At 35.4% G+C, this 144179-nt stretch overlaps 5 protein-coding genes across 5 annotated transcripts in view; all 5 read left to right on the forward strand.

Moving 5' to 3' along the window:
• Positions 1-8398: 8398 nt before the first annotated feature.
• Positions 8399-9450, forward strand: Defb113 (defensin beta 113). The gene is made up of 2 exons (XM_020170654.1): positions 8399-8456; positions 9236-9450. The coding sequence occupies exons 1-2, from the start codon at positions 8399-8401 to the stop codon at positions 9448-9450; spliced, it is 273 nt and encodes a 90-aa protein (XP_020026243.1).
• A 5372-nt stretch (positions 9451-14822) lies between these two features.
• Positions 14823-19864, forward strand: Defb114 (defensin beta 114). The gene is made up of 2 exons (XM_020170655.1): positions 14823-14880; positions 19713-19864. Exons 1-2 carry the CDS (start codon positions 14823-14825, stop codon positions 19862-19864), a joined length of 210 nt encoding a protein of 69 aa, XP_020026244.1.
• Positions 19865-32003: 12139 nt separating this feature from the next.
• On the forward strand, positions 32004-106246 carry Crisp1 (cysteine rich secretory protein 1). Its single transcript, XM_020170656.2, has 8 exons — positions 32004-32081; positions 37030-37101; positions 90072-90200; positions 93618-93708; positions 94747-94895; positions 98616-98713; positions 100425-100513; positions 106119-106246. Exons 1-8 carry the CDS (start codon positions 32004-32006, stop codon positions 106244-106246), a joined length of 834 nt encoding a protein of 277 aa, XP_020026245.2.
• Positions 106247-115089: 8843 nt separating this feature from the next.
• LOC109690989 (phosphoglycerate kinase 2) lies at positions 115090-116378 on the forward strand. The gene has a single exon (XM_020170661.2). It carries the CDS (start codon positions 115125-115127, stop codon positions 116376-116378), a length of 1254 nt encoding a protein of 417 aa, XP_020026250.2. The 5' UTR covers positions 115090-115124.
• A 25465-nt stretch (positions 116379-141843) lies between these two features.
• Positions 141844-144179, forward strand: part of LOC109690984 (cysteine-rich secretory protein 3-like) — a 13477-nt gene continuing 11141 nt past the window's right edge. The window contains exon 1 of the mRNA XM_074082845.1: positions 141844-141915. Within this exon, the coding sequence (XP_073938946.1) occupies positions 141844-141915 (72 nt within the window). The remainder of the gene's footprint in view (positions 141916-144179) is intronic.

The following is a 144179-nucleotide window of genomic DNA, read 5'->3' on the forward strand; positions in this document are numbered from 1 at the left end:
TATTTTTAAATGAGCACATGCCTACATAAAATATGATTAATTACCAGTTTTAACATTAAGTTTGTGAATTGCTTTGACAAATAGTATCTTCTGAATTTCCACATTTGTAAAGTTGACTGTTATTCTCATTCCAAGGTTATACACTCAAAGACATCACATGAGTATATTATTTATTCATAGGTAAGAAGTGGCCTCAGATACCTGTTGATTCAGAGTACATAATTTTATTCAATGCCTTGTTTTTTGACTAAAAGCTTGTCTGCTCTCTCAAAAAGTAATTGAAATAATTTATCAAAAAATTTTAAGAAACCCCAAGTCTTGACATACCTTAAGTAATCATTAAAGGAGGCACTCCTTTTGGATTATTCAAATGTTTTAGAAGTCAGAAGCAACATAAAAATTTTGTTTTAAACATAAAATATATTCATGCATTTCCCATAACCATTTTCACTTTTATAAGCAAATAATTAGCATTTTCCCTTGTTAATCTGGCTTATTTAAAATAAGATCTATGGTATTGATGAGAATTCAGTAGTTCATTTCTTTAAAAAACCTAATCTCATAAAAATCTTAAATTTAAAATATTAATAGCAATGAATTTATCTGGATTTTGTATTTAAGAAAATTCACCATCAGCTGCGTTATCTCATTTCTACTGAAAAATATACATTAGTATAAACACCTAATACAAAAGATTTAGACAACATATTGAAGTAAACCCTAGTGATATTATATTCTTCCATTCTACAGCAGAATAACCTGTGGCTCAGAAATTAATAAATAAAATTGTTTAATGTTAAAAAGTTGCTGAAACTTGCTTAGCACTAATTCAGTGGTTCTCAAAATACTAACCTTTGACCAGCAACATCTGTGTTCGCAGAAATTTGGAAATGTGTATTCTCAAGCCCTACCTCAAACCTATGGAATGATGAACTCCATAGGTGAGACTTAGATATGTGTTTTAATAAATGCTTTGGGTGATTTTGATGTATGCTGCTCCAACTCCACGTCAGAGGGACATCATGCTATCTCACAATATGAAAGCTTCACAGTGTGAAGGCAAACAACAAATAATTAAATAGAAGCATTAAGAAAGTCATGCTCCCTTCCCCACCTAGATTTGCTATGACACCTCCCTCAAACTTTTAGGAAATTCATCCATAAAATTGTGAACACAAAATGAATGACATTTTTATTTCCATTACTAAACTTACCACATGCTATAGAAACACACTATTCAGTGGTTTGGAGATTTTTCAACTTAGAATGTTCCCTTTCTCATTAAAATTTGTCCCACACTAGATAAAGGAGCTCTTTGAGGATTGCAGCAAGGGAATTATGGATATATAATGACTGACCTTGGGTTTTCTGATTCTATGATGCCTGTATTAAAGCGTCCTCAATTCAAGGTATCCAGAATGTGTGGAATCATTTGACAGTTTAGAAATACAGTGATGAATTAAGGGGCTCTTCAATTGTAAAAGTTGATTGAAGCCCTTCAGCAATTTCTCTTGTACTTTTCTTTTTTAAATGTATTTATGAAGCAAGTGTTCTTTTAATTGAGATAACAAATAGAAAATTTAAATATGTATTGGAGAGCTAGCACTGTGTTTTTAATCTTTCAATTGTTTTTAACAATTGAAGCATTCTTTTTACACTTAACCTACACTCTATTTCTCCCTTCCCACAAGCAAATAACATGAAAATGAGGGAGTTTATAGAAAATTATGTAAAGTATTGCAAAGACTGGAAAAGTTTCTCATGCATGGAAAGACACAAGTATCATTTTTGTCTCTCTTTCCTTATATATAAAATGAAGATAATGATTTCTTCCTACCGAAGATGGATGTAAGTTTAATTGCCTGTTGTCTGCCATGTTCACGATTTCCTTCTAGCTTTGGGGAATTTCTTTCATTATTCTAGCCTTGGGATTTAATTAGGAGCTAACGTTGTGTTAGAGTTCTTGATCCCTGATAATAATAATGATGGAAGGTAGACCCTTGACCTCTGTGTCACAGTTTTTCCTTGGGATTATTACCACATTTTTCTTTATCTTCCCAACTATTACAAAGTTGCTTTGGTATTTCTTTTCATTAAATAACATCCTTACTCACCTCTCTTTGATAAGTTCGAAGCAAACAAATACAGAGACAAAATGCAGAAAAGCATGATAAAAATTATTTGGACAGAATATAGCTGGTCACAAGTCCCATTGCAGTCATCCCTAACACAAGTTCACCTTTGTCTTTCTTCCTTGGTCTGGTTTGGTTTGTCACAGGATTTTCAAATTCCACATTTATGCTTAATAAATGCTCACTTAGTTTGAGTAAATATATAGTGCTTTCAAATAAAATCTGTAATTTAGAGATCAGATAGTTTAAGACTAGTTATTTCCTGTTCTCCATTCTTACTACTTGTGTAACCTTGAACAAGTTTTCTAGTTTAAGCTTTGATTTCTTTGTACATAAAATTGAAAGAGTTTGAAAATAATTTCCCAATTTTTTGCACAATGCCTGACACATTAACTCAATCTGCATACAAGGCAATACTTATGTTCAGTGACTTTAATCACCCATTCCTCATCAAAGAACATTTTCATTTGTTTGAAGTGACTCCATATATTTTATTTGATTAAAGATGTACAAATTGTATACTTTATTTCAGATGAAGAGGAGATTGCAATACATGTTGAATATGTGAGTTTTATGTTTATATCAAGTCAGGTTGGGATGGTATACTTTCACTGAAGATATAAAGGAGCTAGTTGTGAGACAGGACAATGGAACAGATAAACTCCCATAGGAGAACAGTCAGGAAAAGAAAAAAACTGAGATGCAAGTCCAGCACTCCAGCTGCCCCTTCCCAAATCAGCTCTTTCTGGAATGATATCAGACTTATTTTTAGAGTTACAATTAAGTCTTTTTTTTCTTGAGCTATACTGAATTATTTATGCTTGCTTGCGAGTACTAATGTTGAACATACCAGAGAAAAGTTTGCGACTTATTACTCACAGTTGTGTATGTTGGCAGATAGGCTACACATATCAGATGTTGCTTTTAACTTCCATGTACAGCAAGAAGATAAAACAAAGGCATGCATCGTGTATGCAAAAGGCAAATTTAAAATTCAATTAGAAGTCCAGATCACATAATCTTTCAAAGATTGTTTTCACATTGTGAAGATGATGACATCTACTTTTCAAACAAACCAGGGATCAGGATGTAAGATTCACTGTATCGTTTCAGCTTCTCTTTGACACATTAGGCAATTAAAATACTATGTATTCTCTTTCTTGTTTTTTGAAGGACTATTTTATTCACGTCCTTGTTTTTAAATAAAGTGCCTTTTCACACTGATATCATTGGGCAAAACCACACGTCAGAGAAAACCTCAGAAATTTCTGATGTTACTATGACAGAGAGAATTAAGTCAATGCCTCTTACTGTTATGAACATCCAAAACTTTCAGACGGAATATTTTTTAAAAATTAATTATAGCATAATGTTCACTATAATGAGATACCTCAACATACTAAACAAAAGAATATCCCAAAAGCCAGAGTAATAAGGGCATCAGGTGAAGCATCCCAATGTGTGGTGGAGGTGGAGAAAGCACAACCAAACCCACCAAGGGTCTCGAGGTTTTAACCTAGGCAGTTAGAGGCAAAGTCCTAGCTTCACACAAGGCTGGGCACTGAAACATAATATCAGTGTTTAGGGCCTGAGGATGCAGATCAGTGGTATCATACTTGCCTAACATGTGTGAAGCCCTAAGTTGATCCCAGCACTGCAAAACAAAACAAAACGAAAAACATTGTGTAGTATAGTGATGTGTAAGATTCTAGCCATCATACTAAGGATTGGTCAGAAAATAAGAGTATATGGATATACAATTTGGGGATTTTGAAAAATGAGTCATTAATTTGGTCAAAAAAGTGAAAAAGGCCCAGATTTCAGTTGAGGCATCAGGGACAGCAAGAATGAAGAGTTACGAGGGGTTTGGCAGTGCCAAATCATGAAAATAACAATGAAAGTCAAAGCCATGGAAATCGGCAGAGTTGCAATAAAATCACAAGAAGATGAAGGTTGCTCACCACTTCAAAGGAGGACATACTGGTAGTTAATCAGAACACAGAGGCCACAGTAGAGCTCAGGTAGGGACAGTGGGACCTGAGGGTTGGTTATCTGAAAATGCAATGTCCAAGGCTGAGAGATAAATTGTTCAATAACTTTCACCCACACATCTTATTATATTCTCAAAGATAACTGTGGAACCTAGAGAGATGCTCTAAAAGTAAGGCTAATATATTTTCCTAAATGAAAGTTGGAGATTTACTGAGGACTTTTAAGGATTTATTAATAATATATTTCAAAAATTTTAAACTTAGCATTCATGTAAAATGCCAAGACTTAAATGATAGTATGCAAATGCTCTTCAAATTTTTCAAGGGGTCACAGTGAAGTTTTTTATAGTCCCCTTCAATAAGCCATTGATTCAGTAAGCTTCTAAGATTTAGTGAGCTCCAGTGTAGCTCAGTAGAACACTTGCCTACCATCTGGGAGAGCCTGAGTTAAGTATTCTGCACTGAAGAAAATAAAAGACTCAAGGAGCTAAATTATATACCAAACAATTGAACTGAATTATTAGTATGACTCTCATTCCTAACTCAGGGAAGTTTCATCTATGCTAATCTTTCTTTTTCTTTACAAAATTCCACCAGATGTGGAAATTCATATTTATAACATATTTCTTCTTTTTGGCACATATTTTTTCAAATAATCATACCATGTTTATTGCAATGTTTGTTTGAAGCTGTAGGAGAATCATGAAGTTCTTTCCAGATTACTATGTATGATGCAAGTACACACAGTTAGGTCAAAACAATCTTGACAAAGAATCCATGATTAATTCAGCAGGAATTACCAAAGTTGTGACTAAAAATCTTAAGGGTGAGAAAGTTGAAGGATTTGAGTGGTAGCCCTTTGACTGTAGGTAAAATGGTAATTCTTTATCTTTTTATACTTTTAACTGTAACCTAAAAACCAAAACTAAATAAATTTAAATCACTCCATATTATTTATATTAGTAGTAATTCTTCCCTGCATTAGAATTAATTGCTGTGACAGAATATCTGAGAAAATAAACCTAAAGGAGGAAAGACCAATTTTTGGCTCATAGTTTCAGAAGTTTCAGTCCATAGTCAACTGATTTCATTGCTTTGGGTTGAGGCAAAGCAAAACAACACGGTGCCAGGAGCCTGTGGCTCATCCCATAGCAATGTGGAAGCAAAGTGAGACAGAGAGGGGGGTCTGTTGAACAGATATAAGGATGAATTCATGCAGAAAGTTAGTGTCCTTGAGATCCAATCCCCTCCCCAAACTGCTACCAGCTGGAAAACAAGACTTCAACACAGGAGACTTTTGGGGAGACACTAAAAACCCAAACTATAACGTTCTTTAATGCATATTTTGCTAAGCATTTTCTTTTGCATCTTACAGAGAAAAAATATTAAAATATTTGTATTTACAGAATTGATTTTTTTAATCTCTAAAATGCTACTCATTTCACTGACTAGAAGGCAGACTAACTGCAGAATTTCATTCTAAAACCAGTGTAACAAAAACTCATATATATATTTGTCTGCCCTTCACTTAAACTTTCAACATTACAAAAATCTATTCTGAAGATTGAAGATTGATGGTAAGATAAGTGTCATTCCAACAATGCACTTGTGTATCTTTATCACTGGGCCTTGGGTTTCTCAACTCTAGATAGTGTTTGTAGAATAATGCCTTCCTTAGATGATATACTCTTAAGACCTGACTATCTGAGTGTGCTTCACAGACCTGAAGCATTTATACCATAAGAGAACTTGTATGAAAAAGAAAATCTGTTTTTCACAAGAGCCAGGTGATTTGTGGGCACATCAAAGTTCAAGAAATACTGTTTTAGTGACACACAGAGATGCACTTATCCACTTATTCATCTCTTGTGTTTTCTCCCTTTCACCCTATTCTTTTCTTTTATCTCTTTTTCTCCATGTCTTTTCCTTACCAAGCACTTATTCTCATCATTTTTCTGTTTTGAGTTTACTCATTCGTCAACTAACCTGAAATTTTCCCCATAAGGGCTTTTATTATTCTGTGGAACATGGCAACATAGTTGTGGGATGAAAATGGCCCCTGAAGTGCACAGTAGAATGGAACTAAAATGAAAACACACTGCTTTAATCTCCCACTTGGTACAGCATATCCTATTATGGGATTGTTCCCTCAGAAGGTACAGAGAACCCACGCCAAGTCTGACCGGAAAGTAGGAGGGCATCAGATCCGTATCAGTGGTAATTGTTCTGGCAGTGGATCAGAACATCAGGAACAGGCGCTCCTCAACTGTGTTCAAACTTGGGAAATAGAAGCTGAGAAAGTTCAAAGCCTGAAGAAATAAGTAGAGCTATGGAAAAAATAGAAAGCAAGGAGAAAAATGCAGTCAACTTAGAAACACTCCATAAAACCAACAACTTTTTCCATAGGGCATTGAAGTGTTCTCCAAAATTACCTCCCTCTTTGACTCTACTTCTACACTCCTCCAAAGAATTCTCCAACTAGAAGCTGAAGTGAACTTAAAAACCCTCAAAGGACAGGTACCACCCATCACTTCACCATGGATTAAAATGCTCTGTTGGATAAATTCCATTTCATTCCCTGCCCTCATCCCTACTGCTTGTCCCTTTGTTCCCTAACCTACATCACATAGGTATGTTTTGTGTTCCTTACACACATAATGACCTCAATAATGTTAAACATGGTCCATCTAAGAAAACATTACAACATATGGCACTTATTGATAAAAATCTAGAATCTACATTTCTCCCAAATCAAGCCCTAAGATACCATTGAAAGCAATAAATTTAAAAATCAGTTGTGCATGCAGTTTGGTTCTACTTACATACCTTTCTGGCTAATTGAGATATATATCTTTGTTTTGTGTGATTCAGATATCAGAGTCATCTTTAATGAAATACAAAAGAATTCTGAAATTTGTAAGAGTTTAGCTATTAGAATACATTGATATCGGTGGCTTATTTCAGACAATAAAACGGATATGGTTACACTGGAGCAAAATGGGTCCTTTATTCTAGATCATCTCTTATTCATCCTTTTAATGATTATTTGCACTTTGTATATGTCCAGTTATGCACTATTTAAACAGAACAAGTCTCATTAAGTCCCCATGAGTCTGAATCATTGTTTCAACATTTTATAGAGAAAGTATATTTAGAAATTCGATTTTCCTTAGTTTGTCTACAAATATATATGCACATCTCTTGAGTGAAGAATGATACACAGAAGTAACAAGAGAAGTAAAACTCAGATTATAACATATTCTTATAGAACATACATGACTAAATTAGAACATACATCACTAAGTTGTAGGGTTTTTGAAATTTAACATTCAGACCTAGTTTTACAAATGCCCAAATTGTTTGTGTTGATGTGTTTATTACTTATACCTCATTTTTCATAGGTGTTGTCTGTTTTCCTTACCATTAAATCTCCAAATATGACTTGTTTTGCCAAAGCAAACTTCAGAGAATCCTAAGGCTTAGCTACATTTATCACAAATTTATGAGACATAATCAGACCAGAGATTAGTCTTATCTATCTGAATCCAGTGGCCTTTAGCTCTGAACATACTGTATTGGTCTATAGCTGAGAAAATATCATGAGTGAGAAAGTATAGTGTGTAAAGAGTGATACAGCTTATTCTTGTAATATGATTATTGTCATTTTAATGTAACAGTGCCATAATTTGTTATAGAAATATTGCCAGTTTATAGAAAAATTGAATTACAGAAACACTATCTGACTCATTTCATGTGTATAGAGAATAACTTCACATGATTCAAACATTACCTATTTATGAAGGTGGAGAGAGCAGAGGTTGAGACCATGGCTTGGTTACCATATTACTTCAGTTTCCTCAATTGGAAAAATAAGAAGTTCCTGTTATGGAATTTGTCATGGGGACTAAACTAGTCAATCCATACAAAATGCAAGATTTTATATACCTAGCATATAACAAATGCTCAAGGAAACATATGGCTGAAAATGTAAATGATGTATATTATAATCCTTAATCGCCAAAATACTTTAAATCCATTGTTTGCTTCCTCAGAAAATGAGTTCACATTTGGCTCACAGAGGTCATAACAGAACTAAATCCTCTATTATACTTGTTTGTTATTTCACAATACTTACAAAATGATGTGCTCAATCTGAAAGGCAGCATTAATCAGAATTGTAATTACTCTGAGAAGTCTATAAAAATGAGCCCATCTTTCTTTTACTAAAGATACTTTGAAGTCTGTCCCAACTTCACTCAAGTAACTGCATCAGCAATGAAGATATTTTATACTTTCCTGATCATAATCTTCACTGTGTCTTGTGGTCCATCAGGTAATATTTATAATAATATGGAAAGGATGTGATGGAAAAAAATTTTATAAATGCCTTGTTGAGAAAAAGCAAGCAAACTGTTTCTCAGAGACTCCATCTGATGGGCCCATAGTAAACTTACTCAGCTATCTGATGAAAAGATAAAGGAATAGAACCGATATTTGAGAAGATTACAGAAACATTTTTCGCAAGGTACAACATTACATCTAGTGACCGTGTTGGTTGTGTGATGAAGCTGTGACTCCTTAGGTGCTGGCTAGTCCCTTTTCTTCAAAACACAATTTCACTAACTGATATTGTAGGCGAAATTAACTTTTCATTTTTGTTTTGTTTGTGGTACTGGGGGTTGACCGTATGGTCTCATGTTTGCTGGGCACTCGTCTTTACCAGTTGAGCCACTCCACCAGCCCCAAATTAATTTTTTTTTAAACTAGCAAAGCAAATGGGTAGCATGAGGGAATATTTGGAGATAGTTGGTCATTTAGGATATAACATGGGTAAGCCATTTCTTCCAAATACTTACAAAGTAAGTATTTCCAGATATTCTAATTCCATAAAAAATGCTAGTAGCAAAGGAAATATTTTTTATAAATATTCATATTATACAAACTTCTAGGGGAAAAGATTTTTAATAGACTTGTCTATGCTTCATTTCAGAAACAACATGGCCAAATTATGTACTGTGAAGACCTTTATTTAATCACCTGTCCATCCATTTGTCTACTTACCTATGTATCTGAATTAAACTTGGATTTATGATTATAGCCACTTTTTCCCAGTTCCACAGAGAAAAATAAGAGAAGATGAGATAAGAAAACGAGAATGTTACCTTGTTCGTGGTGCTTGCAAGACTGAATGCAACAGTTGGGAATATATCTATAATTACTGTGATAATGAGCCCTGCTGTGTGATACGTGAATACCAAAAGCCAGCAAAGAGAAAGGCTACTGAAAACTCTAGAAAACTGGTAAATTATTCTTCTAGTGCACTGTAAAAACCTACACTTTGCCAATATTGTCAATAAAAATGAATTTTTACTTTCTATCAATTAATTTTCAAGTGGGTATCCTTTGGCTTTCTGGATTACATAACTGTACCATGACTAGTAAGTTCAATGTAGGATTCAAACAAAAGAAACAAAGAGGGAAAAGTAGGGAAAAGTAGTTGTTTGTTTATCATTAAGTTAGCAGAAGTAGTTCCCCACATATGTGATAAATTACTTTTATCTTGAATGTTTCCTTTTATATATACCCTATTTATTTGCTGGGTGCAGAAGCCTTCTATGGCATTGAGGTATCAACAATCAATTATGGCTTATGCTGTCTTTTGAAAGTTTCAATATAAGTCTGCTTGGTTCTTAGACACAAAGTTGTGCACATGTTGATCATATGATAGAAAGTATTGACAAATAATTGTAAGAAAAAGAAATTGATCAACGCTTAAAGGGATCCACAGTGGAATATATTAAGGTCTTATCTATGTCAAAATACAGGAAAATGGCTATAAGAAGTATTTAATAAAAATAGGCTCATGGTTGAGTTTTTTAAAATATGCTTTTTATGGTCGGAATAAAAGTAAATTGAAAACATTTTAAAGAACTGTTTTGTATTATGAAATAATGTGAAAATTTGGATTTTCTATGGAAATATCCCAAGATAAATAGAGAATTCGCTTCTATTTCAACTATCCCAATCTGACTATGATCAACCTTGAAAAAGCCACCAAATTCAAGAGTCTTCTCTCTTAATCCTCAGGAATTTTATTTAATTTATCTCATCTTTTAATTTAATATTTAATGCTTCTGGTTTTTTCCTTATCATCAGTGTACTCACTGCATTTCCAAGTTCCCATAGTGAACTTAAAGCATTTACTGATTATACTTCTTATTTAGATCTACAACATCCATGTCAACAAAATAAAAACTTTGGACAGAATTATGGCAGAAAATCCAGGAAGTTTGTTGAATTTAATGTTAGGAGACATGGATAATATCTGCTTTTCTGACTTGGAGAATTTGCCTGGCAATGTGATCTTTCATTGGGAAGTATAGAGCAAAGATTCAATTTGGAAAACAATATTTATATCATGTTAAGTCTAGACATTTCTCCTGCATACATGTGTGAGACTCAGGAAGGCAAAAATGCACTTCAGGTATATAATTGTGGAGTCATTATCGTAAACAACAAGATAAAATAAACCAAAAAAAGCTATAGAATGAGAAGAAAAAAATTGTTCCCAAGGAACAACACTTATTTAGCTCATGTGCAAAAGAGATGGAAGCCATGAAAGATGTTAAGAAGAAGCTAGCCCCTGAGCACTCACTCTCAGGTTCTGTGCCTTCCTAGTTGAGGTTCCACATGTAGAAGACAGTCAACCTCATCCTCACCATGCTCTGTGTTGATTCTTTTCCAAGAGCAGATAAATACTTTTCCCTATTTAAGTAATTGAGATTCTGAATAGTTTCTTACAAAGAAATATTAACCAGACAATGTATAGCTCTCAGGTGACAAAAGTTAAACAACTAAAAAAAATAAAGCAATAAATAGTGATAAATTAATAAATAATGATCACAAACTGGACCTCCAGAATGACAGAGTAATAAACTCTGTCCCACCATCAAGGCAACAAATACACTGGCACAATATTGTCATAGTCAACTTTCTAACAGCTCTACAGTGAAAGTAGGCCTGTCAAAAATCCAATGAGCCTTAAATTCAATAAAAAACTGCTGCATCTCAGAACCACAACATAAGATTTGTGATATTTTAATTGCTTATTTCTGTTCCCACCTCTCCAGGTCCATTGTATCCTTGAAAACTAGCAGCCTCCTAAGCATGGTAGTTGTGGATAGATAGATAGGGAATACTACAACTCAATAAAATAAGGGCACATGACCAACTTCAAAAAGGAGCAAAAGAGTTCACCAAATGGGTGTCAGGAAAATATACAAATGTCCAACAGGTATTTGAAAAAAAAGTCTTAAGCACAAGAGCCATCAAATGAGTACAAGTCAGTATTTCCAAGAAATATCCCATCGCCCTCACTAAGAGAGCTAAAATCAAAACAATGGGGAATCAAAAACATTGGTTAAGGTATAGAAGAAATTGAAACTCTGACACATTGTGGGTAGAAATACAAACTGGCAAATTGGTACAAACACTTTGAAAAACTGTCTTAGTGTACCTGGAAAATTTAAGCAAGGAGTTTGCTGTTTTACTCCATAATTCCATCCCTAGGCATCTATACAAAAGAAATGAAAACATCACAAAATTTTTACACATAAATGTTCATAGAAATATTATCACAACAGCCAAACTGTGGTAATAAACCAAATGTCTATAATTTAGTAGATAGAATAAATTTTGTGTGTTATGTCTATACAACGAAATATTATTTGACAATAAAATGTAATGATGCACTTACTTATGCTAAAAATAGACTTTGAAAATACACTAATTGAAAGTATCCACCCATAAATTGTCACAATATATGATTCTGTGTATAAGAAATATCCAGAATAGTCAAAACTATAAAAACAGAATGTTACTGTGTTTCTACAACCCAGCGAGTGCTATGGTGTAGATATAGTTTGTTTAATTACATCCTTCCAGGGTCCATTAAGACTGAAGCTTTTGGTGCCCAGGGTGGGAGTTAATGGAACCTTTAGGAGGTGGAGCCTAGTGAAAAGTTCTTAGGTTATTGGTATTATGCCCTTTGAAGATATTTTGAGACTATAGTCTCTCTCTTTGACTTCCTGTTTTGCAATTTAGGCTCTTCCTCACATACACTTATCTATTCTATTGTATGACGACAACTGGGTAGAGCTTATTCAGAAATGAGCTACTGACAATACCATGTACTTGAAGTCCAAAACTTTCCCTCTAATCTAGAGGGAGAGGAAATTTGAAAGGGATGGGCAAAGAAACAGGACTTCTTCTATCCCCAAACACATCATATTCACATTTGAGAAAACAACAGATGCAAGAAGACCATTCCATATCCCTCCTCCCCTGAAGCAGGCCATGGAATCTAGATGACCTTCCTATTAAAGTAGTTTATAAGATCTTTTTTCCAAAACACCTTCGTCAAATTCCAGTGAAGAGGAGCACCCTTATCCTTGAAAACACAGAGATATCAAAAAAATCTGAATAAACAACCCTGGATAAGAAAACTCCACAAAACCCCTGGTTATCAGTGTAGACTCGTATATTCCCTTTATTCAACCATACTCTTGGGCATGCCGCCCACTCTTCTAACCCAGTCTTATTTCTCATCAAGAGGACTCAATGTTGGCGATTACTGTAGTAATGACTTTTATATTTTGAAGGAGCTTGATTTAAACTTAGATTGCACATTCACTTAAGTAAATGTAAGGACAGAGAAAAATATTTTACAGCAAGGAAATTATCATATTTCTTTTATCTTTTCTGAAAACACTTCTGGATATAGAAAAGCAAAAGACAAGGTATCCAGATAACAGTATATTTAGGGCAGGAGGGCAGGCTCAAAAACTCTTGCAATGAAACAGGAATTCCTAGAAAGGCATACTGTATGCTACTACAATAAACTTGGAGACAGACAATGGCTATTAACATTTTTCCACATATATTAAATAAAATACAGGAAAACTATTTTTCATGATGTCATTATCAAGTATAAAAAGATAGAATAACAATGTTTGAAATACATTTAAAGAAAAAGTCCTTTCAGGGAGGGGTTTGGTACCAGTAGGAGGGGGAGGATGTGGAGAAAAGGGCTTGAAATGGTGAATATGGTGCAAATTCTGTGTACACATGTATACAAATGGAAAATGAGACCTGTTGAAATTAGTCTAGGAATGGGAGGAGTGGAAGATATAGGAGAATGATGGAGGGGTGAATTCAAGTATGATGGATTTGATATATTGTAAGAACTTTTGTAAATGCCATAATGTACCCCCACCCAGCATAACAATAAAAAAGTAGTAAAGGAAATACCAATGTTTTTGCATAAAATGTGTAAGAAGCGTATTTAAACAGAAATCACTTAGTTATTCCCAAAATAAAACAAAAATTTCTATGTGAAGGAAATAAAGAAATCAAAAAGCAAATGGAACAATAATAGTAGTAGTAGCAATAATAACGATCTCTAGAACTTGAAACCAAGGGCATTTCTCTTTGATTAGCACGGGTGTCATAATATTGGAGTGCTAAAATTAGGTAAGCCCCTGGGTATAATTAACAAACACTAAAAAAATAAGGCATAACCTGTTATTGCTTGTTGTGTTATCTTTAAAAGCATAGATATTTCAATTCTGGTTACAGGATATTAACATAAATAAGATAAAAGAAAATATGTAAGAAGTAAATGAGGTATGCAAAGTGGGAAAGAATGCTGGAGTGAATGGCAAAATGCCTAACACCTTCATTGTAGGGGAGAAGAGTTAATATTGTAACTAACTAAAGTTGATGTGACAAAATGCTAGCACTTAGATGTTTGAAGATAACCTATATATATATAGAAATCTTCAACCATTGATATTACTATCAAGTATTTGAGGTCAGCATAAGAAATTTTGTAAGTGATCTGCATTTGTTTTATTCTTAGTAGAAACTAAGATATATATTCTGAGTGGTAAGCCACAGTAAGAAGTAAGCTAGATCCTAATTCTTTTGTTAGTAATCACCAGAAGTTCTGAAAATAAGGAGATTAAGGTGAAACATTATTTCAAGTAATTACTGAATTTTTTCATTTTTACCATATTCATGTATTACTGTGATGGAAATTTTAAAATAAATGAAAACAAATTGAACTTTCCTAGGAAAAAGGAAAGTTCCATGAATATTTTAAGTTACATCTAAAAAAGGAATAATAAAAATTATTAGCAAAAAATGAGGTCTTTGTAAATGAATAATTTGGGTGTAATTAACAGGATAACTGGATATAAGCAATGATTTTGGATCTATAGACATATTGATAAACTTTCACATCAGGTTAATGACTAGAATATATTTTCAAAATAATCAATATTTAACACACATTTGATTGTTTTGTGTCTGAATGGTAAAGTCATATTTCTCTCACATCCACTCGGTGCATGGCATTTGTGCTGATCACCAAGATAGGATGCCATGTTTGCTGCTACTAGCCACATAGTGATTCCTCCCCAAAGACCAAGTATTTTCAAGAGTTTTAATCTGGGGTAGGTCTGCCCACACCTCTAGTCATTGGAGCAGAGACAGGTACACAAAATTAAAGCAACTTCCGGAAAAAAAACATTTTTTATTCCATTAGAAAACTATAAATAGAAAGGTCTCTCGGCTATTTAAAAAGTGCTTTTGTCTCTAGATTCTGTTACCAATTTTTTCATCAGCTTCTTCCTACAGAATGAAGATCTTTCACTATCTCATCCATTTTCTGTATTATGTGACCTTCATTCTACCAGGTAAAATAAATGCTTCTGGAATGTTTGTTAACATATAGGATCTATCTGGAAATAGAAATAGTAGACTATTAAATGGAAAATTTAGGATCTTAACACAATCTTGTCAGTTAAAGAAGTGACTTAATTATATTAAATGTTGATTTTTCTCATTTAAAAGTGTCCACAGGGTACTGCCTTATTAGTTGCACAATTATGTGGTTTAGCTATTGGTACAGCCTAAAAGTTAAAAAGGAAGTAATGACAAGTGTCCAGTATAAGTGGATATTTTGTGAAGATTAAAGAACAGTTTGTTCCAAAAAAGTTAGTCATGTTTAAAAAAAACACTGATAGAGACTAATGCTGGCACTGATTGAAACATGAAGGAAGCAGAAGTCTCTAAGGTGAAGTACGAACATGAATTAATCCACACAAACACTGAGGCAGCATACAACTGTGGTTTGCAGCATGACTTTGCTATGGCACACATCAGGTTCATACTAAGGACCTGAGTTTCCTTTTAGCTGTGGGTGATGCTTCAGCTCTCTTAATTGTACAAAGAATGATAATGCAATAAATTTTCTAAGGTTTGGCAAAAATGTATAATGCAAGCAAAGTATTTCTCACATTTGTACCAAATTGAATATTTCAAGAAATATGAGAAGAAACCTGGAAGTGGACATAAAAATGGAGAGGCATTATCAGAGAAAGGAGCACAATGGGTCATGTTAGCCAGTTCTTAAGGTGTCTCAGAATAGGCCATGGATCTCAAAAAAGAAAACCATGGTGTCCTTGGTGGCTTTTACTATCTATTGGGAGGATGAGTTGAGAAGAGCTGTTTATCTGTGGTGCATGCTAGCAAGAAGACTGTACAGTTCTGGTACTTTAGGATAGAGTCAAGGTGGCTCAATCACAAAAAAATTTATTTGAGAAATATAAGGTAAAATTATTTTAAAAAGTACAAAACTAGAGAAGTGCACAAAATTAATAGTAGAAAATGACAATATGTCTTAATTATTTGCAGAGAACAATAAACACCGCCACAAAAATGAGAATATAAATTTCTTAAACATGAACATTAACTGGATCTTTAATTCAAAAGAATAAATCTCAATGGATAACAGAAAATATTTTGAACTGAATGATAACAAAAATGAGAAAAAAAATCAAAGCTCACAGAATATAGTAATAATGTTTATAAGAAATTTTACTCAGTTTTATAAATATATGATGTCTAAAAAGATTTAAAGCAAAAATGTAAGTAAAATTTTAACTTACAAGGTTGGAAAAAGAAAATCAAACCCATAGTGGCAATAACATAAGTTGTAGATATTAATGAAATAGGAATCAGACACTAAAGAAATATTTAAGGACGCATTTTGTTTCTGGATACTAATAAACTTAGTAGAGCATTTTTAAAAAGCTGTAAACAAAGGAAGATAGGCACAATAAATTACAGCAGAGAAATATGTACACATATCAAAATGATGACATAAGGATTTTATGACCAATGTCATGATAATACATTACAAATATTATATGTACTTGATAACTCCTGGAAAAATACACCATAATGAATCAGAAAATAGTAAAAGAAACAAATTTTAGATGGTTCTAAATCTATCAAGGGAATAGAATTATAAAGAAAACACCAAGCACAAATGGTTCCACTCTTAAATTCTAAACTTTTAAAAAAGAAATTGAACCATTTACACACAAACTGTTCTAGAGAACTAAAAAGGAAAAGATTCTTCTCATTCATCTTATGAAGTCAATAATAACTGAAATTATAAAATAAGGACATTAAAAGAAATAAAATTAAATATGAACACCAATCATAAGTGTAGATTCAAAAATCCATTAAAAAAAAACCTAGAAGCAGTCTCACTACATTATAAATTTTCTTGAATTCCTTGATTGCAAAATAAATATAGAATTATTAAATTGGTGTCATCACATGAACACATTAGAGGGAAAGTTTATATGGTAAAGTCAATAGTTAAAGTTGATTCTGGGGAAATTTTATTATGTTTAAGTTTCTACAAATTAACAATGAAGCTAATATTATTGGGAAATTAAAGAAGATCTAGACTTAGAGGGTTATGTCATACTGATGTGTAAGAAAAGTCATTATCAGAAGGCTGTCAGTATTTTCTAATTTGATCCATAGAGCTGATGTAACCTTGATCATACCTTAAAAGTTTTTGTCCTGTTTTGTTTTTATTAAGTCTAACATAATTATTCTGAAATTAAGCACTCAATAGTAATAAAACATGTCAAAAGGAGACTTAGAAGGAAGGACTTATTCAAGAGTGCAGTTTCATATTGAAAAGAAAAATCTATCAATGCCTCAGAACAGAGAATCCAGAAAGGTCCACATAAGCTATAGAAACTTCATTAATGGTGAAGATGGCACTGAGTAAAAATATGACAGGTAAACTTTTCAATAAATAGAACAGGTTTCATTGCACTGCCACAAACATTAAAAAATGAAATTTGATCTCTTTCACTAACCCTAACCAAAACCCAATTCCAAGTGAACTGCAGATGTAATCATGAAACATCAAACAAATCCTTTAAAGTAGATCAGTAGAACTGAGGCTAAGCCAGATGGATTGGGAGTTCTAGGCCATCCTGGGCTGCATAGGGAGACCCTGTAAATTTAAAAGGAAAATGTGAAAACTTACAATGATTCTGAAATAAAGGAGTAATTTTTCTTAGTCAATATAGAACACCATATTGGCCACATTAAAATTAGAAAATTTATTGTAATAAAAAAATCACAGAATAAAAAGACAAATTCTATATGGAGAAATATTTGTAATATATTTAGCATGCAAAGATCATATAACCAGAATATATAAAATTCACATAAACCAATAGAAAAAGATCACCAAATAGAAAAGCAGGCAAATATAGAACACTGTCTAAAATATCGATATTCATAAGAGCGGAAGGAGGGAGGGAGCCCAAACAATGTATACACAAGTAAATAAACGTAAAAATGATAAAATAAAATTTTTAAAAAGTGAAAAAGGGATCAACTTTAAAAAAATAAAAGTTGGATTTTAATGGAAAAAAAGATTGGTAAATGTAAGAACAGAGGGTACATTTCAACAGTGAACATGTTACTGTGAGATAGGAAATGAGATATATAAAATATCTCAAATATCAGAAATATTAAAAATGTCAAACTTTGTTTAGGATTTTGAATGTGAGCCATTATTATATAATGCTGCTGTAACTTCAAATTAACACAAATGATTTAAAAACATAATTGACATTATCTACTGAAGTTGAAACTATAAAGACTCATGACCCTATATTCTACCCATACAAATATCCCTCACAGAAATACATGAATATGTGCCCTGAGAGTCAAGTATAAGTGTATCTAAAGACTGTAGACAATGTGAATATTCTTTAGCAGATAAGGATAAAATTTGAATAATCAAAATGGAAGTATGACCATCAGACAAAACATGGACACATCTCAATAAACAAAATTTCGAATGGTACAATTACATATGTATTATCCAGTTGCATTCATATTAAGTTTTAAAACAAGTGAACTTAGAGAAGATATTGTAAGTTTCTTCAGGCTGGTGATTGTGAAGGAGAACGATGGCATGCAGACACTATTCTGGTACTTCACCTGGGTGTGTTTACCTAATTTTCAGTAATACTTAGCTAAGCATTTATGTTCTGAAATTTTCCTCAAGGTTCTTCCTTTAAATAACTTATGTGTAAAAGAAATGAAATAGAAAAAAACTTGCATGCTGTTTAGTGTACATTTTATGAATCCAAACTTGTTGTTTTGCTTAAAAATATAGAGAGATCTCCATAAAAAATAGATAGTTCAAAGAGATCTAAACTATGTGGGATTTTGGAATATCACAAGAGTAATTAATAATATATTGAAGGTCATCTCAAAGTATGTAGAGGATGTTTTAGGAAATAGTGTGGAACACCTATTGAATCCTCTAGGAACAATGAAATTATCTACACATCTGACAATTGCCATTAATGTAAGAAGAAAAATATTATAATAAATAAAATATGATAAGATAGTATGTAAAGGTGTAATAATACATTAAATTGATGTTTTCAATGTTCTACATGCCAAAATCATGGTGTTTTTACACGTTTTGCAAATAAATAGGCATTTCTCTTGTAATAAAATAGTTATTGGCAAAAAATGAAAAGCAGTTAAGAAGGAATAGTTTGACAGATATGAGAAAGAAAATTAGTATCCATGTTTCACATAAACTCTTGTAAATTAATTAATTATTAAAAAATAATCCTATAGCACTTCAGCTACATAAATAAACAATTGATTTAAGGAAAAAGGAAAAAATTTATTCCAAATGAAAATCAAAGACATAATTGTTACAATTGCAATAAATTTTTTATTTGAGGCAAAATTTTCATACATTGTCATGGGCAGTATGTTAGAATCCTAGAATCAAACTCTGTTACTTCTATGCTAATGATATATCATATCAATATTAAAAGATAATGCACATTTATTTGTTATAATCTAAAAATATTAAAACTAGATATGGTTCAATTATTGAAAAATAGCTAAGATATTAAATATAAATTTGCCAGAGAATATGATGTAGCTTTTTTAAAAATCTTGCTTCTAGGAATAATATATGACATGAAATTTTAATCATATTAGTCAAAAATGAGCTTCAAAGTTATACATATGTAAGCTATGGAAAGGTTTAGTGTATTCGTATTTTTGGTATTTTCTAAACTTGGTACAATATACTTATAGCACTTTTGGTAATAAGAAAATATATATGCTTAAATAAGAAATAAGTAATTTCACTTATCTTCTTTTACTGTAGCCACATGTAACTTTGTGTATGCTGACCGTTGTACAAAACGTAAAGGTGTCTGTAGGAGAAACTGCTTTAATGATGAAAAATCAACTGATATATGTTTCTCACCATTTAAGATTTGCTGCACTGAGTGGATAGACCCATATGATACACGTTGAAAAGAGGAAACACATTGAAGAAAGAGATCACATGAGCATTAGTACAGAAAGGAATATAATTACAGATGCTGAAATAAAAAATTAAACACCTGAGCCAATGTTACTGTCATTCTTTGTAGATGTTAATTGCAGGTATAATGGAATGATTTAAGAACTGTCTTATTTTCTCTGACCTAGAGGCTTAGATATGAGTGTATCTACTGCTAATTTCCTCACATATGAACATCATGTTTTCTCCAATTTAGGCTCATGCTTAATCTGTCATCTGCCAACTAAATTTATACAATTTGCACATTTCTGAACTTTATCATGACCTCATTAGAAACTTGGTTTATGAAAATCAGTATTCATAGATTTATTCATTGTTTAATATCATAATAAGAATATTGGAGTCAAGACCATAGAAAATTAGCAAAAGGTGAATGTATAAGCTGGAGCACAGCTTAGATATACTCCTCAGCTCTTTCTCTTCCTCAAAGTTTTACTCATTCAAAATGGGATTCTAATCTGCACAATTCAACCTACTAGGAACTGATTTTGAATGCAATCTGAATTTTAGCTAAAGGATCTAAACTCATAAACATTAGTAAGGCTTATTATTAGCATTTTCTTGCTTAGCACTGTATGGGATGGGAAAAGTCTGTTATTCCAATGTTCATGTAAGCACTAGACACCACAAGAATTTTCTCTAATATTAAAAGCTGGAGGAAAATATGCAGACTGGAATTTGTTTTCTAGCTAAATCAAAGGACAGATTAACCTTGAATCAATATTTTACCAGGTGTCCAAACATATTTTTTGATTAATGCCTTCCATAGTAATTAAAACTAATATCTAGGACTGGGGTCATGGACCAGGTCAAGGATCAAATAGCTACTGGAGAGCTGAGTAATGTGTACCTCAAAAAAATTAACTCAGTATAATGAACAAGTTACATACAAAGAAGATAGTCAAAGTCTGTGCCAGTGTAGGATCAGGAGCCAAATATGATTGAGCCACATATCAGCTTTAAGGATTGCAGGAGACAAAATACACATATGTAAAAATCACTAGGGATGAAGTTTTTTCACTTTTTATTAGCATACATTAATAGTACAAGGGGTTTAACTGCTATAATTCCCTAGATATGTACAGAGTACTTTGAACAAGTTCACCCTCTCCATTATATTACCTTAGCCTGTCAGGATAAATTTTTAAAAGTTGAATTCAACAATAAATAAAGTAAGTGTATGAAGTTCACATTAAAGTTTTAAGGAAAGGAATTTCTGTGTATTGTTAGAAGCATGTAATTATTAAAAATGCTGTAACTAGATAGCAAAACCAAAATCCATAGAAAGATTTAAAATATACGGGATTTCTGCACACAACATTTAAATGGGTAGAGAAAAACAAATATAAATGACAAATAAACAAGACACTAGTACCTACAAGATCTATGTGGAGTCTGTATCTGTGTAGGAGAACTTATCAGGAAGAAGTGGCCTTCTATGGACCAGGAACAGAAGAGCCCCTTACTGGCAACAGCATCGGCTGGGAGGGACAGCATGCAATAGTGAGAATTGAATTGGTCCTTGATTAAGGACACTGGAATAGTCTCAACATTGAACTCTTGAAACTGACCAGACAAGGTTAATTTCTTAGACAGTCCCAATATCAAGGAAAATCAATAAGAATAACAACTGTGCTGAAATGTAACGGATGGGAAATTGAGTGTTTTCTATATTCACAATAAGTAATGGATTCATGTCCAGAAATACTATCTGCTAGTACACCAATGAATAGGGTAGTTAGAGAAAAAGGAAGATGTGCAAAACACCCAATTTTACATTCCCCGTATGAGATTGGCACTACCATGTACTTACCTGTTACTTCACTTCCCACCTTACTTTGATGCCTACTGATGGGTCGTCTCTTGGATTCATGGCAAGATTACAGGAAAATTTTGAGGGTTTAAGGAATATTATATCCTTTTCCTTTGTCATATCTCTGACCAAGAGAAGGCTTGTAATCATTGTAGGTGTTAATCAAAAGTAAAACATTACTTAGACTTTCAATTCATATCTGTATATCCAAAGTAAGCAACATTTTACTCAAAATATTTTGGTTTTTAATTTAGGTGCTAAAATGAAACATTATAATTCTGGAAGAAGGTATTTCTGATGTTAACACTAGGGCACTAATTAACTTATGTCATTTTGGACAAGTTATTTATCTAGATCTCAGTTTACTCATTTATAAATAGTAATTATAATGAATAGAATTACAAATGGCCAGACACCTGGGGCTCACACATGTAATCCTAGCTACTCAGGAGGCAGAGAGCAGGAGGATCACGGTTCAAAACCAGCCCAGACAAATAGACTGTGAGACCCTATCTTGAAAAACCCATCACCAAAAAGGGCTGACAGAATGGCTCAAGGTGAAGGCCCTGAGATCAAGTCCCAGTACTGTAAAAAATAAATATAAATAAAACTATGATCTGTTATTCAATGTTCCAAATAGGAATTCTAATCCTTATTCATATATTTCTGAACAATTTAAGATGGTTCTTATATTTAATCCATAGCAATACTTACTAAAATCTCTTCTTTCACTTTAATTTCTATCATTCTGATTCTCTTAAGATACTTTCCTCTCCATGTCAGTGTGAGCAGATGTGGTAAGAAGGAGCTAAATTCTTGATACACTTTGAAGGTGGAACCAAAAGAATGGCTGGAGATAGAAAATGAAAGTGTGACATTCATCTTGTAGGCCATGGATGATGCAAGGTTTATGTGTGAGTGATTTTAAGAATTGGATTTCCATTAAATGGGTTGTGAAAAATGTGGGAAATAAAAATTTGACAAGGATATCATTTGCCTTTTAGGAATGCAATTTGACCATATTAGGTTACACATTTCATTGTAAAGATCAAACAAGTAGCTGGATATTGTCTAATGTTTTAGAAAAATGGTTCAGCTTAGAGATTAAAAAAAAATCTAGAAATAACCAGGCATGGTGGTACATGCCCATAATCGCAGATATTCATGAGGCTGAGGTGTCAAGTCCCTTGAGCTCAGGACTTCAAGTCTAGCTGGGCATCACATGAGACTCAGTCCCCTGCACTGTAACTTCCTACCACCAAAAAAGGGATCATCAGCTTTTAGGTGATTCTTTAAACTTTGAGACCGAATAGATCTATATGGAAACACATATAGATCAAATTTCTAGAATTTAGCCATGAGACATACTAAATTGTATGAGAAAACAATAGTCTCTTACCAGACAGTAGAAACCGAAGTTAGGAGAAAATCACCCACTTAAGAGCATGCATCCATCGTTGTTAATAATCAAAATGAAGAGGGCGGAGCAGGTTCCGCCTGGAAGCAGGGAGAGGGTGGGAGAAAGGTGGCCCAAACAATGTATACCCGTGAGTAAATGTAAAAACAATAAAATAAAAAAATGAAATAAAAGATCATATGTCCATCATTGTTAATAAGTCAAATGAACAAAAAAGGCAAAGAAATGGTCAATGAAACCAGCATGTAGAAGTTTTTTATAACATGATTACAACCATTTCAGATGAATAAAAAATATCTGAAGAAATGGGTTCCAGAGAGAATAAGAATATGAAAAATTGGAGAGAAACAGAAAATTATTTTAAAGAGTTTGACAGTAAATAGAACAAAGAAAATGGTGTAGTAGTTAAAAGTCAAATGGGGTCAGATTGTTGTTTCAATATTTATGCTGTTTCAATAGCTATAATTGCAAAATTCTAAACATTTTAGGCAATAAAAAAGAACTATTGAGAAAGAATACTGATTGTGGCTACAGAGTTTCCAACACTGAGTAGGTAAAAAAAAGATAGATATGAAGCAGAAATGGGGATGCTGTCATTACCTGGGGCCATGGTAGCACAGAGAGTTTATTCAGAGTACAGGAGAGAACTGCACTGGTAAAAGAGGAACAAATAATTTTATGAAAATTGAAGTTCCCTACTGAGTAACCCAATTTTTTCAGTGAATTAGAAAGCTAGGTCATCTAATTTTTTTTTTTAATGGAGGAACGCTATGGTAGTTTCAGAAGTGAGGGGAAAGCATGAAGCAATCCACTCAAAGACTGGGAGGGGAAGGAACCAGGAAATGTGATGTGATTGCTGGCAGCATTAAGGCTGTATCTCACTGCCCTGAAATTAGTGACAGTGAATTTATAATGAGCATACTCTATGCATGTTTGTGATTTTTCCCTATGATAAATTCACGTGCACCAACTAGAAAATAAATGTGAAACAATCTCTATTCATTACTTATACACTAACTTTTCATTAGTGTATAACTATATCTAGCAGACACTCACAGATTTTGTGTTTCAGGTTTAATTTAAATTATGCATGCAAATAGATGCTCTAAAAACATTGTCTTATGATCTTCAATACCCAAAGGGTCCCTCTGCTAGAATGCTGTTTTTGTAATTGCAATACTTCTCTTCAAATTGGATGCCAAAATTTACCATGTAAGAAACCATCATGTTTGCCAACAAAAATGAAATTCATGAAATATCAACTACAAAAATGTTACTTCCTTTTTTAGAGATTATACCTTCTCCTTTTCCTTCTGTTAATAATGATTTCTTGTATTACAGAAATATTCACATCTTAAACATATTATAGAATTCTTTACCAAAGGCATAGGGATATTTCTAGAATTTTTACTATCATTTACTTTAAATAATGCTTACAGTATTATGCCTTTTTAATTATTCTTTTTCATCAGATTTATGTTGGTAATAATGGCGCCAATAGGTTTCAGTTCTTACTGCACCCTTAAGCTCCTGTTTTCCAGGGTCACAGTCCTGCCTCAAGTCTAGCTTGAATCCTCCCTCTGCCCCAACCTCTAATCAGCATGAACCATAAGATCCTAACCGATCAGATCATGCTGAGTCCACTGAGGAGTATTTAAGCCCCTGCCTCTCTCTCTCTTTCTCTCTCTCTCTCTCTCTCTCTCTCTCTCTCTGCTCTCTGCTCTCTCCCTCTCCCACCTGGCAATAAAGAATCTCTTGGCCAGATCACTCCTCTCCACATGGTCATTTGGGGTCCACATTTCTAACAATTTATATTTTCTAATTCATGTCTATTTATCAATTTTCAAATATGTTGATATGAATCTACATATATCTTACTTTTAATATGAAAAGAACAATATTAATACTTTTATATTTTTGAGAAAACACATAATTCAGACATTTTTCATACTTATTTTGTGTCTTACTTGAAATTCAGAAACTCTATTGAAGTTTCTAAACAATGATTTAACTGGGTTTTTCTTCTCTCTGTTTCTTTAATTCTGTAATTTATTGTCTAGTTAGTACATGGATTCTTCATAGGTTCCAGGACATGTTCTCATGTCCTCTCTTGACAAATGCTTACTCCCCACAAATTTCATGCCTCTCCTTCACAAAAAAGAAATGTTTTTCTCATAATTCAAGGAATCTTTAGAATTTAAGTGAAAAAGTACATTTTTTTATTTTTGTAGTTCTGTAATGGTGTATTTTTCTTGCTGGTTCTATAGAAAGCAATGATGCTACACTGTAGTAGTGCCAATCAATACTGGTTTCCAACAGTTTTCTCAAATGTTGCAGAATTATTTGTGATGATCGCAAATGCAAGCCTTGCCTAAAATACAAATGACAATTTATTTTCAGGTCTTGTTAAGTTTATGTTTAGGAATTTTATGGTGTAAAGATAGAGAAACACAGCTTCTAATTGTTTCTTGAACTCTTTAAGTGCCAATATTTGCCTTCTTGTAATGTGATCTATGTCAGTGTGGACATAGATCACATTATGTCCACACTCTTTTCCATACATTCAATGCTGCAGATGTAACTCAGTGGATTAGCACTTGCCTATCATGCATGAGTCCAAGGTTCATCTCCACTACTGCAAAAAAAAAAAAATAGTGTGGTCTCACTCACTGAAGACTGTCATTCCCTCTTTCTACTGAGCTCAAAACCAACTGGGGGGAGTATAAAATTACTACCATCAGAGGCAAGAGAAAATGTTAATCTTAAGGGTTCAATAGCACATCAAAATGAAAAGCAAGACCTAGAAATTCTTAGAAGATAAGTTTACTCATCTCGAAGACCACCCGGGAGTGGACTGGAACCTGTGGAGGAAGGTAAATAGTGAGATGACCACCCTAAGTACCAGCAGGTGGAGGAGGCATAGATGATGAGGTGCACAACACAAAGGAACTCTGCCACAATTCTCCTGCCATCTGGTGCTTTAGATTGAAGAAGACCCTGCTACAAAACATACAGATAAGCAAGAAGTCCTCTTTCCATGGCCCAGACACATACTTTAATTTCAAGGGCAACAGTAAATAATCAATAACTCTAAAACCTGAACTCCTTCAATGTCAGATTTAGGTTAGACTTGCTTCTGTCAGCCTATCTCATTATCCTGAATAAGAAATAGTGTGGAAAACAGTAAAAGTGAGCAATGGTCCAGGTGTCCTGCCCAACCGGGAGCCTTATTCTAGGGTCCCTTTAACTCAGTGATAGATTTGGTTATATTATATTGCATGGCTTACTTTGAGAATATTCATTTCAAAATGACATTTTCAACTGATTTTAGGATCAAAAAACATTTTAAGGGCACTGTTATCTCAGGTGTCATTGCATTGAATTTGATATTAATCAGATAATTAAATGAATGTGACATTAGGAGTTACTGATACCTAGGTTCCAATTTGATTTCTGTCATGTATTGGCTATGTAAATCTTCTAGTTTATTTAAACTCTTTCAGCATCAAGTTCATCAAAGTATTGTAATTAAGCCTACTTCACAGAATTATCATGTGGAGTAGTGATATTTAAAGATGCAAGCTGAGTCATATAGAGAATAGCAACATATTAGGACCCTTTTAAATAGTATTGCAGTTACTTTTAAATTGCGTTGAATCATCTATGAAAGCAGGTAACTTCTCATCTTGACAGAGAAATCTTTTCCGACGTCTTGCAGGAGAAAGTAGAAGCAATATTTACCGAGTGGAATTTCATGTGCTTGGACTGTTTGCCCTCCTTATAAACTTTCATTGCACTCATCATTCTTGGGTTGAATTAACAGCCAACAGGAAGCAACTTGATCTAGGTCATTGGGAGAGCTGTTCTGACACATTTCAAGCTTCTTGAGATAGGAAAAGCATTTTTTCATAATTTATGCAAAAGTACCACAATCAATCATTTCATGCATACCCAGAAAGATACTTCCACTCATCTTAAAAATAAATAAATAAAACAAGAAAACAAACAAAAACCCATAACTTGGAGTCATCTGAATTGGGAGTGGTCTAGAACTACAATAGTTTACTCCTTGACCTTCAAATCTACATTTTAGCAGGAAAAATGAAAACTAATGCTCTAACAGTAAGTCTGGTTTTAGCAAATTTTAAAAAAACCTCAAACATAAAAGTATTTTGTATAAAAGATTCAAGTGGTTTCATACCAGACACTGTGGCATACATGTGTAGTCCTAGGTACTTGGGAGGCTGAGGCAGGAGTCTCACTTGAGTCCAAAACTTCTAAAGCAAGTTGGGCAACAACAGCCCATACCATATCTCAAAAAACAAAAAAAACAAAAACATTCAAATGGTTTGAGTTCTTTTATTATCCAAATAAAATATGGTGATAATTATGAGGATTATTATTGTATTACATCACTCTAAACTCAGGATAAACAACTAAAATCAGGGTTTGCTTAAATAGCGGTTATCTTAAAAAAGAACAGTACTATTTAGCACAGCCTCATTTGTACAATAAAACATTACCTCCCGTTGTGGTATCATGATTTACTTGTGTCCCTCATGTCACTTGCTTTGGGAAAAAACATGTGAAAAATCTTTGTGACATTTTCAGTTTCTTCAAAAACCTAAGAGACATTGTGTGCGTGTATGCATAGTTTCATCTAAAAATGGAGGAATTTGCAATTCCTTCTTGTGCATAAAAATGAATTTTAATATGCTACAGTAGTTGTTATCTAGAGAGAAGCTATTTGTTATTTTTGTTACTAGTGGAAAATGCTAATTTAGAATTCCCACTTAAATAATGCTATTCTTTCTCATACTGGTGGTTGACAGCTGTCATCTTCTGTTATTTGTAAATCCCAATTAAGTCAACATATATGCTTCACACCCCTCTTGTAGGACGGTGCGATTCAAGAGTGCATTTTTAAGCTAGTGAGGTAGTGTCTTTTCCCTCTGGCATCAAAGTCAATAAATAACATCTCTCTAGATAATAGAAATAAGGAGATAGCATTAATTTGTACAGTAAAACAGTGGTATTATAAGGTCTAAAATATGGTAGAAATTTCATTATACTATGGGCTTAATGTATTTCTGTAGCCTAGCTTCTCAAAGCACAGAGAGAATGATCTATCAGAACTTCCCTGAAAGCAAAGGGGATGGATATATTCAGTTATTAATACAACCAACTCTATCTCTGTTGAGTTCTGTATGTTGAGATCCTGGACCGAGGGACACTTCACACATCTGCTTCGCTAGTATCTAATAATTCACCATTATTTTTAATGCTTTTACTTTGAGAGCCTACCTCCCTAAGGGACTGTGTTAAGTTGTGAACATTTCTTTAAAAAGTGAAATATCCAGTCTTATATCCATGACATAGATAAGCTTATGATAATGCAGGCTTGAGTACTTCATGAAAGAGAACAGTGGAAGAAGGAAATATGGGGAAATGCTAACCAATTTCACTCCTCTCTTCACCATGTGGTCATGCATGACAACACTACAACTCCTCCCAATCTATTATCCCAGGTCAATGTTCAGATTTTTATGCAGATTCAAAAAACCCCTTTTATCGCAGCATCTGCTACAATTCTTTTCATTTTTGCCACAAAAGATAAATCTAATGAAATTTAGGTAGTAAATAATAATTTAAGCAATATTAACTAATTTTCTCATTTTCACTCTAAAATCCAAAAATATTGAAATGTTTAACTTTTTTTTTGAAATTAGAAGAAAAGGCCTTTAAGAAATATTTGCATATGCTCCAAATCAACAAACTATACATTGGTGTGTACAGGTGATTGATTATATGTCAACATCCTTCAATAAAGCTGTTATTAAAAAATCAAATCAGTTGATAAATAGCCATGGAAATATATCATGTCCTTTCCAGATCTACTCTGAATCTAACAATGTCTATTTGGAAATTCTCATGGAAAAATAAGCTTTAGTATAACTAGATTCAGACAACAGCAGCCAGTTGAAAATCAAACTAACAGTGAAGCAAGAAACATAACAAAACTATCATCCCCAGAAAAACAGCAAAAGAAATGACTTTCCAAATTCCTAACCTAGTATTCAGATGCTATTTTACCATCAACAATTGATTACCCCAAGTTCAAGATTACATACTTTTTCCCCCTTTTCACAGTAAAAATGTGCTACAAGAGATACCTATATTTGCTTTGTCAAAAAGGGCAAATGTACACATGTATGCCATAATACTGAAAAACCACTCAGTTTCTGTACAAAACTAAAAGGCAACTGTTGCATGTAGAATCTGAAATGAAAAAAAAATGCAGCATTCCTCAAAAATAAAGCTCAGTGAGTGTAAAGATAGATAAAAATGAAACTGGGTTGCCAACCACTCCTGCACAATCTCTGTGCAGCATCATTTGAGCAACGAAGTTTCTTTTAGTTTTTTTTTACTTTTATTGTTGTGCTGAGTGGGGATACATTGGGGCATTTGCACAGGTTCTTACAATGTATTAAGTAAACCAAGGGTCTGACAATAATGGGAGACATGCAGCATACAAATAAGTTCAGTGGAAACAGTTCATATTGTGACTATCAATCCTCTTCTAAATGACAGATTTAGCTATTATTCTCTGAATTCCTCAGTCCAAGTTGTTCAAACTAATAAGAACATATCTCCAAATGAAGGGTTATCTAATAGACTAAAGGAAAGGAACAACTAGGATTTTCATCAGGTCATGGACCTGACTCACTGCAAGCAAGAAGGGCTTAACCCTTCTGCTTTATGTTTGTTCCCTTGAATGGGGAATTTTAAAAAGAAGTCTCCCTGAAAGTAAAGTATTAGTGGACAATTATGGAAATGGGTAGTTAGAGGTCTGACCAAAAATGGCAGTGTCCAATAGCTAAGACGCAAGAAACAGAGAACAAAAGTTTCAGTGTAATTAGTAAAAATCAACAAATCACTAAACACTGTAGGCACTTTACTAATACTCATATTAGTCTCACAGTTTATCCCACTGCCAAGTTTTTTAAACACTTGGTGATGCAGAATAAATTCTAATGCACACAACATTTCGTGAGACAATACAACCTTCTTGTAACTTGTAAAGTATAGGAGCAGAGACAAATACACAAGACAGCACAGACCCGGGAGCAAAATGTTCACAAGACTCATTCTGCAGAGCAAATCCTGCATAAATGCTCCTTAAAATGGTTGGATTTTATTTTGGAGCATCTGTGAGGTCATACGACTAATTAAGCTGTTAAAAAGAACAATAAATTAAACTGTCCTATACTAAACACGATAAACCCAGATCTGAGCATTTCTTTACTTTGAAATAATTACAGGGAACTGGAGGACAGGGCAACATAACTACTGAGTTGAATGCGAGCACCCGTGGCTCCTGCCTGTAATTCTAGCTACTCGGGAGGCTGAGATCTGGTGGATCACAGGCAAATAGTTAGTGAGACTCCATCTCCAAAATAACTAGAGCAAAATGGACTGGAGATGTGGCTCAAGTGGGAGAGCTTTGTAAGCACAAAGCCCTGAGCTCAAATCCCAGGCCTGCCAAAAATAATAATAACTAAATAAATACTGAGTTGCAATGAGAAGGCAAATCTGAAACTAAAGAGCAGACACAAGACAACAGGAAGAGTCGAGTGAGAAGGTCTGACTGCCTAAATGTTAATGTTTAACAAAAAACACAGGTTTTTACCCCCTCAAAGCAATCTTCTGTTTAGTGATCTGGATATCAAGAAAGAAATGCCATAAATGTTTCTTTTCTTAAACACAAAATTTTCAAAATTGATTCTAGCAACTGAGGATTGTATTTGGAGATAAAAAAGGAAACTAATTCCCTATTAAGGGGGAGAAATGACTTAAGTGTGGTACTGAGGCTGGGAAGAAGCACAGCTATCACAGAAAGCCACCACTTTACTGATGGGTTGGACACCTTGCTGTGGAGCCAGAGACCACAGAATTTAACAGCATCTTTCAAAATTCTCTGCTTGAGAGTTAGGGGTGATGACTTTCTTAAGGTTCAGAAAGACCTATAATCAGACATCATTTCAGGCTCTGGGAACACAGAACAAGATGGGACTTTTTTTTTTTCCTGACATTACTGAGGTTTGAACTCAGTCTCATCTCACACTTGCTATGCAGGTGCTCTTGAGTCATAATTCCAGTCTTTTTTGCTTTTATTATTTTTCAGACAGAGTCTCATGGTTTTGCCCAGGCCATACTTGGATCTTGATCCTCCAACCTATTCCTCCAGTGTAGCTGGAATTACAGACGTAAGCTACCATTCGTACCTATTAGTTGAGATAGGGTATTGCTAACTTTTATCCCAGGCTGGCCTTAAACCATGATCTTTCTGATTTCAATATCCTGAGTAGCTGGGATTATAGACATGAGACACCATGCCTAGCCTTAAGATTAGACTTTGAAGCCCATTCAAGTGTTTTGGTTGTTCCAGCTGAGGAGGGTATTTTATATATAACAGCACTGCTAGCCATAAAGAGACTTATTTTGGATCTGTTCTTATTGTCTTTTTTTATATGCAAAATAGAAAATACAGACATAGGAGGGAAATCCCATCAAGCATCTAAGAGTGTTCTCACAAAAGAGGAATCCAGCTCTGAGAACTGGACTTGAAGTGTATTCCCACAAGTGGGTCATCCTCCATGATTGATATTAACTCCAGTTCCACAATTTTACCTGCTCTTAAGTCTAAAAACTATTACTACTAAGTAGCAAATGTAAGCTTTTCATCTAATAAAAAAATGAAAGAGGAATTTTAATTGGCTCCTTATCGTCCAGAGGATAACAACAACAGCAAAAAGACTAGCCTATAGGCAAATAAGCTAGACAGGAGCCAGAACACGAGATGGACACAACACGAGATGGACACAAGGCCAGCAGACAGGAGGCTGTTGCAATGGTCCAGGTTACAGAAAAGGTCTTGGTATAAAGGTGACCAATGTGAGACATTCCAGTATATTTTGTTCCAAAATCATGCTTCCAATACTGAGTAACACAAATGCAGTATGACTCTGAGATATACTGACAAGTTATATTATTAGACTAGATTTACATCATCCAGCCATCATCCAGCATTAACGTGGAAGTATATAAATAAATAGATATTCTCTGTGTAGTGTGGGAGGAAAGACCTTATTCTGCTCCTCTGGCTGAATACTTTTTGGCTCACAAGGATGCAGACATAGACTATTTGGCATTTGTATGCATTTGGCCAATTTGAGCACTAACAGGATACAATGGAAGCTTTAAATTTTTGCTTAGAACCTTTTCTACTATTGCACTCAGGTTCAAGTGCAAACCCTTAACCAGGCTTAAAACATCTACTCACTTTACACTCTACAGTTCAAAGTTACTCAGTTTATTTTATGGTTGCATGTTCTAACTTGCTCCCAACCCTTTGTAAATGCACTGCCCTCTCCCTAAAGCATTCTCCTTTTTCTCATGTGAATAATGGTTTTGGAACCACTTTCTAATCGTGTGTATACTATTGCTTCTTCCACAGGATATGAAAGGTTTAGGCATCCATTCGAGATATGAGAATTATTGTCCCATCTCTTCACAGATTTTCCAGAGTGCATCAATGTCCAGAAGTGAACAAACTTATTGTGAAAGGTAGAATAAGAGGTACAAAGCTCTCAATAAGGCATGGAACCTCTTGGCATTCTTTGGATACTACTTCTTGTACATTTTTAGCATTTTAATGAATGAAACTATACCATCAGTGGACCTGTTCTGTTTCTGTGCATCTGCGTTGATTGCTTAAACCTTAATTGAGGAACCAATATTTCCCTTTTGTTTCTAAAAGCAGTAGAAAGTAGTGATTAAGAAGATAGATGTTATGTAGCCAAGCACCATTAGCTCACGTCTGAAATCCTAGGTGGAGATCAGGAAGATTGTGGTTCAAGTACAATTCCAGACAAAAAAATTCTCAAGACCCTATCTCAATCTATAGCTGGGCATGGCGCTGTGCATGGAAGACATAGATAGGAGGATTTCAGTCAAGGCCTGCCAGGGCAAAAGGAGAGAGACCTTATCTAGAAAATAACTGAAGCAAAAATGATTGGTGGCATGGCTTAAGCAGTAGAGCACCTGCCTAACAAGCTTGAACTCTGAGTTCCAATCACAATATCATTAAAACTAAAATCAAAACAAAACAAACAAACAAACAAAAAAGGGGAAGATTTCTCCAAGGTAAGAGATTTGTGTAGAGGTGGGTAAATTAGAGAGGTTGAGGAAATTCACACTAATTTGGAAGTCAGATAATTTGGATTCGAATCCTGCCCTCACTTTGTTTTTAGCTATGGAATTTGAACATAAACCACCATCACCTCTTTAAGCCTCAATATCTTCATCTGTAAAACAGAAAGAACATTTTCTGCATGTGAACATAGTTTGGTAGGAGAGTAAGATCAGATAATCCAAGTAAAATTCATATGTAGTGTCTGGTGTACAACAATATAACAGATGACCTTAAATAGTCATCATATCGTTATATCAATAATAGTATAACCGTTCAACATTCCAAACCTGCTGTTGCGTAAACAGTGCATATGTGTGCGAGAGACACATGGTAATAGGAAACCTGCACAGTTGTAGAAAGAGAAAAGAGAAAAAAATCCTTACACATGGTCATATTGAGGAGTCCAAAAAAATTCCTAAGACAACGAGACAGCTCTGGGAAAGTTCGATGTTTCAATTTATGCTTTATTTCTGTCTCTGCCTCATGGGTAAGGAGAAAAGCTAGGACAAGTACAAGGTGTTCAGAAAACTCAGAATCATTATACAGCTTGACATGGTAATTACAAAGTTTACAGGATTTATACAAAGACCAGGTAGCTTTGGTGATAAAGCTCAAAGCCATATATAAGTTAAACTACAAGTTACTAGGAACTTCCCAAGTCATAATCAATCTTCCTCTTTGAGAAAGAAGAAAGAACATCCAGCCAGGAAGATAAGGTGATACAGTAATTGTTTATATACACACATATCCCAGTTCTATAAAAGGTCAGTAAGAAACAAATCAGTCACCACAAGTCACTGTCTGTGCTGGGCAGCTTAGTGTCACTGTGTTGCTAAAAGGAAGTGCATATGTAGGTCCCATGGTGGGGGCATGAATCAAGTGAGCCCCTTGCCTTAAGGTGAGAATGGACTAGGAAGACTGAATTGAGAAAATGGCATTTGAACTAGTATATGAGAAGTGAAGAAAAGACACAGGATTTTTGTCTATAGGGGAGGAGAGTAGGTTGGTGAGAGGAGATGAGGATATTTCAGGTAAGTGGAGCATATAAGCATGCAGAAGTCTCAAACAAAATGAGGCAAGGCATTTCACAAGTAGCACAGAAAACAGTATCATTGGAGGAAAAAGTAAGGTACAGAAAAAGATGAAGGTGCAAATCAGGTGCATCAAGGCCATGAGTGATCATGTGAAGTATATGAGAATGTATCTTGAAGGGAGAAAAGAAGTCACGGGGAAGAATTCCGACGAGTGTACGGAGAATAAAAGGGAGTGTAGTATGTCTTCTTCTAGACAAGTTAAGAGGCTACTGAAGCAATCAAGAGATGACACCGACTCAGAAAAGATTCTTACAGAGGAGATGAGAACTGGATAAATCTGAGCTATATGTGGGTAGCAGCATTTATGGGATTTGAGGATTGAGGTTATATGGGAAGTAAGAGAAAGCAGTCCAGAATTACTCCCAGTTAGGGAAATAGTCCTTCCTGCTGTTCACCAGATAAAAGCCTGGCTTATTCTCATCAGGTGCTAGGAGTGGCTCAGAAATCTTTATGAGATTCTAGGATGCTATCTAAGTATCGGGTTGGAGATTATCTATCAAACTCAACTTTGTGTGGCAAGTTCACTTAATTTAACTTTCAAGTCAAGTCTTAAAAACAAGTTTAAACTCCAATCCCAAGTGGGGCTCCCATATGACAGCTTTAGCCTGTTTCTGTCACATAATTCCTGCTATGGAAATATTTTAGCCTTGGGATCTCATTTTTGTTATTTCTAAAATAACTTTATGTGAGACTTGGCAATTAACAATCCACCCTCGCCAATTTCCTGTAACTGCTGCTTTTGCAGTTTTCATGCTCTGAATTTAGAGAATAAATATCACTTATCTTCATGCCAAACTTGGGCTGGGATTTCAGAGTCCAGGTAAAATAGGTATATATCACACTCTCTAGTTTGTTTGTGTCCCAGTCACTACTTTTGACATTTGAGACCTGGAGATGCTGAGGTGAATTACCAGGACTCTCATTTTTCTGTCATTTGACAAGCACTTCTGGATTTATGAAACTTATTGTCACAGATTGACTATCAAAGATTGGCTATAATCTGTTGCAGTGGTCATCATTTGCTTGTTCTTGCTCTAGCACTTTCCTATACTTTTTTACTTCACAACATCAGCAGGGTAAGTTTTAGAAAAGAAAGTTTCTAAAATCACCCTCATTTTTAATCATGCTGGTGGTTCTCAATCCTATAGAATGCTTACCTGTCTGTTCACAGACCTACTTTTTCTAACCTTACTGTCAACTCCTCACATCTGGTGATGTTCATAAATCCAAGACTGTGGTTGTTGAGTTTTTTTTAATTCCCTTTCTTACGTTTGATCTGTAAAATTCCTCATGCTTAAAAAAAAATTCTTTCTTTATGAGACCTTTCCCACTTTTCCGTCTCTAGACTGAATAATTTCCATAATAAACTATAATTTTAAAGAAAAACACTTTGGGGATGAATTATTGTTTGGTTTACTGTCTCTGCAATTAAAACATGGAAAAATACTTCTAATTATGTCTTGAATCATGAAATTAAAATTTCTAATAGAAGCAACAAAAATAGCATACCTGCAAGAGAAATCTTACAAGATTTTTATAAGAACAAAAGCCCTCAGTAATTTAAAAGTATGTTATGTTTATGGGATCTTCAGAAAGTCTTAACTGTCCTTTATTATATAAATCCTTAGCAAACTTATATAATAATAGATTTATTTTAAAACACAGATATAAACTGTCTTCTACATGTTCCCTTGGTAATATATTTATCCATTATTCTGACCAAAAAAAAACAGAAAAAGAAAAAATTTTCCAAATTATTTCTTTGTGTGTTTTTCTATAGCACATGGCTGGCAGCTTCTTTGAAGTATAGATCATGTCTGAGTAATTTCATTGTCTTTTCATCTAGTGGTTGTTGGATAAATTAGTAAACCTACTACAATAGTCATCAAAAGGTTATAGCCCAGAAAAAAGGTCATTTCATACAGCTCCATATTTGCTTTATAACATATCTTTAATTGGAATAATTCAAAAAAGTACATCAAGTCATATATTGATGTCTATTCTTGAAAATTTAAGTCTGCAAGAGATAGTATAGATGTTTGAAAGATGTTATCCTTCCCTATCTGGGTAGTATACAAGGGCTGTATTGAGAAGGATGATACCTATATATCTTTTCCTCAATCAGCACATTTCATCTCTTTTGACTTTTTTAAACTATCAGTTCAGAATCTCTTTTATGGCAATTCTACCAGTTGACTCTAGGTTCCCAATCTTATCAGCAGGGGTCAAATAGAAATAAGTTAACGGTTTTCTCATACTCCACCATCACTCCTGGATTGTGCTAAGCTGACAGAGAGTTGTTGAAATGTTCTCTTCTGAACAAAATTGAGAAAAAGTAATGATTACACAATATGAGACTATTCCTTCACCTTTACAACAGGTACATCCTCATTGATTCCAGGAACTGTAATGCCGCCTCTTTAGGATTTTTTCAACTCTTTCTTCCATTCTCATTTTGTTAAAAATGGGGTGAAGACTCAATAAAAATCATTAGAACTTTCCCATATAATGTGTCTGATTATGGGCATTCATTGCAGAATGTCACTGACTCAGGCCTCACACTTATTCAAGAGTTGAACCTCAGAAGCCACAGTCAAGATGCCTCAGAGGTATGTGAGAATTTCTATAGTGATATAAGATTTACATATGGAACAGTGCTGTCCCATCCTTTATCCATCCCAAGGTGTTCCTATTTACATCTCTGCTGCCTGAGCTCTCTAAAAATGCTGGCTACCACCATCAGGGGTAGCCACCCTGTTAGAGGTTTCTTTGTGCCTTCAGGGAACTCCAGCTCTCATCTGTCCTGTAGGGAAGTGACTGGAATTTTCACTCTCTTGCTCTCTAAATCTTTCCTTGTGTGCTGGTTTCAAACCATGCTGATTCAGACCCCAGCTAACATGGCTGACCATTAGTTTGTAATCAGTATATTTCTAGGGCTATTTCCTGCCTGATTCTTTTAATTGAATCTTAAAAACATTCCAACAGTCTGATCAGCACATTGAAATCACTAAGCCATTTTTCCCAAACGCATAGCTGTATTCTTGTTTAACTAGAAAGCTCATAAGTAGGTAATATATCTAGGGAGATATACTCATAAGAATTATAGTCTGGTAGTACTTATTGGCCAAAGTCAAAATGGTACCTCCCTGTTGTGAGAATACCCTTCTTCAGTACATGTTAGGAAATAGTGGTATTTCTATTTCCCTCCAACATGAGTGCTAGTACTCCCTGAGCACCTTAAAAGAGATTCCATAGAACTGTCCACTCTGTGAACCCAGAGGGAGGAACCTCCGGTAGAATGTCTCTAAGGAGGTGACAGGGAATATGAGAGAAACATACTCTTCCAGAAATTGTAAGGAGTCCAAAAGCTTGTAGCAGTATGAAGGCCAGGGTTAAATTCAAGTAGCCCAAGGTAGTGATGGAGGAGATGATAAAAATGGCAATCAAACTAGTTAATTTCAGCCTCCATTTATGGAGTTTTGTGTAGCTATCAAGAATAAAATCATTAATAATAATCATTCAATCATGAAATTGAATTTTATAAAGCAATAAGAATGGTCTTAACTACATAACAATATGTTTACAATATTTTTCACTGTTTGTATCATAGATTTTGGTGTATTTAATGAGTCTCACAAAAATGTTACATGAAATAAGTCTGACAAATAAATTCACAATACATAAAAAGTTCATATAGTTATCAATATTGACTACTTTAATAATTATCTTCATTTAAAATTAATCTCCAAGTCACTGAATTTTTAGGTTATGTAATTATCACACTTCTCCATTTGTACAAAATAAAAGAGGCAGGCAAAACTGATACATGCTGTTAAAAATTGAAATAATAGCTACACTTAGAGAAGTTGGAGAATAACAGACAAACGTGAATAGCGATGATAGTGGTCTGTTTCTGGATCTTAGTAGTGTCATGTGCTTATGTTCAGTTTGTGAAAACAGAGCTACACCTTTACTATATATGCACTTTTCTATTTATATAGTATATTTTGGCATTTTTCTTTACTTATTATTTTCAAGTAGGTCTTGTGCTTTTTGCCCAGGCCAGCCTCAGGCCACGATCCTCCTCCTTAGGCCTCCCCAAGTCTGGGAACACAGGCATGTGCCAACATTCCTGGCTTACTTGTTGAAATGAGATCTCACTAACTTTTGCCCTGGTTAATCTCAAACCACAATCTTCCTGATTTCTGCCTCCCAACTAACTGGGATTACAGGTATGTATCACTATTCCTGGCTAAAAACCTTTAAAGAAATAAAAGCATAGAGAATGAAATGGAAAGTCCTAATCAGACATATCTTAAATCCATACTTTTCTCCAGAGTAAACCATTAGGGAGAGTTTTATGTGTAATCTTCCAGCCCTTTTTATTGCATACCTTTATGTATAAATAGTTGTCACCTACATATGATAACTTTCATTCCAATCCCCACAAATATGCATTTCTCTTTTAGCATTGCAGTCAGTGAATTCACATTGGTAGCAGGAAACCAGCTACAGTGAATGTACTTACATTGTGGACTCGAGGAAATATTATAAACAAGAGTTTTTATCTGAGACCAAGTTGATGCTTTCTAAATTTTTATTCTTTCAAAAAATAATTAATGAAACAAAAATATTGTACAGATTGAATATTTTGTTTCAATCTGTCAAATCATCCAAAGTTTGTAGTGGAAAGTCTGATAACCAAGCAAGTTTTGATACTGAGCAGGAGTTCTTTTGCTTACCTTCATCCTCTGCAGTATGGAAACTTTCTCTCTATTATATTAAAGATGGCAAACCCTCTCTATGTCAGGCTCTCTATGAATGGGTTGCCTGAATAAAGTGTGTACCAAACCTAAGCTCTTTGACACTGTAGAACAGTTTCCCCATCTCCCCACGTAAGGGCAAAATCAAGGGTGGAAGTAAATATGTATAGAAGTTTCAACTAAAGTCCTTTTCCAAAACAAAGTAGGATAGCCATAGAGCACAGTTCAGAGACAGTGAAGTAGAATAAGGATTTTGTCAGAGATTGAAAGAGTGAGCAGTGAGAGTGAGTTTGATAATTAATATAATAACTAACATCAAATGAACAACTTACTTGTTAAGAGTTGTGTCCATTATTTCACTTACCCTCACTATGCAGTTGACCACAAATTATTATTGGCTACAAATGTGGAAAAAAAATCTGAATAAGATTATTAATTTGACCAAGATCAGATAACAATGTTTGAAGGAGAGAAACAGAGGGGGAAGAAGGAGGAGAAAGAGGGAAGGGGGGGAGAGAGAGAGAAAGAGAGAGAGAGAGAGAGAGAGAGAATACATAAAAAAGAGGAGAAGAATAAGAAAAACCATTTGAGTTAATAAACCATATATATAAAACTCTGTATAGCCCTAATATTTAGTGAAATGTTCTGCAGATTAAGCTCAGGAAAGAGTTGCAAATTGGCTATTTCTGATATACATAACACACACATTCAGAAAAAAGATCCAACTAGTATTTAAATTTACTTATAACTAATGGCATGAATTCTAAGCATATAATTTATTTTGAAGCTCTAACTGTCTCAAGATGCTTGTTTTAATGACTGTACAATATTCATCTTCTTTTGATTTAGAGTATAAACAGACTAATAAGGAATGAACATTTTTGTGGGGAGTTGATGGCCAGGCCTCCTCATCAATTGTGCTCCAAACTGCCCTTGACATTAGAAAACATTATATTGTTTTTGTTAGTCCATGTTCCTGTTCAATGGTTACATTCTTTATAAAGTTAAGTCTACCTAACAGTTACCTAACTTGTTCTTTAATAACCAAAGTTATAGTAAATGTAAAAGTTCCAGAGCAATTAATTTCAGTTTTACATAGTTAATTTTATATCATCTTCCTCATGGTCAGCTTTAATTGTGTGCATTGTAACTTTTGTATCCTGGTTCTGATTTTAGGTTATATAAAATTAATTTAACCCCACTTATCATATCCAAACCTCAAATGACTGAAGACATTTATATAGTCATTAATTACATTTCATCTTCCTTTTACTAAACATTCCCACATCCTTTTCCATATAATGTATTTTTACCTTTCATTTGCATTCTATTCTGGCACTCACCACTAGAATTGCTCTAGGATTTTTAGTACTCTGTTTTCTTTCTTAGAACTAAATGCAAGATTCCAGGTGACTTTTGACTAGTTACAAAGCATCTCTCTTGTTTGTAATTATATTTGTTCACTCTTGCAGTTTAATTTAATCATCACAACCAAAAGCATGTCCCTCTCTCTCTAGGGAAAGATATCCTACTTTCACCAAGTAAGCAAAGATAACATTATCTTTATCACTTTTATTCCAAACACAGTTTGATTATAAACCACACACAAAGCTAAGGCAAATGGAGAGTATGTTTTCTTAAAACTACATCTGTTTTTAAAAATAAGTTCTGCTCATCTTTATTTTATGATTGAATTATTTACATCGGTATATGTATGGTAGAATTAAAGTGTAACTTACTTGGAAACTGTGCGTGCTTTCTAATACCTTACTTCTTTGTATGCTCAGTTAAAACTTATTAATGTAGATCCTCGTGACCTGCCACTTTCTGGCAGCTACAACACTCTAAGAACTTAATTTGAAGTTTTCCCACCCAACCCTGGTATGGATCCTCTACTCTTAATGGTTGCCTTGGCCAAGGTCCTTCCATTCAGGTATCTTTCTCCTACTTACCTTGAGCTTCCTTCCTTTTTACTTCCCACCCTTTCTCTTCCTTTCTGGCTTGTTGGAATTTTTGATAGCTATCAGCATTGCTCAAGACAGAAAGAACCCACAGCTGCTATGGAGCAGAGGGGCTTTGTATATGTCACTGATTTACTTCAGGGAAGGCTGGAGGACAACTTTACCTCCCTTGGGTTGAACTTGGTAAAGAACTGGAATGAGTGTGTTTGGGGGAGTCATCCCCAATCTACATCAAAGACTCAATACTGTTTATACATCATGTTGTGCTGCAATAGACATAGAATCATAAATTTTTCAGTGACTTTAAAATAGTCTTGACATGTTTTAAAATCTCTATACCAAAATAATTTTTGGCTCAACCTCTAGAGAAGTTGTCTTTGTCCTTCTCCTTGTACATTATTCTCCATGCCTACCAGAATGATATTTGTCTAGCTCGCTGAACAAGAAAGCCAGTCATAACTTGAAGGTCACACCGAAACTTAATTGTATTGAAGTATAATTTCAGAAAAAAAATAAAACAGCATCTAGTCACAGAAAGGACAAAGGAGGGAAACTGGAAAAGTTTAAATAATGATTGTATAATCTCATGGGTTTATAAGAGAAAGTTGGGGGTAGAAGTGTTAAGGCTCTTCTAGGGTAATTGCTATGCATTTTCAAGTACACAGTGGCAGGAAATGAAGCAGACTAGAAAGGTATGCATACAAGTTTGATTAAGTCGTGATTTGGGCTTTACAGAATTCTCTACCTAACCATGGGCAAGGGGAAAGCCACTTAACTGTTCTGGATCTGTTTTTTCCATCTGTGAAACAAAGAGTTAAAAATAATTCTTCCAGTTCTTTAATGAATTATTCTAAGAAAAATATTCCCAAACACAATTCTTGAGCAAGTCTGACATAGGATATTTAAATCTCTGAAAATTCTAAGATGTGCCAGGAATGAATTGATTCTAGATACTGTGCTGAATTGGGGCTGTGTCATTTGGAAAACTGCTACACAGGCCCATTTCCTAGAAAAACAAATAATAATGTGAGACACAAATTGAATTTGTCCTTGCATTTGACTTACCTCTCATCAAAGTTATAGCCAGGAACACAAGACAAAGAAAGGTTCAGGAAGACCTGGGTTTCAAAAATGTTTTGAAGCAGCCCAAATATGTGTGTACATTGTCAAACACTAGTCACACATTTCAGGGGGGTTGCAGAGGATATCTGTTCTGGAAGAGTGACAGTATTATAAACTGCCTTGTTGACCACCAAACTCATACCCCGTTGTACTCTTGGGAAGTCATTATTGTGAGCTCTTTTTAGAGCTCAAATAAATCTTGTCTTAGCACATTAAGGAGGGAGGAACTCAAATCAAGTATATCACACCAGGTGCTATATAAATCAGAGCTGTGATCGTGGTATCACCTTCCATGTCAGTACATAGTGAATTCTTAGTCCTTAAACTGATTTTAAAAATAACAGAAAGAAAACAAGCTATCATAAGAGTTACTCATTCTTCACGTGCTTTAATAAGCTTTTATCTCTGTATTTGCTTTGCTTCATTTGCTGAAGACTTATATTTACTTCATCTTCTTGTCGAATGTCTTACAAAGAACTAGAACATATATATATATAGTACTTAATCAGGTCTCTCTGACAATACAAATCTACTCAGTCAGTCAAGATTTGATGAGTTAATTATTATTACATTCCAAAATATACTTTTAAGAGATATGCCAGAAATTGGCATACTTCTTAAGAAATTGATTACTAAACTCTCAGTGACATCATTGAAATAAGATTTGGTAAAACATTTTATTTTTTCATTTTGTTCACCATATCCCTATATAGGAATCAAGATTTATTACTGCAAACCATTGTTATGCATTTTGCATATAGAAATAAAGTTTTTTGTTTTTAGCAGTGTGACTGTTCATATCTCCAATTATCAAAGGCATTCCAAAACAATCAATAAAGGATTTCATTCAAGTATTTATTACCCTGGTGTAATTTACTGAAAACAGAGACACTGCCATTCACCCTTTGTCCTAAGTTCCTTCGCTGTACTAGGCACTTAATGAAAAACTGCCAATTTAGCATTAAAAAGACTCGTCACTCAAAAATCCAAGACCTTTTTTACTATAAGCAAAATCAAAAAAAATTTCTGTATTTGATACTGCAACTGAGATCATATTTATACATATAATTGAATTTTCTACTTTAAACACATTAATCCCTTAAACTAACAAACTAATATTGAACTGGTTACCAAGTTCAAAGAGTTAAGACAAACATGAAATAAAACACAGAGTTTCTGCCCCTGATCACACTAAAAATTATAAAATTTTCCAAAGCAATTTCAAAGGACCTAGAAGAATGGCAATAAGTCATGTCTGGTATAATAATATCTTAATTTTCTTGCTGGAAAGTGGTTGGAAATGAAGGTCATAGTGTTGAGTGAAATAAGTCAGAGCAACAAAGCAAAGTATGAAATTATTTGTGGAAGCTAGGGGAAAATGAAACAAAACAAAACAGGAGGTCAGAAAAGTAAAGGGAGAAATTAGGCAGGTGGAAGCATAAGGGAAAAGGGGATAAAGGGGTCATAAGAAAGACCAATAGAGGTGGCAAATATATCAAAGTAGATTAGATGCCTGTATGGAAATGTCATGATGAAACTCCTTACTATAAACAATTATTGCATGCCAATAAAAATGATATCCAAACTTTCTTCAGTATCACTGTAGTAGAGTTCTGTGTCCTGAGTATAATACCTAGAAGTTAAGGTTTCCCAGATGGGTACACTAAGATGTTTGGAGTAGCATGGCAGAATGCAAATATGCAATGATACTGTAAAGATGGACAGAGGCCAACATTTGAGAGTAATTGTACTAGAGTAAATTGCCCTAAATATAATTTATGAAGATAGTTCTGTGCATAGATTAATGTAATAAAATAATCATATCACATGAATTATATAAGATATAGGAATTGAGGTTTGCCATGTGTCAACATTGTTATGTGAGATGTTGTAGGAAATATTCTTTTAACAGAAAAACAAATGTTTCAGCTGCTCTTCACAGCTTGCACTAAATGCCATCATATGATCATTTAAGAATTCCATGGCATATGGAGGTCATGTTTATCTTCTAATAACTTCAGTTGTAGCAAGAGTCAGTTGTCTGCTAGGCAAAATGAGCAAGTAATAATTTGAAAAAATATATAAAGAGTCTTCTAAATTGCTTGTAAACTTGTGGTTCCTTACCTTGGTGTCATGGGACTTCACCTTACATGGGTATGTTCAATTTATGATAATTCATTATAAACCCTTATGATCTATCTGTGTGTGCCCATTCTACACTTGGATAAACCTTTCTAAAATAAGTAATAGCTATATAACTTCCTTGTCCAAAACTTTCTGAGTTTTCCATTACATTCCAAGTAAAGCCCCTCTTATACAGGCCTAAAAAACCCCACCTGTCTGATCTCAGTCTTCATTGCTCTTTCCCAACCAGTATGGTCCTTGAACAACTGGTCTTTGAACAATTCTAGCACAGTTTGTTTTAGTAATTCTTTTTTCTAACTGCTGATTATGGCTCAAAAGCTTATCTTTCAGATAGATGTTTGGCTAACACTTTCACTTCCTTAAGTCTTTGCTCAAATTTCTGCTTCTCAGAAATTAAGTCTACATTCATCAGACAACTTAATATTGAAATCTGCTTCCTACAGCATCATCAAATGTCTCTTAAGTCTTCAAGAATACTATATAATTTACTATTTAGTATATGTCTGACTCTCTCCCTAGAAGGTAAACTCCTTGTACAGAAATACCTGCCTATTTTTTAATGCAGTTTCAACAAACCTCATTGAATTTTTCAGCCATAACTTCACCTTAGTAAGTGCAAAATAGAGTAATTTCAGTGAAAATTTCATGTAAATAACATATGTAACTCTTCAGAAGAGAGTCGATTATTATAAAGAGGCTCAAATGCTAGATAGTTAAAAAAAACAATAAACATTCAGTAAATCTAGAAATGTGATGATGATATAGCATTAAAAATATCTATTTAATTTGCATCAACAAAGAAAGTATAGCTACTCTCTTCATTGTCTCCCTAATTACATACCTGGTAATTACAACCCCTCCCTTCCCCAATCTTATATATCTTCGATAGATCAAAATCTTCTGTCAATCTACCAATGGTTTGGTAGGTATCAATACTGCTCTGTTTGGTTTTTTTTATGGTCTGAATTTATTTGGCATTGCATAATCCCAATTCTTTGATTTTTAAATAAGTTTTCTTTTCTTCACTGACTGTGTCACATGACCACTTGACCTCTTCCTAGGACATTTGTGGTCTTTACAATGTCATATATTCTTCAGTTACTTCTTTCTCTTCGTTTTCTTCCTCCATTAAAGATCATTAGCTGTTCTCCTAGAGTTTCAGATCACTTTCCCTACTTCTTAGGGTATGGTGAAGCCAAACGTATCAAGATTTGATAATGCCATTGAGGGAAAAAAAGGAAGATCAAAAAATTAATGCTATATTTTTCAGAGTTGGAAAGAAACTGGATAAACGAAACTAAGTTCAGAATTGTAGTGAATTTAAAGGAGCTCTTAGAGGAAATACAATGTCCTTGAGTCGTACTGGGATAGGATATGTATATCAGGCAAGAAGGTATGGATAGAGATAAAATTGGAGGCCACCCATAAAGAGATAATAAAGATAGGAAGAGGATAACATGGTAGACTCACTACCTGTGCCCAGGGTAGTGACAAGGAGAAACCCAAGACAGCAAAGGGGAGAACAGAAGTCAGCAAAAGGGAAACTGGACCAGGGGAGTGCCCTTATGGATACCAATTGGTTAGTTTGCGAAGGCACAGTAGGGCCATCTGCTCTGAAAGGAAGCCTCAAGAAATATTTAACACATTACATTTTTTAAAGTACAGTGAATATATTAAGAGATCTTGGAGGTTATCAAAAGATAGTAAGGGTTCTTTTGTACAAAAGTGTTGAACCACTATAATCCAGGTTGAAGCAGCATAAAAAATTTCAAGTTAGTTTTTTAGATGAAGTAACTGAGATCTAATATACAAAATAATTTCATGTTGTACAGCTAGCAGAAAAACTTAGACTATAAATCAGATGTAAAATAGCCAAGAATTCTTCTCACTCTCCTTTGATAAAGAAAAATTAGGCCATATGGTGCATTAAAAACATTTTTCCTTATATCTAAATATTTGATAAAAATTCCATATGCAACTCATGTTTCCTAATGTTCTTAATATATTAAATACAAGGCAGAAATTATTTTGAAGATGAAATGTACAGGACTAAATTAGAAAATAAAACTTTGGATATTTTCATCAACAAGTTTATGGATAGTTTCCTCTTCCCCCAAAGTATCATAAAATTTATACTTCCTTATTAAAAATAGCTATACTATAGAAAAATAAGCAACATATTCTTCATATTAATATTTTTGTGTTTTAAAGGCTGGTAAATTTCAACTCTATAATTTTCTTCTGGTTTTTAGTCATTTTAATTTTGGATAGATTTTTCTGACTTTTTTATTATTTAAATTATTATTTTCAAAAAAATTAAAATAAACACTCTTTTCCATAACACATACAATATTAGCCACTTACAAGGCTTCTTTTTTTACTTTTTTCAATTGAAAAGACAATTGCATTCAAAGCAAATTACTAAACACAAATAGTTCTGTTATCTTTTACTTCCAATGACATAAGAATGTGTTTTTGCCCCAAAAAGCCACGAGGTAGGAGGCCTACAAAACTGAATAGGTGACCTTCCCAAGTTCAATCTCAAGGATAAAGTTCAGGGGAAGTGCTAACACTAGGAGCAAAACTCCAGCTCTGGAGCATCCTGAATGAGAAACTCTTTTTTGCCTCTCAGCTGCAGGAGGAGCAGAGATGTAGCCAGAGCTCCGTCTGGTGTCACAGGAAAGGCTCGCAGCAGCAATAGTCATCTCCCCTCCCCAGTGCAGCAGGCTGTGTTGAGAGGTCTTCAGCCCATAGTGGCCAGATATGGGTCTATATGCTCATATAGTCACTATAATCAAAGCAGATTGTAAAGAAAAATCTATGCATTTGTGTAGGTAAAATTATTAGGAAACATTTTTAAATTGTACAAACTTTTATGATTCTTGTTACATTTCAAAATTAGTTCGTATTTTGGGAAAGAGCTGATGCCAAACACATGCTTGGCTTACTAGTTTTAATTTTCATCCTGTCATCTGTGATTATGTCTAGCTTGTAGGCGTCATGCCTAGCAATGCCAATGCATTTGTTACAGACCTGGGTTGCGCTTTCCAAAAAGGGGAAGATATACCACATACACCCAATTCGTTTCCAGTGCAACCCTAAAAACTCTGGTCAAAAAAACATGTCAACCACTTTATTACCAATACTGGCAATCACCTTGCCCAATCCACCTTTGAAGAACTCTAACTTTGGATATATTCAATACCTGTCTTTTACATCCTTGTTGCTACAAGTTGCAGGAGAAAATACCTGGTCTCTGATCACCATGCAGTCATCTTTCAGATCATCTCTGCTTATCTCCCTCTGTTACTATCCAAAATGGGACCTCCATACTTTCTCTGTACTTCTCAGGGTCATAATCCCCATCACTTGATCCTCTACCCCTCTCCTGGATATTCCACTCCTCTCTGATTTTACATAAAGAGAAAGGACTAAGACTTTCGATACATCAGTATATGGTATTAAATCATTGTTTAGGATATCATTCTTTTATTCCTAAAAATTACACTATTTGAGCTTTGAACACTTTTTAAAAACTGCAAAGATGTCTTTCTAAATGATTAATTCATTATGTATAGTATGTTTTCTGTGAGACAACACATTTTTGTTACTTTTTACTTAAAAAATAATTAACCCTACAGAAATTTACAAAAGTATAATGAATTCCTAAACACCCCTCACTTAGATTCACTAATTGTTAACTCTTTGCTACATATCTTTTTTCTCTCTTTCACTATCTCTTAATAGATATGCAATGTATAAAAATATACTTTTTATAGATATTTTATGCATGTATGGGTATATTTTTGACTGGATCATCTGAGAGCAAGATGCAAATGGAATGACCTTTCTCCTATAAATACTTCAGCATTTATTTCTATAGAACAATGTGTTACACATAGTACATTTATAAAATTAATACATTACCATTAGCTAATATAAAATCATATTCAGATTATAACAAGTTTTCTGAATAATATCATTTATAGCAAGTTCCCCACTAAAGAGTCAACACAAGATTACACTTTACATTCATTTTTATGTAAAGTGAATTATTTACATTTATCTCAAAATGTATTATGATCCATGGTCACAGTTCACTTATAAAATTAATGCGATACTTATTTTGTCATAAAATTTAGACTTAATATGAAATATTAGATATTCAAAGTTTATCAGATTGTGACAATAATGACATTTATAGAAATTTCCACCACCAAATATTCAATATATGATCACAATTTACATTAATTTTCATGTAGGGCTAGTGGAGCAGCTCAAGTGGTAGAGCACCTGCCCTAGCAAGTGTGCAGCTCTGAATTCAAACTTCGCTACCACCAGGAAAAAAAAAAACAAAAGACATCTCAGATTAGTTTTCATGTGTCTTCAGTCATCTTTATTCTGACCAACTATTTGTTGGATCTCTTGACACTAACATTTTTGAAGAATACTTGAAAATTATCTAGGATAAATTGCTTTAAAGCATATTCTATAATATCTCTTGTTTCTTCCTGATCAATATCAGATATTTGAATCTAGTTTTTGGCAGGAAAACTGCATGAATAAACACTATACCCTTCCTAGTATAGCTCATCAAGAAATTATCCCATCATTGGGTCTAATAGACTACTGCTATCTACAGAATTTTTTTCACTTTTTCCTTCATTGTTGTTATTGTTTTTAAATTAACAGATCTTCAATTAGAAATGCAAAAGAAATGAAGCAAAGCAACAGATATTACTCAAGCTTTCACTATAGACATTATTTCTCAATTAGTCATGAGTTCTCATACTGGAGCCAGGTAAGCTCAGGTAAGAGGATTGAGAGTTCAAGGCCAGCTTGGGCTACATATTAAGATCTAGTCCTAAAAAAATATGAATTTTATACTGAATATGAAGATTTATGCTTAGAGCAGAAATAAAATAAAGGAAACTCATTATAGTATATGTAATGGTATATGTGCCAAGTTGTTTAATTTAGGGATTTCTTAAAGAAGTTTTCTTTCTGCATTGTTAAAAGTTTCAGACACACACACACATGCATGTACACCTTGTTTAGGCAAAATGCCTTCATGTCAGTATTATGTCTTTTCTTTGTTGCTTAGAAAGCAGATATGACTTTTCCCTCTATGGGGCCAGTGATAAACACTGTGACTGACAGCTGCTCTTAAAGATGAGCCCGTATTTCTTTCTTGAAAGTCACTTTTCAAGGAACTGCCACATGATTTTAATACAATTTAATCAGAAAGGGTCTCACTGGGTTGACTTCATTATACATTCACACATTCAATCATACCAGCATCACTTTTCAAATACCATCTCTTACAAATGGATGCTGTTAACTTTCTCAACAGTAAAGGCAGGCATGTGATTTCTACCCATCAGTGGAGACTTAATAAATCACCCAACATATTACAGTTTCACGCCAAGTTAGCACCTTCATCAAGGAATGAAATTAGCAGAGCAAATCTTGGCTAATTGTGAAAGATGCTAATTACCCACTCACCCTGCAAAATAAGGCATGAGTGATGTGTGGCAAGCCCTGCAAAGTCACGAACACTTGGAAATGCAACACTTAAATAAAGCCTAAAACTGCTTATGCAGAGAGAAATGGAGACCAGACAGCAAGCAAAAACATACAGCTGGTAAAAGGGAAAAAAAATGCAGAGATTTAAAAAAAAAAATCTCATTTTAAGGCTATCGCAAGACTCCTAGAGACTTGGGCAACTCCAGGGATTCATTATGGATCCTTTACTTATAGGTCTCTGATACAAAGCTCCACTGGATCATTACTGGGAACAAGTCTTTTTTGGTAATAACTCTTCACAGCAGGATATAGGACAGCTATAAAAGAAGTGATCTCTGTTCTCCCAATCCTAAGGGAAGGAGGGTCCAAGATGCCGACAATTAGCTCCCCTGCTGGTGGTCTCTGCAGAAGGCCAGAGCCAAACAGGTCACAGTTTATGACTCCTGAGGCTACTGGTTCCTTTTGATCGTGGTTGAGATGAGTTGGTGGAGGTTATCCACCAATGGAGTTATCCCTGTCAATATCAATCTTGTACCTAGTCTCTGGAAGGGAGACTCTTTTCCCTGAAGTTGCCAATTTGTCACCTTTCAGCACCAAGAAACTCACATTAAGAAAGGAAGCATGTTCTTTCCTGATAATGCTACTTAGGTATGTGATTTAAAGAAAAAAGAAAAGGAAAAAACTGTGCGAAAACACAAACTATCCTTCTCCATTCTTCCAAACATCTCTAAGTATCTGAGCAATCACTTAGACTTCAATACTATCAAAATTTAACTAAATAAATGAAACAAGCACCCTTTTCATTTGTCTCTTAGGTTTCATACACTCAGTTCTCTTGTGAAAGGTAATTATCACTTACATTCAATTAAAATGTCTCTGATTAATGGCTTGTGAAATCCACTAAAGCAATTTTCTTATTTAAAATTGCAAAGGTAACCCAGAAAAAGAGTTTGTGTTGCGCTTAATTTGTGTAATGATGCAAAGGTGATAAATTATTAAATCCCTGGAGGGGTAATATGGAGTTTTCCCAAAGGATGGGTTTTGTGACACAATTTAAAACATTAGGTGGGGGAGAAAAACACCTAAAGAACAAACAATCCAATTAATAAATGGCAAATGAATTGGACAGACAGTTCTTAAAAGAAATACAAATGTTCAAAATTACGTGTAGAAATCAGATACCTTACTTCTAAATATTCTCTTTTAACAAGAAAGAATGGTCTAATAATGAATGTATGTTTATTGCACCATTTGTAGTCAGTTTAGATAATCTGATTACAGAAAAAAAATAGAAATCTTTTGGCTTTAGATTTTTCATTTTGAAATCAGGAGTAATAAGTTCTTGGTGATTAAAGTGCTTTTCACTTCATTTCATGTTCCTTCTTTCTAGAACAATCTACCTGGTCTAAGCTATTCCATAATGAGGTCAGTTGCGTCAACACAAATTTCAACTCTGAACATCTTCTCCATAACAACAACAAAAAAGATCACATGGAAATGCCTAATTAAAAGGATTACACAAAGGAGACAACTTTATTCAACATTTTCCTTAATAAAAGATTGAGCCACATAAAACATAAGTTTACAATTTTCTCTGTTTCACCTCCTATTCTCTAACAACAATAATGATGATGATGATAATAAAAAACTCCTTTTGAATAAAGAAAAAAGTTTCCTTAATCTACCTGAACATTTAAGATATACTTTACACAAACTATGTACTTCAGAAGATAGAACTTTCTTCCTAAAAATACCCTCTGTTTCGCAAACTCTATTATTCTGTAATGTTTACGCTGTTAGTGCCATCCTCTCCCCAAATTTTCCACTTGTTGAAATTCTTCTGCTTCTTTAAAAGCTCACACCATGAAATTGATTCCCACTTTTCTCCAGTCCCAATTACTTTTTATAAAGGTAGAATGGGTTAGTTCTAAACTTCAAAAGAATTTATTACTTTCACATCCAGTCTGATTTTCATTCCTATATATGTCCTTGCCTTCTTCTAAAGATTCTTCAGCTGGAAGATTAAGCTTTGTTAACACTTACCACAATACTTCACAAATAGTGAGTAACGAAAGTTATAGAATAACATATGCCTACACTGTAAATTTGTTGAGATCGATCTATTTTCAAAGAAGCATATAATTGCTCTTATAAACACAATGATGTATCTGTTGATTGTAGAAAGAAACCCAGTCACAATAAGAGAACTTGGAGTGTGAATTGTGAAGTCACCGATACCTGCACAGGAAGTGCCTTGATCATAGAGGACAGTGACACTGTTTTGTAGATGGGAAAATGAGGTTCAGAGAAGAGTGAAAATCAACAAAGAGCACAAAAATATGACAAACTTCCAGCTTCATATTTAATTCAGAATCCTATCGGCTGTCTGAAAGTCAAAAATTTATATTATTTTTCTAAAAATAAGATATACTAGAGAAAAAAGTGTACAGTCAAATGTCAGAGAGCCTCTCTTTCCCTCTCTTCTGCTCACTTGGGGTTGAAGATGATCAGCATACATGTGTGAAAATGCCATAATTAAACCCAATAAAAACTAAAATAAAAGGGAGGATGGGGAAGAAGGATAAGAAAGATTCTTAGAGGTTGAATGAATTTGATCGCTGCATAAAACACACAGTGAAACCCCTTTGAACAATTAATATGTAGTAAAAATTATGCCATAGTTTGGGCGTTGTGAGTAGTGCTACTGTGTGCATGGGTGTGCAGAGCTCTCTAACACGCTGAGTATAGCCACAAGTGGTAAAGCAGGATCATATTTTGGTGCTTCCATTTTTAGGGTTTATGGGAATTCCAATACTGAAGCCACTGACTGTACTAATTTACATTCCCACCAATAGTATATTGGGGTTCCTTTTTCTCCTGTATCTTCATCAGCATTTGTTGTTGTTTGGTTTTTTTTGATAATAGCCATTCTGACTGGGGTGAGATGGGTTCTGTGTCACTTTAATTTTCATTTCCTTTATGGCTAAGGATATTGACTATTTCTACATGTAATTTTGAACATTTGTACTTCTTTTAAGAACTGTCTGTTCAATTCATTTGCCATATATTAATTGGATTGTTTGTTCTTTAGATGTTTAAGTTTTGGAACTCTTTATATATTCTCAATATTAATCTTTACACCAATGAGTAGCTGGCAAAGATTCTCTTCCATTTTGTAGGTTGCCTCTGTTGACCATGCCACTAAGGACTCACATTGGGGGACTTGTAGAGTAAGTGGGAATCTGCCTTGCCCACAGGCTGTGAAGTTCCCAATGGCCAATAGTGGGTTCCAGGAATCGATCATTCTTGATTTGTCATTCCAGGTCCTCCTAAAATGAGGTTCTCCTTTCTTCAGGGACTATTGGAGCTACATAAGATACAGGTATCAAGCTGCCATTTCCTTGCCTAAGTTTGTACAAAGGTAAATATAAATGCAAGTTGTTGGAAACTTTAATAAACCATTGCTCTCCATTTCACTTTCTACTAGACTTTATGAATTTTTAGTCAGCTAAGTACTAAATTTGTTGATAAAATCTAGAAAAATAATGTCTGTTAGCATATTCTCAGTGCATAATAGCAAGTGATCACAGTTGGACTCCAGTGGTTTATGCAGCATCTTGGACACCAGTGGACAGAGAAGGGACCAATCCATGTATTTCTTCTATCTTTATCTTTTTGCCCCTAATATTTCCCAGTTATACAAGAAACAAACAACGTTTATGGACTCATGCTTCCCTAATGGAAAAAGGAATAACTCTCTGTATAACCTAAATATTGAGCATGTAAACATGCTAGATTCTGTGTCAGGCTCTGCTGATGCTACTGCTCCATGAGCCACTCTTTGACCATCATCTCAGTTAAGACTTGGGGCCATTAATTAATATGGCAAGAATGTGTGGAAGACTGTCCCCAGAGACAGCACTCCTTCTTTGTACTCCAGGGTGCACCCTTCTCAGCACATGCCAGCACATTGTACTTCTGTCTCACTTGAAATGTTTCTCCTGTTCTTTATGCAGTATGTTGACACTATCTAAAAGTACCTAATGTAGCTGTGTAAAGAATATCAACTGTGATGAATATGTGTATTGATAGTGATTTTATTCATGTAGTCAAAACGCTGTCTAAAGCTAAAATCAGACATTTTCAAATTGAAGAAAATGTTCAAATTGTTTGAAGTGCTTTTCTAACTGGGTCCTTCCCTGTAGAGAATCTTTTGCCTAGTTGGAACACAGACATAGATACCTTTCTTATTCTAAATAAATAAGAAATATGACTGCCACTGTGAACAGAATTCCTTGATATCAAACATGTCTCATATATGTTAATTATTCTTCTTTCTTGCTTGATATATATGTTTCTGAACTGGAAATTTAATTGCTATTTGCTGCAATGAAATTTGACTTTAATATTACAGGATTCACATTTGCAACTCACATCTATTAAAGTACACATATGAATAATTTAATATTTCATAGAGAAAAATTAGTCAAAAACAGTAGCAAAAGAGACAGTCAAGTTTATATGTTAATTAAAGATAATATAGCTAAAATAAATTTAATATAATTATATAGATTTATTATAAGTAAATGTAACACATTAAAATTAAATATACATAGCAATTAATTTCTATTAGTAACTTCATTTCATTGTCAGAAAACTTTAGTGATATCCTGTATGTTAAATAAGAAGCAAATATTATTTTATCTACACTATTTATAAAGAAACCAAATTGCAAAATATATCCACATACTGCCATGTAAGCGATATATAAAAATTAAGAATGACAATTACAAAAAGTAATAATTTTTATAATTTATTCATTACTGAATAATTACTTGTAATGTTATTGTTGCTCAAATGTCCACCTCAGGAGAATATTATGCATCTCACATCAGTTTCAAATTTTATTGGTGCTATAGTTATTGATTACCTATCTACTTGGTAATATTTTCCTTTACTATAAAATCTGAATATTCACATCAATTTCAAAGTGATATTAACTTATATTAGCTAAGGAAATAACTTAGTGGTTTAGCTAAAAATATAATTTGGGGAAGTAGGAGGAAGGTTGAATCTTTTCTCAACTTCCCATTAATCATATTTGTTATTAGACAAAAATATAGCTGTAACAGACTAAGTGTAACATCTATCATTCATAGCTGTAGATGGCAGCCTGCCTCTGATCCCCTCAAACTAGAAATGCTTTGTGGTTGATTCCTAGAAGATACTGAAATGGCTATTTGTAGATCTGCTTGTGATTTCTTGTTCTGACAAGGACCAGAGCAACAGCAGTGGCATCTTCTCACCATCAGTATCACTGTCAGGGAGAGAAGAGAGCCTGCAGTGCAGTCTGCTCAGGCCTCTCTTGGCACCAGTCATGGTGGTGCTGACAGCTTCTTGGCTCACTGAACATTTTCAACACACCATACAGTCCAGACCCCGAGGGCCTAAATGGGCTGAATCTACGTGTTTCTTTGGATTTAGCATGAAGTAGAGCCATGTCTGCATAAAATCATTTAACAAATGTTCTATAACTCTTTAACTGCCACAGATACACACTTAATACAAAAATAGTATCCCCATAGTGCTCTGTAGAGGTGATGCCTAGATGCTCCATAGAGATACAGCAGTCCAGTAAGCATGGAAGATGCCACAGATAAGTGTAAACGTGTAGACAGACCATGTTTTAGACTGAAATTCATATCTATTCCAAATACATGATAATTGGTATTTTAGAAATTGCACACTTAAGAAGCAAGCTTATTTGACTTTAAGACAAATGATTGAGACATGCTGTTTCTTTCCCTCCTAGCTTTGGTCTTCACAAGGCAGCTCATAAAAATATGGGATCTTCAAAGCATTATTAGGCTAAGGGCTGTTAGTCTGGGTAAGAAGAAAAGATTCTTCCTTGACTAAGTGAATCCCACACCTAATCTTAATGCTTTGCTTCTTTTCTGCAGGGAGATTCGGGGCTTTTCTGAAGAAGAGTTAAATGTGAGGTTGGTTAGTAGATATACCAGGCTCTTACCCAACCAAATCCACTTCAGCCACTCAATCTTGAAGGAGCTAAAGACTTCCTCTACACTTGGATAACTGTTTGTTTTTTTCCTGAGATTAATAACTTGCTCTTTCTCTATATCCAACAGTTCTTGATACATATCCAACTGATTTTGTCTCATAGCCTTCTGTTTTCTTTTGGAATGCTTGTCATAGTTTAGAAGCTTGTTCAGTCTTATTTTAATTCCATTTTAGATTACTATTTTAGTTCTGCTACCTCAGAAGTGATCTCTCATTGGGATCCTTCCATGAAAGTAATGTTTTCTATGGCACCAAATTGTAGAAAGGAATTTCCTGCCAGGCTGGTTGTTTTCTCTTCACACTTACCCATGTTTTTTGGTATGTGTTTGGTTTTCTAGGACCCTGAGTTTCCCAGGTGAGACCAGTTCATATATTTCTTGTTCTGTATTGCTGTCTTAAGGAAATAAAACCCATATAATTCCAGAGTCAGCAAATGACTTTGCACAGTTTCTGGTTGAGGACTTATGCCAGTTCTTCCCACATATTCCTGGGACATTTCTCATTCCAGACTATTGGGCGTAACGAGAGTCAAACCTGTATCCACTTTCTGTTTGCCAACAGTTGGTCTCTACCCAGTGCTGTGCTCCTTCACAGTAGGTAGGGCACTGCTGGAGCCGCCTCCCTGGCAATGGAACGCAAAGAAGCTACTATCCTTTCTAGGAGTGAAGCCCTCTAGACTTGTCTCTTCATGTGCACTTTGTTTGTTGTCAGTCCATTTCTGCTCCCCCAGATAAACTGAATCTTCTACAGAGCATGAGAGCGTCTTTTTAAATATGTACTGATAATGGTTTGTCTATTGTGCTCTGCGTTTTGAGTATGAGGATACACTGTGAACTAACTCTAACATACTTCCTAGAAGACCTCTCAAACATTTTTAAACGTGTTTTTATTTGTTCCTAGACACCTTCACAACAGACTGTGTCTTCTAAAAAGTCCAAGTATTAGAAATAATACAGACTGTATTACATTATAAAAATTAACAGTATATTTATCTGAGCATAATTGTTCTGGATTATGTGTGGAGAAACAGGGAGTTAGTTTTCAGAGTGGCACACAGAATATCATATAGTTCATATATTCAACCTCTGATACAAAATTAGAAAGTCAAAATATTTCCATCAGGACCTAAAGAATCTGTGTGTGTGTGTGTGTGTGTGTGTGTGTGTGTGAGGGAGGGAGAGAGAGAGAGAGAGAGAGAGAGAGAGAGAGAGAGAGAGAGAATGAGAATGTGAGAATGCAGTTTAAGAGAATATAAAACTCAATTATTCTGTGTATAATTCATCAACAAAGGGCATGCTCACAATGCTGTCAATGACCTTATACTGTAAAGTATTTTACTACATAAAATATCCACTTGATAAAAAGTTTATTCAATAAAAATATTTCAAAATATCACCTTTAAGTATTTGTGCAAAATACTTAATTTCTAAAAAAAACCCTGATATCACATTAAACCACTATGTTGTATCAGTATAAATATAAGCTTAAATTAGTAATATGAATATTCAGAATTAGCTATAGTATAACTCACATTGCTTGCTGGTTTATTCAAATCAAAATAGCAGAAGTAGGGTCAGAGATACAGCTCAGTAGTAGGACACTCTAGTATTATAAGGCCTTGGGTTTCATTGACAACACTGCCAAAATAAATAAATACAATTTTAAAAATAAAATGAAATTGCAAAAGGCAAATGATGAAATATCAATGTTGTTCAGGAATAGGTAGAATAATTTTTCTTCCATTTGGAAAAAACTCATTTCATTCAAGTATTTATATTTGAATCACATCAATGCTAGTGATATCATGTAAGTCAAAATTTCATCACGGCCAAACTCTCAAACTTTTCCATGCCAATAAAACTTTTTCATTCTCCAACGAGAATGTTGCAATGTGTACAAAAATGAGTTTAAACAGTTCACTTATTTAGCCAACAAGCATTTGTAGACTTCTGTATAGATCTTACCCAAGGGTTGTGTGAGTGTGTGTGTGTGTGTGTGTGTGTGTGTGTGTGTGTGTGTGTGGTGTTGGGGATGTAACTCAAGGCTTCAAGCATGCTAAGTAATTATTCTATCAGCCCAGCTTAGCCAAGGTTTAAGTGACAAAATATATCACACTTTTTGCTGTAGTGCCGTCTGTATTTCTGTCTATGCAATATCCCTTTCATTGAGGATTGCTCTGTTCTACACAGCACCTGGTATATCAACTTTCAGTAAGCACACAATTCTCAAATGAAACTTGTTTTTTTCTTTATATGTGAGACAGAATTTACCTACCAGTCAATAAATACTGGTTAAATTTAAATAACATTATTCTGAATTATTCCACTTAGGGGATTCTTAGCGTTGTATTTTAACACTCTTGGACACCAGGACCTTACCTGTCTCTCTTATTTCTCCCATTATATTTCTATGTTCTACCCTGAATAACCTAGTAGGCATGTGTGATAAATTAAATACATGACCTTCATGTTTTCATTGATTATGTGGATCTACCATCTTTCCATTGTACAAAGTAGTGTCCTTCTGAGTTAGAACCTGACAGAAAGCATCATAGACATTTCCATGTTTCAATATTTCTCCTAGTTTCTCCCAGTTCTATTCAGTTTCTGATTCACTCCCAATTTCCTCATCTCTTTAATGAAAATCAAAACATTTTTGTAAAGGAGAATTGTGCTGAGTTCTCCAAACTTATATTTCTTAAAGACATTTTTTCTTTAAGAAACCAAGGTTGATATATATATATATATATATATATATATATATATATATATATTCACCTTTAGTCTCCTTTTTTTAACTACCTGCAACTTTTATGTATCAGTAAATCTAGTCTCCGCCTTGAAAAGTTAAGTGAATTGGCAGAACTAAAAGACATCAAGGAATTCAAAATAGTAGCATTTTGGGTCTTTTGAAGGCTAGTCTACTTCAAGGAGGTATCTCAGGATAAAAATTAAGACTTGAAAGCTGGATTAAATTTATTTTAAATTGCTTTATGTCATTATATCTTCTTATGGTTATTAGTCCTTCATAAACAACACTTGTAAAAAGTACTTTCTATACCTGAACTCTTACTAGGGCATTATTCTGGCATTTCTTTCCCTTTTAGCTTCTATACTGAAGAAAATGAGTTAAATGGATGCAAATGTGTCAGTGTGTAACCTCAAATACTTTGTTGGAAAATAATGTGAATTGATGATTTCACCAACCGGAAACACCCAAATCAAAGATTAGCAACATCTGCAAAGTGGTGTGTGACGTTCTTGTCATAAATCTGTCCATTCTTAAAAACAGGTATCACTACTGAGATATGAAAGAGCTAAGTATTGAGATGCTTTATACATTTGCTATACAAAAAAGAGAATATCTCATTAGATGGAACAAGCTCAACATGCTTGCAGTGAGCACAATTGACCATCAATTCCCAATATTGCATGCTTTAGTTTGCAAGTAAATCCTAATTTATCAACTAAAATCTTGGGTCTTTGACTTCCGTCAAAATGACTAAAGAAAGTCTAATATTGAGAAAAACGTGTCTATCAGATCAGTGTTACATAGTAGCTAAGCCATTGGCAGAGAAAAAAAAAAAACACTAACTTTGAATTCTACCTCAAAAAGTTCATAATAGGTATGTATTTGACCTCTGTCAATTAAGCTCACTGCAGGTTTGTCCTAAGAGTTAAAGTGGCTAAGTCAGTATCAGGCACCAAAAGAAATTCAATGATAGATTATACCACATCCATTGTTATTTTCATTAAAACATACTGTGTAGGCTATTTTTTATCTCTTCAAAGCTCAGGCACTAATATGTTATGAATATTTGCTTTGCTCACAAAATATTTTACAAAGCCTTTAAACTATATGTATACTCATAAAGATAGAGTCTTAACCCTAAAAGTAAAAGAGTGAGTGTCCATCTTAACATTTAAGTTCAAGTATAGCAAACATTTTTTGAACTACCAACAGAAAGGATAAAATCATGTTAGCAGCTTGATTACTAAGGAAAGCCCTCTGAATGTACAGAAACAAGCTTGGTTGATGACAAGGATAGCTAAATGTCGTATAATTTTTCATATAGTTGTTGTAAAATAAATGTGAAATGTCATTTTGAAATGGTCTACTAATTAAATATAAGTAAATTGGTTTAATCCTTTTGTAGCTTTTGAAGCAATAATGTTTAAAGAGTAAAGAAATAGAAGTTTTCAAATGTTGAACTGAATTCATTTTTTATGTTTAGGAAAACATTTTTAGAATATTTTGGGCAAGCACTTTTAGAATTTGTTCCCCTAAAGCAAGTGGGCCTCTTATAACTATGACAATGTGTCTATCAGCTAAAAACATTACAAAAAAGTTTTATGTTAACTGGTTATGATACTTTCATTAACATGAAAGGAGTGTTTTAAAAATCACAAGTTTAGTATCTTTCTGTTTGGAATAAACTTCAATCTTAACAAGTCCCGTGGCTCCCCTTTGACTATCAATCCTCTGAATGGACAGTAGTACGGGTGTTAAATATAGTCTATTCTTTGGGGTATTTACCTTGAGCATCAGATATGCTCATTAGCACAAGCAGAGAATAGAAGCCTTGGCTTGCTTATGTGTTAATGAGGAACAGAGATTTTACAGGGGCATTTGAGCCCAAGTCAGGGTTAACATGCCTTGGCTTCTATTACTCAAAGGACTGCCAACTCTAGTTGGGAATATGACCTGCCACTGTGTCATCACCCCACATCTGCTAGAAGCTGACAATAACTCATTGTGGGGCTAAGCATTCTGACAAACAGCACTTTTTCATGATTTATTTTTGGCATGTCTTCAAGTATTCATGAACACTGCCAGAAAAATATCATTTGTTCCTATAGGAATTCTTAGAATGGAAATTAATTATTGCCTTAGTAGTGGTTATTATGTAGTGACAGAAGGTAATGAAGCAGGAAAATGTGTGGGCAAAATAAGCTCTTATTAATTAAATGTAAAAAAAAAGCATTACCCATACTTCTATAATGTAATCTAGAATTTATCAGACAAGAAAAGCTCAAAAGAATTATGACAGGAATAGGAGACAAGGGGAAAATTCTCAAGCATGGCTGTGTGTTTTGTAGAAAGTTTATAATTAACATTGTAAATGAGCAGTGACTGCTTTGCTACTCTTCACTTAGGTCTCATATCAAAAGGGGAATTCTGGTAGCATTCCACTATTTAGGAGGCGCATGTGCTTAAAACCCAGTTCTTAAAAAGAAAAGGAGGCAGAAATTTCCAGTTCACTCTTTAGATTTTTTAAAACAAGATTGCAAAATGTCACCACATTATGTGAAAAAGCAGAGTGATTTACAGTTAGCTATAAAAATTCAGATTCAATATATATATTACATATAACACACACACATATACACACTAGGATTTGAACTCAGGGCTTTGAGCTTGCTAGGTAGGCATTCTACCACTTGAGACACACCCCCAGTCCTTTTCTGCTTTAGTAATTTTTTGGTAGGATCCCATGCAGGGTGGTCCTTGGATCACAATCCTCCTACCTATGCCGCCTGAGTAGCTGGGATTATAGGCACAGAGAGATACATTTCAGAGTTCCTTCTTTAAAAAGTATGTGAATGATGACGTTTAGAAAGTGACAATTCTTACAAGAACAAAAGTAGACCATGAACTGAAGTACATTGCCTAAAGTATCTATAAATCTGGGTTGAATTTCTCCCCTCACCTTAAGACCCCTATAATTAACTGGTACTTGAGACAAAATTAAGATCTATACAATGGAAAACCTTTCTTGAAATCAGAACTCATTTTTTTTTTTTTTTAGCTCGTGTACCTTCAGACTCCCTCTCACTTAGTGGAACTACCAAATATCTCCTGTGGTGCAGGTTACAAGTTTCTTCTGGGCTTAAAAATAAAAACACACTGGCAAAAAATGCTTCGTCTTTTTCCTTCAATGTCATAATGATTCTGAAGCTCCCATGTTCCAAATGGGAGACTAAATTTTTGTCTTATTAACTCTGTATGTGTCTCTAGTGTATCCTCTGGGCCAGTGTTGTCATATCCATTTTATAAAGTAGGAAGTCCAGGACAAAATCAGGTAAGTCACTAGCGTGATGAACAAAGTGGTTAAGAAAATAGGTCCAGAGCTCGCACTGAAGTCTTTCTATCGCTTAGTTCTTATATAATTTTGGCCAGGTTATTTAATTTCTTAAAGTCTCAGATTCTTTACCTAAAAAATGGGAATTATTACAGCATTTCCTTGTAAAATTATAGTGGTCCTAAATGACAAAATACATGTTAAGCTCAGCATTTTGCAAAAACTAAATACCAGATAGCTATTTTTCTTGTTTTCTCACAAGCTCACAGCTTGGTTCATGTTTTTTATTTTTTTTTAAATTAACAGTTTTTGAATGGTTAAGTCAGGAGCTATGAAAAGTTATTTGTATAATGGGGACATTTTCATATTACAGAGAGTCAGGTACAATCATGTTTGTCAACATGGCACAAAAATGTGATTTCTTTGTGTGAATAGCATTTTGTCTATGGTTCATTTTTTTTAATTTGAGCATTTATTTAACCAATCTCACCCAGAAAATAAGGTATTGCAAAATGATAAGTTCTAGTTCCAATAATAAATTATTCAGAAAATGTTTGAGTTGTGTCATTTTATCACATATAAAAGGAACATATTTTGAAGATGGGGATATGAAAGTAATTCTATTGTTAAGACTCCTTAAATTTCAGGGAGTCTCAGTAAAATTTGTGCTTAAGAATTAGAGGGTTTTCAACAAAATCAGAGAAGAGGGCAGAAAAGTTTCTGCCCAGAAGCGGGGAGGGGGAGTAGAAGAGTGGGGGTGGCCCAAATAATGTATACACATGTACATAAATATAAAAGTGATAAAATAAAATAATAATTAAAAAAATTAGAGGGGTGATAAAAATGACATTTCTAAGTTTATTTCTTAAAACTGTCAAATTGACTGAGAAAATCTTTCTTCATGAATAAGGTTCAATTCATTTTTGGGGGAGATGAGGAGGGAGTGTGGGGAGTGGGGGGCAGATGGGCCTAGGTTTGAGTTAGGGTTCTGTACTTGCAAAGCAAGCGCTGTAAAACTTGAGCCACACCTCCAGTCCACTTTGCTCTGGTTATTTTGGAGATGGGGGTCTTGACTATTTGCCCAGGTTGGCCTCCCAAGTAGCTAGGATTACAGGCATGAGTCACCAGCACCCAACTAAGGTTCAACTCTTTGTATGTGAATTATTTATGTGCTTTCTTTGGTTTTCAGACCTACTTCCATTCTGTTCTACTTTGAGTTTTATCAAGTTATGTTCAGTTTCCTCCATCATTCATATTCACTTACTTCTTGGTTGTTACACTTACTGACCACTTATAACATTCCCCACATCAGACCGAGGGATTATTGTTTCCCAGGATGGAATAAAACCCAATTAAGAACATTGTTATTTTCAAAGAAAACTGGAAAAGTTATTTGGAAGTAAACTTCCTGTTCTCTAGACACAAGAATAGCTGAGAGATGGAGACTATGAGCACCTGGATCCAGTTTATTGAACCCCATATACATAAATCAAAAATACAATTTCATTCATTTACAATTTAACCTATTCACACAGACTTTACTTCTTTCCAATTTTCCACCAAATATCCTTAGATGGGAGCTCTAAATTTAGTGTGTATAAGATTTTGACGGGAAACTCATTAATAATATGTGTTATGACTTTACTCTTAGAATGACTGATTTAACAGTTTGGGAGATGGATTTAGGGAATTATTTTTAAAGAAAATACCCCACATGTCTCTTATGCATCTGAAGGTTTGTGTACCTAGGAAAAACTAGCCAGGATTGAGGCTTTATATTTTGGTGCTGTTTGAAAAACATCAACTAAAATACCTGATGCAAATATTAGGTCTCCTTTTTATGCCTGCAAGTATGCACACATTGAAGACTACTTACTTTACTCAATCAAATTATTGAAAATATAAGATCATTGACTGTGTTCTCATAGAGACTTCCTTCTGCTCACTTAATAACCATTAGTTGTCATTGCCTTACCCTGAACACCAGTGCACACTAACAAATGATCATATTGCACAAGCTCCAGGCAGCTGTTCCAGAATCTTCTAACATGAACTTATTATACTTCTTGCTGCTGAAGGCTGCCTTGGCCTGTGCCATCGCACCATCTGCTCAGCTCTCCCTCACTGGCATCTGCTATTCATGCCTCAGCTCCATCTGCCTGGTGATCTGATCCAATCCCATCTGCACTACTCTTTGGCACTGCTAAAATTACAACACATTTTACCCCGTGTTCCTAAACAGAGGAATTCCTGAGTCATTTCTCATTTTAGATTTAGGGAAGTCCTTTGTGGAACATCTATAAGGTTTACTTTAAAAGTCCATTCCTTCTCACACTTAAAAATTTCACACTATTAATGATTTATTTTTTTAAAAATTTGAAAGACAGTAAAGGTGTATGACAAAATCCAACATCCCTTCATGATAAAAATACTCTGCAAACTAGGAATAGAAGAGACTTAATGTATGAAAAGCCATAATAAGTATCATGCTTAATGTTGAAAGACTGAATATTTTTTCCTGAGGTCAGGAATAAGACAAGTCATTCTTGTCATTTTTTCTCATGATTATAGTGTAGGTTCTAGCAGGACAATTATAGAAGAAAAGGAAGAAGTAAAACTACCACTATTGTAGATGAAGTGGTCCTAGATATTGAAAATCCTAAGAGATTCCCTATTAGAAGTACAAACTGAGTATCCTAAATCCAAAATTCAAAGTGCTATAAACCCAAATCTCTTTTTTATTGTTGTACTGGAGTACATTGTGGCATTTACAAAAGTTCTTAGAATGTATCATACTTTAATTAAAGAAATGAAGAGAATCAACTATCTTTATTGCTGTCGTAGAGACACGAGGATTCATAAATGCCATTGTAACAATGCCTGGTGCTCAGATGGTGCCTTTTCTTTACTTTTTTTTTGCTATGCATTACAAAATAGAACAAACTCTTAGGGTTTTATCAATTTGAATATATCAAATCTGTTGACAATAGGTTATCATATATTTGATCAACAAACATATATGAGGAAAGTATTATGGAAAATATAAAATTTAAGAGACATTAAAAACTATCCAAATTTTGGGAGTAGAAATGTGTATAAATGATTGATTAGAATTCTTTATTTAGAAGGGATAAATCTCCTTACCCCCTTTTTCTAGTGCTCTCCTTTGTTTATACAGACTAATGACCCTTCTCCTGCAAAAAATGGGGGTTTATCTATCATAAAAAAATTAATACAAGAGCTTTGGATTCAGCACAAAAATGAAGCATAGGAAAAATGAGAGAAATAGGTTATTACTTGATATTCTTTATATTTTATGCCAGAATACTCAGTTCTCTCATTTCACCCTTATAGAAGACCACAGCAAAGTATGTAACTCTTCCCTAACTTAAATTGGAGTATTTTTCTGTGGTCAGGAAGAGGGGGAACCTCCATTTGTTGTGTTTAAAGAACACTTTTAAAAAGAAAACCATGACACTAGTACAAATATAACATGAACTAGTGTCAAACATGTCAAATAAAAAACAATTCCAGATTTAGTAAAGAATGACCTTTATTTGAAAGGGTGATTGCAATAAAAAAAAGAGGGGACCTACAGGGAAAACAGATCAGAACAGAATCTGGACTCAATTATGTGGCAGCAGAGAGTTGTAGATTCTTTAGAAGCTGGCACAAAGCAGAGCTACTGGGAAACACTAGGAAATGGTTATAGGACATTGTATTTACTAACTAACTGTGTCCAATGAAAGAACAAAATCTTCACATCTTACGACAGGAGATTGTTTCGCAACTTGGAACAAGATGCTTACTGGAGGCTTCTGCTCTTATGGAGAGATAATTTAAAATAGTAGTAGTATGTCAAGAAATCTTTGATATATAGGCAAATTACATAGAAGGTAAAGAGTAATTTTTTATCTTGTAAGGGAAGGTATTGATCAAAAAGACTAAAGAATAAGTCTGTCAGAGCTGAGCAAATTGTAAAAAAGAAAAATAATATATGTTTTGCTTATTTTGAGTAAGCCATAAGAGAATAGGTTTTTATTATTTTTTTATTTTATCATTTTTACATTTACTCACGTGTATACATTGTTTGTTCCCCTCTCTACCCGCTTCAAGGAAGAACCTGTTCCACCTTGTTCTCTGATTTTGTTGAAGAGAAAACATAAAAGATAATAAGAAAGACATATTGTTTTTGCTAATTTGGGGTAAAGATAGCTCTACAGAGAGGTTCTTAGCATTGCTCCCATGCACTTGTGTATTGCAATGGACATTGGTTCATCTCTGCCAGACCTCTTCACTACTTCCTGGTCCCCTTCCCATAGTGGCCTTGGCCAGTTTAAGATTACTTTATTCACTTCTATACAGTGAGCACATCAACCACATTCAAGTTTTAGGTTTCCTTTCCTTTCCTTATTTCTTCCATGTGCATTTTTCCCCTTAGCATGTGACCCATGTTCAATAATATTACTGCATTTGTTTAAAGTGTATAATCTGCATATGAAGGAGAACATGGTATTTTTGGCCTTCTGAGCCTGGTTAACTTTGATTAAGATGACGACCTCCAGTTCCATCCATTTACTTGTGAATAAAAAAATTTCATTCTTCTTTGTGGCTGAGTAAAATTCTTTTTTCTTTTTTACCTTATAATGATGTTTATTTACCTAGGTTTTAGAGGCAGACACTGAACTTTTATGGGGACAATGACTCAGATTCCCTGATATCCAGAACTTGTCTCTTCTATTTTGCTAAGGTATTATGATTATTTCCAAAGTATGGATTACTACTTTTCAAGGTGCCTCCACATTCATTCTTATTTGATACAACTATGTGAGATGGATAAAACCAAAATCACTATTTATTATTCTCTGGATTGAGAATCTAAATACTCATTTTTTTTTGGCAATAAACTTTTTTTAATTTTTAAATTTATTTATTTTTTATTATTCATATGTACATACAATCCTTGGGTCATTTCTCCCTCCTCCCCTCACCCCCTCCCTCCCCCCTGCCCCTCAATACCCAACAGAAACTATTTTGCCCTTATCTCTAATTTTGTTGAAGAGAGAGTATAAGCAATAACGGGAAGGAACAAGGGTTTTTGCTAGTTGAGATAAGGATAGCTATACAGGGAGTTGACTCGCATTAATTTCCTGTGCATGAACCACATTTTCTTAATCCGTTCATCAGTAGTGGGGCATCTTGGCTATTTCTATAACTTGGTTATTGTGAATAGCACTGCAATAAACATTGGTGTGCAGGTGCCTTTGTAACAACTTGAATTGCATTCCTTTGGGTTTATTCCTAGGAGTGGGATTGCTGGATCATATGGCAGATCACCTTTCACTATAAATTGCCCTATATGCTTTCATATTTTAAACCAAATAGCTACTTGAAGATAAATGTATTTTGTCTCCTCCTAGAAACAAAGGACATGAATGTGAATTTCCACCACTATCGCTCTACATACAAACTGTACTATCAATATTAACTTTTAACCAAAATCGTCTAATATATTAAACAAAAAAATAAAAACAGTATAAAATTAAAATTGACTGTCACAACAAACATTTTAAAATATTTATTGAATACATATTACTGACAATTTTGAATTTTATCTAAATCCTCTAAGGAACAACGAAGTCCTCTTCCCTTGTGGGATAAGATCTGTTGCAAAGAACATCTTCCTCTCACATTTTAAGGTAGGACACTTTTCTCTTCCTCCTTGTGAATCTCATATACATATGGATGACTCCCTTGTTTTCCTGCTTCTAGACAACCCCATTTCTCCTCCTTTTCTTTGAGAAGTTTCTCATTAATGAACAGCCTTTCTGTTGTCTAGATTGAATAAATTATCTTGTTATTGTCCAGTGCATTTGTCTTTCACATAACACGCTTTCTAGAGTCATGAAAGTCCTTTTTATAATAATTCATTATAAAATAATTCAGTTAGTGAATTATTATTTATTGTTATAATGAATTAGTGAGTAGGAAAACATTTCATATTCAGACATTGAAGATCAGGGTTTTTATTGATCATGGACACAGAAACTAACAGACATGCAAACAGCTAGTGAGCTTGTAGCTCCAGTTCTACAATTTCAGTCATGGGTGACAAGTAAACAAACACAGAAAAATACACATGCCAATAGGCATTGAATGATGTATTTATTTGAGCTCCTGAATAGGCAAACAAAAAGTTTAACAAACAGTGTTCTCCATCATCTCACCTTAAGGTCAACAGATTTCTATCCTCTGTGAGTCACAGTCACCAAGGTCAGATGATAAAACCAAATTCTCAATTATTCATGCCCCTGCTCAAGGACAATTTAATTGTTGTGCATGACCAGAAACAAAAAAGCAACAACAATACACATGCATAATTAAACAAGAGAAGGAAAAAGACTAAAGTAAATTATAGTCAAAAAAGACATTTGGGGATTTCATTTTGGGAGCCCAGAAAAGTCCATAGGCTTCAGAACTCCATCAGACACTCTATTTCGCCAGTGTGCTTTCTCAGGCTCTTACAGATAAACCCATGGAGTATCTTAGGGTGACCTCTAAGACTCTCTGGCAAACTTCACCTGTGTCTAAAACCCACCCTTACACACTGAGATTCCAGCCTGCCCTGTCGCTCCTCATTCTTCAATGTGAGCTGACAAACGTGTATTAACAAATATTTTAAGCATCAAAACACAACATTTGAAAGCCAAAACCAGGTAATTATAGAGAAAGCAGATTCAGTTTAGTTGACAAGTTTTTTAAAAGGGATAAAAATGTCCACATTTTGTTATGCAAGCATGCTAACCATGTTGTCACACGTACCACTATCAGAAGCAGCTATTGAATGATTCAATCAGCAAACACAAATGTAGATAGTTCCAAATGAACTTGAAGAGGCAAAGAAAGCAAATGAGGACACAGAGATGGGCAGGACCATATTCTGAGAGAATTGGCCTGTTAATAAATAATATAAAATATTTCATAAAAGCCGTAAAGATCCATTGAAGAATGTATGGAACAAATATGCTTAAACATAACACATTACAGATCTACTTCAGAATTATATTTTATTAGCATAAATTAACTATATAAAGAAGTTTCATTGTGATATTTCCATATCTCTATTATATAGTGACTATGCCCAACAGTGGTGTAGCAGGGTCTTGGTAGACAGCCACATTAAATCAGGATTTTCTAACTTTAAAACTAAATGCTTAAAAGAAGAAATGTGTTGTTTATTGCTAGTTAATTCTTTGCTACAAGTTAAAGCCCTTTATCCTAGAGTCTAGATTTTTAGGGTCTAGAAGCATGGGACATTTCCTCCTTCCTCCAGCTTGGTGGAAGCCAGTGGAAGGAATGCACTTGGGGTAGTCCGAGAGGATATGCCTGTGGCAGCTCCAGTTTAGCAGAAGCATCCTGACTTTATCACTGTAAGGAAAGAATCCATTTTTTCACTGACTCTTCAGTAACTGGGGCATCCATTCGCCCATCCAGCATGTACAAATCTCATGGATCACTGTAGTGGACATTAAAGGAATTTTGTTTGTTTCTTCATTTTACTTGAACACTTCTTTATTTTCTTGTATTTTTCCCATCTTAGTGACCTGTGTCTTCATCCTATCATGTCCTCTTTAAGCATTTACTCCTTTGAAAGTAGGCTAGATTTTTGTACTCCTTTGTTTCTTTCTTACTCAGCCAATTCAAGTTTCTCCCAAATGTGGAAAGAAAAGGAGGATTTTCTCTACCTGAATGCAACTGTCTGAAATAGGGAAGGCCTAATTGGAGCCTATAAGAAGTTGGTGACATTTCAGTTTTACTATAGCCTGTGCTGGGTGTGGAGAGGTGGATTCTTAAATTTACTTCCATCTCATTCTGTTGTCTCATCAAAATGGGTGCCTCATGGCATCAACCTGGAGTAAAAATGATGATGAGTAACTGGTAAGGTAAGGCAGTAGTAAGGCAGGGAGTATAAAGGAAAAGTCACACATACGGTGAAGATGGTATTGCAATAAAGATGAGGATTGAACTTAACTTTATCAAGAAAAAAAGATTGGAAGATTTTTAATCCCTGAGGCTAGCAACATACAATTACTGGACATTCTGGGTTAGGTTAGTCAATATGATTAGGACATCTGTGTTTATTAATTGTTCCAAGAAATTTACCCTTCCTCAGATTCTAAGGGATGGAGTCTTTCTCTTTACTGAGGATTAGATTTCAATGAGATCCTTCCAAAGTTTTTCAAAAAAAAATGTTCCTGAGTAATCAAAAGTTTATACTTCGAAGGAGCAGAGGAAGTATTTCCAATGGAAAGTTCTTAAAGCAATGGGAGAAATGGTCTAAGAAAAGGAGGTAAGGAGTTTACAGTCAGAAGGAAGCCGATCTAAAGTTGAGTCACACTGAGGGAAATGTTAGGGCCTTCTTGGCCAACAGCATGGATTGTTCTCAAGAAACATGAATTTAATTTAATATGTCGGGAGTCCACAGTATGTGTGTGTAACATCATGTTGAGATCCTGTGCCTAGCATGTTGTAATATTAAAGAAGCGTTCACCATTTTCCTTCTTCACTTTCCCTTTCATTGTTTCTTTCTTTAACAAATGTTTACCTGACAGTATTTATTTGTTAAGTGATTTGAGAAGCTCAAAGTATACACAAATAAAAGGAAAGCAAACTTCCAACAGCAGTGTAAATTAAGCACTGAAGTTAAGTCTTTTTGTTTACATCTACCATCAGCCAGCAGAAATTTTCAATAAGTAATATTCATGAGACAGATTGGCCAGAATGGAGACTCCATGGCCAGGAACTGGGATAGCAGAGGAGAATTAGGAATGTAATTATGTTCTTTTCTCCCCCCAAAGTCACAGGGAGGGACAAAGAGGGAGGAAAAACAATTCTCTCTTGAAGAGCTGCTTTCTGGATGACCAATGTAAACATTCTCTATTAATAACGCATTTCTTATCCTTACTTTTGGAGTTTCATTACTTCATTTTGGATTTGTTACTAGGACAGCCCCCAGAGTGATATGTTCTAATTATTTCAGTTTAGTTATTTTTTAAATTTATTGACAATATCTTATCAGACAATTCAGTATTGTATCCTTGGGTTTGCCTCTGCAAATTATGACAAACTGAGTGGATTACAACAGAATTTTCCCCACTGTAAGTGTGGAGACCGAAAGTCTCATATCAAATTGTTTTGCCTCTTCTACCTGGCTGCAGATGAGATGTAGCTGTGGTTACATAACTCCAATCTCTGCCTCTGTCTTTGCGTGTCTTTTCCATCCTCTCTGTCTCCGTGTCCTCTCATCTTCTGACTATTATACACTTGTCATTGAATTTAAGCCCCACTTAGATATACCAGATGGTATCATATTAAGATCCCTAATTATATTTCTGAGGACCCTTCATCAAAAGCAGGCACAGTCAGGGTTTCTTGGCATTAGGATGAAGACTTTTATTTTTGAGCCTGCTACGTGTTCATTTTGTAAATATATGTTGAATTACATACTTATGATTCCTTTACTTTTCTCTTTTTTATTTTGGATCATTTTATTAGGGTATACTAATTATACCAAAAGACTTTCATTCTGATATTTTCATACTAACTTTTAGGAATTCATGAACTCACCTAATAAATAAAATAAGGCAATAGGAACCAACCATATGGTGACCAGAATAGCCAAACTGTAGAATGGAGTATTTACAATAGCTGTTTTAAGGAAACTCAATGAATTCAAGAGAACACAGAGAAATGATTCAATGCTCTAACAGAGAAACTGAACAAAGATATGGAAATAATTTTTAAAAGTTAAGCAAATCCTTGAGCTGAAAAAAAGATACTAAATTAACTTTAAGAGTGTGACAGACAGAAGACATCAATAGAAGAGCAGTTAAAACAGAAGGAATTGAGGTCAAAAGAGAAAAGTACTGATAATGGCACCATAAGTTCAGGTTTCCTGCAAGTCGTCTGTCAGTGTGTTTTCCCTCTTTGGGCACTAGAGAGCAATTCTGGCCCAGGTGTGTCCCAAATCACAGTTGGTGTTTTGTTCAGCATGAACTGGAGGAGTACCAAAAAAAAAAAAAAAAAAGTAGTCTATTTCTGCAAGTACCCTTTGGGGCCTGTGGTAAGACATGTAGGATTTTAGTCAGCTCTGGAATCATAGTAGAAATATCAGCTCCAGGCTCCAATGCTATGCCTGCAGCCACCAATGCCACAATGCTGTTTCATGTCTGAATCCACAACCTGTCAAGACTGTCAGCATACTGGACACTGAGGCAAAGCTAAGGTCCACACTATTATGGGTAATCTATTGCTGGGTGGACTCATGGCCCAAGACTGTGGCACCCAGTCACAGGTAATGCTGGCTGAAATAGAAGTCTAGCAGATCAGGGCCACATGTTTCTGCTAACATGGGTCTGTTCAAAACGCTGCTCCAGTTGCTCTGACTTTCTCTAGCTCTTAAGAAGGTAGTTTGGTACCTATTCAAACTGGTATGACAACGGGAGATAATTGTTTCAGGTTCTTACCAGCTAAGATCTTGCTCAGTCTCCAAGGCTTTTATATGTATATGTAAAGGAAAACAACTTCCTTGGGTCCATGTAACACTATCTGCAGACAGTGGTCTGTGGACCACTGTCTGTGGGGGACATTCGGATCTGCCCAGTGTTGGGTTTCACCAGCCTGACACTGATTTCCAAAGCAAAGACAGCTTACTACCCTGTTGCTCCCAGTGAATAACCATGCACCACATCATGATGTCCCAAGTTGGGGTCGTGTTGGTGAAAGTAGTCCCTTTTGTCTTCAAGGCCAACTCAAAGCTGGAGCACGCTTGACTCACAATTAAAAAGACCTGCACAATCTCTGGAATATACCCAAGCCCATGCCATAACTGACAGTGATGCAGGCTAAAATATGAGTCCCATCAGGGCACATATCTATGCCTGCTCTCTGAGCAGGTTCAGAGGCTCCATCTGCAAGCCCTGGTCTGGGGATGACTGTGCTGCTTGAGGTTGTATGATGGGTTTTGAAGAGAGTCCCTAGGCTGACAATCACAATGCTACATTGGTTTGTACTTGAGTCACACAGGCATATGGACCTGCACAGTCTGGAGGGTGGGAGCACTCCAAGCAAACTCCAAGTCTGGTGATGAGGCAAATCAAAATTTGAGTCTGTCCTACTGGTGGTCATTTGATATTGGAACGGGTCTAGAGCCCCTATCTTTGAGCTCTTTGGGTACAGCATTGGACCTAGTACTGGTCTCCAAGACAGTGGGTGGAGTCTTGCCCCTCTCATCTGTTTCCCTGGTTGGGGAAAGGGTGGTGGAAACAAGTTTGTCAGTTGACTAATGCAGTTCCAGTGGCTCAATCTGTACTGCCCTGGGAGCAAGGATTCTGGGGCTTTGCCCTGAACCACATTTAAAGTGTAAGGTCTGAATTTAATTCCCTTTTCTTCCTCCCAAGAAGGAGGCATCTCTCTTCATGCTGCTTGGTGGAGAGATATGGCAACTCTTTCCTTCCTATCTTCTTCAATGTGCCTTTTCTTATAATTATATTGAAATCAGGTACTGTAGAGTCTACCAGTTTCTTTACTGTACTGTATCAAATAATTACCATTTGTTTTTTAACTCCCTGCAAATATTCAGCACAGTAACACACTTTTCAGGTTTGTAGCCTAGGCTACAAAGTCCAGAGGTGGGAAGCTATACCATCTGACCTGCGTAACCTTAGCATGTTCACACAATAAGAAAAAAAAAAAAAAGAAAAGAAACGTTACCTATTGATAAATTTCTCAGAAAAATTCCCATCATTAAATGATACATGACTGTGTTATATCAATGAACGACATTAACAAATTGGGCCACAATGAATTGAGTTCCCTACACTCCAGATTATTTGATCTGATTTTCAACACAGGCTTCTCTATGCAAAAGGCCTTCCAAACTAGGAAAATGTTTTCATTGAGCCCATGGCTTACACTGGGTGACCAATTTATGGATCAGCCAGAGACATTACCCTTACTAAAATAAGCAAGAGAGAAATAGTATTTTAATTTTGGCTTCACTTTGTGTATTAAAAAATGATGTGAAGCAGTAGTGGGTAGTGTTTACAAACATAGATGTGGATGCTGAAGTGCCTAAATTCTATGTCTGCTACTACCTACATCTGAGATTTTAAGTTGATTCTCAAAACTGTAATTTTATTCATGTGTAAAGTAAAGACTACAATATTATCTGGGAATAGTGTCATTTATAACTGCATTAAGGAAGGATTGCTAATATGCTTAGGAGGCTCAGATAGCACCCTTGCTTTTCTCCTTAAAAACAAGTTGACTCGTTTTAATATCTAGCAATCATTTATCTATCAATCATCTGTCTATAATTTATGTAATTATTTATTTTTGGTGGGTCTGGGGATTGGACAAGGGGCCTGGCATGTGGTAATCAAGCACCTTACCATTGAGATACATTCCCAACCCTTAGTGTGTTTTTCGAGACAGGGTTTCTCTATGTTGCCCAGGCTGGCTTCAAAGGCCTGGGCTTAAGCATTCCTCTTGCTTCAGCCTCCCATCACCTTCTTTTGGAGCATCCATCTCTGTCCTCATTATTGTATGTATTTTGTTAAGCCATGCAGTTATCCTCCATTCCACCAGGGCAATTGTCTTATCCAATATTGTCTGTCTTTATCATCTTATACACCTGGCACAGAGTTGGCGTTAATGAGTGAGTGCATTTTCACATGTGCGTTTTTATAATGGATGTCGGTGTCATGTTTCTTGGTTAATGGTAATTGATCATTATTTCAAATTAAGATTTTCTGTGTTCTTAATGTCTTTCTTGTTTTGAATTATAAATTCCTCTAACATTCATTAGACTTAGAGTGATGATGATTCTGATGGTGGTGATGAAAATCGCTCATATTTAGTGATTGGAAGCACCTAGGTGCTTCCGATACATTAAAATTATTTAATCATTACTGCAATATTAAGAAGTGGCATTATTATTAGTTTTTCTGCAGATAAGGATACAGGAACACAGAGATAGGAAGTGGCGCTCACCTTAGCAAGAGCAGCACCAGGATTTCTACCCAGGCTTTCTTACTCTATATTCAACATTTCAAGCTCTCTCCTCTACATTATGGACTTATACATACTTCATATAACCCTAAGGTTTTGATGCTGTCTTTCACTTTTTCTCTCCACAAAGTTTTGGTCATTGGTAGAATTAGGTTGCGTTGAACATAGACCCCAATGCTAACCTACTGATTTTTTTTGTGAGGTGTCTTTTAAGTTTCAGCCCTTTCCTCACTGACTCATCTGCTAACATTATGGCTTCTGACCTTTATCAGTTCTTGTTCTACTTTAGCAGAGTCAATCTATGCAGGTTGTATCACAGAAAAATGAATGGACCTTGACCTGTGCTTTAGTCAAAGATAACTTTGCTGTTGGAAAGAAACTAAAATCTATGCAAACTATCTTCAGCAAAATTTGGGAATTGATTTCAAAACAGGAAATAGTTTCCTTCATACCCAAGGGAGGGAAATATAGATACACATTTAAATAATTGTCTGTATCAACATACTCTTTGAATTTGGTTTTGAGATGTGTTTGGCCAAAGTTACAGTTCACCTCCTTCTCTGAATGGACTAGTTGTGTTCCTATGCCCAACATCACAGCTCTCTGTAAGGCAGCATTTCCCACAAAACTCTCTCATTCTTCAGTTGTCAGTAATCCTTCTGATCCAGACTACGGGAGATGAGTTTGTTTACTGTTACTGGTTACTGCACTATCCATACTAGTCTCCTTATGCCCAATCTCTAGTTTTGGAAATTTCTTTTGTCAAGTTTTCCTCCAATTATCCATATAAGTGTGCCATCTATTTCTTGCTGGATTCCTGATTGACAAAAACTCCAATTTAACTAAATCTAAATTGTAGTAATTTTTGAAAATGATCCATATAATTATTATATGCAGCATATCTAGGATAATTTTGTTTTGTGTGAACATGTTTTATTTATCGTCTTTCTGACTTTGTCCGTTAAGGCTGAAATAAACAAATACCATAGACTGGGCAATTTATAAGCAACATAAATTTACTTATTGCAGTTCTGAGTCTGAGAAGCCCAAGATAGAGGCATTGGCACATTTAAGGACTCATTCGTCATAGATGGTACCATCTATCTGTGACCTCACAAAACAGAAGGAAAAGGGCACACCTTCCAGCCTCTATCACAAGGGTATTACTTCCATCCATGAGGGCAGAGGCGTCAGGCAGAGCTCCCATAGCTTTATACTATCACATTAGGAATTTGTTTCCAAAATTGGATTTGTGAAGGAAAGACCATGTTTTAGAACATAATGTTTTCCTTTTCTACTTAAGTTTTAGACATGATATTTAAACACATTTACTACTGAAGAAGGCCACACTGTTATTATAATTTCATCTTCCAACCAATGTCTTCTTGATAAATGCAGAAGAATCCCAAGTCTTTCTTCAAGTTGGAAATAGGAAAAATCAGAATTTAGTTTTAAGAAGAATAATCACAATAACCTTGAACTACTAGTATTTATGCCATTGAATGGTCTCCATAGTCAAATCATGGCTAGTTTCTTTCTCAAACTATGTCAATGGAAGCATTGCAAGTTCTTGTACTCTTGGTTAACTTGCTCAGGAATAGATGTCATTCTTTAGGGACATTCTTGTAGCCCTGTGAAGTCAATCTTAAGAACAGCTAAAGTGTCCCACCAACAAACAGAACCAACTTGGAAACCATATGAGTGCATCAAGTTGGTATCAGATAATCCACCAGAGACAAATGCCTGTGGCCCCAACTGATATCTGATTCCAACTAATGACACAATGCAAGCCAAATCTACCAGTCAATCAACTTCTGAATTGCTACTCCCTAGAAACTGTGAGAGGGTATGTTGTTATAAGCATTAAACATTATGATTATTGTATTAAGTAGACAAGTAAAACAAAGTTGAATAGAAGGATGAGTGTGTTTTGACTTTTTGTTCCTGATTATAACACCTATAAATTATAAGAAAAATGGTAAAAATGTTCAAAAGGGCCATGAACTCCATGAATTTATTAGATTCTTGAGGCCTTGCAATATGGAGGACTTTGAAACATAAACATGATTTTGCTGAATGGTGTAAAAAAGCAATCACTCCCAAATGGGTCTCTCTAACTAAAAGTTCAGCCAATAAGAAAAAGAAAAGGGAGACTAACAGGGCCACTGGGACATATGAAGACGTGAAGACATGAGAGGACAGCCACTGAACTGGAAGAAAGAAAAATGTGTATACTGATGAATCAGCATGAGAATCTCACAAGAGATGTTGCTTGTTTGAATCTTGCCCTCAGGATGTTGTAGCCAGACTGTATGAAATTTTCTTGTACAAATGACATTTTCAAATTATATTTAATACATGGACGCTGGTTTCTTTTTTCACTGTATATTGTATGTTTATATTTTCTAAAATTTTTGCTAGCTAATCTCTGAGTGAATGATTGGTTTTTAAAGTTTTTTAATGCATGTATTTTAGCAAACATGATGTGCTTATAAACACATTAGTCTTCCATTTATCTCCCAAGGGTTTTCTGGGACAGTTCCAATTTAAAATACTCTATCATGTTGTTATATCATATGTTAGACCAATGTGTCTTGATTTTTTTGTTTTAGGGAAAAAATTGTTTGTAGATCTTTTCTTACTGTGCTAAAATACTTAAGCAGAAAGAGAACAATCTATGAAAATAGGAAGGATATGAACAGAAGCAGCCAACTGGCACCCATGTTTGGGGCTCACATGCAAATCAAGTTATTCTCTGCTTTCCAACACTTCCCAAATTCTTTTAAGACCATATTTAAAGCTGGATAGCAGCTCTATATGAAGTCATCAGTGATATAAATACAGACAGCATTGTGTTGGGTACAGCAATGCCAGGGATTGACAGGACCAACAGATAAAACCAAACCAATTAAGTTTCCATAAACAGTTGACTTGGTGTTGAATCAACACTCTTCTTTATAAACAGCCGTGTAGCAAGAAATAAATGACAATCATACATTTCCAATATATAAACCATGCTGGTCTGGCGAAGAAACAGAATTCTTTTCCAGCTTTCTTCTTACAACATGGAAGAATAAGTTTTTCAGTAATTCTTGAGTTTTATTTCAGAGAACATGTGCAATTACGTCCAGAAATGTTAAAGAATTTACAGAGAAGCTTTGGTACATTTTCACTATAATACCACCCCTTTAGTCTCTCCCCTAATTTCTTTATGCTATAGGTGAGCAATTTTTGTGAAATATCTAGTTCTCTTTTCTTGCAGATTATGTTCTGGGAATTAATTACAGAGCTATGAAGTCCAGAAAATTCTGTGTTAAAAGCCTTAATCTTTCTGTTAAATCTGATTTCCTAGCCCCCACCTCAGTGCTGACACAAAATAACTTGTGACTATATACTTCTTAGTTATTTTCTTCCCTTATAGATACTTACTTTACCTTTCTCAGGAGAAACCATGAAGGATATATTTTTGTTAAGTATTGTCTTCTTCCTTCCAAAAAACAGTTTTGGGCTGTCAGAATAGCTTAAGCAGTAGAGCGCCTGCCTAGTAAGCGTAAACCCTGAGTTCAAACCCCAGTAATGCCAAAAAAAAAGTTTTGATACATAATGAAAAATAAAAGATTCCAGCAAGATATGTAGAAAGAGAATCGATATAAGTACATATAAATATGTGCACATTTCCCATGTTATCCGAACAATAAGGTGAATTCAAAACATCTGATTTGACAGTGAATTTCCTTATTTGCTTTAAAAGTTCTATTTATTTTTTACCTCTTAACTCAAACGAAATTTGAAATACTTACTGTTTTATTTATTTAACATTTGGTATGATATTAATTAGCATTTCCAGGCTTATTGATGTAGTCAGTTGCTTCCACATTATTTTTGCAAATCTGAATTACAGTGTTCAAATACTACAGATAAATTTTTCCGTTTTAAGTTCCTTAGGAAAATGGACTATTTTTCTTTTCATTCCCAGAACCTCTCCAAATGTCTGGCAAACTACAGTAAGGTACCTGTAAACGCATGTCATGTGCTGTGTGTCAGGCACTATACTGCAAACTGTGATTTCACAGTTTATGTTTGATTACTCTGTGCAGACAGTCTAGAACAGGGCATGGTTCACATTAAAAGCTTAATAAATATTTGTTGAATTAATTAGGGAACAAATGCATGAATGAATGAAATAAAGCTTGTAAGGAACTATCCTTTTCTTAAGCACAAGGTCACTTTCCCTTCTGCATTCTTGCTGACCGGTCGTGGCTTTACCAAATCATGCAGCTAGCTAACTTTTGCAATTCATTTCCAAGTTCAAAATTTAACATTGGCAAAGTATCTTGATGATGTTGGCTAGGTTATAAGCTGGAAATATACCTACAACCATGATTTGGCAGCTGCACAGACTCTAGGTTTGTTCTGAATCTCTTGTACTCATATCCTCTGTCTACTATAAATTCCTGGATCTGAAGTAAGCAGTTTCCTTGTACTGACTGCCTCATTGAGCAAATCTTCCCTGTGAAGTATCATTTAAAGCAAGAATACACAATATAAACAAAGACCTGGTTCTTAGCAGGACACAATTTTGCAGGCTGTGTGGAGTTGGGTAAGTTTCATAGCATCTTTGCCAGTTTCTTTAATTTAAAAGGAGATTAATAAGGGAATACAAAAAGCATAGTTATGTTGAAGAAGATATTTTATAATTTAACACCAATGTTATCTAAAGGTAAATGTTTCCATAACTGACATTTATTAACAAGACATACTATACAAATGGAAAGTAACAGTACTCATTGAGTTTGTTGTCATGAACAGAAAAAAGTATTTTCGTGTGGGACCAATTATTATGTAGCTATATAAATCTGACAAGGTTAATGTAGGAATCCTTTATTTCATGGTCTATTTGCCATACTAAAACATCCAGTCAGCACAAGGGGACCACATGTAAATAGGTAGAGATCCTGCAATTCTCATATCTGAAGGCAGGCTGAATTTAAATGTTACCTGACGGCGTTACTAGGCATTTCGTGGATATTAGGGATAAAAGATATTTTCTTTACAAAGACAGTAAGACATACTCTGTCAGAACCAGGTAAGCACAAAGAAGGAATTTAGAACCCTGAGAAAAGGGGCATTTTGAACGGTCCAAGCTCCATACCATAGTCCTTCTGCCTCCCACCAGTCTCCAAGTCTCCTGTGACTTCACACTAAGTGTGGGACTCAAGTCATATGGTCTGGCACCTCACTTGATCCCAGGTTTCCAGGCTTCCTGAACAACTCTCCCCCTCTGGACCTTTCCTTCTTCCTTCTTCCCTTCCTATTGCCATTTCTACTCCATTGGTGTTTTCTTTATTTTTATTTTTTTATTACATTCATATGTGCATACAATCGTGTTTTATGCTCTGCAAATAATTCTTGTGGGTACTGCTTTTGGAAAAACTTCATTTCAGTATACATAATTACATATACATATATATATATGAATGCTAAGTTTAATACATAAATTTAAGTATATTATGCAATAAACCCTATTTTGACTCTAATAAGAAAATTCAAGAGGAAAGACAACAAAGGACTTGCTTAGAAGAGATGTGACCACACACTTCAAATAACAGGTCATCAAAAGCCAGTTTGAAATTTATGTCATGTAAATACAAGACAGTTTTCACATTTAGGTCTGTGACAAATAGGGTAATGTTTATTTTAAGATCTATGGCTCATATTGAAATAACTTTTATTAATAGAGAGAGAGTTCAAATCCTATGCTTTCTATTTTAGATTCCCTATACTACTGACCTTTGCTCACTCAATTGAGTTTGAGTCCTTGTCACAGACCAAATGATTGTATATATGAATACGCCTCTGTAGTCTATAATATTCCAGTGATCCATTTTTCTATTCTTGTGTCACTAGTACTCTGTTGCCATCGTTTTGGCATTATATTTAAGTCTTGTTATCTGGTTGTACAAGTGCTCCAGTTGTGCTGTTTCTCAGTAGTTCATCAATATTGAATAATATTTTTATAGTATGTTCTAGCATAAATAATATTTGTATAGTATGTTCTAGAAAAAATACCTTCATGACATATTGATTTGGAGTAACCAAAATTTCTTAAATACAACAAACACACACACGTACACATACACAAGAATAAGCATAAGCATTAGGCATAAGGAAAGAAATATAAACTAGATATGCAATTAGGGAACTACATACAATTGAGGGAGCTCAAGCATAAACCACAAACTAAAAAATTATTTCTAATACATTTAAAAAACATACCAAGAGAATTCATACAAATCAGAAAGAAAAAGATAATTAGCCTAACAACAATGGGCAAACACTGAACAGAGACTAGACAAAATTTGGTATCAAGTGATCTGTAAACATATAACATGTACTCAGTACAATGATTCATTGGGCAACTGCAAATTTAAAACAGCTTTTAAATAGTATTATACAAATACAATAGAAAACAATGACTATAAAAGCAAGTCAGAATATCAAGAGTGGGTGAGGATATGAAGCTGATAACAGTATGAATTGATCAAAAACTACTTTGCAAAAACATTCAATGATACCTACTAAAGAAAAAAACACACATATACCATTAGACTCAATATTTCCATGCTAGAGTATATAGAGCCTATCAAACAAGTGAATAACAGCAGAGTCTATTGAAAGATATGTGGATAAAATGTTCATAATAGTTTTTTACCTCCAAACCAAAAATAATCAAAATGTTCATGAGTAATAAAATGGATAAATCACATGCTATGTATATTGTGGAGTATTACATAGCTATTAACAAACACAAATTTCCTCACATGAAACATGAATTAATCTTGTTGCCATAATACTGAGTGAAAAACATTAGAAACTAGAATATATTACATCTCGCATCTCTGAAGTTTAAAATCTGATAACCCACCGTTATGAAAATCAGGGCAGTCTTTTCTTTTGCTGTCTATAGACTGAAGTGAGCATGAAGAGCCTTCTTGAATGTTGGAAATATTCTGTACCCATGTATTAATTTTGGTAGTATTGTTATACAGGTAAATACATATTTTAAATTGACCAAGCCGAACACTTAAGATTTTTGTGCTTTTACAGGGCTAATAGATTCACTGAGACAAAGAAAATTAAAAATGGAAAATATGTTCTTTGTACAGTTCATTCTTGCCAATCCTTTGGTTAAGTCAAGGAAGGAACTGTTCTTCATGCAAGAGCTTTCTAAGAAAGTCATGGTCCAACAATTTAATATGTGAGAAATCATCCCCAAGGGCATGCACGGGGCAGTAATCAGTTCTCCTCAGCCATTCCCTCATCCTTGATCTTTCCTCCCACAAAATATTAGCTTTCGATTGTTCATTGTGAGTTTGTCAATAGGAATATAATCTTAGACCAAAGCTGAGGAAAATAAATTAAATAGTGTCTCAAGTTTCTGATATTATTATGTAAAAGGTTTTTTAAAGAATATTGACTGAAAATTTCATTTTGTGTACAAAATAACAGTGTTAAGAAGGAATTGATGTTGAAAGGTTGTTCTTCATCTGTAATTCTTCTGTTCAGAAGTGCTGCCTTTATTTGAGTTCAGGAAACTATATGTTTCCTTGTTTGACATGGCCCACTTAGTTTTCAAATTTACAGTCTCTAGTCAGTGGAGAAGCATTTAACCCATTTTGGAGACTTAGCCTTGGTCAAGCCCTGTGACATACCTTGTCCCAAAGCTCCAGAGAACAAGCCTCAGTCTGGAACCACAAGGTCTGTTATGTGCAACCACCTAAATTTTCACCCCACAACCACTATTGAACCTCTGAGCCATTATCTATAATTCTAATCTCTATGTCTGCATCTGTCCTGATATCAGTAGAATTTACTGTTTGCCAAAATCCCTGGCAATTGCTTACCAATTTCCATTCCTTCAGCCCCATCCTCTATCCCCAAATTTGAGCTGTATCTCTTAGGACTGTCCAAAAGTCTAAGTTTGTACCTTGTACTTTCTTACTCTTGACCAACAGAGATATCCTTGTAATTATCCAGATTCAATCCACATTCTAAAATGTTTAATATGCATCTGATACCTGAGTAATAACTTTTACCTTCATATTTTGACATACTTGCCCCAAGTATGAATCTTAAAAAAACCAAGGTGTTCCTCTTGTTTTCATTGTGCTCCTGTTCTCTGAGGAGCTTTAGGCTGAGAATATATACTGTACCCTTCCATAGACCCAAAGCCTTACTGTAAGCTCAAAAATCTGAGGAACCTTTCTTTGCAGATTCTGTTCAGCTTAGTTGCCTAATCATCGATCAAAGAATGTTCTTGGAATGAACCAAACATGAAAAGATAACAAAAATCTCAGCTGACACCAATTGTCACTCTCAGGGGGTCACAATATGTGCTCCTGTGCTTACTTTCAATTCTTGTGTAGGCCATAAATCATCTTCATATAGCATTGTATCAAATTCCTTATACATTTCACACTACTAAACATTGATTTTTCATACATTCTTGACAGAAGAAAGATATAGCTGTCTAAAATGTTTACATTGTATGTGTATTTCCAAAAGAGAATCCCATAGAATTAATTATAAGCTTTATAAAATACAGTATGCTTTCAAATTTGAGTTTTGAGGTACAGTAAGCAGATTACATATTCTGAAGTGCATAATAATAATTTGCTCTAAACAATTGTTTCTCTCATGAAGTCCTATGAAATTGAATGGCATCTGAATATCCAAAATGGTGGATTTCATTGCAAACAAAAGGAAGTTGACTTTTAGAGGACCTGTGGATTTAGAGTGTCATAGTGAATAGCACAACTACTCAGTAGTTGTCTACACCAGAACTTCAACTTTAGGATCAGTTTGATTTTTGTTGCATTTTTCTATGCTGAGTTAACATATTGGGGAGAAGGGAGAAATGTGTTTGTAGCTTTCAATATGGGAAATAGCTGGACAAAAATAAATCCATTTATTAACTATCTATTATGCACTTGTTCTATGTCAGGTACTCTTAGAAGTAAAATTAGAGAAGAAATAAAGTTCACAGATTTCAATAGATTTTTTTAAATTCTAGCTAAAACTGTGTGGTAATTCATGAACAAAAAGAAGTTTTAAATCTTCAGGAACACTTGTGCCCAAGTATGCATAACAGCAGTCATTACAACAGAAAAGCTAACATTTAGCCAAAATCTCAAGGGAATTGCAAGTACGGGGATGTTGGTGTATGGGCAGGAAGATGAAGTGTACTAAATGTATGTGACTGTTATCATCCTACTGCAGTATTATGTGTGTCTATATCAACCTTCTATATGTCAAAAACTTCCTTTTATTTTATGTTTTCTTTAATTCATTTGGGGTTAAAATTATCCACTTTACTAGATTTTGTTAAGAGAATGAAATGCACGTTTCATCATCTAGGTCACATAATTGTAAATCTTTGAGTGTGAGGGTATGTGAAGTTTTGGAGAAAGAGAAAAGGAAGGAAAAGAAGTAGATAAAAAGAGATAAAGGTGAGATTATTTGCATTTGTATGTTCCCTGAAATAATTGATTTATACAGCTTCCCTCATATTAAACATGTTTTTCAGTGGGCAGGAGAAGCTGAGAGTAATGGCAAACCACATCATTTGGTAAAAAGGCATAAGCACTTTTCTTCATTATTTTATTCTGCACGTATTGTTTTGCTTGCTCTTTGAAAATATTCACTTCAGTAAAGTGAAAATCAAATTATTAGCCTTTTATCTTTCCCATTCACCAGGATGGATTCAGAAATAAAATCGATAGATTGTGAAAAGAAGGGATCAACCAAATTTAAAAACCTATCTGTACTCACACCTTAGAGTTAACTAACTGTATCCAATAAAAATGAAGGGCAGGGTATTAGCACTGATTTCTCTGACTCACACTGACAACCATTCTTAGCAGAGTAATATTCCTGAATATCTCTAAATTACATATGTACATTAGCAGTACCAAGATCACATCTCTCTGTGAACAATGGAGAATTTAAATTTTATCTTGCTGTTTTCTTTCTTGCTAGTGTAACAAATTATCATAAACCCAGTGTCTTAATTTGACACAAATGTATTATCTTATAATTCCGAAGATCAGAATCCAAATGTGTCTCATTGAGCTACAATCAAGGTGCCAACAGATAAACTCTTGAGGGTTTCTGTTCCCTTGACTTTTTCTACTTTCAGCTACTGTCTGTATTCCTCAGCTGCCATCCTTTTTGCTGTCTTCAAAACCAGCAATGACTGGTGGAGTCTTTCTTACATTGCTCTTCTAACTTCCCCTTCCACATTTTTCTGGGTCAACCCAGATAACAGCATAAGCTCCCTTCTTTAACTTCATTCAGTTGGTAAGCAATTTGAATTCTACCTGCTATCTTGGTTCTTTGTTGCCAAACAGTAGAAAATCCTCAATGATTCTGAGGATTAAGATGTTTACATTTTTTCAAGACTGTTCTCCTTTAACCATACCTCTATATACCTTCTTGGGTACCCATAACTAATATATAGTATTTAACTTTATTTGTAGGTCTCTTTTTATAGAAAATGCAAACAGTGTAAAAGTGGTTCAGAAGGGTTTGTTAGAAAATGTTGTTCAGTGATTTGAAAATAATCTAAAACTGTGTTGCTTTTCTTTTCAAGGATGGCAATTAAATACCTCTTATTTTTGTCTGCTGCTGCTGCTGGCTTTCTGACTGCTTCAGCCCTCAGAGTATGTCAAGATTGTATGTCAAAAAATTACTTTTTAGATAAGAATAACAGCTAACCTTTTAATAAAACAGTAAAATAGACACTGTTATGAGGAGGCTACACCAGTTACTCACTTATTTCTCATAATAATCCTATTAGGCAAGTACTATTCCTAATATCATATTACCAAAGGACAGAAAAAAGGAATAAAGAGACTAAGTAGATGGTCAAGTGTAGATAAACTCTTAGGAAGTGGCAGGGCCTAAAACTAACCTTATTCAGTCTAACTCCGTGGGCTATATCTATTTCATTTTCCTAGATAATACAAAAAAAGAAGAAGAAAAAAAGCAACTGAGAAATAGATCAAAAACTATAATCTATCCACTCATTTTCCATGGCAAAATAGAAAGAAACAAACAAATAAACCTTGTTGTTCCCAGACAAGTTATCTCGCCAAGACCCAACTTGCACTACGTGATTTGTGATTATAATAAGAACTTAACATATCAAAACTAAATATAAAATGAAAAGGTACCCATCCTATTAGAAATGGGATCAATATATGATGCCTAAATCTCATTACTTAATAAAATAAGTATTTGGTTTAGGGTTATAGCTCAGTGTTAGAGTGCTTGCACAGTGTGTGTGAGCCCCTGGGTTTGACCCTCAGTGTCACAAAATAATAGTGAGTAATAGTAACAGTAGTAACAAATGAAATGACGACTTCAGCAATCACAACATAAATGGAACACTCAGTGGTAGAAAAAGGAGTAGATTTTATGATCAGCTAATAATATTCATCTTAAAATAATCTCAATAATATTAAAAATATATATTTTTTACTTTATCAAAACTACTTCAATGATTAGCTGAAAACAATAACAAAATACATGTGCATGTGTGTGTGTGTGTGTGTGTGTGTGTGTGTGTGTGTGTGTGTGTGTGTGTTTCCTATAGCCCAGGAGACAGAACTCAGAGTAGAAGGCATTTAATACTATTGTTGAAAGAAAGTCTACATGCATTAGACTACTGGAGTGATGGCTGGGTGTTTGCATACTACCACTCTTCTCAACATACAGTGACCAGTTGTCCACTGCCTGGTAACCCTCTATTAAACTGGAAGTAGAGTCCTAAAGAAGACTCTTCCTCCTTCCCTTAGATCATCTTCCCATTTACTCACCCATGTATGAGGGAGAGTAAAAAACTTCACATTATGAAGTGTGAAGAAAGAGCTAGCCTGAAGTATAGCCACCATTTCAGAGGAAAAGAAGACAGTCAGAAATCTACATTTATTTTCAAAACCAGTATTAGATAGCCAAGGGTACTCAACCCAAGTTTTGAGAGACAGCCTGGCTCAGATTGCCATGGAAAAGAAAGTATCAGTATCACTAGTTAAAAGCCCAGAGCAAAATACAGGTAGGTAGAACACTCCTCTTATTCAGGGGAACTGGAACTTGATTCACTTACTGACCAAGAATCCACTCAAAACGTAAGATAGAGTGGAACCACTGCTAAAACAACATGAATGAATCCTGGCAGATTGGTGGAGTGGGCAAGAGCAGTGGGAGCAGCTCTTCTCTAGTAGTGAAGTAGAATATTTCATGATCCATTGAGGGAAGGTAGATGTGATTAAAAGAGAGTGCAAAAATTCTGCAATAATGTTGTAGAGAGAGAAAGTGAGATAACCATATAATTGTGCAGAACTGATGAGCAGAATTAAGGGCCAATTTGAAATCTCTCAGTCTGATACAGGATGATACCATTATTTATCATTTTGTGAGGTATTTTTTTGGCCAAGATCATTTGACAAAGCTGACAGCGGTACTGTTAGTCTCACCCAAATTTAGTGTGTTCCTAAGTGGGGTATTTCTAGGTGAGTTGGGAAGATAAAGGACTCAATATTTTAGGAACAGAGTTATTAAAATGAGAAAATATGACAGAAAAGATAAGAATGAGCTGGCAGAGAAAATGCATAATGAGTTTGTTCGATTTTATTGAAGAACAGAGTGGCTGACCTTAGCAACTTTGTCAGGGAGAAAAATGCTTCATTAGGTGATTTGGAAGATAGGGTATTTGGGGATAATTATGAGGAATGGTTCATGATCATCAAAATGGGAAGCAGAGGAAGGATTGAAGAAGTTTATATAGGAAGAGTTTAAGGACCTAAAACTTCAGAGGTATTTGGTCATTCATGTGGATGATAGTCCAGTGAGTTAACTACAGAGATCTGAGGATGAATGGCTTTCAAGAAACTGAATTTCCATGAATGACAGGAAATAACAGATTAAAAACAATTGTAGAGGTTATAAGTGTTCACAGATGAGGTGATGGAGGCAAACATCATGCTGGAACAAGGGTTTTCAAAAGTGTAAGGAGAGCTGTAATCTGGAAGCTGTGTGTAAATTCTTATAAGTACCCAACCACTTGCATAGTCTAGACCCAAGCTGCTTGTGATGTGAAAGAAAACAGAATCGTAAGTATGCTTTTAAGAAAATGATATCTACAGGGATGGTTTCTAAAGGGGTCATGTGGATTCCATATTTCAGCCCTCTCCTGAATTAAACTTGTTGATGTAAAATGAATGATATCTATTTGAGTAAGTGCTGGATCTAGTCATTCCTAAATTTGGCTTGATGCCCTTATTGTAACTGAGGAAGAAACAAATGCCATTCAAGTTATATAACATTAGTTTTACCAATTTTTTATTTTTTTTTTTTTTCATTTTTCTTTTATTATTCATATGTGCATACAAGGCTTGGTTCATTTCTCCCCCCTGCCCCCACCCCCTCCCTTACCACCCACTCCACCCCCTCCCGCTTCCCCCCTCAATACCCAGCAGAAACTATTTTGCCCTTATCTCTAATTTTGTTGTAGAGAGAGTATAAGCAATATAGGAAGGAACAAGGGGTTTTGCTGGTTGAGATGAGGATAGCTATACAGGGCATTGACTCACATTGATTTCCTGTGCGTGGGTGTTACCTTCTAGGTTAATTCTTTTTGAGCTAACCTTTTCTCTAGTTCCTGGTCCCCTTTTCTTATTGGCCTCAGTTGCTTTAAGGTATCTGCTTTAGTTTCTCTGCATTAAGGGCAACAAATGCTAGCTAGTTTTTTAGGTGTCTTACCTATCCTCACCCCTCCCTTGTGTGCTCTCGCTTTTATCATGTGCTCATAGTCCAATCCCCTTGTTGTGTTTGCCCTTGATCTAATGTCCACATATGAGGGAGAACATACGATTTTTGGTCTTTTGGGCCAGGCTAACCTCACTCAGAATAATGTTCTCCAATTCCATTTTTTAAAAGTTATAAAGTGCACGTACTACATTCCACATGCCCAAAAATATAGCCTTTATGGCAATTAATGCTAACCTAGACTATTTTGGATACTCTTTGATTCTTAGTAAGTTGTAGAATAAGAGATATAGGGGGACAAGGAGGAGAAATGACCCAAACAATGTACATACATGTGAATAAATGAATAATAAAAATTTTTTAAAGATATACAAATTAAATGAACAGTCACAAATTCTAACCAATAGTCCTATTGGATTCTATTTTATACTTTCTTACGTGTACATGTGAGGACATTGCCATTTTTTCATGCAAACAAGAAAAAGATATGGGTTGGAGGGACAACACTTGAGGTTCACGCTCAATAGTAAATCTTTCAGTTTCAATCCCTCCAAACATTAGTCAAAGATCACAGTTTATTTGGGAAGCAAAGAAAGCTCTTGTTGGAGTGGAAAGAAAGATGTGTAGAGAATAAGCCAAAAAGGGGAAGACAGTTAGCAAACAGGATGATGTCAAGACATGCCGTACCGTGTCTCTAATTGCCCAGTAAAATGTGCTTTGAAATAGCCCGAGGTGTGAATCATAACTTGGAAAAACTCTAATCACAGAGTAATCAGTGCACTGTTCTGAAGACTTGTGTAATCTTTAGCCTGACATTCTGAAGTACTTAAAACTTGCATTGGAAAAAGTAGAATATGAAGTATTGTAAATTCAAAAATGTTTAGGTTACTATTGACTCGATGTAAGCTATAAATTCGCATTGTTTGTAGAAATGCAAAAATATATTGTATGTGACAAGTTACACTTAAAAGATGTTACATAAATTAATAATCTTCTGGTGACAGACGAAGTTAACTAGAGCCCTCTATAATAAACTCACCACTGAACCACAAGCAGTACAAGAAGAAATTGTCAACATACACAACACCTTCAGGAGAAAAGTATTTCCACCAGCCAGGAACATGTTGAAGATGGTAAGTTTAAACAACAGCACCACCAATGATGGCAATAATAATACCAATGGTGTTTACTGAGTTGTTATTAAGTTCTGAGAACTTTCAATACACTAAAACTCTGATTGTCACAACAATCCTATGACATAGCAGAAGACTGAGAGGAGGAAAGTGATTTCCCACCAATCATACCCTCAGTAAATGACAGTGCAATGAGATCTCACTCAGGCAGCCTAGCTTCACACATTTGTACTTTAGGACAGTGTTCCTCACACTTTAGTGTGCTCTAGAATCACCTAAAGTGTTTTCCTGAGTTCCTGATATCCTCATTCAAGCAGTTTGACATGGATACCACTACTCACTCCCATGCTGAGCAGGGCAAACTTGGATTAACAAATTATCTGGGCATTTCATAACTGTCTTCATTGGGAAGTAGTTTTGAGGCTACCAAGACACTCATCTGAGAATTAAGATGTTCAGATGCAAAGACAGTTGATGATGCCAGGTTAAAAACATTGACAAATATATTTCTAGTTGCATATGATAAATATCTTTCCACGATAAACCTGGTGTGTTCTGCCACAAGACACAAGTGAATAATTACATATTAATTACCTAAATTCAGTCTGCTGCCTTGGATCCTGGACTGGCCTAAACTTATAAGGGCTAGGATTAGTGCAGGCACTGGAGTGTGAGTCTCAAAAACAAACTTCTCTTGAAAATAGTGTAGAGGCAGAAGCAAGGGAAAAGAAAATTGTTTTGAAATTTATCTCTTAATCATTAGTCAAAAGTGATAAAAATCAGTGCCCTTCATAGGTATACTTGCACTATATTATAGCCAACAAACATCACTTTATTATTTTTATGAATAGATTCCATTTTTAGCATAGAAACATTTGTTTATTTTTATGACCACTAGCATTATTATTAATAAGAATTCTTCTACTTTGTTAAATTAATTCATTTAATTCTCATGGTTACTATCTCTACTTTAAAGATTATAACCCAGAGTGTCAGAAAAATTAAATAGCTGATCCAAAATCCTAAATGCTGTAGCTTGGTTTCAGTTGTAAGTGCACTAGTTCCAGGGACTCTGCTCTTAATCACTTACCTTTCTAGTAAAAACAGTTCACACTCCTTAGCTGTCAAATGAACAAATAATTGTAGTTTAAAGATCTAAATGAAGTTGAAGAATGAATGGGAAATATAGCCTCTGAAATCAGAGACATTGAAGATGAAAGATGAATATAAATCATTAGAAAAAAATTTTTAAGAGTATACATATGCAAGTGTGAAGGTGCAAAGTTATGAAATATCAATATGATAGTAAGTTAAGAGTACCAGTAAAACTGACTGACATTTCAAAGGAATGTGGGGTTGAGTTGTTCCATGCACAATGTATAAGACGTGGACTGAAATGAATGGATAGAATTAGAAGCCACAGATTTAAGTAATAATAGAATTGAAGAGTCAAATAAAAATGCCAGGAAGAGGTTTTCCAAAAGTGGAAAAAAGGGTCTGAACACAAGATTAAGTAGAACCACTTGTTAAAGTTAGAAGGAATAGCTTTAGTGCGAAAAATAAAGTATATTCATTTGTAATACTGGCTTAGATTTATCATAAAATCGGATATCTTGACATTAATCAGTTATTGTCCTAGACAACTTCTTCAAAGTGAACTGAACTACAGACTGGATAAAATGGTGTTACAGGTAGTATCCTCTGATAAGCAGACTATGAGATGGATATTAGATTCAGGACTCACTGAGGAATGACATTCAGATTTACAGGCATCTGTGGAGGTAGAGAGAGAAGCAAAATTATGCAAAAGGGGGATTTTATCTGTGATGTAGTCAAAATATGGGCATTGGCTTATCCTACGGGAAGCTATAAGACTAGCAAGAGTCTTTATGTTGTCTGCAGTTAGAGACCGGTGGTCTGGAATATGTATTTATCAGCTCCGAAGTGGGATGCCCCAGAGAAGGGAGTTTGCTCATAGATAAGAACAGTTTTCAGAGAGGGCAGATAGAAGAGATGACTGTGAGCAGCTCCACTCCCACATGCAGAGGAAATAAATCCTTCACTGTAGAAAGAGACCCGAGGACTGCTTCACAGAATCCACCACAAGCAGGGAGCTGTGACTTAGCCAGATATGTTCAAGTTCTGAGCATTTGGTAACATGATCACAATAGGCAAGTTTTCTTCTCTAGTGATTGAAATGCGTTCCCATTGTCAGAAGGTCCTATGCACTGACTGGACCTGCGCTCACCTCTGCTCCTTCACCTAGGCACAACTAATATATCTCTTTTCTTACGTGAAGCAATTAAAATCTGCAAAATCATGCTTTTGTTCAGTGCCAAGCTAATGAGTTATCTCATGAGTTAATAAATTCATCAACCTGAACAGTAATTCTAAGAAAGTACCACAAGATGGGAGCATATACACACACAGTGATATGTAAACATCTTTCCACGCCAAAAATGACATTGAAGATTTGAGCACATTCCCCACATTATCGTAAAGAGTTGGTGAGTGATTTACATAATTGTCCATAGCCAAAACAAGCAAAGTCTACAACTGTCATTGGTAATGTGATTTGTGTGATACAAAGGACATTCATTTAATGAGTGTATAGACTCAGGATGACTGGAGTAAAACTATTTGTCACATTGTAGCACCTACTGACACCATACTTGAAGAACAGCTGCTACTGAGCTGAAGTCCACAAAATATTTTGAATCAGCAGCACACATCACCCAATTGAGAGTTCTGAGTACACTGGAACCAGACTAATTGACTCAAATTCTTTTGGTGTCACTTATTTGTAATGTGATCCTTAAATTTTCTAAAACCTCTGTTCTTCACTTGCCTCATTTACATACAAGAAAAATTAACAGTTCCTCCCTTGTGAAGTGGGAGAATTGGTAACAGATGCAGTGTTACCACTTGCATGCAGTGTTGGCTATTGTTTTATAATATTAATCATAACATTTGTACATAGATTTATATAATAAAGATTATAATCTTTAAAGTAGAGATACAGGTGTATGACTCTGTATTTGCTACATCTGAGAATGAAGCTCACTGATCGCTATTGCTGAATTTTGAATTCGTGAATTCACATTAGGATGTTTTAAAATATTTGTTTCATTTTTTCTCTACTAGAATAAAGAGTAAGAAGAATGAAACCTGCTGAAATTGTTCTAAGAAGTGGGGAAGGAGGAAGTGCCATAGAGGAGTAGTCTAACTAAGATATATTGTAACCACATATGCAAATATCACAAATATCTTCCCGTGCAACTATTATGCTAATAAAAAAGAAAAAATTTAGTTAGCACAATACACAAGTCTTAGAAATGTTAATGGCATCATGTAATTCTGGGTTTTTGTTTTTGGTTTTTTTTTTTTTGGTTTTTTGTTTTGTTTTGGCCACTGTAGATGTGGAGTCCAGAGGCTGCAGAAAATGCTAGAATTTTGGCAAGGTATTGTGATTTCGCACACAGTGACCCACTTGAGAGGAGACTTAAAAGTACGTACATGTCTTCGTAATTCTGATTGTGTTGGTTAGTTTTCTGTTGCTGGGACAAAACACATGAGAGAAACAGCTTAAAGGAGGAAGGACTTATTTTGGCTCATGGTTTCAGAGATGTCAGTCCATGGTTGGTTAACCCCATTGCTTTATAAATAAGGTGAGGCAGAATAACCTGGCAGCAGGAGTGTGGGGTGAAGTAGGCCACTTATCTCATGGTGGCCAAGAAGCAGAGAGAGAGAGAGAGAGAGAGAGAGAGAGAGAGGGAGGGAGACCTAACTCTTTCAAGTAGGCTCCACTTCCTATAGTTTTGGCCACCTCCCAATGGCATGAGTCTTTGGGGATACTTCCTATCTAAATCATAATGCAGATTTTTTAGAAAATTAAAAGAAACACCTCAAAAATAAAAATTCATTGTTAATTAACCTGACAAGAGCAACTTAAGTCATCCAATCTATTTTGCTTTTGCCTATACATGGCTGTAAACTGTGGTCTGATATATTTTTATCTTTCCTAGTTTTTATTTTTATTGGAGGTATTTGGGGTTGAACTCAGAGCCTCACACTTGCTAGGCAGGTACTCTACCATTTGAGCCACACCCCCAGTCATTTTTGCTTTAGGCATTTTTCAGACAGGGTCTCACATTCATGCCTGGACTACCTGGCATCTCCTTATTTATGCCTTCAGTGAAGCTGGGATGACAGGTGAGTCACACTGCACCCAGGTTTTGTTGGTTGAGTGAGGTCCTGTGAACTATTTTGCCCAGGCTGGCCTCAAACTGGGATTCCACTGAGCTTCCTGTGTATCTAGGATTACAGGTATAAGCCACCACCCATCTCATTCTTAATTTTTAAATTAATTTATTCACCAATGAAAAGGAAGCTTGCCTGCAGAAACTATGACTGGGTTTACCTTCTCCTATAAGATGTTGCCTAGAAGATCAGTGAAACAGTTGTAAAATAAGAATGAAGAAAATCTCCTTCCATGATATTTCCAATATTTTTAGGAATATCACACAGCCCTATTTCCTCCTTTCAGATACTTTTTGTGGAGAAAACCTTCACTTGGAATCTTACCCTATCTCATGGTCAAATGTAATTGAAATCTGGTACAATGAGTCTAGATATTTCACCTATGGAGAATGGACATCCTCAGATGACGACACAAGAACTGACCGTTACACTCAGGTAACCTGTGTGCAGGCAATACACACAGTGGCAAAGGAACTATAAGCATGGCTAGAATGTGAGTAAGGATGAGTAAGAAACAACTGAAGATCATTCTTACCTGCTTGTTGCAATATTTACTCAACCTCCTGAGTTACTCTTATAATGCTGCAGAGGAAATATAGTTTCCTCAATATGGCTTAGAGAAGATAATTGACCTCTTGGTTCCCTTATTGAATCACTTGATTTTGGAAAGTCAGAAAGTCATGAACATCAATATCATTTGTAAATTAAGTTTGTAATATTTATAAAGAATGGAAATGAAGCACCTTGTAATCAGAGCCAAATTTCTTCCAGCCTTATTTTATTGTGGTAATATATAATGAAAACTTTACCATTCTGACCATAGGCAGAATTAATATCCCTCTGTAGAAGTATGTTACAATTGAGATGTGACTATCTCTAAAACATCACTGTCTTCCATACCCATTAAATAATTCTTCATTCCCCTCTTCCCCAAACCTCTGGGAAACAATGAGACCACTCAAATTTCTTCATATAATTGGAATCATTCAGTTATCTGTCCTTTTCTGTCTACCTTCTTTTAAGTGCCATGATAACGTTTTAGCATATATTAATTATAAAAATTAAGGGATTACCTTATGATATTTCCATGTATACATAATGTGTTTTGATCATATTCACACCCTTTCAGCCCTTATCTCATCCTCTTTTCTCCTTCCATATCCCTAACAGGCCCCCTTTTACTTTCATGTCCTCTTTTTCCCACCAGGATTTGGCATATGAGAGAAAACATACTTTTCTTACTTCACGCAACATGATGATTTCCTGTTCCATCTGTTTTCCTGAAAAATGACAAAATTTAACTATTGTCTGCCTGAATACAACTCCATTGTATTTATCATTCACCAATGATAGGCACCTAGGCTGATTCCATAACTTGGCTATTGTGACTAATGAGGTGACAAGCATGGGTAATGAAGATAATTCTAGAGTAAATTGATTTTGACTCTAAGTATTTTATTATTTATGCTTTTAAATAGGATACCTTTCTAAATTTCATTTTCAGATTATTCTTTGTTACTGTTACTATTAGAGAAGGTTGGGGCATGAATAACAAGAGAGTAGAAGGAGTTCAAAACAGAGGGAAGTGGACCGTATCAGTAGGGCCTGTTTGCTGTAGTGAAGTCTACATTTCATCTTAAAAGCAGTGAGAAGATAGGGGTATCTTAAAGAAGGTAGTGATTTAATCTGATTCATGTTTTAAAGAGACCATTGGACTGCCTTGTAGATAATTAGTTAATTCTATGAAAAAAATTGAATATCTAAATTGCAAAGATTATTTTCCAGTAAAATATAAGCTTATAAAACTTACCCCATAAGAAATTAAAGATTTAAGTATTTAACATGGAAAAACACAAAAACTGTAAAATACCTAATGTTCCCAAAGCAGGAGCCTCAGATGTGCTCATTGGTAAATTTAGCAAAGTCTAAAATAAAAACCACTTAAAGTAAGTCTTACTTAAAATTGATATTAAAAATTGTCAAAGACAAAGCATTTAAAAATTAGTTATTACATCAATGCAGAAATCCTAAGTAAAACACCAGCAAGTAGCGTTCCTCTTTTAAGACTGATATCCTTGAAAATAAAACATATGTGCTAAGAATCCAAGAGTATACTAACATCTGACCAGTTAACCATATTATTCATGTTATCAGAGGGCTAGAAGGAACCAAAAAAATGAACACTTATAGAGAAAAATATAAACAAATTTGTGTTACGAACTCTTACCTCTTAGTTCTTTCATATGAAGATCAACTTGACCCACTAATTCTATCACAAAATCTTTAGCCCTATAACTCATCTAGCACCATAAATGCATCATCTTCAAATAATCTTTGCTTTTGTCAAAGCTATTCAATGCCAGTTAAAAATATGTCTTGTAAAAATGAATTCTCTCATTGCTTATTTCCAAAAAGTTAAGAGAAGAAAATCAAAGAATTTTCTTTAATTTGCTTAAAATTTGAAACAGTGGGAACTAGCAATATTTCCAAAATGCCTGTCACTCTATATAAATGCATTAATATGCTCACAGAATAATTTCATAAAATAAATGGCGTTTCTCTAACATTATTTATGCCTAAAAGACCTAATGAAAAAAGTTTTATCTTCATTTCTTTTTGGATATAGGTTGAATGAATGAATAAAATTAAATCCAATTGTTTTACTAATAAATAATGTACAGTGGGAACATGACAAAATAGATGTTGTATTTTAACATAAAACTTTCTTATAATTATGTCATCCATTAGATTTTAAGCTCAACAAAATTTCTTGAGGAAATATACATTTTTTAGAGAGAATGAGAGAAGAAATCTGCAAATACTGAATTTATTTCATAAAATTTTTGCACAGTATGTAGAGCAATGGTGTTGGTGAAAGGCATACCCTAATTAACAGCAGATAATCAATAGCTATATAGCATGGAGAGGGAGTAGCACCTAGGAAAGCCTCCCTCTGTGAAGAAAAAATAATGTTTTATCAAAAAGAGTCACAGCCAGTCCTTATAATCAAGATCAGGAAAAAAGAAACCTATGTGTCAAGGACTACCTGAGAAAACCTATCTAGTCATGCTGGGGGCAGGCAGGGGAATCAATTGTGTAATCAGTTGTGCCTATGGAAAACTTTCTTCTTCCAGCCACTTAAATGTTTTATCACGTAAATCCCACCACACACTTTGCGTAGATAACAGCATTATTTTTAAAAGTTTTTATTAGCATAATTTGATTGTATAAAAGGTTTTCATTGTGATATTTTCATATATGCAATGTAATCTTATCAAATTCACCCCACCTATTCTACTCTTTCTTAAACCCCATCCTTTTAACTGTTCTTAGTGAGTTTCATTATGCTATTTTCATATATGTATATAATATGACTTTGATCATATTCACCCCCAGTCACCCTCTTCTATTTCCCTTCCCCTTCCTCTCTTCCTACTGGCTCCCCCTTGATGCTCCTCCTTTTATAATCACATCATATTATTATTTTTTTAGGTCTTGATTCTGCATATGTGTGAAAGCATGGGATACTTGTCTTTTTCAACTTGGCTTACCCCACTTAACCTGATGATCTCCAGTTTGATTCATTTTCCTCTAAATGACATGATTTCACTCTTTATTTCTGAATAATGCTTCACTCATAGTATAAATGTAGCACATGTTCCTTATTGTACCCATTTTACAGATGACAAAATGCATGAAACATAAAGTAAACTGCTAAACACCACACAGTTAGGAAGTAATAGAGCTAGAATATAAAGCTGGGTCACACTGCCTTGAAGGTCATTTCAGAGTTCTACATTATGTCTGTTCTCTTACCAATAAGAAAATTCTCTCTCATGCTTTGGTTTTTATATGACCACAAGGCCTCCTTCATCATATTAACTGATTCACCACATAGGTTTGACAAGGAGAGAATGAGCTAGAGTTGATTATAACACTCATGTTCCCTAGTGAGAATTCATAAATAGACTTTCTATTTCCACTAAGATGACCTGAGTATGTGGAAACTTCTTGTATCTGTGATTCCTGAAAAAAACATGCTCAAATCAAACCTAAGAGCAACCATTTTTACTTTCAATCATGGATAATGATATGATATTGTAATCATTTAGTGAAATAAAATGTCTGTGATAAAATAATCTATTGCCTTTACAGGTTGTCTGGGCCTCTTCTTACCTCATTGGCTGTGGGGTTGCATCATGTCGAAAAGAAAGAATCCCTCAATATCTCTACATTTGTCACTATTGTCATGAGTATGTAATATCCATTTCTCATAATTTTTCTATATATATATATATATAGAGAGAGAATATATATGTATCTTCCTAAAACAACTAGTCCAATTTTTCAAAATTATAAAAAATACTCAAATATTTTCACTTAGGCAGAGTTTTAGGGATAAAATATCTGTCATTTATTCAATACCAAAAAATCCTCCAGAAATCTACATATGTACTCCTATACTTTCACTTCATACTTTTACTAAATAAATCTTTAATTCTGCAAGAGAATATAAAAAATTTAAAACAATTTCGCAGTAGTCTTTTTATAGGCCATCAACACTTGAGGTAGTTATCACATAGGGAAATACATTCAAGCTAGCTTAAAAGCAAAGAAAAAGAATATTTATTTAAACAAGACAAGAGCAATGTTTGAACTTAAGGGCACCAGTTGCAGGGGAGACTTGAGAAGGAAGTAAAGAGAAAAGGCAAGTGTCCTTGGCTGTGCATAGCTTTCTAGTACAAATATTGACACATGTCTTCTCTTTAGAAATTGAACTTCCACATTATAAATGCTATCACAGGTACTAGCAAGCTAGACAAGAATGACTGCAGGGCCTGTCTACTTGTCTAACTCCATTGATAGTTATCTGGTAGTTATCATAAAAGGGGAGATTATTCAGATGGATCTAGCCCTGTGATATTTGACTATATGTCTAAGTTTGATAACACTTTTGCTGATGAAAGTTGATGACAGGTCTACAAGTTTCCTTCAGCTGCATGTATTTTCTGGGAGAACTCACATACTTTTCCTCCATACTGTGAACTCCAAGCATGGTATTTAACCACTGTCTCACATGGAGGCAGCACAATAAAAGATGTTTAGTGTAAATCAATGAACATTATTTGTCTGATAACATGCTACCATATTTAAATTCCAAATGGAGCCCCCAATATCATGGTATATTCACTAAATATAATATATTTTCACAATAGCTCTGTATGAATTACCTTGTGCTCCTACCATGTCTGGATTTATTTAATTTGTTAAAAATGTGTTAAGTTTTTCTTCTAAGTAATTTGTTCTGAGCACAAAAAGATTCCTTTGTAATTGCAAAACATGATTTTCTCTATATCTTTTTAGAGGTTGTTACACTGGAATGAACTTCAAACAATACAAAAAAAGAAAAGTAGAGTATGTGGAAACTAAGATAGGCAAATTTTTCCATTAAAATTCATCCAAGTATCTAATTTCCTTACTGAATTTAGTCATAACTTTTTACAAAGTTGTAATAGTTCAGAGACATTGGAGCAATAAATACCAGTTTGAAAAGTTTTCACCAGAATATTGATACTGCTTTTTAAATGGAATTAATTAAGAAGCAGATGTTATCTATGTTATTATTTTAGACATTTGTAGATCAGAATTGTATTTTTTGAAATTTCAAACTCCAGATCTAGAGATTCTCATCTAGTCTTTCTTTCCACACTCCATCATGTTATTTGCCTTTGTCCATGCAGGTACACTTTTTCCCTCTATACATACCAGATGTTTCATAAAAAGACAGTAACATGTGTCAAGCTTTTCATGGCATAGTACAAGATTAAATTAAAACACCTCCAATTCAAATCTTTTAAGAGTTTTTTTCTTCACACTGTTAAATAACAATGCCTTTTAAAGCAAACTTTTCCCAAGTTCATATAGGTATTAATGAAGAATTGTGTCCTATTTTTCTTCTTTAAGGGGAAATGATCCTGATACAATAAATGAACCTTACAAGAAGGGCCCTTCATGTGGAGACTGTCCAAGTCACTGTGACAAAAAACTATGCAGTAAGTGTTACAAATTCAGGCCGTCTAAAGTCAATCCATTGATCTATCCTTTGAATAAGAGGATAAACAGTATTCCACTTTTCTACAACTTTCATCTCAACCTCATCACAGAATATATCAACATTACTTCTGCTTACTCTTCCATCATCCACAACAAAGACCATTTATTTGATCCGTTGCAATGGAGACGAGAATGTCTAACAAATGTATGATATAACTAAGTGCATATAAGTGCATATTGTTTTCTGTTCTCCAAATGGCTCCTGAGCTACCTTACTGCAGCCCGTAAATTACACCTACTGCTTTCAGTGTCCGGTATCCTCAAAAGGCCAGCTCTTCCATCATTTCCCCACTTGCCTGACAACTTGTCAAGGCATGCAGGTTTTTACTAAGTGATGTTACCTATTCTTCTGTGTTTCTCCTGGAACATCAGCTAAGGAGTTATCAGTTACACTGTTCCATATAGTCCTGTCCTTTATTGCTTAACTAAGTCCTTTTGGTCTTTTTACAACTGACACATAAAAGTCATACATATTTATGAGGTAACATGATAGTTTGGATAAGACCAAAAGTACAGAAAACAAAAGTAAAAATAGACAAATGGAATTATGCAAAATTAAAAACTTCCACAGAAATGATCAACAGGGCAGGGAAAACCTAACAAATTGGAGAAAATATTTGCAAACTGCAGTTTGATAGGGGATTGATGCTCAGAGTAGAAAAGGAACTCCAAAAAGTCAACAGCAAAAAACAAAACAGTATGTCCCTTATGTTTTCTTCTGGTAGATTTATAATTTCATGTCTTATATTAAAGTCTTTAATCCACGTTGGTTTTTTCTTTGTTTGTTTTTTGCAATAGTAGGGTGAACACAGGGCTTCACATTATACTTTCCTAGCTACAGGCTGAGCTACATCCCCATCCCTTTTTAAATTCTGAGACAGAGTCTCACAAAATCATCCAGGCTAGCATTGAACTTGTGAACCTTCTGCCTCAGCCGTCCAATTAGGTGGCATCACAGTTCATAACTATGGATACCCAATTTCCCCACCAGCATCATTTTTATTAAAGACTGTTTTCTTCAGTGCAGGTTCTTAGCACCTTCACTGAAAGTCAGTTGACTGTAGATATGTGACTTTGCTTCTAGGCTCTACATTCTGTGACGTTAGCCTGTGTCTCTATTTATGCAGTAAATGGTATGACAATGCCATACTGTTTTGATTACTACCCCTTTGTAGTATATTTTGAAGTCAGGTAGTGTGATGCTTCCTGCTTTGCTCTTTTTGTTCAAGGTGGTGATTAGCTATTTGAGTTTTTCCGTGCGCCCATATGAATTTTAGGATTTTTGCAGTTCTTTGAATGATGTTATTGATATTTTCATAGGGATTGCTTTGAATCTGCAGATCACTTTCTATAGTATGAACATTGATTCTTCAGATCCATGAATGACTACAGCGTTCTTCTTTTCTGTTGTGTGTGTGTTTGTCCCCTTTCATTTCTTTCCTCAATGTTTTGTAATTTTCATTAAAATTTATCTCTAGGTGTCTCATAGCTGTTGATTTTCAATCATTTACCTTTGAGAACTTGATGTTTTGATATTTTGGAATAAATGTGACCTTAGACTTTCCTGCACTTGGATATTATGCCCCTCTCTAGGTTTTAAAGTCTTCTCTTCTTTTTTGAATAAGCTTTATGTACATGTCATTCTCAATACCCTCTTGAAATCTAATAACCCAAATAATTGCTCCCGTAGTATTGACCAACATTCCTGTAAGATTTTATTCCTCTTCATTTTTTTGTCATTTTTTTTCCCTCTTTTATTTTCAAATGTCAGACCTTTCTGCTTACTAATTCTTCCTTTTGTTTGATCCATCCTGCTTGGACACCTTCCATGATGTTTTTAATTTCACTCTATGTACTCTTTAGCTCAAGAATTTGTTTCATTTATTCAAAAAATTGCTTCCATCTCTTATGTTTTTATGTTAATGTGTCAACTAAAACTGCTTTTTTTCAAGTTTATTCAGTTTCCTTAAAACAGTTGTTTCAACTTCTCTGAGAGTTCTCTCATACTGATTACTGCCTATTCAGTTTCTGACACTACATTTTGTCTGCTTTATGAGGTTATAGTTAACTAGAGCATTTAATGCTTGTTAGGGTGCAACATTGTCCAGAGATTGAAGGATTAAATATTTGAGGTCCTAATCTGATTACGTTTGTGCCTACCTTTCCATCAATTCTAAACAGGCTGCTTATTTTGTCTGAGGTTCTAGTCACTTCTACTATACTAGCGGTTTTCCTAGGAGTCTGCTGTCAGAACATTGTCTCAGTTCAGCACTAGGCATGGTGCAAGCTCAGGTGTGTCAGTTGGTGAGATGAGAATGCACCAGAAGGGAACCCAGAAAGTGTAGACTGTCTCCACAAGCTTCTCCCTAAAGCTACACTCAGCTCATGCCCAGTCACCAGAGTATGGACAGGCATCATGGTATTCTACTTGCTACTGGACGTTGCAATAGAGGGATTGTCTCCCGACGATCCCTGGAGACAATGAGTAAAGGTTTGGAACCTACTTTACTCTCCTCTCAAGCAGATAATACCTCTCTCTTTCTTGTGAAGCCCATAGTTGCAGAAGTAATGCACAGGCAATCCCATACCCACCAACACTGCAATGCTGGTTCACAGCCAGAATACAAAATCCGTTGTGACTAGTATAGCTCAGGAACATGTCTGTGATCCATGCTGCTATGACTTGCCTGTGGTCTGCGACAGTTGCAGCCAGCCAGTGATGATGTTGGCCAGAATGTAAGTTTGTGTCTCTGGAGCCATGATTCTTTGACTGGCACTGAGAGAGGTCCAGATGGCTCATTTCAGAGGCCAGTGGGGTCTCCTGTATTGGATCACTCTGGCTCGGCACTGAATTTCAAGGAAATGTCATATATTTCCTTTTCTGTCCTGTCCCCTAGTGGTGGAGTCTTTTCCCACACTCTGCTGCCTTAGGTGGAGGAGGGATGGTGGAGACAGACCCTAAATGGTCAGCCTAGCACTGGTCCAAAGACTCAACCCATGACACTAACCTAGAGGCAGGGACTGTGGACTCTGCCTGGTCCTGGGTTTCACTGTCCTGGGTTTGGTATTGGATTCAAGTCTGTGGTATGGATTTTTTCTCTCTTCCTGCACCAAGCTGGTGGCAGGCATCTCTGTTTATGCTTTATTTATTGGAAGGCTACAAAACTTATGTTCTTTCACCTTACTAGGCCATTCTATTTGCTTTTAAAGTGGGGAAAATGGATTCTTCTTCCTCTTGAGTTTTTTTTCTTTCCTCTCAGATCTGCTTCTCCTTCTCCTTCCCCTAACCCTATTCCTTCCCCTCTTCCTCTTCTTCCTACTGCTCCTTCTTTTCTTCTTCCTCTTCTTTTCTCTCAACTTCATTTCTCAACTTTTTATACCTCACTTCTGAAACAAAATGGAGTTTGCAAAACACACCTCCTAAAAAAATCAACTAATTATCCATGCCTTTGTGGAAAGAGGAGAAATGAATTTATTTTCTGTATTCAGAAGAAAAACATAATGTCTATTGTGACAGAAAAATGTAATAGAAGTAAAAGGAACATAAGAAAGAGAAATATTCAATCAGACTGAATTTATGACCAAAACTATATATCATCTCATAAATCTTAATTCACCTATAAATGAATAAGAAAATAAAATATATTAAGAAATGTATAAATCTAGCAGTGGAGTATATTGGTCAAAAATCATACTAAAAATTTAAGACTTGAACACATAGATATAATCTGTTTAATATATTCCAAACAAAAGTTTTGAAAAAAATCTTATACATAAACTTATGAGAATTATACAAGTTAAAATAAAAGCTAAAAAGATAGATTAAAACACCTCAAAAAAAAACAAAAAACAAAAAAACCAGACCAGGCTCACACCTGTAATCCTAACTACTTGAGAGTCTGAGCTAGGGAGGATCTTCATTCAAGGCCAGCCCTGGCAAATAGTTTGTGAGATACCATCTCCAAAATGACCATAGTAAAATGGACAGAAGGTGGGACTCAAACAATAGAGTGGCTGCTTTGTAAGTGGGAAGCCCTGAGTTCAAACATCAGTCCCACCAAAGAAAAGAAAGAAAGAAAAGAAAAACAGCCTCAAAGAAAATACACATTAGCTATAAAGAAGAAAAACTCATTGGCAACATATTTCCCCTAATACTTCATAACAGAATATATTCACGTAACAATGGGTAACTGCTTTAAAACACTTCTGCAGGCACACACACAAACACATATGAGAGTGCTCAAATAGTGGTGATTGCACATGACATAGCTCCCACTGAGATGGCTGAATTCCTGCCTGCCCTGTGTCACAAAGTAAGGGTCCCCTACTGCATCATCAAGGAAAGGACAGGCTGGGATGGCTTGTCCACAGGGAGATAGGTACCACCGTTGCTTTAAGCCAGGTTAAACAGGAAGACCAAGTAGCTCTGGCCAAGCTGATGGAGGCTCTCAGGACCAATTACAACGACAGAGATTATGTATACACCATCACTGAGGAAGCAAGGTCCTGGGCCCAAAATCTGTGGCTCACATTGACAAACTGGAAAAGGGAAAAGCTAAAGAACTAGCCGCTGAACTGGGTTAAAGGTACAATGTTGAGTTTTCTGTATATGAAGATAACGAAAAATTATTCTTCCCCCCAAAAAGTAACAAGTTGTCAATAACCTTGGAAAATTATTCATCATAGGAAAAGAAGCAGAGCTACACTGCCGAGTGTACATGGCTGATTTGTGATTATGACAATCACAAATCGTCTCTTTGTTTTGCCTTGAACTACAGCCGTTCTCTAGGTTACTGAAAGCTGACTCAGTGTAGTAACTTAGGGGAGGAAAAGCATATGTCATAGAAAAATAATCTAATCGAGAGTAAAACTTAAGTATACATGTGCAATTTGCACGATTGTTACAATCTTGATACAGTGACCTGCCTTATAATTGAAAGAGAAGACATAATGGAAATTTTAAATCAACAACAAAATTATCAATATTTGAGAGTCTTTATAAAATATTGAAGGGAGAAGTAAATTATAGTTATATTCTCTCTCTCTCTCTCTCTCTCTCTCTCTCTCTCTCTCTCTCTCTCTCTCTCCATATATACTCCAAAGCAATCCAAAGCAAAGCCTTAATCACTAAATGATACAGCATGGACAAGTAAACTACCAAGAAAGAATGGAACTTTTACCCCTTTATTTTATTTTGCTAATGACATTGTTGCTTTCAAAACCACAGGGTAATTAACTCCAATCTGCTTAGTTATAGCCCTAGTAATAAAAAATCTAGGTCTGGTGGATTGGCTCAAGCAATAAGAGTGCCTGCTCAGCAAGCATGAAGCCCTGAGTCCAAACCCCAGTGCTACCAAAAATAGAAAAAATTCTGATGAATCTTGCTTTGTATAAAGACAAGAATTCTATCTCTTCCTTCACAGGGATCTAATTCAGTTTATCACTTGTTTTGCATTCAGACTTAATCAGGTCACCAAATTTAATTAGCTATAGGTAACAAATTTTTTTTTGTCTTTAAGAATATGGTCTCTGTTTTTTTTTCAGCCAACCCCTGTCACTACTATGATGAATATAGGAACTGTAAGAAACAAGTAAAAATTCTTGGATGCAATCACCCATCAATTCAACTATTTTGCAAAGCTACCTGTCTGTGTAAAACTGAGATAAAATAACCTTTGGCTGTTTGTAACTCTCCTATGTCATGAAGATAAAGAGATGCATGCTGGATAATATGTTTTACCTTAGCTTACTTCATGATTTTCTGCTGAATTTCACTTGGTTTTAATTATACTCAAAATCCTCATTTTTAATAGTCATTTATGGTCATCAATGTCACCCACTCCTGTCTAGATGTATTCTGAAGTAATGTTGTTCTAAACTTTTGTGCTGCTTAAATGAAAAATTAAGTTTAACACTTGCCTCAAATTTAAAACATGTGATCTGTAGTGCCTAGGTTGACATAATTCAACTAATGACATAATTGAGTCTCTCCATAGTAACCTCTGCAAAAGTAGGATCTACCTAATTGAACTCCTTCCCCTGATAGCCCCATTGTCTCCAACCAATGGATACTTGTCTTCTTTGTACAAACTAACTCAATCATTTACTTTAAAGTTTTACATCTATTTTAAACTAAGCATTAAAAGGTGCATAATGCAAACAACCTGCAGAGTAAATATTATTTAAGCTGAAATGGCATATATGTCTCATTGTTTCATTGCGATCTACATGTATGCATTTATAAAGCAGGAAATAAAGCTATCTCATCTTTCTCTTCTTTTTCCTCTTCCCATTCTTCTACCATCACTCTCCATTTCCTCTTCTTACATGAGCATTCTCAGGTTTTTATGTTTCTAACATCACAACTGGAAATACTTTGTGCTGCTAAGTTATTGGACTGTCTCATTCTTTGATTTCCTCTTAAATTCTCTAATTGGAAAGAGCTCAGTATAGATCTGCTGTATGCAAAGAGTTTTAAGTAAGGAAAGAAAAGGAAGTGGAGGAAAAATAACAAATGATGAGGTTTTAGTGTTACAAACTGTTCTTAATGCTTTCAGTCACTCAAAAGCAAGTTCTTGCTTGCTTCAAATGAAGGCATAAATATTTGTGAGTCTGAACATTTGAGGAAACATTGCAAACAGTATAGGAAAATATACACTAAGTCCAGCACTTTGTGTTGGACTCCATCATTTGTCATATCCCTTGTAAATAAGAGTGAACGGAAACCACATTTTGCTACAAAGATGAAAATAGTTTGAGTGACCCAAAATATGCTCTGTAGGCTATCTCCAAGAAAATAGCAACAATGTGAGATTTCATGAGTGCCCCGATACCACGTCCATGGCTTATCAAGGGTGTTTATGGACACAGAAGAATATTTACGCACAATATGGAAATTCCTATGCTATATCTCAGGATCACTGACAGGGGAGGAGTGTCACCACACATCCCAGAATAAATAGGTGCGTGTTTCTGTCTGTATGGACATATATTAATAAAGGTCAGGAAGACCTATGGAGCAAAGGTAGAAAAAAGCATTCAGAATAAATCCTAATTAGATTGTTGGCTCATGGTGGAAAGCAAAGAAGCACAAAAATGGAACTGGATCACAGGGAAAGTTGAAAGAAAGCTAGAGTGATGGCTTGGGCAGAGACAACATATCCCTGACCAATTGTAAGAGCAATACAATATAAACACTGGTCTACTTATATACAGATGAATTCATCTGTAGATAAATAATGGGTTCTTTCAAGGTGTCAGACAGACAACTGTCTTATGGCAGGATTAACTGTGAATTTTCACAACTCCACAATATTTTCTTTAACATGTATGGGCACTGCTGTTCCCTCACTGCCAAGGAATCAGTTCTGGAATTGTATACCCCAAAGCACTAAACAAGAGTGTGGTACATTTTCTACACTTAGATGACTCCATAACTTCCATAACTTCTGCATATTTTATGGGAAAGAAAAGAATGAACCAGTACAGAAATTTCACTTCTCAGAAGCCAATAGTCTTATTTAGAAATAGAATAATTTTTTCTCCACCTTTCCTTAGACAGAAAGTTCAGAATTTATTATGACTTAACACAAAAAACTTCCAGAAAAGTAACTCCACAACAAGACCACAAGATGGCAGGGTGTCCACACTGCATTTAATAATCCTTTTGGAAGAAACCATTCAGGCTTATAATAAGATTGTGTCTGGTCTTTTATCTAATCTATATGCTCCCTATAAAATTTTTGATGAGCATTGATCTGGGATATGAAAAACTCCACATTTCTTTGTAAAATTTTGCAAATATCAGAGCTTCTTTAAGCAGATAAAATTAATTTGAATAGGAAAACAGGATACTATTCAGTGGGGGGGTTCTCAAGAGTGTGTGTACTTTAAAGTTAAGAAGGCAAGAAAATTATTTCACTTCAAATCTCAACTTCTCTTAGGTTTTTGACTTCAAATTGTGCATTACTGAAATCACTTCCAAGTGCCAGCTGATTCTAGGCATTTAGGATTTTGCAGGGTGTTGGCATATATTAGGTGATTTATATTATGTTTCTTCAATTACATAATAGAATTTAAGATGGGATTTTATTATTTCTGTGCTATTAAGAGGACACTGAAGCCCAACAATTTTAGATGACTTCCTCACCATCACCAGAAAAAAAGACCAAGAGCATCTACTACTGAAATTCAGAGGCAATGAAATAATGTGCCACTAGAGGGAGCAATAATTATAAATTTTAAAAGTATTCTGACAAAATGTAAGCATGTTTGCGAATTGTTTTCTTTTCCGTTCCTTAGAATTTTATAAGCAGGAATGTTACGTACATTTTAAACTGAACGGCACACTAAGCTATCCAGTGGCCTGCAGTTGTAGTTATTTGGAACCTAATAACTTTTGTCCACGTGAAGTTGCTGTTTCAGTACAGAAAACTGAAGTCCAGTGATTACACCACCTTTTTTTTTTCCTAAAACTCTCTTTTTTAATTTTTAATTTTTATTTATTTTATTCTTGGTAGTACCTGGATTTGAACTCGGAGCCTTATACTTGCTAGACAGGTACTCTACCACTTGAGCCATACTCCCAAGTTTTCTGTTTTTTGGGGGGTTTTTGTTTTTGTTTTTTACTTTATTTTTCAGATAGGGTCTCACTTTTGTCTGGTACCAGCCCCTAGACAGCAAGTCTCCTACCCAGCCTTCTGGGTAGCTGAGATTACAGGTACAAACCATTATACCCAGATCATTTGAGATGGGGTCGCATTAACACTTTGTCTGGGCTGGCCTTGAACTGTGAACTTCTCAGTCTCTGCCTCCTGAGTAGATGGGATCACAGGTGGAGACACAAAGTCCAGCTGTCTGACACTTTCTTGAAAACATATCCTGAAGTTTTTTTTCCTGAAGATGTTTAAATGTAATATATGAAGTGATATGCTACAGCAAAGTTCTCATTTTGGTTAAGTTTCAAATTTAGTCCTTAATGGACCCATGCCATTACTTTTCCCTCAGTCCTCTGCCCTTTCTCACTTCAAAATTTATTGATATTTTAAACTTAAGATACCACTACATTACTTTTTGTTTGTATCCTGTTGCTTGTTCCTCTGCTCTTTCCTTGCTTCCTCTGAATTGCTTGAATATTTTAAGGATTCCATTTCAATTTGTTTTCTAATTTTCTTGAGTATATACACTTGTATAATTTTCTTAATTCTCAAATTATCTCTCTCTTTCTCTCTCTCTGTGCTGGTACTGACGTTTTAATACTTAAAGTATAGAGAGCTCCTTTTTGTGGACATTTCTTGACCCCTATACTTCAAAAATATAATCAAGTATTCTTCTGTTTACACTATGTATCACCCCCAGATAGTGTTACAAGTTTTCTTTCAACCAAGACATAAGATTTAAGGAACTCATCAGAGTAATACACTCTATTAAGTCTGTTTCACCCTACTTTCATCTTTATGTTTTCCACCTTTCATGCTTAGGTGTTTCTTTCTTTTGTGGCTGAAGCTTCCTGTTCCACTCCCTCTCCTGGAGAACCTCCTCCAGCTATTCTCTAACAATGATTTTGTTAGTGGCATATTATTACAGTTTTCCTTCATTGGCAATCTTTCTTTTACCCTCATTGTTGGAGGATATTTTTACTAGATATGGAACTCTGGGTTGATGAGCTGGGCATAGAGGGGCCAGCCTGTAATCCCAGCATTTGAGGGCTAAGGCTGGCTGACTGTGAGTTTGAGGCCTTTATGTGCTACATAGCAAGGTGCTGTGGAGAGGGGAAAGGAAAGAGAAAGGGAGAGGGGAGTGAAGAGAGACAGAGGAAGAGGGAGAGGGAGAAAAAGAGAGAATATGTTGGATTGAGATTGTGGTACTGTATCTCACTTGTCTCTTGCCTCCTTGCCCCAGATGATAAATCTGAAGTCATTGATGTCACTAAAGTGTCACTGCTGTTTTCAAACCCTCTTCATCATTATTGTTTTTCAGAAATGTGATAGTGATGCGCCTTGGGTCCCCCAGTAGATCGCACTGAAACCCTGAGTAAGGGGGCAGTTTTTCTGAGTATGGCTAGAATTGAGAAATTGTTGCCAAAAATGTTTTTGTCTCTGTTATCCCACACTCTGACCTTTAGTTGAGAAAATGTCCTGTTTTTGGTGATTTTTTTGTCTGCACTTGTTAGAGGCTGAGATGGAAGCTTCTGTCACTACAGTCACAGGAGATACGGAAGTCTATGCTTGCATCATTTGTTGAAAATAATATTTTTTTTCTTTCTTTCTTTCTTTCTTTCTTTCTTTCTTTCTCTTTCTCTTTCTCTTTCTCTTTCTCCTTCTTTCCTTCCTTCCTTCCTTTTCTTTATCCTTTCTTTTTCTTTCTTTCCATCTTTTCTTTTCTTTCTTGTATTTTGGAATCATTTTAGATGATGAGATCATTATATAAGTAGTTCTCTCCTCTTGATTCTTTATTATATTCCATCAGTCTACTTGTTGCTTTTTATATCGGCTCATAGTATCTGAATGTAGCTTTGAAATTTGTGAAATCAATTAGTGTAAGACCTTCAAATTTGCTCTTTTCTTCTTCTTCTTTTTGGCTATATTGTTATTCGAACTCAGGGCCTCACACTTGCCAGGCAGGCAAGCTAACACTTGGGTCATGCCCCCAGCCCTTTTTGCTTTAGTTATTTTTTGATAGGGTCTCACACTTTTCTTGGATCCTACTGAAATCCTTCTACTCTGCATCCCACATAGTTAGGATCATATCTGTGTGCCAACATCCAGCTTGTTTTTCTGAGACAGGGTCTTGCTAACTTTTTGCTGGGCTGGCCTTAAACTGCAATCTCCTATCTCTGCCCCCCAAGTAGTTTGAATTACAGACATGAGCCGCTGTGCCCAGCTGTTCTATTTAAAGATGTATTTGAATATTTTAGGCCCTTTGAATTTCTATATGAATTTTAGAATTAACTTATGAGTTTTTCTTAAGCAATTATGGGTTTACCTTTGGTCTTGACTTGAGTCTACAGGTCATGTTTGACAGACAAGTTTTGGAAGAGACATTATCCCCTCTTCCAGTTGATAAACATGACAGATATCTCTAATTATTTAGATATTCATTATGTGTTCTCACATTTTGTAATTTCAAGGATCAAAGCGTTGCTTCTCCTTTGAGGATGATGACTTTGTTAATATCTAATGGTTTGTGATAATATTATAAGTAGAATTAATTTTAATGTTAATTTTATTTTGGAGTAATTTTGATATTACTTTAAATAGTGAAGAGAGTTCCACATATCTGCCTATCTGATACTAATATCTTATATAAACAAGTTACATTTATCAAAACTAAGAAATAAACATTGGTATAGTGTCACTAACTAGGCTCTAAATTTTATTTTGGTTGTCATTATTTTTTCTGATAGTGTCATTTTTTTCCTTTTTTTGTTCTTTGTCCTTTTTAAAATTACTGTATATTAATTGTACATAGTTGCACTGTGATGTTTTCATACACATGTATAATGTCCTTTGCTTATTCATCCCCCCCCATTATACTTTCTTACCAACCTCTGCCTCCTACTGCCCCCCTTCCTCTTCCCAAACACTCTTCCTTCTACTTCCATATATTTTTTAATGGATATTCCTTTTTTAAGTTCCAGTATATTAAAACCCAGAATACCCTATTAACTGTGCATGCTCATCCTCTTAGCTTCATGTACATTGTGACAGCTTCTCAATATTTTTCTGATTTCTCGTAATCTTGACACTTTTAAAGAATAATAGTCAGGCCTTGTATAAAATATTCCAAACCTGTTTTCACTGATGTTTTGTAATGATTAGACTTGGATTATAGGTTGAAAGAAGAATACCACAGAGGTACGGTCCATTGTTCTTTGCATCATTTGAAGGCATTCATGATATTCAACATGACCTGACACTGGGGATGTTGATCACTTAGCTGTGGTGACATTTGCCAAGTTCCTGCAGTGGCAATTTGCTTTTACTCCTTCTCATTCTGTTTTCTTTGACTGCAGGTCACAAAATCCAGTCCATACTCAAGCTATAGATTAATTAAGCTATACTTCCAAGAGTGGAGAGTAGCTACACACCTTGAGTTCAGACTTGGAAAACTAGGAGCAGAGAAACAAGCCAAGCTAACATGGACTTCTGACACACAAAACTGGGTTGTTTTATGTAGTTGTATTTCTGATAATCTACCTACCCTCTACTTTTATTTATGGAATGGAATCACACAATATCTAGATATTTTTGTGTCTGCCTCTTTTTGTTAGCAAAATGCATTTAAATTCAGTCCAAGGTTTTTGTGTACATAAACAGTGTATTCTTTTTATTTTAAAATATTCCATCAGATGGAGTTATAACTGTTTAGTCATTCACCAGTTGGAAAAAGTATGATCTTTGTAATTATTAATAAAATTGTTCTAAACATCAATATACACAATTTGGAAGGAACATAGGATTTTTTATATACTTAGATAAATATCTTGGGTGGTAAATCTATGTTTATATTTTATAAGAAACTGCCAAGCATTTTCTCAAAGTGGGTATAGCATATTTCATTGCCAACACCAAAAAATAAGAATTTCCATTACTTTGTATCTTTGACAATAATTGTTTATTTAAATTTTCAGATTTTTAGCAACTTAAAATAAAAGTGCAGTGATACCTTTATAGTAAATACCTAGAGTGTAGCTGCTGTGTAATATGGCAATGCCATGGTTTACATTGTGAGGAAGTACCCAGCTGTTTCCTACAAGGACTACACTATACTACATTCCTACCAGCAGTATGTAGGATTCAATTTGTCCACATGATGGTCAACACTTGTTTTTGTCATTTTTACTATAGCTACCATAGTGCTGCTGCCTCAAATATGAAAACCTTTGTGCTACATATTATGGAAAAAGTTGAATGAACAAATTCAAAGCCACTTATAAACCAAATTCTCACATATATATTCCTTTTCCAAAATAATTCTCACTCATTTTCATTTCAAGAAGAAATTGCCATCCTCAAGAAAGTGATCCCTTCCTTTTACTTCAATTTATAAGATATACAGGTAGTGACATAAGGTAATACGCCTCATGATAACATGGTATCCTGGAAAAGTTAACATCACTTTCAATGCTTTTTACTGATAATACTCTTTGCTACAATACTTTGGGATTCTACTACACAAGTCACCAAGCATTCTTTCATGAGAGTCAGAGAATGGTAAAAGCATGAAAATATGCTATCATTCCCACACCAACCATACCATAACTAAAGTCTAACACTAGGATATACCCTCAACAAAGATCAGGAGGATTGAGGTAGGAAGCCAGGCTGGGCAAATAGTTCACAAGACCCTTTCTCAAATAACCCATCACAAAAAAGTGCTAGTGGAGTGGCTCAAGGTGTAATCTTGAGTTCACACCTCAGTACTGGAAAAAAAAAAAAGGTTTTAGTGATACACCTAAGTAATTTAGTATGTTTTTTAGTGAAATTATTAAGCTAATAGGCTTCATCAGGACCTTTTTCAGATATTTCATATATTCCAATGAGATTTCCTATTTCCCTAAATAATTTATGAAAATCTGGCAAGTTTAAAGGCATTGTCTAGTTTGAACTTTATGCTTTAGGTTCCTGCTGATTCTCTCCTTGGAATCTTTTCCAACCTTGCGTCCACATTAACACCTGTGGGGGAGCATTTTACACTCCAGGTTTTCAGCCAGCCCTGGATACCCACTAAGTCAGAATTAGCCTGTTTAGGCGCCATGGGAGTAGATGTTGAGAAATAACCCTCTAAAGATGTAGGAATCTTCAGATAAATTGCAAGTTCCACGCACTGTTGTGACCTATGTGTATTAATAAGAAATTTAAAGCATATGGGTTCGTGAAAAAATATTTAACTCTTCAGGCCAAATAAATTTTTCAAGCAAGAAAAAAACGTATCTAGCCTCAAGAGAAATACATCAAGACAAGAAAATGGTAATTCATAGTATAGCACCTGGAATAAACAAGAATCCATGGATGCTTTCTTTCAAATTTTTCTTTATTTGGCACTGCTGAGAATTTTATACATAATATAATTAAGACTTGATATGGGATAGGGATATACAGGTTTTTGGTAGTCTTAGGTTTTATTATTCTGTTTTGAATTGGTTTATTTTCTTTATTTAAAAGTAAGATCAATTGTCAAAGGGGATGCAGGAAAAAGAACCAGTAGAAGACTTTGATCTTTGGACCATGCTTACTTTGGAGTGTCCAAACTTCCTCATATTTCACGCCAAGGTTTAAACATAACTACTTTGCTTTCAGCCCTGGCAGTTTGGGCTTGCAACAGGCAAAGGTCCATAAAGTTAGATTGACAGGTACATGGACCAATCACAGAGCTAGAATTCCTTTTCCAGCCTAATAATGGTTGCCACGTGAGAGACTTAGGAGAAGGAAAGGGCGGAGCAAGAGCAAGAACGTTAGAAATCACCATCGACTCAGCCTCCCTGCAGCAGAAAAGTGCTGCCTCTATACTGGGATCCAGGCAGGAGTCAGTTTATCCTTTGTACTAAAGATGTCTCTGTCTAAGAAGTTGACTTTGGATAAATTGGATGTTAAGGGAAAGCGAGTCATCATGAGAGTAGACTTCAACGTCCCCATGAAGAATAACCAGATTACCAACAACCAGAGAATCAAGGCTGCCATCCCAAGCATCAAGTACTGCCTGGATCATGGAGCCAGGTCAGTAGTTCTTATGAGTCACCTGGGCCGACCTGACGGGGTTCCCATGCCTGACAAATATTCCTTAGAGCCTGTTGCTGCCGAGCTCAAATCCTTGCTGGGCAAGGACGTTCTGTTTCTGAAGGACTGTGTAGGCTCAGAGGTGGAGAAAGCCTGTGCCAACCCGGCAGCTGGTTCGGTCATCCTGCTGGAGAACCTGCGCTTTCATGTAGAGGAAGAAGGAAAGGGCCAAAGTCTTTCTGGGGAAAAGATTAAAGCTGAACCTGATAAAATAGAGGCCTTCAGAGCATCGCTCTCCAAGCTAGGGGACGTCTATGTCAACGATGCTTTTGGCACTGCACACCGAGCTCACAGTTCCATGGTGGGAGTGAATCTGCCCCAGAAGGCATCTGGATTCCTCATGAAGAAGGAGCTGGATTACTTTGCCAAAGCTTTGGAAAAGCCAGAGAGACCCTTTCTGGCTATACTTGGTGGAGCCAAAGTGGCAGACAAGATCCAACTCATCAAAAATTTGCTGGACAAGGTCAATCACATGATTATTGGTGGTGCAATGGCTTACACTTTCCTTAAGGTGCTGAAGAACATGGAGATTGGTGCTTCCCTGTTTGATGAAGAGGGAGCCAAGATCGTCCAAGAGATCATGGCCAAGGCAGAGAAGAATGGTGTAAAGATCACCTTTCCTGTTGACTTTGTCACTGCTGACAAGTTTGAAGAGAATGCTAAAGTTGGACAAGCCACTGTAGAATCTGGCGTCCCTGCTGGCTGGATGGCATTGGACTGTGGTCCAGAGAGCATTAAAAACCACGCTCAAGTGGTGTCCCAGGCAAAGCTAATTGTGTGGAATGGACCTTTAGGGGTGTTTGAATGGGATGCCTTTGCAAAGGGAACCAAAGCCCTCATGGATGAAATTGTGAAAGCCACTTCCCAGGGCTGTGTCACCATTATAGGGGGTGGGGACACTGCTACCTGCTGTGCCAAGTGGAACACTGAAGATAAAGTGAGTCATGTGAGCACCGGAGGGGGTGCCAGCCTCGAGCTTCTGGAAGGGAAAATCCTTCCTGGAGTAGAAGCCCTCAGCAACCTGTAGTTGCCAGAAGGTTCCTTCCTGTTGTTTCCTGTCCACAGTCCTTAGCCCAACTTAGTGACTTACTTTTCAACTTAACTTGAGTTAAAATCTCCCCAACATCAAAACCCAGGTACTGAGCAAGCAGTGAACCATGAGGAACTCTTAACATCAGCATAGCTATTCAACTTGTGCTGTCATGCATTTTCTTAGTACCTTTGAGATCTCATTTGAACTTGACCATTGTGCTTCCTAGGGAGGATGCATTCTTAAGAAGCTTATTAAAGAAGTGAGCCAAGCAAGCTACATCTGTGTGCTTTCTTATTCTTTTTCTCTGTCTGAATTAGAGAGATAAGGCAAAGCCCAACTAACTGGGGAAGGATAGGGTAAAGTTTGACAAACTATTTAAAAATAAAGGTGTAGAAAAATCTTCATATTAAGAGATCATAAGTATCATTAGAGTTTTGGTAAGGGAAGATTTCTTACAAAATAATAAAAAGGAGAAATACAGTTACTTATTAAACCCGAGAATTTGAGAAAACATAAATTAAAAACCCCAAAGAAGAATTTGTGTTTGTGTACCTGTGGACACATAAAAGAGCACAAATATGTATCTGTTTGGAAGGAGCTACAACTTTAATTCGATTTGGAAGTAAAGAATTATTTTAATTCATATATTATTTAATAATACCTAATAATCAAATAAATTCTAAAACTAAGTTTTGAAATAGATTAACTATGCATATGAGTGTTTTAGCACTGTGAAAAATAGCTATAATAATTCTTCTATTGCAGAAAATAGAAAAATAACAATAAATATAGAAGAAACAAGCAGACTTATTGGAGAATAGCCTGTAGCTGTGTAGACAAAGAGCTGATGTCAGGCAGTGCTGTTAGCAAGAAAAATATGTACACTAACTTTTCCAGTTATCTCATATGTCTAATTAACTTATATTAATTTTATATGCTGAACATCCTTAATAATGGGCCTTCAAATATCTTAATATACCAGAGACTTCAACATTTTATGTAGAATATTAATAATGCCATAGTAATCTAAACAAAGAGGAAACAGTTAATATGTAAGCATTTAAAAAAAGAAGGAGAAAAACAAACTTTCAGTAGTTGAAACAAGATAAAGGCACAGTGCTGCCTCACATAAACGCTCAGGCAAAGATGCTGGCTCTTATGAATGAGATCAAGGAGGAAGCCAAACCAGTGAGAACACCTGCTGCTCTCAATAAATGGATTCAACCCATGTCTGTCAGAGATTTTGCTCCTGGATTGCCAGCTGGAACTGGCAAACTAATAAGAGACATCTGTTTTCTTTAAATGCATGACCCACAAAGTTCAACAGTTGGTTTCCCTTGTTCTATTGGCTGTTAGTTGTTAGATAAGGCTGATTTTGCAAGGAAGGCCTCATGATGTATTCTCTCCAGCTGGATACCTTGTACCCAGTAAAAATCAATAGACTCTACTACTTGAAAGGCAGGAGGAGGGGAAATAAATCCTGAAGAAAATGTAAAAGTTTCTGACAGACTCATTCAGGTCTTGTAAGTATTCACATATCCTTCCTGCATATGGAAAACAAAGGTAGGCAGGGGTAGCAAAGCAACATCTATCATCTGATCTTTCCCTGTGGTTTCCTCATGTGTTTTCCTGAAAAGTCTTCATGGGAGGACTTTTAGAAAAGCCACGAGTGAAGGTCTTTCTCCTGTTTGTGTATTCAGGCAGCTAGCTTTTAAACTCTGAGGGAACTGACTTTCCTCATATGTTAGCCAGTTCCCTTTCATCTGGAAGCTTTAGAGGATTTTTCTGTAATACTAGTAAGTCCCCTAGAGAAAAACCTGGTGTCCACAGAAAACTGGTTGGATCCATGACTGCAGGTCATGTGGAAAGGAAGGCTGGCTACCTGCATAGCACTGAAAAAGGATACCTAGTACATTACAGTGTCAAATAAAATAGCTGATGATGTGTTGACACCCTGCTTTACAGGAAAATAGCATCATGTAGTTTCCAGAAGTCTTTGCTAGTTTTTATTTTCATAAAACTGCATTTTGCCATCTCATTTCTTCAAAAGCTATATTACACTCTGTGAAAAACAAATTCTAAAACTGATGTGCTTTTCATTCACACATATAGTTTAACACACCAGATGATCAAAAGTTCCAAATGCATGTGTCCCAAACATGCAAACTCCTTAGTCCCACGGTGTTTCTGCACCAAATCCTCAGATTTTTCCTGAGCAGATGAACTGAACTTTTCAACCCAGAAGGAAACATGCAGCTAGCATAAGTTTTGTGGGCAGGGGATCATCGGGCAGGGGATCATCATGCAGGGCTCCACTCAGGTAAGAGCCCGCATTTAATTGAATGCTTTCTTGTTACTGCCTTAAAATTTTAAAAATCTTTAAATATAAGGCACAGTATTTTTAATTTGCACGGTGCACCTCCTTCTCAAAATGGTTTAACTAACCCTGCTGAAAGTTTCTCCACTAAGCCTAGAGTTAAGGAAACGAAGATGGCTCTCCAGTTCCTCTCTTTGGATGCTCCATGTATCCCTGACTCTCAGGATCATATGGGAACCCTGTAGACTCTAAGAAGAATTAAGGTCATAAACTGACTGAAAAGAGGCTGTCTCCCATTCTCCCCAAAAACTCATTTCAGAAACTGTTCTTCCACATATGCCTTCTGTGTTTCAATGCTCAGGAAAAAAATTCAAGTTGCGTTCATAATGACGCCATGTTTGCCCAAAAGAGTGTTTTTGAGGTTCTTTGCTATCTTTACCGAGTTCTGAGGAACAGATTACGGAGAGCTTGGCGCCCTTTAGTATCACTGAATGGGTTGTTGTTGGGGTTCAGTGTTTGTTTTGGGTTGTTTGTTTAAAGCTGTTATTTACAGCTTCTGAAAATAACAAATAGTGTAAAGTGGGAAAGGGGCTTAATTCTTATTCTATATTTTCTTGTACAGTATAAATTGGTGTCTTAATCACTTTTACAAATAGGGAGAATATATTATACCTGAGGAAAAATAGACTTTAATGGATAAGCTCAGATATCATTCTTTCAAGAAGTTTTACCCCAACTTCCTGCCAAAGACAGGTAAAAGACAGATAAAAGAATACACAAATGTCTTATTTTACTTTTCAACATTTTCAGAGTTTTCTTCATATTTTTGTCTCCCACAATACTAAAAGATACAGACTACATTTTACTCAACATTTTACTCTGGGGAATAGCACAGTATTTGTCACATAGTAGGTTCACAGCTACTGAGTTATTGTTCATTATGCTGTAGTTTTACAAATTCACATGATATTGAAAGATACATAGTAACATATGAGACATACAATGAAAACAGAAATGTATCATTCATGTTGCTACAACAGAGACCTTGTTTTCATAATCAGAACACTGCAGGCTATGGAAATAATGTTAGATATGAGAACACAAGATAACCATCAAAAGAGACAAAGACCAAGATGAATTCCTATACAACCAGTGAGATCTCCTTCCTGAGAGTCAAAGGAAGTTGGTAATGATATTCTCCATAGTGTATCGGAGAGAAGACAGAGGGAAAGGCAGAACCCATGCCGGTGATGTGGTACTGTGAGAGAACTGTTATACTGTCAACAGAAACCAGGGTGTTATTGTAATATTTTTTATTGTTGTGTTGGTTGAGGGTACATTGTGGCATTTAGAAAAGCTTTTACAATTTATCAAATATATCACACTTGAATTCACCCCACCCATTGTTCTCCTTTATTTTACCCTTCCTCCCATTCCTGGATTAGTTTCAACAGGTACCGTTTTCACATTTACATTCACGTGTACACAGTATTTGCACCATATTCACCCTTCTATCCCCTTTCCCTAACACCTTCCCCTTCCCACTGGTACCAATCTCCCCCGCTCCCAGCAGAACATGTTCTGCCTTCTTGTTCTCCAACTTTGCAGAAGAAAAACAAACAAAAAAAAATAAAGAAAAAGAATGTTAGTTTAAAAAAATGGATTTAAGATGTATAGAGTTCAATCTGAGCCCTTATTAAATCCCTTGGTAATTATAATAGCATTTTCATTTGAGAAAAGCAAGAACAATAATACCTAACTTATGTACTTGTAATGGTTTTAAATAGTATATAGCATGGCACCAGTTACTCATGCATGTAATCCTAGCTACTCAGGAGGCAGAGATCAGGAGGATCACAGTTCGAAGTCAGTCTGTGCAAATAGCTTGCAAGACCCTATCTCAAAAATACCCATCACAAAAAGGTCTGGTAGACTGGCTCAAGGTAAAGGCCCTAAGTTCAAGCCCCCATACCACAAATAAAGATAGATAGATAGATAGATAGATAGATAGATAGATAGATAGATAGATAAAAGAAAAATATGATATTTTTGCTTGTTTGGGATAAAAACAGCTACACATGGAGTTTCCTTATGATATTTCCATGTATATATGTATTGTAACTCAATTGGTTCATATTTTCTATTTTTCTCCTTCCTACCTTAGTCCCTTTCTTATGGTACTTTCAGCCAGTTTAAAAATTCTGTATTCATTCTTGTATAGGAAGTATATCAGCCATATTCATCTTCTTAGTTTCATTCTTTTAACCTACCCTTCTTGTATGTGATTGCCCCTTAATGTGACCAGCTTTTCATAAAATTGGAGTGTTTGTATTAGGACTGATTTCACATATGAGAGAAAACATGGGACTTTTAGCATTATGAGCTGGCTAACTTCACTTAAGATGATATTCTCCATTTGCGTCCATTTACCTCCAAATGACATACTTTCACTCTTCTTTGTGTCTGAGTAAAATTCTACATTTTCTTAATCCATTCATAAGTAGTGGTCTATCTTTGCTCTTTCAATGGCTTAGCTATTATGAATAATAGTGCAAAAAACATGTGAGTGCAGGTGCCTTTATTGTAACCTGACTCGCATCCCTTCATGCCTGTACCCCCAGGCATGGTTTTGCTGGATCATATAGCAGTTCTAGTTTTAGTGTTTTGAGGAGTGTCCATACTGTGTTTCATACTGTTTGAACTCATTTACATTCCCACCAGCAGTGTATGAGGGTTTGTAATTCCTCAAATCCTCGTGAACATTTCTTGTTTGTATTCTTGATGATGGCCATTCTAACAGCAGTGAGGTGGAATCTTAACATGGTTTTGATTTGCATTTCCTTTATGGCCAGAGATGGTGAGCATGTTTTCATGTGTATTTTAGCCATTTGGACTTCTTCCTTTGAAAAGGCTCTGTTCAGCTCATGTGATCACTTCTTCATTGGGTTACTGATTTTGGGGGAGTTTAGTTTTTTGAGTTCCCTGTATATTCTGGTTATGAGTCCCTTGTCAGATGTATAGCTGGTAAAGATTTTCTCCCATTCTGTGTAAAATGTCTTCAATTTAGAAACCATTTCTTTTGTTGTTCAGAAGCCTTTTCATTTCATATAGTACCATTTGTCAGTACATGTCTTCATTGGTGAGTCATTTGACTTTTACTGAGGAAGTCATCTCCTGTGCCTACTGCTATCAGTGTATTCCCTGACCTTTTCTGCACTAACTTCAAAGCTTCACGTCTTAAATTAAAGTACTTAATTCACTTTGAGTTGACACTTGTACAGGGTGAAAGACATGGATCTAGTTTCAGTTATCTGTAGGCTGAAATCTGGATTTGGGAGTCTGAATATCCAAATTTCCCAAATAACATTTGATGAAGAAGCTGTATTTTCTCCATCACATGGTTTTGGTGCCTTTGTCAAAAAAAGGTGGAGTAGCTGCATGGATTCATAACTGGGTCTTCTATTCTGCTCCACTTGTCCTCATATCTGTTTTTGTGCCAGGACCATGCTGGTTTTATTACTATAGCTTCAAACTATGGTTTGAAGTAGAGTATTATGATTCTTCCAGCATTGCTCTTTATGCTCACTATTGTGGTGATTATTCATGGTCTTTTGTGCTTTCAAATGAACTTTAGGGTTGATTTTTCAATCTCTATGATGAATGTCAGTGGAATTTTGGTGGAGATTGCATTGAACCTGTGGATTGCTTTTGAAATATAGCCATTTTCACTGTTATTGTTCCAATCCATGAGCATAGATCTTTCAATATTCTGTAGTCTTCTTCAGTTTCTTTCTTTGATGTTTTATAGATTTCCTTGTAAAAGTTTTTTACATCCTTTGTTAAGTTTATTCCTAGGTATTTGATATTTTGAGGTTAGTATAAATGACATTGATTTCCTATATTCTTAATCTGCTCATTGTGGGTGTTTAGAAAGGCTATTGATTTTGGTAAATTGATTTTGTATCAGGTTACTTTACCAAGGCTGTTTGTTGTGTCTAGGAGAATTTTGGTGGAGTTTTACAGGTCTTTTAGGTTACAAAATCATGTCATCTGCAAATAGGGATAGCTTGATTTCTTCCTTACCTATTCCCTTTATTATTTTTTTTTCTGTCTTATTGCTCTGGCTAGGAATTCCAAGGCTATGGTGAGTAGGAATGGAGATAGTAGACACCCTTGTCTCACTCCTGACTTTACAGGAAATGGTTCCAGTGTTTCCCCAGTTAAAATGATGTTTGGTATAGGTTTGTCACATATAGCCTTTATTATGTTGAGTTACATTTCCTCCATTTGTAACTTCATCAGAACTTTTATAATGAAAGAATGTTGAATTTTATCAAAGGCTTTTTCTGCATTTATTAAGATAATCAAGAGGGTTTTGTCTTTGCTTCTGTTAATGTGCTTTATTATACTTAATGATTTGCATATTTTGAACCATCCCTATATCCCTGGGATGAAACCTACTTGGTCATGGTATATGATCTTTTCAATATGCTGTTGAATTCAGTTCACCATTATTTTATTGAGGATTTTTGCTTCTATGTTCATTAAAGAGATTGGCCTGAAATTCCCTTTTTTTTTTTGTTATCTCCTTCTTCAGATATGGGATGAGTGTAATACTGGCTTCATAGAATGAGTTTGGCAGCTTACCTTCCCTTTCTATTTCATGGAAAAATTTAAGGAGTGTTGTTATTAGTTCTTCTTTCAAGGTCTGGTAGAATTTGGTGGAGAAGCCATCAGATCCTGAACTTTTCTTTTTTGGGAGGCTCTTTATTGCTGTTTCAATTTAATTGTGTGTTATAGGTCTGTTTAGGTGGTTTATATCATCTTGGTCCAATTTTGGATGATCATATGCATCTAGAAATTTGTTTACTTCTAGATTTTCCAATTAATTTAAATATAGGTTTTCAAAATAGTCCCTAATGATCCCTTGGATTTTCTTAGTGTTAGTTGTCATCTTCCCCTTTTATTTTTTGGTTTCATCAATTTGGGTCTATTCCCTCTTCAATTTAGTCAGATCTGACAGGATTTTGTCAATCTTATTTATTTTTTCAAAGAACCAGCTTTTTGTTTCATTGATTCTCTATATGGGTTTTTTAAATCTCTAGTTCTTTGATTTCAACCCTTATTGTACTTTTTGTCTCCTTCTGCTTGTTTTGGATTTAGCTTGTTCTTGTTTTTAAGGAGTTTGAGATGCAACATTAGGTCATTTGTTTGAGATTGTTCTGTGTTTATAATATATGCACTCGTGCCTATATCTTTTCCACTTTGGACTGCCTTTATTGTGTCCCATAGGTTCTGATGGGTTGTGTTTTCATTTTCAATAAATTCCAAGAATGTTTTGATTTCCTCCCTTATTTCTTCTGTGGCCCACTGATCATTGAGTAAGGTATTGTTCAGCCTCCAGCTGTTTGAGTATTTTCTGGTGCTTTCATTGTTGAGTTCTAGTTTCATTGTGTTGTGGTCAGACAGTATGCAAGAGGTTATTTAAATTTTCTTATATTTGTTGAGATTTTCTTTGTGACCTAAGATATGATCTTTTTTGGAGAAAGTTCCATGAGGTGCTGAGAAGAATGTTTGTTATGCTGTTGTAGGATGGAACACTCTGTAGAAGTCTGTCAGGTCATTAGATCTGTGGTGTCATTCAATTCTAGAATTACTTTGTTGAGTGTTTTGTCTGTATGGCCTATCTATTGGTGATAGAGAAGTAAAAATGTCTTCCACCACAACTCTCTTGGGGTTATATGTGTTTTTCAGTCTTTTCATGTATGTTTGATAAAGATGGGCATACTGACATCAGGCACTTATCAGTTAATAATTGTTATTTTCTCTTGATGGATTGCTCCTTTTATTAGTATGAAGTGACATTCTTCATCCCTTCTGATTAATTTAGGTTTGAAATCCACTTTATTCGATATAAGTATTGCAAGTACTTCTTGTTTTCAGGGATCATTAGGTTGGTAAGTCATCTTCCAACCTTCTACCCTGAGACAGTGTTTGTTTCTGTCACTAAGGTGGCTTTCTTGTAAACAACAGATTGTTGCATCTTCCATTTTAATCCAGTTTGACAACTGCTGTCTTTGATGGGGGAGTTCAGTCCATTAACATTCAGTGATTCTTGCCAAGCAGTTGTTTTTGTTGTTTAAGAATTTGTGTGTGTTTAAGAATTTGCAGTTAATTCTATGCTAATCTCTGGTTACTTGTCTGTTCCCTTGAAGTTTAATATTTCCCATCCTTTCATGGTTATGTTTATTTACCTTTTCACTGTGTAGGATTCCTTTCAGAATCTTCTGTAGTGATGGTTTTGTGGTCATATATTGTTTTAGTTTCATTTATAATGGAAGACTTTTATTCCTCCATCAATTTTTAATGTTAACTTCGCTGGGTAGAGTATCTTAGGGCTATAATTTTTTCCATTCAATGCTCAAAATACCTCACTCCATGCCTTTCTTGCTGTTAAGGTTCCTGTTGAGAAACATGCTCTTATGTTGATGGGTTTACCTTTATATGTTATTTGATTTTTCTCTCTTACAGCCTTCAATATTCTTTCCTTGTTGTCTTTGCTATTGTTTTAAGGATAATATGCCATGTAGAGGTTCTATTTTGGTCATGTCTGTTTGGTGTGCCGGAGGCTTCCTGCACCTAATGGGTATCTCTTTCTTGATATTTGGGAAATTTTCTATTATTTTGTTGAATATATTATGTGTACTTTTAGCTACCACCTCTTGTCCTTCTTCAATGCCCATGATTCACAGGTTTGTTCTTTCAATGTAATTGCAGAGCTCTTGCATATTTCTCTTATGGTTGTTAAGTCTGTTCTCTAAGAATTCTTCTGTTTTTTTCTTTAACATCTATTTTGTCTTTTAGCCCTCAAATTCTGTCTTCTATTTGTTCTAGTCTGCTGGAGTGGCTTTCATCTGTATTTTTTATTTAATTTCAGGAACTTTTTATTTCTATGGTTTCTGTTTGATTATATTTTCTGAGGTTTCCCATATCTTTTTTAAACTCTTTCATATCTTGCACTGTTTTCTTTATTTTATCTCTCTTTTTTTATAATCTCCATAATTTCATTTTGAAGCTTGTTGAAGTCCTTTCTGAATTTATTTAGTTGTTTCTGTGTTTTCTCAAGATTTTTCTTTGTGTAGTCTTTATATTCTTTGAGTTATTTGTATGTTCTTTTTAAATGTATCTTTAATCTCCACAATTAGTTGCTCTTTGAACTCATTTTGATATATTCTTTGAGGACCTCTTTGAGTTCCTCATTAATCTCATTGGTCATAATTACCATCATTCTAGTGAGATCAGTAACTGGGTATCCATTTCCTTTACTTACCACTAAATTCTCTACTGATTTATTTTTATTGTTTGGAGGGGTTGTATTCCCTGGCCTTCTTCTTCTCCTCATGTTTCTATTTTGTGCCTTGCTCCTGTGTTACTGATGGGCTACTTGGAGTTTAAATCACCTGTTATCCTGCCCTTGATTTAATAACTATGCTGTGACTGGCTTAGTGGTTACTTAGGTTGTGTTAGTTCTGTTTCCTAACCTGGATATGTAATCTAGCAATAACAAATTCACATGTTCAATGCCAGACCAGTTGTTTATGTAATATATAGATAATCCCTTTATGATATTACCTACAAACATTGGGAATTAGGAGGATAATTGCTGTTTGGATAGGAACAGATCCTTAAGCAATGAAAAATACGATGCTGGGGGCAGAAAAGGAGGATTGGGTGTGGGGCAAGGACTGTGAGCTGTGAGGGCTATAAGGTAATAGGGTACTAGTGTGTGTTAAGGTGTAGCTTCATTTTTGTTGGGGAGGGTGCTTTTGTCTGGGATTGCAGAGGAATAGGCAGAATGGGGATAATGTGTACACTTGGTATAGTAGACTATTTGGTGAGTGGTGAGTATGAAGGAGGTAGAGGCAGAAGGGTAAAGTAGGGGGAGGCAAAGAGGGGAGGATGAAGAAAGGAGGAGACAATGGAAGAAAAAGGCAAAAACTAAGGGAGAGAAAGGAAAGTGCAGCAAAAGACAGCTAAGCAGATTGCTATTTGAACAGAATGGAAAAGGGATACAGGTAACAATGGATTGTAGAACAAGACAAGGGTAGAAAAAGAAGAGTAAAAATAAAGATAAGAAAGTAATAGTAATAAAAATTAAAATATTATATGAAAAAGGGGAAAAAAACTTAGAGGTAGAATTTAAAAAAAAAAAAAAGCTGGTGGAGTGGCTCAGGTGGTAGAGCAAAAGGGGAAAAAAAAACAGTTTGCTGAAAGTTCCAGACTTTTTCCTTTCACTTCAAATCCAGGTGCTGATGCATTTGACAGGGACTTTCTCAGTGTTTCTGTACATTTCTCAAGCTTGGTATGCTGGGCTGTGTGGTGATGGATGTTTTCCCTCCTTATGAGACATCTTTGTGGGGGTTAGCTCATAGTGTTTGAATCCAGTGTTTCCTTGGTGTTATGGGCCATCTGGGGCCCATCTTTGAAGTGGTCCTGCCAGCAGGCTGGACTGTGAGCAGTCACTGGTCCCTTCTGCCCAAAGGGCAAGTTGCAATTGATCTCTATGATTGCCCACTTTTCAGCTCCACTACCAGATTCTCCAACTGGTCAAATGTGTTTTTGATTTCACCAGAAGCAACTATGTTACTCAACCACTGCTCTGGCTCTGGCAGATCAACCTCTCCACCAACAAGCTAGCATAGCTTAATGTTATGCACCATCCCAGCACTGGGAGTTAAGCTCAGGGTTCTGCCTTGTCCCCATTCCAGAAGGTCAGCTCAGCTTTCTACTCCACCCCTACCAGGCAGAGATAAATTATGCTTTTTCTTTATGGTTACCAATTTTGTTCAAGGGGAGGTGTGCAATCTGTCCACCAGCTGTGTTGGACTATGTAGTTCCCTTGAGGGCAGGTGATGTCTGGCACTTATCTGGCAGGATTGCAGATTCACTCCCATGAAGTTGGGCCTGGTCCAGTGGAGTGAAGGTAGGTTGTGTCCTTTGGTATGGTTCTAGGATGTTACAGAATCTAGCTCAAATTGTTCTGCAGTCCTCTGCTTTTTCCCCTGGGCAGACTAGCAGCTGTTCTGTACAATTAAAAATGTTAAAATTGATTATTCAGCTAATGATAATATTAGTCCTTTAAAAATAATTCAAAACAAGTAGTGGAAGACTGAAATATTATTTTGCATTTGTCAGATGAGAAGAAAAATAATAAGTGTAAATTTCAGATATCATATCCTTTTCTTAAAAACAATGTGTTGCTCAATGAGGGACATACATATCTTTAGTTTCTTATCTGTCTAATGTGAATAAAGTCAGAATATATTAAGCATCTGTGTGTATGTGTGTTTACATGATCAGAAGGCCATTAGCATAAGGCTGTGTGTGTTTCTTCTGCATGTCTTTGGGTTCCTGAATAACAAACTACATTCTGTGTAAACTATCTCAAACCTAATGTAAAAAAAAAAAGCAAGCAGCCAAGTTCAAAGCAATCATGGGTAGCCAACAGATTACATCTTACCCAAATAACACTTAGTTTAGCAATATCCCATCAAGTTTTTCTCCACTCTGTTCAGCCTGTAGAATTTCACCATTCACACTGCTGAGGCATGTGCTCTGAATTTCTTCTGGTTCTGACTGATGCCCAATTCATGTATTTTTTTCTTTCTTGAAATAAATTGGGACAAATGTAATTTGTCAAAAGATTTTATTTTAACAAGATGAAAAGATATAATCTATCTAAAGTGCTTACCAGATTGTATTATTAGCTTTACATTGTTGTGACCAAATACCTGTGAAAAACAACTTAAGGAAGGAAAGATTATTTTGGCTTATGATTACAGAGGATTCATACAAGGTTGCTTGGTCCCATGCACTTAGGCAGAACATCTTGGGTGGGCAGGGGCATGACAGAGTAAGTTCTTCATCTCATGGCTTACAGGAAGCAGAATAAAAGGGACTGGGAAAAAGGTATAACCTTCAAAGACATGCCACCACTGACCCACTTCTTCCATCTAGGTCCTACCTCCCAAAACTTCTAGACTTCCCAACATAGTGCCACCAGCTGTGGACCAAGGATTCAACACATGAGTTTGTGGGGGATATTTCATATCCAACCCATAACATAATGCTTGGCAGAAGGTTCAACAATTTGTAAGCTCTAAAACTATTAATAATAAAAGAATGGTTTACCTGTGCTACTCTTCTTAGAGTTGAGAAAATTTCACAAAATCAGAGTTTTCTTGGAATAGAAAATAATTACAGAATAGTACTCTGTGTAAAGTTTACGTTCACACCTCACTTCTTTAAGGAAAAATTAAAATTAATTATCCATAATTTTTACTCTTTATGAAAAAATTTAATCTTATGTAACATTTTCCAGAGGTGTCTATATTATTTAATGTGAAATTTTATTATTGCAACACTTCTACTTTCAAACCCTTTCTCTCAGTCTGATAACAACTGTCAAACTAGCAATTCTATTAATAGATAAGTGATTTACTTAGTTAAAACCAACAGACAAGCATGGAATTAAAAGCAACAATTTGACCCACCCCTCACTCAATTTATCTTTGCTTCCATGCAACACTAATCTACTATTAAAGGGATTTGAACAGTCTTGATATCTCACTGGAGAATTTCAAACTTAGGGAATTTACAGCATCAATACAGTAATGTGTGAGAGTCTACAGACCCACTGAGGTTAGCAGATTTTTCCTAAAATTTCATCATAGAGGATGGTTTCTATTGCATTAGGAATGCATGATTATGAAGTCTTACAAAGTATTTGATTGTTATGACCCATACATTTCTGTTAAGAGAAAGTGGCACTCAGCAGTAGTAAAACTATATTTGCTAGGTGACGCTCAAAAGTGATCAAACTTTTTGATATAATAATGGCTTTTTCATTAGACATTTGAATTTCTTTGATGAACTATGGTCATGAGCAATGAAAATTATAAAAGGACATGTACCAAGAAGAATTTTATCAAATATTGTCATTTGTATATATCTCTCCTGACATACCTACAAACTGCTGATAATTTTTTTTCGTTTATTCATATGTGCATGCAATGTTTGGGTCATTTGTCCCCAGTACCCGCCACCTCCTCCCTTTCCCTCATCCCCTCCCTCTCCCCCTCACCCCCCTTGCTTTCAGGCAGAAACTGTTTTGCCCTTATCTCTAATTTTGTAGAAGAGAGAGTATAAACAATAATAAGAAGGACAAAGGGGTTTTGCTGGTTGAGATAAGGATCGCTATAAAGGGAGGTTCCTCGCATTGCTTTCATGTACACATGTGTTACATTCTAAGTTGATTTTTCTTGAACTAACCTTTTCTCTAGTTCCTAGTCCCCTTCTCCCATTGGCCTCTGTCGCTTTAAAGCATTGAGGACATCAAATGCTATCTTGTGTTTTGGGTTTCTTACCTATCCTCATACCTCTCTTGTGTGCTCTCACCTTTTCATGTGACAAAAGCCCAATCTCCTTGCTGTATTTGCTATTCATCTAAAGTCCACAAATGAGGGAAAACATATGAATATAGGTCTTCTGAGCCTGGCTAACCTTGCTCAGGATGATGTTCTCCAGTTCCATCCATTTACTTGCAAATAATATTTCATTCTTCTTCATGGCTGCATAAAATTCCATTGTGTATAAATACCACATTTTCTTGATCCATTCTTCAGTAGTGGGGCATCTTGGCTGTTTCCATAACTTGGCTATTGTGAATAGTGCCGCAATAAACATGGGTGTGTAGGTGCCTCTGAAGTAACCTGTGCCACATTATTTTTGGTATATCCCCAGGAGCGGGATTGCTGGATCATATGGCAGATCTATGTTTAGATTTTTAAGAAGCCTCCAAATTTTTTTCCAGAGTGGTTGTACTAGTTTACATTCCCACCAACAGTGTAAGAGGGTTCCTTTTCCCCCACATGCTTGCCAACACCTGTTGTTGGTGGTGTTGCTGATGATGGCTATTCTAACAGGGGTGAGGTAGAATCTTATTGTGGTTTTAATTTGCATTTCCTTTATGACTAGAGATAGTGAGCATTTTTTCATGTGTTTTTTGGCCATTTGAATTTCTCCTTTTGAAAGAGTTCTGTTTAATTCAGTTTCCCATTTCTTTATTGGTTCATTGATTTTGGGAGAGTTTAGTTTTTTGAGTTCCCTATATATTCTGGTTATCAGTCCTTTGTCTGATGTGTACCTGCCAAATATTTTCTCCCACTCAGTCGGTGGTGTCTTTAGTGTAGAGACCATTTCTTTCGTTGAGCAGAAGATTTTTAGTTTTATGAAGTCCCATTTATCTGTACTTTCTCTTAGTTGCTGAGCTGCTGGGGAAGCTTCCTATTGAGGAAGTCCTTGTCTATACCTATTAATTCCAAAGTGTTTCCTACTCTTTCCTGTACCAACTTTAGAGTTTGGGGTCTGATATTGAAGTCCTTGATCCATTTTGAGTTGATACTAGTACAGGGTGATAAACACGGATCTAGTGTCAGTTTTTTGCAGACTGCTAACCAGTTTTCCCAGCAGTTTTTGTTGAAGAGGCTGCTATTTCTCCATCGTATATTTTTAGCTCCTTTGTCAAAGATAAGTTGGGTATAGTTGTGTGGATTCATATCTGGGTCCTCTATTCTGTTCCACTGGTCTTCATGTCTGCTTTTGTGCCAGTACCATGCTGTTTTTATTGTTATTGCTTTGTAATATAGTTTGAAGTCGGGTATTGTGATACCTCCAGCATTGTTCTTTTAACTGAGTATTGCCATGGCTATTCGCAGTGTCTTGTGTTTCCAAATGAACTTTACGGTAGATTTTTCAATCTCTTTGATGAATGTCATTGGGATTTTTATGGGAATTGCATTAAACATGTAGATTGCTTTTGGTAGTACAGCCATTTTTACTGTTGATTCTACCAATCCATCAGTGTGGGAGATCTCTCCACTTTCTATAGTCTTCTTCAATCTCTTTCTTCAGAAGTTTATAGTTTGCCTTGTAGAGGTCGTTTACATCTCTTGTTAGGTTTACTCCTAGGTATTTGATTTTTTTTAGGCTATTGTAAATGGAATTGGTTTCATATATTCTTTCTCAGTTTGTTCGTTATTACTGTATAGAAAAGCTAATGATTTTTGTTTGTTGATTTTATATCCTACCACCTTCCTGTAGCTGTTGATGGTATCCAGGAGTTTTTGGGTAGAGTTTTTTGGGTATTTATAGTATAGGATCATGTCGTCTGCAAATAGAGATATTTTGACAGTTTCTTTACCTATTTGTTTTCCTTTTATTCCTTTTTCTTGCCTAATTGCTCTGGCTAGGAATTCCAGTACTATGTTGAATAAGAGTGGGATAGTAGTGGTCATCCTTGTCTCATTCCTGATTTTAGGGGAAATGGTTCCAGTTTTTCAGCATTAAGTATGATGTTGGCTGTAGGTTTGTCATATATAGCTTTTATAATGTTAAGGTACTTTCCTTCTATTCCTAATTTTCTTAGAGTTTTTATTATGAAATGGTGTTGGATCTTGTCTAAGGCTTTTTCTGCATCTATTGAGATAATCAAGTGGTTTTTGTCTTTGCTTCTATTAATGTGGTTTATTACATTTATTGATCTGTGTATGTTGAACCACCCCTGCATTCCTGGGATGAAGCCTACTTGGTCGTGGTAAATAATCTTTTTGATGTGTTGTTGAATTTGGTTTGCCATTATTTTGTTGAGGATTTTTGCATCGATGTTCATTAAAGAGATTGGCCTATAGTTCTCCTTTTTGGAGGTGTCTTTGCCTGGTTTTGGTTTAAATGTAATACTGGCTTCATTAAATGTGTTTGGCAGTTTTCCTTCCCTTTCTATTTCATGGGACAGTTTAAGGAGAGTAGGTATTAATTCTTCTTTAAATGTCTGATAGAATTCAGCAGAAATCCATCAGGTCCTGGACTTTTCTTTTTTGAGAGACTCTTTATTGCTGCTTCAATTTCACTTTGTGTTATAGATCTATTCAGGTGATTAATGTCCTCTTGGTTCAGTTTTGGATGATCATAAGTATCTAGAAATCTGTCCATTTCTTTAAGATTTTCAAATTTATTAGAAGATAGGTTCTCAAAGTAGTCTCTGATGATTTCCTGGGTTTCCGTGGTGTTTGTTGTCCTCTTCCCTTTTGCATTTCTGATTTTACTGATTTGGAGTTTTCTCTCCTCATTTTAGTCAGCTTTGCCAGGGATCTGTCGATCTTGTTGATTTTTTCAAAGAACCAACTTTCTGTTTCATTAATTCTTGGTATTTTTTTTGTTTCTATTTCATTGATTTCAGCTCTTATTTTTATTATTTCTCTCCTGTTTGTTTTGGGATTTGCTTGTTCTTGAAAAATAATAATTTTAATTTATGGAAATCAGCTAATCAAGAGTTAAGTTTATGGTTGCACACAAAAGGTTTGAGTGATAATTAATGTTTTTTCATGATCAATGCATTTGAAATGTTGAATAAGCAAGCAAAGGTGAGTAAGAACAGAAAGCAAACATTACCAACATCCCATTATTCAAAAGAACAGTTCTTATTATATGAGGGATGCAATGTTTTGCATGGTCAGGGATGCCATGTGCCTCTGATCAGGTAACATAATCAAAGATTCTATTAATAATGTAAATCTAGTCATAAGGAGAATAGCATTAATGCAATCCTGTTCAAGCTGATTCTTTAATTACACTAAGTATTATTGGAAAATATTGCCATTGTTTATATAAAAACACTACCTAATAGATTATTTGCAAAGTATTCATTGTGAATGTCTAATTTTTACATGCTCTATTCATATATAAACACTAAACTCTTTGTCATCTCTATAAACTATGATGTTCATCTTTCAATTGCCCACAGGATTCAGAATCTATAAACTTTCTGCTTAAGTTTTTCTTCAACAGTGAAGATTTAATCTTTATTAATAAGGCACATACAAATACAAATATTAGGGATCATTATTCCACAATAAACAGGATTCATTACTTTCTACATCTATGCAATTTGTTCCTTTCATTGCTCCTTCAGTGTTGTTAGAACAATGTACCTGATACTGAAAAACTTACAATAAAAGAGGTTTGGCCGTGGCGCCTGGGGATGGCGTGAACCCATGGCTTCCTGAGACTCCCCTGGGGTGGAAAAAAAGAAAACAGCACGGCACAGGCCACACAGCTTGCCAGCCTCTCACTAGTGGAAGACCACACCCGCGGCTCCTTACGATGCTCCACAAGATTATCCAGTTGGCCACTTGGGATAATCACGCCCACAGGCATGATCACCGACCATGCACGGTTTCCCAGGTGGATGGTCCCAACAGCTGCATGGCCAACCCCAAGTTTTTCTCCACCCACTCCCAGCAGCCATGTCACCAGAGCTTGGGAGCAGCTATTACAGAGACTCAGCCAGCTCCAACACCAGTGGGGAAGCCAAGGAGAGCTGAAGGCACCTGGGACAAGGTGATGAGCCACCACCTCTGGGGACCAAGGTCCCATGCCTGACCAAACTGCTTGCTTCCTATCTGCAACCTTCTCCATCTTCCTTCTGTGACCCATTCTCTTCCCCACCTACCTACAAGTGGTTGTCACCCTTTAAAGATGGGATTAATAAGATTAAATCCTCGGTTCTAGAGATGGTCCCTAAGATTCTTTTCTTTAGGAAAACTAATAGAGGCTGACAATTAAACTCCTACAATGGGATACCTGCCTAGCTTGCAAGATTCTAAATTCCATTCAAAGGTAAAATCCAAATTAACATATCGGTCACATTTGTGTAGCTGTGGTGTTAATTGTTTCTGCCCTTAAATGTTAAATGCATTCAAAATCTCTAAAGCATGTTTTATAAAATTGAAAACTGCAACATTTATGGATTTCACATTGGTCACCCATACAATATATCTATAATAAGAAAAAAATTGTAACTTATTTAAAGTTACTTTACTCTAAAGGCAAGATTAAAAGAAAAAAATGTATTAATACAATGTCATCTTTTTACACCAAACTATAGTGCTAATTAAGGCTGTCCATCATAATTATTTCTCAAAAATGTGATATACAATCTTTAAAAACATTCTAACTTTAACTGTTCTCTATGGGTAAGATTAGGCTTACAGAGGTTAAAGAAAATGTGTTTTTGTATGTGGACATTTTAGACAATCTAATTAGAGGCTTTATTCTTAACAATTATTTTGTCTTAAAATTAGCAAAATTTTGTTCTCCATCGCTCAAAGTTGTATATCAGATCTTAAACTTGATTAAGGCCTTTCCAAACTCTAGATCTGTAAATGGCTGGGTTCTACAGAGTTTAGATTCTTGGCTTTCTAGGTAATGAAAAAGCCCATTTATAAGAAAAATCCAAGATCTAATTATAAACATCTAGAGTAAACTAGACAATAGCAAAACCTTTTAAATCCCACCTTAGCGTGCTTCAATTTATCTGGTCTTTCATTAGCATTCCTAACTCATGGACACCTGTCTCTCAGGGGGAGACATCTTTTATTCCTATAACAGACTGCTATTTGAACCTGTATGCTGCATGTAACATGTCTTTGTGTTCTGTTTGAGAGACCCTTTGGAGAGACAGTGTGGTCACAGGAAATGCCACCATAAAGGAGCTGCCATGTGTCCAGCACCATCTTGCTACTCCCTAGGAATAGGAGACTCATGGATGATGCCATCTTGCCTTACTCTAGGAAAATTACAAGTAACTTGTGGTTAAAATTCTCTAGATTAATATAATTTCTATACATGTTGTTTTTACTGCATTATTCTGTTAAGGATTGGGCCAAAAAGAGTATTTATGTTAAAGATCTGTCATAAACTACTTAAAATCTAGCTGACTAATCTTCTAAAAATAATGACAAAAAATGGTTTAATGATGCACTTTAAATTAATGTAATTATTTTGTGTATCATTGTGTGTGTTTTCTGTATGTCTGTATCTCCTACCAATTGTGACCACTTAATTTTGATTTTTTTTGACTCATTATGCATACTTATATTCTTTGGCATGCTTAGGTTATAACATCTACATGTCTCTGTGTGCGTTTAGATGTCTTTAGGATGGTTCTTAAGCCACTTTTATAAAATTAATGTGCACAACTATCTCAAAGGTTATCTATCATTCTAATCCCAATCAGGTGTAATTATTCTCTGCCTTAGGGCTTAAGAAAATTTATGAACAATAATCTCAACTTATTTTATTTACCATGAGTGTGATTTACATTTAACTCTTTCATAATTAGGTTTATTAACACATGTGCCCTCATAAAATGCTACTACTTTAAAAACTGGTTTAATTTAATTTTCTTCCTAAGTCTTGTAAGGTATAAAGTTACTAAGAGTCTAGTGCAATCACTCTGGAAAAAAATTTGGAGGCTTCTTAAAAATCTAAACATAGATTTGCCATATGATCCAGTAATACCACTCTTGGGGATATACCCAAAAGACTGTGACACAGGTTACTCCAGAGGCACCTGCACACCCATGTTTATTGCAGCACTATTCACAATAGCCAAGTTATGGAAACAGCCAAGATGCCCCACTACTGACGAATGGATCAAGAAAATGTGGTATCTATACACAATGGAATTTTATGCAGCCATGAAGAAGAACGAAATCTTATCATTTGCAAGTAAATGGATGGAACTGGAGAACAACATTCTGAGTGAGGTTAGCCAGGCCCAGAAGACCAAAAATCAAATGTTCTCCCTCAAATTCGGACATTAGATCAAGGGTAAACACAACAAGAGGATTGGACTTTGATCACATGATGAAGCGAGAGCACACAAGGGAGGGGTGAGGATAGGTAAGACACCCAGAAAAACAAGATAGCATTTTTTGCCCTCAATGCAGAGAAACTAAAGCAGATACTTTAAAGTGACAGAGGCCAACAGGAGAAGGGGACTAGGAACTAGAGAAAAGGTTAGTTCAAGAAGAATTAATTTAGAATGTAACACATATGTACCAGAAAGCATTGCAAGTAAACTCCCTGTATAGCTATCCTTATCTCTAGCAAAAACCCTGGGTCCTTCCTATTATTGCTTATACTCTTTCTTCAACAAAATTAGAGATAAGGACAGAACAGTTTCTGCCTGGAAGTGAGGGGATAGGAGGGGAGAGGGAGGGGGGCAGAGGGAGAGGGAGGGGGTGGGGAGAAGGTGGGAGAAATGACCCAAACATTGTATGCACATATGAATAATAGAAATAAAAAAATCTTAGTTAACCATGGTTACTTTAAGTTTTGTCATTACAGTCCTGATCCTTCAAAACACTCACGGGCAAGCCCATAGTGCTTATCCATCACAGAATGGACATTCTTAGGTATCAGGGTTGTTTTGTATTTCCCTTGTAAAACTTTGCAACTGTTATCTATTAACACTTCACAGCAATTTGAAGGTGTCAGTACATCCACTATGGGAAAAACAATTTGATTAATTAAGCCCAGCCTAAGAGCCACTCTTTTTATAAATCTCTTTGTTCCTTAATTTGGCCAAAAAGGTCATATTGGCCTTAACTTCTGATCTGTGTGGGTCTCCCTCCTTTGTGGGACAAAATCTGACTTTCTGGACTTTACCAGGGAGCATTCTGGCACCAAGGGACAGAACTGCCAAATTGGCAATATCTTCGGAGACTATTCAAAGAACAGTCTAAGAGGACACAACCCCTGAGTGGTCAGCATCCCCCAGCTTCTCAGAGGAACAAGTGGTATTCAGCCACCCAAGACAGTTCAAAAGAACTGCACCAATGAGGGGAGTTCTCCAGATCCAGATGGAGTCAATTGTGCCAGACCTCTAAGCTGAGAGATTTAAAGAAGGTGGCTCTTGCACATGTGCTTTAATATTTAAGCCTTCTAGACTTTCAGCAAAAGACAAATTCATGTCTTTGGCCAAGGTCTTCTATTTAAACAAAGACAATATAACTTTCAATGGTATCTAACTTCTTCTTAGGGAGGCAGTCAGACTTTTTTCTGTATAGAACTGACTCATTGATGTTTACTCTCTAACTAGACTGACACCTGGTCCCTGGTACATCTAGCCTCTAATGTTGTCAGCCTTTAACTATAGGACAAAATACTGAGCCATCTAAGAATTAAAAATTGCTACCGGTATAAACACCTATAGATAAAGTAACCATAAGACTCCCTGTCACTTTTCAAAATTACTTTGTCCTTCCTGCCACACCTGGCAGGGCCCCTTCTGATACTCCTATCAGTGTTAAATGTTCAGGTCATAGCTTCTAAATCAGATTCATCCTTTCCAGAATAAAAGCCTTTAGGACCCCAACCATGAGGCAACAAGTCTATTGAGCTCTGCAAATGAATGAGATCTCCATGAGCAACCCAGATCTCCATGAGAAACCCTAACTGTGCTGGACAACAATTCAGACACCTTGTGTCCAAATGAGCCCCAAGGGAAAAAATAAGAGAGACAATTTCTCTTTATAGGTAGGGTCTGCTGCCCCTTGTCAGCTCGAAGAAGATACCGAAGATGGATTGCCCCCTTCAACAACCCCCAAAACAGAATATTTTGGAATATTGTCTCTCAGGGGGAATTTGAGGCAGGCTGGAAGTAGGAAAAGTTTGGGGCTGATGTAGGTTGCCTAGGGATGGACCAGACCACCCTCACCTGGCTGGAAACTGCCCGTGCCCCTTCCCACTCATTCATTATTGGGTGGGAACCTCCTGGGCCTTCCTTCCCATCTGGTAGAATAGGTTTTAAAGGGAACTGAAAAAATAAAATCTCACTCAGCCCACCGTGCCCTCTTTTTTCTGCTTCGCTTCCTTCACCTGGCAGAATAGGCGACCCCTTCACTCAATAAAGCTGCCCTACCTCACCCCATCCACATGTTCTGCTTGTATTTTTCCATTTGTAGCACAAAAACCAGGATCTTCTGATTGCAGACTATATGGAGCACTGTTAACAGACTGACTATTTACAAGTTTAAAATGTCATGTGTTCTTTCTTATATGTGAATGCCAAGAGACTTGATCTGAATACATAATAGAGAATACCCGAGTATTGAAAGTTGGGATGAGGCAATAGAGGATGGCAGGGTAATAGCTACCTGATAGTGGGTAGATAGAAGTGGTAAATTCTAATGTTACAAATAGCTAAAAGAGGTGCTCAAAGGCTGCTTGCCCAAAGCAAGTGTTAAGTACCCTGATGTGATCATTGCATACTGTATACATGTAAATTCACACATCAATAATTTTTGAAAAAGTCTATCTCAAGCATTAATCCTTTTGTGTAAGGTAGACTGAACGTTACTTGAGACCATGTTCATCCTTAGCTCTTTGCCTTTCCCTGTCCTGATTCACTGCCTCCCTTAGAGATTTTGCTAAAGTGTCCTTCCTCAAGAAATCACAGGCAATCTCATCTATGTTTCTGCCTCTTATTTCTTGGAAATATATAATATAAAGCATGAGACCAAAAGTACAAGTGTTCATCAGTGCAAGATTTATTCCAATTTAGTTTACTAGCCTTTTGGAGAATTATCAAATAATGTCAAATTTTCAATTAGACAACTAGTAATGAAATTTGAGTCAATTGGAATGGCAAAACCTGTTTCAGACTATGTTGGCCAAGAGTTATTTGCACAACCCGAATTTGCCAAGATAGGAAACAGGTGTAATGTATACACAGGTCTCAGCTTCTCTCTTTGGCCACCCCTTTCTTCCAGCAGCTGAAATAGACACTTCATCCTGCTCTGAGAAACAAAAATAAGTGCCTACTTCATCACTGTAAGATGAACATTTCTATTTTTTTTCAGTTTTCATGAAGGTTTATTACAAAGCACCAACAATGCTTTTATGAACATTTCATTTTTGCAATACATTAATAATTTGTCAGTGAAAAATGATGTTTAATACATTTATGTACAATTTACAAATTTCTACTGATAACTTTTATTGAGAGAAATTATCTTTTTTTTTCCATTGAACCAAAGTTCTTTGCAGATTTTATTTTATTTTTCCTTTATTTTTGTGAAGGGTAGTGATACATTGTGGCATTTATGCAGGTTCATACAATGTATCAAATATATCTTACATTAATTCATCATCAACCAATCTTCATCCCCCACCCCCAGATTCCTGAAATAATTTCAACAGGTGGTATTATTTGTGCATTTACCTAAATGTGTACACATTTCATTGCACCTAAGAAAATTATATATATGAAGCTCTATTATTCTGAAAGCACTTTTATCCAAACTGATATTTAAATGTTTTTGTAATTCTAAAATTATCATTGTAGGTCATTTTCATGTCTATGACTTTATAGACATTATATTAGAACTATGTTTAATAGAAAAATGAAAACTATAATATGTTCTCAAAGAAATTTCTATTAACGCTAATTAATACAAAAATTATTAGAAAAAGAATGATTAATGGCTGTGATTAATACAAAAATTATTAGAAAAAGAATGAGAAATCATCCTTGCAAGTAGTTTCACATTCATCAAAACAAAATTATGATACTGATCTATAGATAAATAAATTTTCTTAGCGATCTTCAACAGGAAATATAATTTACCCCATGAAATGCACTTAAGACAAAAGGAAACAAAAGACTTTCAGTTTTCCAATAAAACGTCAATTTCCTTTGGCAGCCACATTTATACATGTAAATTAAATGTAATATCTATTGTGCATATTTTATATGAGAAAGCACTTTCCACATAGATCCTTACATTTTCTGGCAAATGAGAAATGATTCTGAACATTAGTACACCACAAAACTATTTAACACCAAAATGAAAGGAGTTATATATCACTAGAGAGAAGAGTTTATGTTCAAAGAGTATTTCTTAGTGCTATTCTCCCCTGTGGTTAAATGCCATCAAGGGAGCTTTGTGTGTATTTATGGTCTTGCCAGACATCAGAATTTTCTTCTTTGCCAGTTAATACCAAAACCTAAAAGGTCTAGTTGCATGACCAGTGTTCTGAAGGCTGATCAAAAAGGGCTAAAGTTATGACTAGTTCCAGCCCTGGAGCTACTGTAATGTTGCCTATGACATCAGCTGGGACCCTGGGAGATTCTATCCTCAAGCATCACAAATGGATGTGAAGGCATCAACATATGAATCTAAGAGGGTGAGGACACAAAAATTCAGTCCATAACAGATTAATGTTCTGCTATGTAAACTTAACTTTGTACCATGGGGACTTTTCATGTTCTTGCAAAACTATCATAAACATATTCTGACTTTTATATCCAATAACCTTAAAAAGAGAATATATTCCAATTTATTTAGACATTTTAACTCCCTATTGTTCAACATGTAATTAATTTATAATATATTTACCAATATATGTACTAATACATTGAAAAATTAAAGACCAAAGGTTTTTCTCCCTAAGGGGTTAGAAACCCCTTAAAAGTGACAAATCAAATTATAATCTCCCATTTTAAGATCCAGAGGCAGATGTTGTGCTTTATGGAATTTCAGACATGATATTAAAGGTAAAGTTTTAAGAATATATGAGTTTGCACACTGGCTACATGAGCAAAGTTGAGAAGAATAGTTTAAAAGTATGAAAGAACTGCACATCCTCCTTAGTGTATTTATTTAGGATTCTAAGAATGTCAGTGAATGTGCCAGAGCCTGGACAGGAAGAAAAGGCACATGCCAACTACTAATTGAAAGATAAGTTAATAAAGGGATATTCATAAAAGCATAGGTAGGGCTTAAAGTAACCCTCAAGCCTAATCACAGTAGCACTGCTGTAATAGTAACAGTGGGGAGCTCTTGCTATTCCTGAATGGACAATGTGAAGAAGCATTCCTACAACCCAGAGAGAAACTACAGAGATTAGAGTGTGGCATGGAGAGGAAGAGTATGCTGTCCTTAGGGTTTACAGGTATGGAGCATGAAGTCCTTAGGGTTTATAAGTGTGTTTACAGAGTCTCCAGTTAAGTACTTCCATTTGTTTATCATTGGCCATATCAGAGGTGTGCTTCTGGGGATGAATTCATTATTCTGCTGTTACAGAGACAATTCTCTTCTTCTCTTCTTCCTAATGAATTTGGGATAATGGATCTCATTACTTCCCCTCTTTCCCATGTTACTCAGAAGTCCATGCACTAAACATTTTAATGGAGGTCTTTGGTTGCTTTGTTCTTGTTTTATTTCTTTCCTAGCAATGGGACCATTCCTAGTGTTGCTGTTCCTGGTTGCTGTGCTGATTCCATCCTGTCTTCCAGATAGCGATGAGGTATGGTCAAGATTGAACAGCTTTTTAGAACAATTCAGGCAATGATGAGCTTCTAGATCAGTCTTCAAATGTGAAAGTTTTGGAATGCCTACAATATCACAAAGTATTCATTAGTAACTGAGGACAGTCAACACAAGTTTAGAACTGTGGTAACAAATATGGTAACCCCCAGACACCACAGTACTGAACATTGAATGTGTGATATATCTGAATCAAGGTGAGTGTAAGTTTAAAACATAGAGCAGATTTCAAATATGTGAAACAAATACCTCATAGCAACTTTGATATTGATAATAATGAAAATGTAATTCTGATATATTTTATGACAATGTTATCAATATTAGTTTTACATATTTTTTCAATGTAATCACCAAAAAATTTAAATTGTTTGAACTATATTTGTATTTAACAACATTGTTGCAGGCTGGTGTTGAAGATCCTTGCCTTAACTCGCCAAAGAATTGGCCAGTGAGGCAGTGAATTGACTCGCGAGACAACGAGGTCAGCACTCAAGTAGGATTTATTAGTGAGGAAGGAAAACCTGCCCTTAGAGGCAGACAGGGAGCCTGGAAAATCCATAGCTCCCTGTTGTTTACATAGAGGGGGTTTTTTATCAGGTCCTTTTTGTTGGGGAGGGGAGGTGCAGGAGTCAGGAGTGGAGTGGTCTCTTAACATATCACTGCAGGAACATATACAGAGTTCTACGAAAGCCTCCTGCTTATCAGCCTTGTGGCTTTTTGAGGCATCCCCTCAAAAAGGGGGCAGTGACTTGTGAAGCCACCTGTCCCTTTACAGGACATGGGGTCCACAGTGCTCTCATGGGGGATGGGGGCACTAGCTCATTTTTGTCTTCTGATCCCCCAGACCCAACAAATTCCCCCTCTGAAGCAAGCACCCAAATGCTGTTAGGGAAAATGGGCAATGTGTTGTCTAGCTGCTTCTTGCTAATAGTGGGGCAAAAGAGGGAAGAGAGGTACAGGGGCTCTCGTCTCAGCGGTTCACCCATGTGGTCTCCAGGGGACTCCAATAGAACTGGATGGAGTGTTCATGTGTAGACAGAGGTGAGTATTCCTTGACTAAGAGCTGGAATTTTATCTTTTGTACCTGTAGAGTTACAAACTTGGAAAGAGCATTTATTATACAAGGCCCAAACAGGAATATTAGAAGGAGCATAAAAACGGGACCAGCTAGAGGTAATACACAGGGAGTCCAGCTCCGTGTTGTTCCAGAAGGACCATGAAATGGCTAATTCCTGTCTCCTTTTTTGTAAAGTGTTCTCTTAATTGTCAGGCCTTGTCTCTGACTACCCCAGATTTATTAGTATAAAAGCAACACTCTTCATCTAGAAGAGGCATGCTCCACACTTTTCAGCAGTTCATAGGTTGAGTGCATGCCTGTTTTGGAGCACTACTGACACAAGTGAATCTCCTTGGTCTTGTATAGCCACTAAGGGTAGTGTAACCCACTCTACATCATCAGAGAATTCTTTTAAGTATGGACTGACGAGTCAATGGCCCCCGATGCCAGCACCTATTCCAGTGGGGATCCCCATGGATCCTAGTAGGGGAATAATTTGAATGGCCCTCTTTGATCAAGTGTAGGCTGCTATAGAGGAATGCGGAGAGATTTATTGTTAGGGATAATATTGATTTGTGGGGTTAGAAGGGCTAGAGTGTAGATTCCTCTCCAATCAGGAGGCAGCCAAGCATAGGCTGTAGTTCCACAAACAAAATAAGTTACAGGAAAGGGCAAACACTGAGGATGAAATGTTAGATCAGTTGTTAGCATTATTTTAACATAAAGCTCTTTAAGAATCTTCCCCAGAAGAAGATTCTCTTCCTAGGAATCTGGGTCCTAGGGACAGGCAAGACAGAGTTGCAGGGATTGTTGCACTGGCAAATTTCACATCCTCTGATAGTATCTTGGAGGGTATCTTTAAGTTTTTTCTCCTCAAATAATTGACTAGCCAACAAGAGAGTCTTATGTATCCCTAAGTGATAAGATTGGTGTAAGGTTTTGAGGAACTTCCATTGGCTACTTTGTGGAAAAAATACATTGTCCTCAGGAATTGTCCACCATCCCCTACAGTCAAGGTGAAACCCCTGCTCAGAGGCCTGTTGGACTTCAGTGGGCGAGTATTGAGGATGATTGGTGGAGAGAAGGGATTGTTCCCATTGAAGGGGGGTTGAACATAAGGTTTTTGGGCAGCCTCTTTTGCTGCCATGTCAGCTCTACTGTTTCCTTTAGTTATTTTGTCACCAGAT

The sequence above is a fragment of the Castor canadensis genome, chromosome 8, assembly GCF_047511655.1.
Source record: "Castor canadensis chromosome 8, mCasCan1.hap1v2, whole genome shotgun sequence".
NCBI classification, from domain to species: domain Eukaryota; kingdom Metazoa; phylum Chordata; class Mammalia; order Rodentia; family Castoridae; genus Castor; species Castor canadensis.

Excerpts from the sequence above, each read along its gene's own strand:
- Defb113 (XM_020170654.1), top strand. The coding sequence starts at position 8,399 with ATGAAGATATTTTATACTTTCCTGATCATAATCTTCACTGTGTCTTGT. Across the intron at positions 8,457-9,235 it reads TGTGTCTTGTGGTCCATCAG|TTCCACAGAGAAAAATAAGA; the intron begins GTAATATTTATA and ends ACTTTTTCCCAG.
- Defb114 (XM_020170655.1), top strand. The coding sequence starts at position 14,823 with ATGAAGATCTTTCACTATCTCATCCATTTTCTGTATTATGTGACCTTC. Across the intron at positions 14,881-19,712 it reads TGTGACCTTCATTCTACCAG|CCACATGTAACTTTGTGTAT; the intron begins GTAAAATAAATG and ends CTTTTACTGTAG.
- Crisp1 (XM_020170656.2), top strand. The coding sequence starts at position 32,004 with ATGGACACAACACGAGATGGACACAAGGCCAGCAGACAGGAGGCTGTT. Across the intron at positions 32,082-37,029 it reads AGGTTACAGAAAAGGTCTTG|AATGTCACTGACTCAGGCCT; the intron begins GTATAAAGGTGA and ends CATTCATTGCAG. Across the intron at positions 100,514-106,118 it reads CTGTGACAAAAAACTATGCA|CCAACCCCTGTCACTACTAT; the intron begins GTAAGTGTTACA and ends TTTTTTTTTCAG.
- LOC109690989 (XM_020170661.2), top strand. The coding sequence starts at position 115,125 with ATGTCTCTGTCTAAGAAGTTGACTTTGGATAAATTGGATGTTAAGGGA.